Genomic DNA, 144179 nt, shown 5'->3' with positions numbered 1-144179 from the left:
GAGTCATGTGATAGGCTAAAGCAATGAAGTAATAAAAGTGAATATGCCACTTTACAAGACCAAGGACCTATAAAACAGGCAAGCCCTCTGTGCTGTGCCTACTCAATTTGTCTTGATTTCTCTAATAAAAAAAAAGACTTTTGTTTGAAATTAAAGTGAAGGGTAGTTTTGTTAAATATTAAATTCTCAGAGATTAAAAATATAATTTCCTTTCCTTCTCTCGATAGTTTCTTTATCCTCTCGTATGGCATTCTTGGAAGTCACTATTGTATTGTTTATTTTTTAAATTAAAATGCTGTTCCAACTGCAGTGTTTTTGCATTGTATGAATTTTTTATTGCGTGATGAAAAAGAATGATGGTGAAAGCCTTAAAATGCTCAATTTTTCATTTAACTATTTTACAAGGAAAACCCTACTGAGATACATCTTCTTTTCATGGGTGCCCTGGTGGGCCTCACAGAAGGGAGGTGCGATATATAGAGAGTTCTACAATCCAGTGCATTTAAATTCCATAAAACCGAGAGACAGAGACAGCTTTCCGTTCTAAGTGGAGCACTCCCATCTCATCGGAATGTCACATCTCAAGCCCAAGGTTCCTCTTCCTCCAGGAAGCTCAAAAACCACAGAGCTGTCCTCTCCTCCTACACTCTCTGCTCCCACAGTATTAAATCCAAAAGAATGATGATAGACCACACATTCAGGCACACAGGAGGGTTTGATCTACCACACTGTATCTTTTATACCTAGGTACTTCTTGGTAAAGCAGAAATAAAGTTATACCTCAGATGTGGTAGCTGTGTTCAAGTGGCTTTTGTAAGGATTAGAGAGTTTCCCCCCAAATAAAATTTTAAACAAAGTTAAAAGCCACATGGAAAATGACACAATTAAATTCAAACTTAATTGTTTCCTTTCCCCAAATTACCAATGTTTGTGGGCTCCTTTGTACATTTGGAATTTAATAACAGTGTTGTGACAGTCGTGATGTTATAGTGGCATTTTTATGTGTGAAGGAGGTGTAGATTTGTAAAGAGGCACTAATGGTGATGCAATAAAAACTTTTGCTTTTAAAAAAATATAAATGACATTGGCCCATGAAAATATTTAATTTTACTTAAAAATGGTATTTGAGACTCTAGGAGTGAAATAGCCAGAATTTTGTGGGATTTTTCACAAAGTTGGTGCTCAGTATTGCTCCATGGTAGAGTGCTTGGCCTCTGGGACTCAGGGAACAATCCCTACACTACCAAAAAACAAAACAAAACAAAACAAAACAAAAACCCACAAAAAAACCAAAGAAAGTAGATATAAAAAGAGATAAACAAGAAAATCTGGAAGCTGTTAATGGTGCACAATACTAATTTAAAAGTATTTAATGTCTTGATTGTATCAATTATTTTATAAAACCCTTTCTATGAAATATTATTAAAAATTATTTAATTGTTTGAGTTTTAATATGTTGACAGAAGCAAATGGAAAAGATTCATAGTATTTGCAACCATTGCTTTTATGTTGAAGAAAATATTTAACTTTTATTGTTTGTGCTAGTATAGAACTCCAAAGATTTGGTTATTTCAGTCAAAGTGTAAGTCAAAATGTTGAGCAGTCTTACTTCTGAACACATGTCACTGCTGTCCCCCAAACAGAACATGGTGCTGACATTTATTTTTGTTTACTTTTTTTTTTTTTTAAATTTTGAAACAGCATCTTGCTAAGCTGCTTAGGGACTTGCTGAGTTGTTGAGGCTGGCTTTGAACTTGCAATCATCTTGCCTCAGCCTCCCAAGCCACTGGAATTACCACCATACCCAGTGGTGTTGATATATAGATTCAAGAATTGATCATATACAGAAGTTTAGTTGAAATTGGTTATGTAATTGGAGTTTCCCAAACTTTTTCAGCCATCAGAATTTTCGAACACTTTTCAGAGACTTTTAGGGACTGGGAAGGCAATTCAAAATCCTGTGTGTGAGGGAAGCAAGATAGGTGACTCTAATCATCAGGCAAGTTTGTGGAAACACAGTCTAACACAATGTGATTCATGTAGACATCTGTAGTGATCTTTAATATAAAATCTCTCTGCTTACCAAGAGTGAGTGTTTATCCAGAATGGCAAAGTTAGTATAGATTTATTAAACACTTTCCAACTAACATGGGAATTAGCCAAACATTATTCTTTATACAAAATTTAAATAGCTTTGACAAGTACCTTTGAGCATCATGAGATAAACGAATGATTGAGCTGTTCCAATTTGTTACTCCTGACTTTAAAGACAGCCAAAGAAATAGCTTTAGTAATTCAGTAGTGGCTCAGCAGTTGTGTTTTCTTGCCATAATGATAAAAGCCTTTTAGGATGTGGTAGAGAAACATTTTTTTTTGCATTATCTAAATACTCTTTGCTTTTGGTGAAATAATGTTTTGTCAAGTATTTTGAACTATCAAGCAGAGTCAAATATGTATAGAGACCAATTTCAGACAGAAGATGTAAACGCAGTCCCCATCTCCCATCAAACACATGTTTTCTGTTGTATATACTTTGTTCTCTATCATCTCATGCAGAAATGAGACTTGGCTCTCAATTTTCTTGGCTTCCATGTTCTTGGCAACTTTTTGGAAACAGACATAATCACAGATTTGGCTTGCATTAATAGGAGTTTAGCAAGCACTTAATTTTCACTCTTGAAGGCAATAGTAAAATTAAAGAGCTTCAAAATTCTTTAAGCATGTTTTCATTTTTTGATGGCAATCATAAAACATGGCTCTTTCTCTCTCCGTGAGTTTGTCTTACACACATGTACAATGGGCTGGAATCTGTATGTTTACGCTGTGCAAGTTTGTTCACAACTAGAGATCTGGAGCATCTAGGGTGGTTTAATTGCTGTGCGTTTGGACCCTGTTCCTTCTTGAAAACATCACTCTAAATAATCTGTTGCATCCACATGCCTTAGGAACAAATTGTTTAGTAATACCACACATTGTTGGCAAAGAAATGACCCTTAAATTATTTTGTGCTTGTGAGAGACAGCAAATGCAGTGGTCATGAGGGGCACCCTCAGATCCTGGTTGTACTCTCAATACTTGGTGACTCTGGGCTCATGGTGTAATGTGGCTGTGCCTGTTTCTTCATCTTTAATAATAGCAGTAACATTTATCTCATGGGATTGTTATAAGTTATACATGAACTAGTAGATATATTGAGCTTTTAGGAAAGAGCCTGGTACTTTTTAGTTCTAAATACACATTAGCCATTATTTTTACACTTATATACATATATATTTACATTGCAATTTTTTTTTTGGTAAGGAATTAACACTTTTCAAAGAATGTCCTGAAAAGCATCACCTGCAAATGGGACTTGGCATGAATTCCAGGTCTAAGTGCTGAAACAAATGTCTTCCTTAGCTCCCTTATTCCTTTTCTATCATGTTCCCATGTTAAAGCTTTTGTTATGGAAGAAGTTGTTTACAAACATTACAGACAGTCCTGTGCATCACACCTTTTGCTATGGCTGAATACTGCTGTATCCAACTTCAGTTACATATGCAGAGATTGTAATTCCAAGAATGCAATGCTTTATTTGGTGTTAGCTAAACCTATGTGGTTTGGATAAAAACTATAATAAAATCTAGTTTTATTGAAATAGGATTTATCTCTTCTTTCACTTGCCTGCAATCTGGACTTTGTAAACTGCAGGTTGCAAAGCCCCTGCTTACCTCCAGAAAGCCATTTTTGCTATGCGTGAACCTATCCCCAAATAGTTCAGCAGTAAAAAATATATACGCATGCAGGAAAACATGCACTGAGTAAAATTTTCAATAAATTCAGCCGTATTCAGCTTTTTTCTTTCCTACAAGATGATGATATATAATGTTGGAAAAAAATACATTACTAAGAATCAAAAGAGATGTCAGATTTTATGTAGCAAAAAATGTCTGGGTAATGGAGTCAGTGCACTCCTGTCAATCTTCATTCACATCCACCACATCTTTGATCACATATTAAAAATAAAACTATGTATCTGTAGGCTTCAGACATTTTATCATGGAGAAATATCATCACCTCATAATTGTTGTAGGTTTGAGGTGTCTCATTCTCTCAGTGTCCCATCTGATCCTAGAACCTGCAGGAGTCTTGATGTTGTCCTCAAATACCAGCTATGATAAGGCATTGTTCAGGGATTTTGCAAACAGCTTAGAATCCTCTAACCTATCGACCCAGCCAGTAGCTACTGCCCAGGGTGAGATTTCAGATCTAGCACATCTGTTTTTCTGATTATAAGCAGGAGCACAGTATCACAGTGGTCTAATTAAGACAACCAGGGACAAGCATTATTCCTTACACACACACACACACACCCCTTTTGTTTTTCAGTTCTGCGGATTGAACCAGAGCCTCTCATATGCTAGGTGAGCACTCTATTTCTATGTCAACCAAATACTTAAGTGTCCCCTTTTGATAAATATCATCTATGCGAACCTTGTTCTGTGTCACTAGTTCAAATTGTCCTTTTTTTCTCGTTGTCCTAAGTTGGAGGGCATTGTTTTCAATTGATGATGTGCATACAAACCACCTACACCTAAAGATGTGGAAGAATTGCTTCAGCAAGACTGAAAGTCTCAGGTCTGCATGTCTAACAGGCCCCCAGTTCATGCCCAGTGTTGTTAGGGAAGCGCTTTCTGGTTTAGGAAGGAGGTGGGGAGAGACTTGGATTCTTTGTAAATCCTAGGCTTCCTCTGGCTTCTGATTCATCATCTGGCTTGCATAGGACAAATTTGGGGGTTCTGTGAAGAGGTGGTGACAAATATGCTCATGCAGAATTGTTCTCTCTAGGAGAAAAAATTTCTTTGCCCTCAAAGAGAACTCCCTGCACAGCGACCCCCCCTCCCCCCCTCCCGCTGCCCTGGGATTCACAAGAGCAGAGAAGGTGGTGTTGGCAGGCAAGGGCTCCACAAAATCCAGATGGTGACCAGAGAAAGAGACAAGTGTGTGTATATGCACAGTATATCTGATTCAGGCAAAAGAGGACTGAGAGGTCTTGAAATACTAGTGCTGTGGGTGGTAATGGCACAGAGCGGCGGACACGAGGCCTTTTGAGTCAGATATATTTGGATTTCAATTTTAGGTGTCTTGGGTCTCCCACTTGTCAGGAGAATAACCATGGATAAATCACTGCCCTCTCCAACACAGCTTATTTATTAGTTAATTGGACATGTTTTTTTTTTTTTTTTTTCAGGATGAACAGATGCAGGGATCAAACAAAAACAAATAAAAACTGTCTAGAACCATGACAATGGACTTTAAAAGAAACCCAGATTATGGTGCATTTAATAAATGTTCATCAAATGAGGTTTTTTTTTTTTTTTTAAATGAGTTTGCTTTGGCACGGCAAAATAGTTTCCTCTGGCCTAGCTAAGGCTACTGCTGGCAATTGCTACAACCAATTATCACTCTTTTATTTGGAGGCGATGCTATTAGATTTGAGATGCCTTTTCTCTGGGCAAGGCACACACTGGCTTTTCTCCATGCCACTACTTCATTTCCTTCGCTCTTTTCAACATTCTGTTCAGCATGTGCAGAACTTCAGGGTCCCTCCGTGCTGGGGACCTCCAGTAGGCAGGGGTGGCTGCCCTGTCATCTTTCTTCTGCTGGCTGGGGAGGAGAGTGGGTGTGTGTTTATATGGTGAGCTGCATAACAGATTGAATAGCAGCTTCACTTTATTCAAACTCTGCTCCTCACCTGTGAGTAGACACACTGGTTTTATTTTTCTGTTGTTCCCTGGCAACGTGTCAGTGGGGTAGCAAAATACCATGGCAGGTTACCTATTTGTAATGCAAATGAAGTTGTTGAGTATGTGTTGCTTTGGTCCTTTTTTTTTTTTTTTGTGGATTTTTAATCCATAACACGTTGCAGCTTCTGAAACAAACCTGGGCTTTCTGGTGTGAGAGTTTCCAGGGCAGAGATATAAATCGACTGATTCCTACCGTTTTTTCTTGAAGAATTTTATGGAAGCAGAGCAGTTGCAGTTTGAGCAGACTTGTGTCATATTTCTAGGTATTGATATTCTTAAGAAGCTAAAAAGGCTATTCATTCCTGGTGAGGTATGAAAACTCACAAGTGATAATAATGGTGGTCACTATATGTTTGCCAAAAGGACCACTTGTTATCATATAAAATAAATGCGATGGACTAGGAAGAATAAACATCGAATCATTGATAGTAAGAATGACGAATATTGGATTCTGGCCTCTCCTAAATTTTTTTCACTTGAACATTTCATGTATACCAGTGTTATGACAGGTACCATGTTAAAAAAATTACAGGGTCCTGCCTTAGAGAAATATAAAATTATGGATGAAGTGCTACAATAGCACATAAATTGGATTACAGTGGGTGAATGGTGCCTAGGATTTCTTTGTAAATATGACAGAGGTGTTAGTAAAGGTTAGTAGTTAAGAAAACTCATTGGAAGTAGACATTTGTGGGATGCCAAATGCTGACTGAGCTACTTAAAAGAGAGACTCTCCAGCAAAATATCTGACATCTCCATGCTTTAGGTTCCTCAGAGAAGATCCAGACCAAGATTTCCACCCCACAGGATAGTTGTGAAGGTTAAGTGCAATGCAAATTTAGATATGATCGCAGTGCTAATACTCAATAAAGGTTAGACCTGACAACAGTGGTCTGTGGTAATCTTGTGCTTTTGTCTGACTGTGCAAAGGGCAAGATATTCTGTGACCTCAAGTTTTGTGCACCTTATATGGAATCTGCCTAATCTTTCCTAATTTTAATCATTCACCTAAGCAGTCTATTCTTTAAGATCTTTCATGTATACAGATATTGGCTTTATTTCCAAAATTGCTGCTCATAATTCAGAAACAATTATAGGAAGAAACAACAGAGGAGACAGTATAGCTGAAAAATAATGACAGTGTGGGCAACCTTAGTACACGGTGTTAGTGATCCCTTGAATATATGTGAAATATGGGCTCTTAAGGAGCGTTTGGAATGATCTGACCTAGGGATTCTTAATAAGCAGAAAGCTTCCTTAATGCACATCTAAGGGATGAGGAGGGTAATACTTAGACATTGCTAAACATGACACCTGTTTGCATATATTAGCTGGTTCCATTTGAGAACTGCACATCAAAAATGCATTGCACACAATCAACTCCAGGCTCTTGTGGAAGTGGCCATAGCAGGTTTTGCCCAGAGTCTGTCTAAAGTTGATGATTAAGCCGGAGGCTCCCAGCTGGGGCTGAAACCACCTCAGGCAGAATGGAGGCATGAAACTTGGGTTTGAAAACAAAACATAGTAACTCAGTTTATATTGCTTTTAGCAAATGCATCAAGAAGTAACAGTGATAGGCCATAAATATAAATATTGGTGTCACCTGGGATTTGCCACAGTATATCAGTATATCCAAATTGGTGGACTATGGAGAAAATGCATAAGCTACAGAGTTATAAATGTGCATGAATGAAAACATGCTTGGGTGACAGAAATGGGTAATTACATTGACAGATCATAATTAGTTTAAATAGGCACATTTCCTCATTTATTTGCTGATTTCCACAAACTGGCATACACACGGAGCAGAAATGTGGGTCTATCATTGAGATATGAATGTGTTTGCATGTGCTGTTGTCCTGATTTTCTAGTTTTGAAAGAAAATTAAAGTTTTCTTTCAAAATTAACACTCTCTATTGCAAATATAGGGAAAACTGATATTATAGCATGTGATGTATTCTCAGGGTATTGATTTCCTTTTATATAGATAGGAGAGTAGCACAGGGAAGTTAAGCCCTTTTTAAAATGTAAGCATCTACTTGTGAGAGTTGTTTAATAGCAATGCAGTGCAAACTTGCTATGAGCCAGGTATACTGAGACAATCAGCCTGATTAATATACATTTAAAAATAAATAAATGGACCAATAATGTCAATAGTATCAATAATTCCTGCAAAAATCAAAGGCATGCCAAGTCTTCCTATGAATTGGGGGAGTTTACAGCAAATTTAAATATCTGCAACTTAAAACTATTTTGTGAAAATTCTTGCCCATCTCTTTGGAAAATCTTCAAATTACATTTATTTATCTTAATAAGTAGATTAGTTGGTATTAGAAATATGTACTCTATTAGGACTTGATTTTCTTATTAAATAAAATTCAAGTGGGATATTTAGAGATATATTGGAACCACAGTAAGGCATGGAATTTTGCCTACAACAGTCAAGTTAACATTAAGATAAAATGGTCATTAGGTAGAAATAAAATATTATAATTTCATAACCAAGTGGTCAGTTTAAAAATAATGTAAGAATAAGAAAAGCCAAAGCAGTTAGGGTCTGAGATGCTACACTGTGACAGTAGGGCTTTCCTATGTTTATTAATGCAATATTATTGATGGAGCAGAGTTGAAAATTAATAATGTCTGTTGGACCAAGGCTGGAATTGTTGCCTGAGACCATAACAATTGATTACCTGAGCTCATTTGTCTAATGGGGAACACAGTAGCTAACCAGGGGATATCCTCTTTGATTCAGGCCTAAATCTTACATGGGAGATCTTGTTATTTTCTTAAAGTAGCTCTGATAATTCCATGGAACAATTTTGTTAATTTTTAAAATTTAATTTTTGAGCATTTTGGAAGTATAGGTCTTAAATAAGAATTTTTATAGGAATTAAAAAATGCACTAATGTATGTCATCATTTTACCCTAGTCTTGGAAAATTGACTTTTGCATTTACTTTGGACAGGATAATTATTCTGAAGGTATTATCCTTTTTATTTTGCTGTTGTCACTGATTTTTGCTATTTAGTAAGTAAACTATGTTGACATAAGTAAAGCATTGGGATTCTGAGTATAGTATGAGTTTTTCTGGGGCTTCTGCATGAGCTTTTTCATTTAAAACCTGCATTGCTAAATAATTCTAGAATAAATATCACTTTATTTAGCATGTTCAAATAATCAAAATCTCTTCCTCATTTTTATATTAAGAAGAGGGAAATACCCACAAGATCCAGCTGACTTTTTCTTGACAGTTGCTTGGGGAAAAATTGTAATAAGCAGGACAAGTTTTGTGTGCAATGTTTGAAAGCCAAATGCTCTGTAGAAAAATAGATTGTAGTTGTGAGTATCCTCAACCACAGGGCCTTGCTTGTAAAGATTCCAGCCTGTGAAATGCAACTTTTTCCCTCTTATTTATTTATTTATTTTTGCTGGATGAACAGCCTAATGTTCCATGCACTGTACTAGAAGTAGCATTTTATGCAACATTGAAAGAGTCAATTAATTTGCATAATTTCATGAGTATTACCATGACTTTAAGGTAGGCTAGCTCGCTCAGGAGCCTCGTCTGCCCAATATTTCTTTCTTTTTTTTTTTTGCCATTTTGACAAATTAATCATTTTTAAAAACAATTAATTATACTTATGACAAACTGAACTCCATACCCAAGGGTCCTAAATTTTTATAGCAGAAATCTAATATTAATGTGAATAAGATCAGTGATTTAGTGAGTACCTTAACAGTCAACAATGCCTAAGGCTGAACAAAATTAATATTTTGTTTCCCATCTGGAGTCTTCAGTAAAATTAATGAGGAAGGGGGTTTATTGTAATATATAATAGATACAAATTCTCTACTTTAAAACTGTGCATTCTGTTTACATTAGAGCTCTGATATTTTGTGTACTTTTCACCAGGGTGAGTTTGGCAGAACCTGTCCTCCTCCTGAAGAAAAAATGAGCACTAATTACTTCTAATACTTTGCCCCATTGGCCCAAGTAAGAAATTAATATTAATTTAGGTGATATATTTAGTGATCAACATGATCTTTTTTGATAAAGGAAAATTTTAAATAAGCATAATCTTACATAGGTTAAACATATTAGATGAAATATTGCACAATTAAATGCTCATTGTGTAAATGACCACATGTGCCAATATAAGAAAGAATTTGAAATTTGTTCTTGATTTCTCCCAGGAATTCTATGCCAATCTCACAATTATATGGGGATGTTTCCTGGACAAACCTTCCTTATTTCTTCTTGGAACTTGTATATTTTTGGATAAAGCTTGGGAATATTCTTAGGAAAGTCTTGGGCTAGGATAGTATTTAGAATTTATTGAAAACAAATAGGATAAATCTTACTCAATTTATATGGTGGATGATTTTCTAAATATCCTAATCTGCATTCTAAAATTTACATTAAATTTTAATCTACATAGGATGGACAATTTACATTTGTGATTATTTCTAAAGAGTTAAAAAAATCCACCCTCTTAGAATTGTCTTTAATGTTCATATCAACTCTGAGTAGCATCAGAAAAATTTTCATTTTTTCCTGTATTTTAAATTTCCACTAAATGTCTCACAAGATTTTTTTTTTATTTTTTGAAAGAAACATTGGTAAGTTAGACAACTATACTGAATATACATAAATCCTCAGCACAGCATGAATAGTGTGTACATGTATGTATATTTTCTTATATCAAAACCATACACAAAGAATACATTCAGCATTAGGGTGATTATCAAGTAGAATTTTAGCTGAGCCCAGTGATTTTATTGTACATCTATTCTACTATCACATTCATGGTAATATATACTTAGTTCTGGTAATCAATACTCATTTCACTTTAAAGAACCACTTAGCAAATATCTAGAATGTACTCATCATACCAAATTATTTTGCATTGTTTTTGCATGGTTAAAAATGACAGTCCATGGATCTTGTATTTTGTAAGCAAAACATTTTCTTCTAAACCTTAAAAAAACAAAGCATCAACATTCTATGTAAATCTGCATTATTAATTCACTGTAAAATAGATCCAGTTGGAGTACTTGTTTTTGCATTAAATTAAGCCTTTGATGTTCTTTAATGCTTTGATTTAGCCTCTAATTTGTCAGAGCACAAATGCACCAGCAGCTGTTGAAAATATCACTTTTGCAGTCCTATTCCTGGCCAATAAAACCCCAACAAGTCATCTTCCTATCTGGCTGCACAAAATAGCATTGAAAAAGTAGTCATTGCTTTGAAGTAGCACTCCAATTATAGGTTTTAACCCCATAGGTCACAGTTAGATTATTTATACAATGCCACTGTAATTCTGTCTCAATTCTAGGCTTTCTGTGTGTCCAGAGCTCCACTGGAGGAAATTTCAGTCGGCTGCAACGATGGCACTGACCTGTGTTTGATAGGGTTAGACAGCATTTGGCTGATTCCTGTATATTTTGTGCATTATTTAACTTTCTAGAACATATTTAACAGCAAAAGCAAACTATACTAGGATTACCTTTTCCTTCTTTCACACACTAAGAGACTCAGATGACTTTTCATCACATGGTGATATTAATTCCATCATCTGTATGATACATATGCATGTATGTATGTTCATACCCCAAGCCAGGAAAATATCTTATTTCATGACCATTAATGATTTTGGGATCTTTCATTGTAAGTTTAGTCATGTGTCTCTTTCTACTTAGGTTAAGAGCAAGAGTTGATGCTTGACAGCAAAAATGGACAAATCCACCATGCTGGTTAAATTGTCTAAATTTATTTCGTTAGACATTTTCTGGCAAATGCATCTGCCAGCAGGAAATATAAATGCTACTTTTGTACCAAGGCAACTGGCTCTGTTATTACTGACTTTCTGATAATATTCTGTCCTACATTTGCATGAAAAAGATTGTGATGGAAGATCACATTTTTAATTAGTTGCTGTGCAGACAACAAATAGTTAAAAGAGATTTATTTGATCCTGAAGAGCAAAAATAGAAGAAATCACCTGTCCATGGAAGTAGGATGGGATCCTTTTATGAATGATTTTAATATTCAAAAACTTAGTACATAAAACCTTATCACATTGATTATTTTGGATCCTGCTAAACACATGAAGTCTTTTAATTTTTCTGATAAGCAAGAAAATATATTGGTGTTTTCTTTGTCCTTAAATCAATGTATATATCAAGGTGGACCACTTTTACATATTTGGCTACTTTGCAATATTACAAGGATTATGGACTGTAATATTAGTCAGGATTATAGACTGGGTGTTAATTCCTTACTTGTAAGCTTTTAAAAATAGAGAATTTGGAGACATTGTAAAAATAAGGACCTCGGTTGTCACTCATGTTGTTGATTATTACTTCTAGGACTAGAGATAGCATGCATTTAAGACCCCAAAGGATCCCTGAACATCTGAAAAAGAAAAAGAAACAAAAGCAAGTCAACTCTTTGGATTCTCCCCTCCCTTATTTTACTTAGAAACAACATGTAACATTCACATTACTTTAAAACTGATGTAGTAAAGTGGACTTGAATAATACATTGCAGTCCTGACCAGAAGATGTTTGCTTACCCACATAAAGTAATTTGCTTCTTAGCACAGCTGGGTTCCCTTTTGCAAGTGTTTTATTTTTTATGAAGTAAAGAGAAAACATTATTTTTGTAAACCAATGTTTTAATCTAATTGATGACAACTCAATGGCCTCGAATAGCCATGGCTGCCTCGAAACACCTCTCAATTTGCACATTTTAGGGCCTACTAAGCTGGAGAACTGAAGCATGAGGCAAATGAAAAAATATGAAGTTCATAATCTAGGGAGACCTGCATGTGTACAGCCATAAAAGCCACAACTGCCAGCTCAGGTGGAAAAATGCTGAAGTGAGAAATGTATTCAATAAATAGAAAACACAGCATGGAGCTGGAATGTGTGCATGAGAAACTGGTTAGGAGATTCGAGTAATGGAAAAGGAAGCAGATGGAGCATGAGTGTCCATTAAACAGTAGTGTTCATAGCTTGTGACATCAAGTATTCCGCTGGGAGTCTAATTCTTAACTATCTTCAAATTCATTCAATTTAAAATATCATGGTCTTGTTATCATCTAATTTTGCAGAAATTTTATTGAAAATATTATTGTGATGGACTGCATTTCATAGTTGAACATGTTCACTGATGGCACAGAGTGTTTCCTGAAAGTTGATAACTTGATAGTGTCATAACTTCACTTTATCAAGTTCTACTTTATAGTGGGGACATGATTTCAGTGCACGGTGTTTACGTTGAACTCTGACTTCCAGGGCCTTCTTGTAGGCTTCTGAAAGTGTATTCGTGGGTCTTGTGAGTACAACAGAAATCCAGGACCTCCGTTGGATACGTGAGATGAGGTTTAAAAGAGCCTTCCAATTATGGATGGAACTATCAGGACTCCCAGCAAAAGGTTTTGGTTTTATAGAATAAAATAAGTGATAATATTAATCACTGTTCAGAACTGAAGAATTCTTGGTACTTTCACAAGGAATATGAGAATGACAATTCTGGGTTATGTGGGAACATCTGTTTGCTTTCCAAGATAGGGTTGTACGGTGAGAAAGATGGTAGCCTTCTTTATACCCCTTTTACACCCAAGTTCAGCACTTGGTTTTGTTTAATAATATGTAATGGGTTCTTATGGATCTATTTTGTAAACTGAACTTCTGGATATCTCTATATTTTTCATCTATATATTTTTCTAAGCCATGAATTATAAAGACTATTTTTTTTTTCTTTCAGTTAAAGTAATGCTTTTTCTTTGTCTTGGGACTATAGAGTGGAAGAAGCTTTGATAGAAAAGTACACATACAGGTGTAGTTTACAGATTAAAATCATATAATATTGATTCATCTATGCAGGTTCTTTATGCTAAGGAATCTTGATCTTTTTCCTTTCTTTCTTTATTTTTTCTTCTCATCTCTAGCTTCTGTTCTCCCATTTGTTTCTGGTGCCTACCTCCAAGAAGACTTTCTATTAATTTCTGATGATTCAGTTAGCTGAAAAATTGTCTTACCATTTGTTTTCTTCCCTATTCAAAACCAAATAAAAAATCTGAACACACTGGACATAGGGATTGATAAAATCACTAGTTTTTACAGATTTATTCAGCACTTATTGTTCTTTGTTTATATGTGTATCCCCTAGTCTGTTCTTTTTAAAAATTTTAAACCATCACTTGGAAAAATCCATTTTTTTTCTTTCTCTCTTATCTCTACCTAATTTTTCAATTCCTTCCCATTTCCTCGTTTGAGATCATAAATGACAAATTCTTTGGCATCTCTAGCTCCTTTCTCTGAATTATGCAATTTCCTCATACCTGTAAAAGTTGTATAGTGAAATGACTTTTCTGGTACTTCATTCAGTTCCATCTGGTCTTTTTGGATTGTTCTTTTTTTTTTCTTGAATAAAAATGTTATTTTTTAATCTTTTCATCTAGTGTTTACTTACTACTTTACTCACCAAACAAGTGCTCAGTAAACCCTTTAACTTGATCTCTATCAATTAAGAAAGTGACAAAATAAATATCTATAGCTATAACTTGCCAATGTTTTTAATGCTAATTTATATTTCCCCCCACATTCTCTGCTTTCTCCCTACTGGCTTTTCTTTCTTAAACATTCCACTTCTCTATGAATATGCCACAAAGAAACCCATCACTTTGTATAATTAATATGCACCAAAGAAAATACCTCTGAGTCAGGCTACATCTTTCCTTCCATCTTTTCCAACTGCCCCCAGCACTCTGCTGGCTCTCTTTCTCCTCCTCATTCCCCTGCCCACAGACCTGGCGAGGCTCCAGATGCTTAGGGGTGTTGGCTTATATCCCCCCCAGGTCAGTGGGCATTTCTCCCCAGGACTTGCCAGTAGTCCTGAGCTGATTCCTCTCAAGCTTCTGCATTTAGCTTATGTCCTTGGGCTAGGAGGAGCCCTGCTCTTCTTTTTGGGGTATCAGTATTTTTTTCAGTGGGTTTCTTCATATTTTCATGAGGAAGTCCCAAGTCTCAAATTTTTAACTTTAAACATTTTTTAATTAAAATATATATGAATATATTTTATATAATATAAATAAACTATATATATATATATATATATATATATATATATATAGTTGTAGATGGACACAATACCTTTATTTTATTTGTTTATTTTTACCTGGTGCTGGGGATTAAGCCCTGTGCCTCAGGCATGCTAGGCAAGTGCTCTACCACTGAGTCACAACTCCGTCCCCTAACTTTAAACCATTTTTAAAAAGTTATGTCTTTCTTCTTTCTAGCAATAATTTCTTAATTCTGGTAAGTTTGAATGGAAATGATTTTTCTGGCTAGCATTCTACCGCCTCTCTTCCCCCTTTAGCCTGCACCAACTGGTCACCTCTGCTCCTGCCATTGGAATTTGTCTTTTCTTTATGTTACCAGTACATAAATCTGAGTCCAGGCTGTCGATATCAAATCTCAGGTTTTGCAAAATCCTTACTTAATTTTTTTCCCCTCCAACCTGTTTGGGATCACAGATTTAGCTAAACACTGTTTTCTACCTCATGCCACTTTGCTGCTCAAAGACTTGCATGTGATATCATTGCCTTTGGTAGTGTTCCCAGTGTGAAATGCTGATTCCAAAAGGTGCTTTGAGGAACAAAATTTATACACGAAACAATTCCAAAACAACAGTTTTGGCTATGTTGCCTAAAACACAGTGCTGCTGCTCATTAGCATATTAGAGTCTTAGAAACAATTTGAATTCCTATCTTTTCAAGATATTTTACCCAAGGAACTTTTACTTTGAGTAAAACCAATTAAATGTCTAAAAAACAATGTCTTAGAAGATACAATTTGAAAAACGCTATCCTCTTGGAGGCCATGATGTTAAACTCTATGCATGCTATAAAAATACTTTTACAGGGTTAAAATTTACGAGGTCACTGCAAATCCTTTACTAAATACCTCTAGTACTTGATCTTCATGGTAATTCTTTGAAGTCAGTGTTGGTATTAAGTTTATTTTTCTGAGGTTCAGGGAGATTGAGATTCTTGCCCAGACCACAAAGGGGGGAAATGCATTAGAAATGTTGATCTGTGGAAGTTCAGAGTCACAGCTCTTGACTTCTATGCATGAAGCTTCTAATAAGCTCAAGGTCCTCCCGGCTCCCTCTCCACCCTGACTTTCTGATAGGCTTTCTCATGGGCTTGAATTCTAGTTGGCCTCATCTGCTGTAGTTCTCCTCCCTGCCTTCAGATACCTCCATCATCTTTCCAAGAAAATGTTCTTCCTTCTTCTCCCTGTCCAAAATAAGTTCTCCATGAAATCCCCTCAAAATGTTCACAGGCCACAATATTCTGACCTTATTTGTCCCCATGTAGTTTTTTCATGGTGCCATTCATTTGCTACTGGATCATTAAAAAAAATCCCAAACAAAAAGCATCTTTAATTCTCTTTCCTAAAGGAAATTATAATTTTCTTGTGAACTCTTTCTTTAGTTCTATATTTGAATGTATAAGTGAATAAATGAATGACATATGGAAAATATGAAAAACTTATAATCATATATGGGAGAATTAACCCTAAGAGTCTCAAATGGGTAATGAAATAAATTTTATTAGTTTTTAGAAAACAAAGTTATACTTTACAATTCACAATAGCCAAGCTATGGAACTAGCACAGGTGACCATCAATGGATGAATCAATAAACAAAATGTGGTTTACATGCTCATTGGAGTTTTATTCAGCCATAAAGAAGAATGAAATTATGTCATTTGCAAGGAAAATGGGTAGAACTAGTGACAATCATGTAAAATGAAATGTCAAACTTAGAAGGTCAAGGGTCCTATCTTTTCTCTCATATGCAGAAGCTAGACAGGAAAAAGGAAAAGAAAGGTGGTAGAAGATCTCATGAAAATCAAAGGGAGATCAGTAGAGGAAAGGGAGGGGGATTACTATTTAGTATTGGCTAAATTACATAGTTATATGATATGAATGTACAAATATGTAACAAATCTCATCATTCTGTACAACTGTAATGCACCAATAAAAAAAGCAGGAAAAAAAGGAAAAGCTAAATTTTATTTACAAAAGTATATGTTGCATATATATTTATACATGTGTGTCTATATATGTGTGTAGCCATTGTAAACAACAACCACAAAACAAAACAAAACAAAACAAACCCTGAAGAGTAACATAGTTTTACAGTGAATTGGAAAACCTTTCCCTCACCCATGACTTTCCTTATGTTAATCCTATTCCCAGAGTTACTATTGTTTGATGAACACTTTTCTGGTTTTCTATTCATTCACTTGCATTGGGATCTGTACCTAGAATCCCTCAATCCTGTTTCTACTCATACATACATTCTACTCATTATTCAAAGAAATAATGATCTGACTCAAGGTAACCTAAGAATATTAGAGCTCTTTATTATTCAGGGGACACCGTGGGTATTTTGCAATTCTTCAAACAATAGTAACAATGTACAATCCCTAAAAAATCTCTTTAGATATTGCTCCTTGTTCCAGAGTTTCCCATTCAATCCCTGACAAAACCTCTATGCTCTCTCCTCCTTCCCTCTGGTCCCCTGTGGCTGGTGGAGACTTCCCTGAAGGTATCCTCCTCCCTGAAAGGCTCCTCGGGCTGCCACTGGACCCCGGGTATGGGGCCGCTTCCGGTTCCTTCTGCTTTCCAGAATCAGATCATTGCACTTCACATTTGCCTGGATTTATAAATTCACAGCAATGAAGTCTTCGGGGCTCTCTAGTCCAGATTTTAAATAGCTCTGTTGGCATCATTTTCCTTGATCCTATTCATTCATCCAGATCTTTTATTTTTCTTGATCCTACTGTTGAAGTTTTTTTATGTTGTAGTTCTTGAAAATACTCAGCTCTTGGTTTTCGTGATCAATTTTACTGTTTTGAGTTTCAGTTTTTGTTTTTATTTGCATTGATTTCTCCTTTAACCCTTATCAATATCTTTTTTATTTTTCCCCTAGCTTATATATATATATTATATATATAATTTGTATAAGCATATTGTTTGAAAGTTTATATATATATTATATTATATAAATTATATAATATAATGTGAAAGTTTTTGACTATAAAAACCACTTCTGAACACTGCTATGACCCCATCTACATCCACTTATTCAAAGGGCACTATTATCTTTGCCATTCATTCATAATTTGTGTCCTATTTTCATTTCTATTTCTTAAGTGAAATTAAGTATACTATATGATATATCTTGTTTCACTTTAACAATTTTTCAGGACTTTTAAAAAATAATGCATTATTCATTTGATGAGAATTTAGTGGATGTTATTAAATAATTGTCTATGTTAAAAGAATATCTGACATATTTTAATAAAATAGGAAAATTGTGTTAAATGCCAACTTTTTTATGAATAGACTTTTTTAGAACAGACTGAATTTTATGTAACAAAGATAAAATGTGGATTCCTAGGCAATTCCAGTTATTTAAATGAAATAAATATAACATCAGAAAAATAAATTTGATTTATTCAAGTATTAAACAAATAAGGAATTTTAATATGATGCCTATGGAGTCCTAGGATGGGTCTATAAATTTTGAATTTATTGTATGTCTTTTTTTTGAAATGAATATAGTGTTTTCTTATAATTCTCAATTATTTCTAAAATTTCTAAAATCTAAAATTTCAGAGACTTCTAGAAAAATCGTGTCTGCAGTAATATAAAATATATATTCCACACATATTTGATCTTAACACATAGGACTATGTTAGGATTGTGTGTGTGTGTGTGTGTGTGTGTTTACACATATTTCAGTGCTGAGGATGGAAGTCAGGGTCTCCTACATGCCAGGCAATCACTGAACTATAGAAAAATATTATACCATCTTGAGCAATAATGAAATTTTTCTTGATTATTATTTGTCATATTATTTTAGAACCAAAGGGAGCAGGGTTGACTCCACGAATCTATTTAAGCCATCCTTAGTTTCTAAGCAGGATCGTTCCTAAACTTAACTGAAAAGTACTAATCTTAACTTTTCTGAAATTTTAGGTGTCTCATTGTCATTCACCTCTGACATTTGATGGAATCTACCTGTTATGCATTTAAGTCCACTTGTTTCGAGCTCAGCATTAACCATCCAGTATAATTGGTTTTGTGTTGGGGGCAAATCAAATTTCATGAAGATACATCAGAGTCAGCATCTATTGATTGTTGTTTTCCCTTCTGAGTTTAGGTTCTTTATATTGAGTAATTTTGATTCGAATGCAGGTCATTTTGAATATTATGTTATGTGGCTTTATTTATAATCAAATATAATCTTGTAGATGTGTTAAAAAAGAAAGAAAAGATGATTTGTCATTCAAACACTCATCCAAAAAATCTGGGCAATTTATTAATATTAGATAAAATATTATCAAAGCAAAAAATTCCTTCAATAAAGGCATTATATATTATAAAAATGTTTATTCAAAACAAAAAACAATAATACTAAGCATCAATTCCCCAACAATGGAATTTCTGTTTTGCTAAAGCAAAAATTCATAACACTGGAAGGACAAATAGACAAACCTATAAATACAATTTAAGACTTAAAAATGTTTCTCTAAGAGAATCTAAAAGGGTAGAAAGGTAATCTGCATGCACTCTTTTTTAAGTGTACATGGACTGTCACAGCAACACACCACATATGAGACTGTACAGTAAGCCTTAAAAATTAAACAAAAATACCACATGGAATTGAATGAGAAATTAGTATGAGAAAGACAACAGAAATATGTCCAAATACTTGGAAAGTCAGCAGTATATATCTAAGTGATCCATAATTCAGAGGAAGTCAGAGAGAGAACATACAAATTACCCAAATCAAGAATGAAAAAAAGCCACGTGCTGAGGTGTATGTTGGAAATCCCAGAGACTTGGGGGGCTGAGCAGGAGGACTGCAAGTTCAGCAATTTAAAAAGACCCTGTTTTCAAAGGAAAAAATGAAAAGTACTGGGGATGTAGCTCAGTGGTACAGAACCCCTGGGTTCAATTCCAAGTCTAAAAAAAAAAATGAGAGAGAGAGAGAGAGAGAGAGAGAGAGAGAGAGAGAGAGAGAGAGAGAGAGAGAGGAGAGAGAGGTAGGGAGATATTACTACAGAACACTTGAGAAAAGGTAATAATGAAATACGACAGACAACTTTACACAAATACATCTGACAACTTAGATGAAATTGACCATTTCCTCAAAAATCTCAAAGGACCCAACTTTATCTAAGATGAAACGTGTAATATACATAGTCCTATTATAAGGAAAACCATTGAATTCTTAAAACCATCCAGTAATCTTCAGGCCTACATGGTTTCGCAAGAAAGTTCTACAAAATATTTTAACAAGAAATAACACCAATTCTGCACAGTCTCTCTGAGAAAACAGAAAAGATTAACTTAACAACTCTTTCTATGAATCTGGCCCCAACTCATTGAAAAAATCAAAGAAAGAAATAGTGAATAATATTCCTCATGAAAATAGACACAAGTATATTTAATCTAGCCATCAGTGTGTGTGCATATATGTATCATATATATATATACATGTGTGTATATATATATACATACAACATAAAAACACATATAAATACACATTCATATACAAACATTTATGTAAGTATTAGTACATATTAATTATATATCTAAGTAAGATTCATTTAGAAATGCAAGGCCAATTCAATATTTAAAAATAAATCTAATCTACCAAATTAATCTAAATAATTAGAATTATTTTGTTATCATAATTAATATTGAAAAAGCATTCCTGAAAGACAATTTCAGCAAGTTAGGAATACAAGGGAACTTTTTCAATGTGACAAAAAGACATGTACAAGAGATTTACATCTACTGTCATACTAATATTACATTGGGTAGCTCAAGGCTTTCTTCTTTAGGTTGGGAACAAGGTAAGTTAGAGTGTCCACTCTAACTTACCTTATTCAGCATTGTGTTAGAATCCCTAACTAGAGTAACAAGGAAAGAAAAAGAAAGAACAGGCATACAAATTGGAAAGAAAGAAGTAAAACTGTACCTATTTGCATAGTTTTTTGCCTATGGAAAATTCCATGAAATACAATGTAAAACTCTGAAAATTAATAAAGGTATTCATTCTAGGTTGCTGTGTATATATCTGATATATAAAAATCAATAATATTACTATAGAAATGTAATTAACGATTGAAAACAAATTTTAAAATATCACTTACAATAGTCCTTCTCCCTGAAATGGCAATACTTAGAAATAAATGAAGTAAATCATATGCTGAAAAAAAAGATTTAAATAAATGGAGATAATACTGTGTTTATGAATTGAAAAACTCAGTAATGATTCATTTCTCCCTAGATTGATTAGTGCAATTAAAATCCTATCATGGTTTATATATACACATATACACATACATATGTGTGTGTTCACATGCACACACACACACACATACACACAAGTTAGTTCTACAATGTATGTGGAAAACCAAAGAAACCAGAGTAAGAAAAACAATTTTGAAAAGCAAAAATAAAATTAGGCAAATGGATATTGTTCAAGACTTACTGTGAAGCTACAATGATTAAAACAGTGTGGTATTGGTGAAAGAACAGATATATAGATTATTGGAACAGGGTATAATGTCTTGAAATGGGTTGTTTCAAATATGGCCAAAGAATTTTGACAAAGGAACATGGGCCAATCAAACATTTTCAACAAATGATGTTGAAACAACTGTGTATCTATGTGCAATAAATTTCAACCTAAAACTCATATTATGTTAAAAACATTAATTCAAAATTGATCCTAGACCTGGATGTAAAAAGAAAATAACGAAAATAACTATAAAAATCTCTGAAGCAATCATAGATGAAAATCTTCATGAACTGTGATTAAGTAAAGAAAACTTAGACATGACACCAAACCATGACTCATGAAACAAAAATCAACAAATTGAACTTTATTTAAGTCAAACTTTTTTGTTGTTATTGTTGTATGAAAGACATTATCAAGAGCATTAGAGGACAAGTACAGATTGGGAAAAGTATTTACAGATCATACATCTGGCAAAAGACTCGTATCCAGAATGTATAAAGGTCTCTCAAAAACTCACTGGTAAGAAATCCAATTTAAAATTATTTGAACACGCTTCACTGAAGAGGACATATGGAGGGCTAATAAACATATGAATAATTTTTAACATCATTAGTAAAATAAATATTAAAATTTAATGAGCTACCAATAGATGTGTATGACCCCTCCCCCCCAAAAAAAATTATCAGGGGCTGATGGGGGTGTAGAGATACTAAACTTTTTACCTACTACTGGTGGAAATGCAAATTAGTTTGGCATTTTTTTTAAAAAGGTACTGTTGTAATCATCTTTATTCTATGATCCAGCAGTTCCAGTCCTATATGCTTATATAAGAGAAATGGAAACTTAGTTTACATAAACACCTGCTCAGGTTGTTTAGAGCAACAATATTGACATTGCCAAATCTGGCAGTGTCCCTTTGCTGAGTGAAGGGAAAGATGAACCATATAGGATCTGACGTTCTCAAAAGGACAGAATTATTATGGAAGAGGGCCAAGCAGTGGTTTCCACGACAGAAAGGTGAGGGCTTTAATGTGACCACATAAAGGTGATGGGGCGTTGGGGTGGGGAATGTTCTGGGTACTGATGACGGTCATGAGTGTGTAACTTAAACATGTGGCAAAATTCATACAGCTGCATACAAAGGCCGTTTTTACTATATGCTTATTTCAAAAATAAAATTAAAAGAACATAGAGCTCAGGAGGCTGAGGCAGGGGATTGTGAGTTCAAAGCCAGCCTCAGGAACTCAGTGAGGCCCTAAGCAACTCTGTGATACCCTGTCTTTAAATAAAATATTGAAAAGGGCATGGATATGGCTCTGTGGTTAAGTGTCCCCAGGTTCAATTCCTGGTATCAAAAGAAAAAAAACCATATAAACAGTTTGGAGTAAAATTTATGCTGTTTTAAATAGTATTTTTTGTAATATTTTGGTTATAATTATTAGTGCAAATTAACTATTCAAAATAATGGTTTGTGTTGTAACATTTTCGTAATGCATATAGTGTGCTTTGATGTCACCTACCTTTTTATTTCCTTCTCTGCACCCAGGTCCCCTTTCCTAATTGTCCCCCTTCACAATTACTGTATTTTAAATCCATATAACACAAGCTTTATATATACTTTAAAAATCAGCAGACTATCAATCCCCCTCTTTGAAATCTTGGAAATTGACAGTCATTTTATATAAAATAAAAATAGTATTTATTTTTAATTTACCATAGATAAGTGTCAGATATACTTTAGAAATATGTTAACAATATAATGCCTATATCAGTACTGTCCAGAGACACTTCTCTGCAGCTAATACTTCCATTAAGTATATCCTCAGTAACTAATGGTCCCTCTTTCTATATCAGTTTTGCCACTCTCACATGAGGAGATTTAAACTATACTATCTCCTTTGAACTTCCATTCACAAGCAGATCTCTAAATCTGTACTTCATAAAATAAAATCTGGCTTCAAAATGAAAATAATAACTTCTTTTCTAATACAAAACCCATAAGGTTTTTTATATTTCACATCTTGCAACGTCTCTGAAATCTCTGCACACTTGTTTCTGTTATGAAGTCTGAAGTTTTGGACATCATATTTGAAGTTTGCTCCCACATTGTTTGGTAGCCCTTCCAGGGTTCCCCCTGCAGTAGCACTAATGAATGGAGTTTGCTGGTGATGATGACGGCAAAGACCTTGAGAAAGAATCTACAACCACGTAGTAGGGATGTGTGCTGGGTGCTCTCTAGGGACACATGTGGCTTGGGTAGCCTACAAATTGTTTAAGCTTTCAAGTGTGCATACATACTCTAATCTGTGAAGTAAGAGTTTCCACTCAAATCCACCACAGTTCCTACCCTATTTTAAGCAAGGATTATTGTGATTCCTGTCTGGTCTAGGTACGTGGGTTTACAAATCCCCAGAAGGTTGGCCACATTACAGATACATTTCATGGGTTCTTATAAAAAGGAAAAAGTTTGTCATCATGAGCAGCTTGCTTTCTTAAAAATATTACTTAATAAATAGTTTAGGGACAATTAATTTACTGGTGGAAATACATGAGTTTCTTCTTGCATCATATAAAAATAAGTTCCAAGTAACTGCTGGGTAATAAATGAAAACATAAGAGAAAGAGCAAAGAGATGACTGATTGATTTCTGGGTGAGGAGGGACTTTCTAAGCATAAAATAATGGATAACCATCAAGGAAAAGAATAATAGTTTTAATAACACAAATGTTGCAGACTACTATAGGTTAAAAGAAAAATATGCCCATATGGATTGGTCATTGAGAATAGAGGCCAAGGCTCAGAGCTTTGAGAAAATGTCAGAAGATCAGTTGCTAACTGCAAAGATTTTGGCAAGGACACTAATATGTTGAATCCCTTCAAAAAGCAAAGCAGATTATACATAAGCCATTTTAAAGATTGTTTACATTTTCATTCTTAAGACTTTCTTATAGTCAGCCATTTCAATTAGTGGTAAGTTCTTTTGCAGTTATTTCCTTCCTCGAGTATCTTCAAGAGACCGTATAGCAGTGTTTTCTCATAAGGCAGTTACATCATTGAAGCTATGTGAGAGCACAGGTAGGAGGGAAGATCTTATTATTAATTGTAGCTTATATTGGCAAATGGTAGAGAATGTGTTTTTATATTTTACCCCCAGGGTCCTCAGAAATGTCATCATATTTGAAGTTTGCTGCACATTTTTTGAGAAGGATGATTTTCCCATTTTATTCTATTTTTTATTAGAGCATTGTAGCTCTACAGAGTAGTTAGATTCATTCCTCCCAAAAATCATGTATGCATATAATTTGATTTTAGTTTGTGTCTCTCCCTCTTTCCCTCCCCTGTCCTTTATTCTCCTACTTCTACTCTACTGATCTTCCTTTTGCTCGTCTATTTATTTATTTTTGGTTTTATACCTAAAGGTGAAATTCACGGTGGTATTTTTGTATATATACATATAGCATGATTTTTAAAAATTTATTCAGCATTTCCTCCCCTTTTCTGTCCTTCCTTTCTCCCTTTTGATCTCCTTATATGCTACTGATCTTCCTTTATCTTTATTATATCTGATCTCCCCTTCTTCTTTCCTTTGTTTTAACTCTACTTCCACATATGAGAGAAAACATTTGACTCTCGATTTTCTGAGTTCAATTTATTTCACTTAGCATGATGTTTTCCAGTCCATACATTTGCCGACAAATACTACCATTTCCTTCTTCTTAATGGTTGGCCATTGTGTGAATATACTACGTTTTCTTAATCCATTCATTTATTGATGGGCATTTGGGTTGATTCCATAATTTGGCTACATAATTTGGCTATTATGAATTGTGCTGCTATAAACATTAAAGTGGCTGTATCACTATAGTATGCTGATTTTAGATCTTTTGGATAAATACCAAGGTGTAGGATACTGGGTCATATAATGGTTCCATTCCTAACTTCTGGAGGATATTGCCATTTTAGATAAGAAAACGGTGGCTCAAAGGATTTTACGACTTGACTGTAATGAGTAAATTCTGAAAATGGAAGTCAAACCCAAACTCTGGTTCTGAACCCTTGACCTGCTTCCTGGGAATGTGGTCCTTCTGGATATTAATGAAGGGCTGTCAAGAAACAACATTTTGTTGTATGTTTTTCATCTTTTGGCCATGTCTTGTGACATATTTATTAAAATTTTGTTATGATGTTAATGTGTTATTATTTGTAAAGCTATTTGCTTTGAAAAATGTTTCCTCAAATTCCTGAAGAAATGATAAATAAGAGCAAATAGCAGCAAATCCATACTTAGCATTTGCTACATGCTATTTATATCTCCTGACTATCTGAGCAAGTATTCTATTATGTCCATTTTACAGGTAAGGAACTAAGATATAGAGAACTTGTCCATGGCTATCCCAAAGGCATTATTTTATACCATACAGATCTTCAGCTCAGTTTTGAATATTTTAATGATAGTTAAAATATTGAAGTTAAAAAAATAAAGTCAGTATTGCCAACCTTTATTTTTGACTCTGATGGCGTGATAAAATGTCACTTTGTATCCATGTGGCTATAGCTGCCAGCAGTAGCTCTGAGGCCTCTTATTTTCATCAAGAAAATATTTTCAAAATCGTCCCACAATTTGTATATAAAGTGAGAAATACTTCACACTTTGGAAATGTGGGAAAAAACAAAACTAGATGCTGCTTCTTTTATTTGAGCCAAGAAAAATAGTTGTGTGGATTCTACTCTCTGTATTCTCTGATTGTTGAATGAAACAGTTTCTCTCCTAAAATGTCCATCTTTTTTTTCCTTTATGTAAAAAAAATGTATGCATTCCAAAACGCAGGCTGTGAGATATATTTCTGGTCACATTTACAACATCACTGAATAGATTATTTGGTGACACATTAGATGTCTATGACAAAACGCATGCTTTTGTCCACCAGTGATTTGGAATAATTAATCGGAAGGGTCTCCGGAGGAGGACCCATCACATTCTGTGTTGGTTTGTAAAACAGGCCTGGGTGAGAGGCCTCCCAGTGGGCCCAGTCTCGTTACCTGTAATTTTTCACATGTGTATAGTTCATCACTAGTGACATTCTGGCTTTCAGATCAGTCATCTCTTAGGACTTAAAATTGATATATCAGTCTCAGCATAAAATGCTATCATTCCCGTAGACCAACTGTTTACGGGAGTATAACTCCTCCTGTGTCTCATTTCATCTCACTGTTCCACACAGTGATGTTTCAATGTGAAATGAAGTTTTTTCATGCTGTGCTTCTGAGTAGAAAAAAAGACAGAAGTACATGTATGATAAATGGTGACGAGTCCCCGATAACCCTTGCAAAACAATACAATATGGGAGCATCATGTATTATATTTGCTTTAATAATTCAATGCATAAATGTGGCTTTTAAACTTTTATAACAAATACTATTTATGCAGTGGTGAGGAGAAGATCAGTTATATTTCCCTTGAATCACTTTATCTTCCAACTTACTTAGAAATTAGCAAAACGCCACTGCTCTTGAGCCGTCATGGTGAAGTATCTGTGGAGACAACACTATTAGTAAAAAAACAAAATTACCATCATGTTTTTCAATTGTATGCATATTTATTTACAGTTCCGTAAGAAAGGGAATTTATTTAGAATTTTATTAAATCCAATTTTTCTTTCTCTATGTGGAGCTCAGAACCAAACTCTGGATTTCATTGGCAACAATAGTATTTACATCTTATTGGAATCCCTTGTTGTTGGAAGGAGACTGTAGTGTTTGCCTTCTTTCTTGGGTCACAAAGTGCATTTTCTTTGTGGCTCTAGGTATGGTCTATCTGTGACATCGGAATCTCACTGATGACTAGGGCTGTTTCAGCTGATCTGTCTTACTGGGCTGGTCCCTATACTTTCTTCACATGCCTAAATCTGTGCGTAGACAAAGAATGATATCAGCCCTGGGAGACCAAAACCTCTCAATTTTTGTCGAAATGGAAATGATTTTTTTCCCTTTTGTCATGTCTTCATTTGACCTATGGCTAATTTTCTCATAGATGGCTTCAAATTGTAAGGTTAAATTGTTTAACCAAAAGTGGATTCAAACATTTTTTTTTTTAAATTTGGTGTAGCATTACAAATCTCAGGTCTTTCTTTAAAGGGGAAAAAAAAACATTTGAGCTTGCACATTTAATTCTAATGTTTCTGTTTTCAAAAATATTTAATATACATCTTTTAGATTGTTGTGTTGGAAACCATAATAAGCTCTGTGATAACAGCCAAGCACGGAGCCACAGCTAATACATGTGCAGTCAATTGTCAAATGAACAGTGGATGAATGATCCCAAAGAAAGGCATGAGAAAGGGAAAATATCTTTATAGTAAGATATAATTTTGCAAAAACAATTTAACCAACAGGTGATTATTTCTGTCCTTTGGATAAAGTATGAAAGTCAGCAATAATTAATTGGCTTGATTCTATTTCTGCAGGGTGTGCATGCATATCCAGGGGCACACATGTGCACAAGAAAATAAATAGTGCTAAAATTATTTGTGCAACTGATCTTTATATTCAGAGACTAAAATTATATTGAATCTAATTCTCTTAGCAGATGAGATATTCTGGTAATATTTATAAAAGATGCACACTAAATGTCACTATCCACTAGAGAGCAAGAGGTAAATAGAGCTTGCTTGCTTTGATTAGTTTAAAAACCTGTAACCATGATGAAGGTCATCATGAAAAGGTTTTAAGTTCAATTTTCAAGGTAAAGCTACTCAGATCCAAAGTAAGTTTTGAAAATAGAGTACTTTTAATAATATACATGGCAAGGATATAATTCATCACTTAGCATTATTTTAGCAGCTGTACTTTTTAAGCTCAATTCAAATTGACCTTTTTGAATTATTAAAATACACTTTATTGTTTGAGAGACGTTTTAAGTTCATAGCAAAATTGTGTGTGAAGTACAGAGTTCCCACCTATATCCTGTTCCACATAGCCATGTCTTCCTCCACTATCACCTTCCCACTCCCCAGTGGTACATTTGTTACAGTCAATGAACTTAATAACTGTATTTTAAATTCTGAAATAGGTATGGATTTTATTATTCAGCTGTGCTTGGGAGAAGCCATTAAGTCATCAGAAGGAGTTTCACAACATCTGAGGCAGCCAGATAAAGTGGTCTGCACTTGTAGTCCCCGTTACTCTGGAGGCAGAGGCAAGGGGATGGCACAAGCTTAGAAGTTGGAGGTCAGCCTGGGCAACATAGAAAGACCCCCAACTCAACAAAACAAAATGAAAAAAAAATTCTAGGGAAATTTAAACATTTTGTTAATTTTTTAAAGTTTAACTAAGATCACTAAAACAGTTATTTCTAGACCAACAATTTATATTGATTGCTAGTATTGGTCAATATGTGATTTCTAATGCAATGGGGAAAAATAGTGTCTAGTTCTTGTTCTCAACTTACATTAAGTAGAAGATGGGAGACATATACAGGAGTGGTTTTGATGTTAGTGAGAACGCTCAGTATCAGAAAGAGAGGCACAGCTACAATACTCCCGGAGGCAGCATTGGGAGAAGAAAGAGGGCTGTGTCAAGATTATGGAGTGGAAGAAAGGTTACAGTTAGGCTTTGGCTATGGATTGGGGTGTGGATGGGGTTGCCATATACAACATAGGTCACCCAGGTTTTGTTTGAGTTTTAGGTCAACAATGAATACTTTTTTAGTATAAATGTGTTCTGGGCTTATACTTACGCATTGTTTATCTCAAGTTCAAATTTGCCTGAATGGTATATTGTCATTTGGTAATGAAGGCAATTCTATGTACAGGATACATTCTAGCCAAAGAAGACAATGTTCAAAGGTACTAAGAAAAAGTGGGTACATACGTAGTACATTTCAAAGTACATATTAGAAAGAATAAATGTTTAATGGTTATATTAAATGTAGGAAATGTGTTAGGTTGGATAAAATGGAATGTTTTAATAATTGTATGGGGAAAACAAAGCATTAACTGCAACTGACCTGGGAAAATGACAGGAGATCTCAAAGAGTGGAGGGATGGACCATGACAGGTGTATCAAAAAAGTGGAAGCATTTGGATCCAGTTAGGGTAACTAGTGAGTTTCTGTATGGCAGCTCTCTGTGACAACTAAACAATATGATACTATGTAATGCTAAAGTGGCTTAATCTTTGTGCCTTTGGACAAATAATTCTGCAATGACTGCAGCTTTAGGACATGATTTCAGGACTGGGAAAGCCCAGAGCATGTGCTAGGCAAATTTCTTAAGTGCATGTCTAGAACACTGATGAGCGATAACTGTGTCATTATCAAGGTTAGGGACTTTATTCTTGAAATTAGGAAGGTACAGATCTGGCCTATTTGGAAGAGAAAGCAGCAGAAGTCACAAAAGGGTTCATGCATTGCATACCTGTTTATTAAAGTTGACTGGGCATGAAAGAACAATATCCTCCAGTGTGTCTAGAAAAACTCTTGAGTTATAGATGGAGTGTAGTAAGACCATTGCTCAGTATGAAAACTTTTCCTCCATGATATGAAATGGTAATATAGGAATGAACTTATGTGCAGATGTTAGAAAAGCAGGAGGTTTGTTTGAATCAGCAGTTAAAAATCTTGATACATCATTTTTATTATGAGAAGTTTTACACATAAGCAAAACTATAAAGAATAGTACACACATGACCTAGTTTGCACAATAATTTAAGACTTGACACATGTGCATTATATAGCTTCTCTTTCCTTTGTAAAAATGTGTAGAAATCAGGCGATTGACATTTTTTAAAAAATCAGTTAATTGGATATACAACAACAAATTGATAGAGGTTTAGAAATGGAATTGCAAGATGCAAATTATTCCTTGGATCTTGTTTGCATAGATACACTCTGAGACTGCAAAAGGTGTATTCAAATGTTATAATAATACATTTCCTGAACTAAATCCATCGTGTTCATGAGGAGTGCTAAATTACAAATGTTTTGCATTTAAATGCTATTTAATTGTACCATTATAATCTTACCCTTTATTAGAGCTGCATGTACAAGAAGCTCTAAAAACTTTAGGCAGGTTGATTTTACCCTGTTTTGGAGCATAAAAATTATAGTGATTATACTTATAAAATAATATTATAGCCTAAAACATAAAAATGGCTTCAATTTTTTTTTTTAATCATTTGGCCTCATGAAATGGTCTTGTTTTACTGGAAATATTTGTTTAAATCATTAACTAATAGTTAAATTCTATATTTCTTTCAGAAACAGAAGTAAACCTAACAAAACCTATTTATGGGTCAACAAAATACATATGAAAGAGTAATATATATGAACACAGGCGTTTCTGTTCATAGTATGAAAAATGAATCACTTCTGCTGGTTCTCCTGCCGTTGACTGGGGTTGCTGTCCCTGGGTGCTGCCACCCTTCCACTGAGAATTTTTATGGCTGCCAGGGATTTCTGTTGTTTCTGCTGAATGACTGAAAGCCTTCCACTCCCACTGCAGACCACTGCTCTAGCAATAGCCTCCTGCCCAAAATTTATTTAAAAATCTTTTTAATTTTAATATTTTTTTGCATTTATTAATTTTTATTATATATATCTGAGGTCCACAACATGATGTTTTGAAACACATGGACATAGCCAACTGATTAGTTCAGTCAACCAAATTGACATAGCCCTCCCCTCACAGTTACTTTTTCTTTGTGGCAAGAACACCTAAAATCTACTCTCAGCAAAGTTTTAGTATACAATGTAATAATTTAGGTATGGTTCTTATGGATATTATATCTATATATAGGCTTATTCATTCTACCTAACTGGGAATTTGTACTCCCTTTTCTCCTCCCTGCCATTGCTAACTATTGCTTTTCTGAGTATTTGATTTTTGTAAGATTTTGCATAAAAATGAGATCATGCAACATTTTTCTTTTTATGTCTGCTTATTTAATTTAGCAAATTGCCAAGGAAGTGTCTCCTGTATTTAAAGGCTCAATCATATCCATTATCTATTTTTCTATCATCTATCTAGATAGATACAGATATAATGGATATAATATAATGTATATGGCATGCATATCATATATATCTGTATAGATAGTCCCCAACATGACTTATGACGATGAGAAAGAGATCATTTTGATCTTTTCCTGGGCTAGCAGGGATATGTGCAGTGACCCTCTCCCCCTGATCTGCAGTCTGCTATGGGATTGTGAGGGTAAGCAGACCACACTCCAGTGTACTACTGCCAGGATGATGTTTGGGATTTGGGATACATTAAATGAGTTTTCAGTCTAAGATACTTTAAATTTATGGATGTAACCTCATCATAAGTCAAGGAATTTCTGTCCATCATCTGTCATACATTTTTTTTTATCCATCCACTGATAGACACAGGGTTTTTCCACATTCTGGCTCTTGGGATTTATGCTGTAATGCAAATTGATGTGCTGATTTTTTCCCTTTCTTTGGCTATTTAGCAGAGGGATTTCTGGATTGTGTTGTGCTGCAGCTCTAATTTTAATTTTTTTTTTAGGAATCTCTATACTGCTTTTTGTAATGGCTGTATCATCCATTTTTTTTTTTTTGTACTGGGGATTGAATTCAGGGGCATCAAGCACTGAGCCACATTCCCAGCCCTATTTTGTACTTTATTTAGAGACAGGGTCTCTCTGAGTTGCGTATCACCCCACTTCTGCTGAGGCTGGCTTTGAACCTAGGATCTTCCTGCCCCAGCCTCCCAAACCAACTGGGATTACAAGCATGTACCACCGGGCCTGGCGGTAAAACTAACTTTTGATGTAAGTCTGGAATTAAGCTGTTTATTTTATCCACTGTTGCCTTATTTGATTGACATTTAAAGAAAATTTGATGTTCATTCTAGTTACAGATTTCAGACCTCATAGAAAACATAGCTGACTTTGAAAGCATCAAAGACAAGAAATAACACCTGGAATTTATATGAGTACTGTATGCATTTTGGTGTATATTCTTCATGAAGTATCTCTCCTTTAGCAACATGTTCTGTATATGATACAATTTAGCACACATTTTATGCTAGTCAACATATTCTGTACTTATTCTTTGTCCATAAGTTTCCTTGTACTACAGTTTTTCTTTTAAACACCAGGAATGGTGTTTTATTTTGTGAATATGAAGTTGCTATGATTGCTTTTAATATGACATTTCTTTTTAATTGAGTTTTCTACTATGAAAAAGAGCAAACTTCCAATAAGTGTTTCGTGTCTATGTCTTTGCATTTTTGAAAGAGGAGCTGCTGAATTGAAGGCTATGAAAATCACCATTTTTGATACTTGCTGAATAGCCCTTTAGAGAGGATGTAGCAGTTTTCACGTCCAGTGGCCTATAAGGATATTATGCTTTCTTCATATTTGCTAATACAGTAGTCAAAAAAGAGTTCTCATATTTCATTTATATTTTCAAGTAATAGATGACATTCAACACTTGTTGATGTATTTCTAGACATGTTAGTTTTCTGTGATGAATATTTTACATTCTTTGTTTAGTTTTAGGTAAATCCTATCGGTTATAGGACTTTTATTTACATATTAAAGATATTTTCACTTCATCATCTGTCCTGCAAATAGATTTCCACTTTCATTGGATTTATTTAAACCATGCAGATGTTTCAAAGGTTTATCTATATAGCCAAATTGATAATTCTCTATTTTCCTATGCTTTGTGGTTTTTTTTTTTGAATCTCAAGATGAAACATATATTCATCTAATTTAATGTATTCCACTGTCTTCATGTTGTGTATTAAAATGAAAATTCTAGGCTGTCAAAACTATCTCTGTTGGTTAATGTAAGTTAGTGATTATCCTGGCTACACTCTGGCAGGCTAACAGAGCCCTGTCTTATGTGCTCCACTGTCCCTCAGGGGTTTTTAAGGACTAGTTCTCAAAGTTTCTACTGTTTTTCTCCCTCACCTTTGGACCCATGAAAAAGTGAGTGGGGTCTGGGTCAAGATCACTTAGACATAGCTTTGCTGCTTAGGATCATTTCCCTACTCCAGGTCCAGTTCCTGTGCCCTCTCCACTCCCCTGGGATGTTCCCTTAAGGCCACTAGGGATATCTGGACCTGTCTGGAATTCTGTTCCACTTGGAAGTTTTCCTGTGAAACTCAGGTTTTGAACACCATCTTTAGGTAGAACTGATTCTGAGTTCAATCAGGTAATAGTTGTTGATAAAAAAGTATGCAATATGAAAATTTTGGAAAATATTCTGCCTCGCATTAGACGTCAGATACCATTTGTGTGTGTGTGTGTGTGTGTGTGTGTGTGTACTAACATGAGCAGGAATCTCAAATGTGACAGCAGAAAGAGGGCAGGATGCCGAGAAGTAGAAGAGGTGGGAAGGGAGAAAGACACCAGGTGTGTTAGGGTCTATTTTGGAAAAATGAAATGCACATGTTGCTCAGAGAGTTTTAGCTGTTTTCAAGAAGAGCAGTGAAGCCAGTGTTGGGAGACATTCTGGTAGCCACAAGAACCAGGAAATCCAGATTCAACATAAAATTGTGATTTTAATATGCTCTCAAAAAAAAAAACTCAAAAAAGATTTTAAAATATTTCGAGGGTCAAACAGTGTACTTACTAGCTGAATCTAACCCGTGGCCTGCCCATTTTTGCTTTTGCTCCAATCATCATACTGTTGGCTGGATAATAATGATGTTAATTTATTTATAAGAGGATAATACAAAAGAGAAGCCAATATTTGTGAATAGCATGATCAGGCACATAAAATATCAGATTTACTGCATTGAGAATAATGAAATTCCAAAATTAATGTGAAATTGCATTGCTGTGAATTGTAACCCAGCATTCCTTTGAGGCACTCGGTTTGAAATTTCTTTGTGATTTGTAAAGTGGAAGGGATGATGAATTGGGAAAAGGAAGGAAAAAGGCCAGTCTGAGGATTGAGGAAGATCAGCACATTTATATGGTCATGGGACTCTGGGGCCTTCTTCTTGATGCCAGGATTCTGAAAGAGAATTTTCCTAATAAATAAAAGACTTTGAAACAAACTCTTCTGCATGCGATCAGCCCCCTAGGGTGTCTCTTGAAACAGGATGTGAACAACTAGAATGGAAATGGAGAGACCCTGGAAGAGCAATGAAAAAGGAACCTGTGTGCCCATAAATCTAACATTCAGAATACCTGGGGTTGGGGAGCTACCTCAACCTCTAAAGACCATTCTTTGCATGCACTTTATTGTGCTGAGACTTTTAAAAAACATAGTCAAACTAAAGGAAGACGACAAATAAGACAGAGAACTTAAAGAGTTTGCAGGGAATGTTTTTAAAAAGATATCGAGTACCCATCAGGCAGATGTGTGGGCTAACCACTCTTGGGGACCAGCTTTTCCTTCCCTTTCCCTCTGTTTCTTTCAGAAACCTGGTCACTCTGGGAGTTTTCTTCCCTCTGGAATTTGGCCTATTTTGTGATTGAAAATGGCATAGCTGTTTTACTCCACTTCCAAGTCCTCTAGTCTGTACAGACACTGGCTTACAAAGAATTCTGTGCCTATATATCTCCACCTACATCCAAGGGAGACTCTTCCTCATCTTCACCACTTTCCTTTTCTGCCTTGTATGTTGTTAAGATGACCAAAGACGGGTGCACATCACTCTTCTACAAGTTCCATTTTAAAGTTCACTTTGTGTGTGCTCAAAGAAGTGAAAATCCTTCTTGGAGAACATCCATGGAACCTTTAATTATTTCCTAAGTGTTAACCCAAACTTTTTTTTTTTTTAAATGTTTATTCTTAAGTTTTAGGTGGACACAATATCTTCATTTGACATTTATATGGTGCTGAGGATCGAACCCAGTGCCTCGTGCATGCCAGGCGAGCACTCTACCACTGAGCCACAACACCAGCCTCTGGCTTTTTTTTTTTTTTTTTTTTTTAAAGAAGGTAGTGGATGGGCTGGGGCTGGGGCTCTGTGGTAGAGCGCTTGCCTAGCATGTGTGAGGCACTGGATTTGATCCTCAGCGCTATACGAAAATAAATAAATAAAATAAAAGGTATTGTGTTGATTTACAACTAAAAAATAATTTTAAAAAGAAGGTAGAGGAGATATCTGGAAGTAAAGAAAGAAAAAAGAGATGCAAAGAGTAAATTATTGCTTTGAGTTCCATTCACCATATGTTTGTTCGGTGCTAGAAATTGTGATAAGCACTAAATGTATCATTTCATTGAAATTCTTAGGAGACCTCGAAATTAGATACTTTTCCATTTTAAACATAAGTGAAGTAAGAGAGTTAAAATGTACAATTTAAGAAATTTGTCACAGCTGGTATGTAGAAAGCCCCCTTGATCCTTAAAACTTTTTGATTTCAAAACTCATATGCTTAATCACTCTAAAATTATTCCAAATTTTCCTCCCATAGAATCTCAACAGCATGAAATCTATAATAGATTAAGAATATGATGTCCCTATTTAAAGGTTCTCTTCTTTATCTTAAAGTAAAGAATATAAGAATGTGCAGTGAAAAATGTATAGTCCTATAAATTTTAGAAAATATTTTCTTTGATTCTGTGTTTATCAGACATAATCATATCATGCTTATGCTATATGGTTTTTTATTATTAGTTTTTTATTTATATATTACAGCAGCATGCATTACAATTTATATTATACACATGCAGCACAGATTTTCATATCTCTGGTTGTATACAAAGTATATTCACACCAATTCGTGTCTTCATACATGTACTTTAGATAATGATGTCCATCACGTTCCGACATCATTTCCAATCCCATGACTTCTCCTTTTCTCTTCCAACCCTTTGCCCTATCTAGAGTTCATCTATTCCTTCCATGCTTCCCCTCCCTACCCTACTATGAATCAGCTTCCTTATATCAGAGAAAACATTCGGTATTTGTTTTTGAGGGATGGGCTAACTTCACTTAGCATTATATTCTCTAACTTCATCCATTTACCTGCAAATGCCATGATAGAGAAATGCAAATCAAAACCACTCTGAGATTTCATCCCACTCCAATCAGAATGGCAGCTATTATGAACACAAACAACAATAAGTGTTGGCGAGGATTTGGGGAAAAGGTACACTCATATACTACTGGACTGCAAATTGGTGCAGCCAATATGGAAAGCAGTATGGAGATCCCTTGGAAAATTGGGAATGGAACCACCATTTGACCCAGTTATCCCTCTCCTCCTTGGTCCATACCCAAAAGACTTAAAAACAGCATACTACAGGAACACAGCCACATCAATGTTCATTGCAGCACAATTCACAATAACTAAACTGTGAAACCAATCTAGATGCCTTTCAGTAGATAAATGGATAAAAAAATGTGGATATATGGTTTTTAAATGAAAATTTATCAAATAAATGAAATTAATAAAAGTGTCCACCCATGAATGAAGAAAGTTAAAATATGTAATATATATGAGACATATGATATTGTGTTTATGCTACATGAGTTTTTTTAAGAGAGAGAGAGAGAGAGAGAGAGAGAGAGAGAGAGAGAGAGAGAGAGAGAGAGAGAGAATTCTTTAATATTCATTTTCTAGTTTTTGGTGGACACAACATCTTTGTTTGTATGTGGTGCTGAGGATCGAACCCTGGCCACACCCATGCCAGGCATTCACACTACCGCTTGAGCCACATCCCCAGCCCCAAGCTACATGAGTTTTTAATGAAAAGGTATGAAATACGTGAAAATAATCTAAGTGTCCATCCATGAATGAAGAAATTTAAGAAATGCAATATACATATGTGTGTGTGTGTATGCCCAAAGAATAGAAAATCCTTCTTGGAGATAATGGAGCCTTTAATTATTTCCTAAATGTTAGTCCATTCATTCTTTTTTTCAAAGAAGGTACAAGATGGGCTGGGGTTGTAGTTCAGTGATATATGGATGTGTGGTGAAAAAAAAATTTTTTTTTCTACCACACATCCATATACTATTCATCTTTAAAAAATCCAGAAAGACTGACATTTGTGACCATACCAGTAAACCTAGAGGACATTATGTTATGTCCAATAAGCCAGGAACAGAGAGACAAATAATATATGATCTCACATGTGAAATCTAAGAAAGACGACTGCATAGAATTACAGAGTAGAATGGGGGTTACTGAGGCCTGGGGCTAGTAATCAGAGAAAGTGGACACAGTTAGTTAGGGAGAATAAATTCTGATATTCTACTGAACAACTATGGTTAGTAATAATGAACTATCTATTTCAAAATAGCTAAAAGAGATGATTATAAATGCTCTCATCAAAAGAGATGATAAATAATTGGTGAACACTATCAAATATTTTTTCTGCAAAGTTACACTGATATTCATATAGGTACTGATAAGGCACTTTCATAGATATATTATTAGAGAGTGGAGAAAGAGTAAACTGAAGAATCATCAAAAACTTAGGAAAGTGAAAGAGGAACTGAATGAAGAGAATAGAAATAGTGATAGAAGGTCAGGAGCCCAGAGTAGCATAGATGCCAATGGTGAGGTTCAACTGTTTGTCTGAGAGCAGGAGAACTAACCTGAGGTTGAGGCCAAAGGTGAGGGGGAGTGTGGGAGGCAGGAGAGATGAAGGAAGGAAGGAAGGAAGGAAGGGGGAGGGCACTGACTTGTGGGGGATGGGGAACATACATGGGAAGAACTGACTGGGAGAGATCCTTGTCACCAGATGAGTGCCCAGAAATAAGAAGAGGTGGTGGCAGAGGGTCTCTAAGTGCTTAAAGTTCTGGCAATGGAGATGGAAAGAAAAAGGCATACTTAAAAGAAGGTCAAGAAGATTTAGCGTGACCCAGGTTGAAAATGAACCTAAGGGAGAAAAAGAGTCTACAGCAATTCCCTGTTTATGGGATGTGCATTAATTAGATGGCAAACTTGCTGTTATAACAACAAATAGAAAAAGATTTAGATTTACAGGAAATAAATGAGCTTTTATTCTGTTTTGTTTATAGTTCTATGGTGCATCCATGTGTAAATAATTTATAATCTAATTTAACATTAGAAGAAAACCCTAAATTGAACAAAGGATTTTACACTACTTTCATGAAACTTTCTGCAATGCAATTATGATACAAAGTAAAATTCTGTTACATAGTTAGTATTATAATATCTGTTCTATAAAAGCCACTGTGTTCTTTGAGAATTCTGTGAAACTCTCTTTACCATTTCAAAAATATTTGAAATAGTGCTAATGATCATACCCAAACTTTTAATTTTAACTATTTTCACTCACTTCAGTAGGTCAAATAATTAGAAAAATGAAAGAACACTTCTGACATCTGTTTCCGTTTTAATGATTCATGGAAAGATTAGACTGCATTTAGGCTGGTCAAACCAACTTCTATTTTCAGAGACAACTTTCTCCAGATCAAATTTTTGTTATTCCTGGGATTAATTTCAATTCATTGCATTAAACTTAAAATTTTGATTTTCATCCCTCTTTTTTCCCCATTTGAGAAACAACAGAATGAATTTGGTATTTGTATTAGTTAGCTGTTGGTCCATGGCAAATTACCCACAAATTTAGAGGCTTAATAGAACATTCATTTCATTTATTCTGTTGCTTTATTGTTCTTTCATTTTATTATTCTATTCTTAATTGAACATTTATTTATGTATTATTTTCATAATTCTGTAGGTCAGTTGGGAGGTGTCCCTGGGCTATGCATTAGTGGCTGATTGGCGGGTAGGTGGCTGGATGATACAGGATGGACTTACTCAAAGATGTTGCCAAGGGTATCCTAGATCTCATGCATATGACCTCTTGTTTTTTGGTGTAGTGTCTCAGAGTCATTCCAAAGTATTTTCCAGGTTGCAAGAACAGTAGAAGAAGATAAGCCCCATTGCGAAACTACTTTTTAAACCTTTCTCACATAGCATTCCCTACTGTCCAAAGCAAGTCACTGTTCCAGTTAATGGTCAACAGGGAGGGCGTGACTAAGGGACATGAGGAAAGGGAAGAGATTAATTGTAATTATTTCTCTATCTGACACAAAAAAATATTTCTCAGATTGTTTTGGGGATCTGTGGGGCAGGTAATCCTAGACTGAGTACTGGTGGACATAGTGAGATGTGTAAAATTGAACATGTCAAAATACTCTTATGAAAGGAACATCAGTTGGTTTAGTCAAGAGTCAGAAACCATATAGAATTTGATCAGAGAAAGTTTAACACAAAACTAATATAGTTAGAAACAGAGTATTGGGGTATGAGAGATTGGATGCTAAAGATAAAGAAAACCCCAAAGCACAGAGGAGTAGCAGATGCAGAGGGCAGCGAAGACCCCTGGGGATGGAGAAGGGAGTCAAAGAGAGGAACCACCTTGGGCGCATCCCCCATCTTCAAGACTGAGATTCAGATCTCCTTGCAGAGAGTGGTGCTACGGCTCTTCAGGGTAGAGGTGTTCTCCTCATTGCACCAGGCCAGCCTGGAGGTCGGAAACCATCTGTTGGCAATCCAGCAGGAAGCTGCTGGTGGTTGAGTTGCTGAAGTTGCTGGGAGGCTCACTGTTATAAGAAAAGAAAAATCATAAAATGATTCTAGAACCAAATAGTAACCCCTTTCCATCACAGTCACCCTCCTGTACCCTTAGCTGTCATTCTAGAAGAGAAGTGCTTATAAATTCCAGCTTTAGTACTGCAAAGAGGGCAAGGAGAGGTAGATCTGAAGCTGAGAAGAATTAAGTTGAAAACTGACACAAATAGGAAAGAAATTTATGCAAGTGACAAGTGGTTAAATAAATGCCATCTCCTGATCATTTTATCTGGGAAGTAAGTATAAGGGGCAGTTGGATAAAGCTGAATGTGATCTTCCAACAATCATTTGGAAGAATTGTGAAATTATTTTTGCCAGTTTTTTAAAAAATATAACTTTTTAATTTAATTATAATTGAATACGGGATCCACTTGTGATTTCTTTCCAATAAACTGCTGTATTGTCAATGCAGTCAAAATGCCACTTTCAACTAACAGGAAAGTTCCTGTCTCAGTTTATTATCTCTTGTTTTTGTTATTATTATTTTTACCAGCAAAATCAATACAATTTTTCATACATTACTAACTCGAAGGAGTATGATAGCAAAGGGGCAGTCTTTCCACAAACCAGAAAGTCTGTAAGTTGATGCTGAGGGGAAATGCAACCTTCATATTATGCTCTCATCTCTTGAGCTAGAACCAGAAATAATACACCATTTTTTTTCCTGTGTGGATGATTTGTATCTTCCGAGTAGTATAATTAGTGTTACATAATTCAGAATTAATTATAAAAAATCATGGAACCATTTTCTTGAGAGGAAGTAAATTAGTGACCATTTGAAGATGAATTTAAAGATAAGACAATGGAGAAGACAGATTAGGGAACAAGAGGCCTTATCTCCTGTCAGCAGGAAGTTGATTAAGAAAAATGATGTCCAAGAAAATGTGCGTCAGAATAGACGACTTCAGAGAAGCTGAATTCAGTGCTGTAATAATACCTGATTGAGTTCATCTTTTTCCTTCCTAAACCAGTCACACAATTAGGCCAGCTTCCTCCAAGAAAGTTTGTGATATAAAGAAGATGACTACAGAAATAGGCTGTAGACAACGCAGATAATTAGAAAAGAGCGTACAATTATAGTTCAGGAAATTGGTGAAAATTTGAAGCTTCTGGTGGAGAAACAAATGGAAATATTTTTACTTAAGATAAAAGAGTTTATTGATGTTAAAACCACATTACACTATCCTTTTGAGCTCATAGGCTACCAAATGAACGTATATTTTAGTTCTGTCTTAAAGATAATTATCTAGATTACCTCTTGAAATTGTTTGGAACGATATGAGTTGTACCTAGAACCCGAATTTTGGTCTGTAATATTCTTTTCCATCCAAAGTAACCAGGGTCTATTGAAGAAATGCTTCAAACTACCTTTTTGCTACTTTTTGAACTTATAAAACAAACTTATTATTAATAAATTGATGCTGAATCAATATAAGACTCATCATTTCAGGAATAAAGAATGAAGTAATTGAAAATTCAAAATTCTGTGTAAGCAAGAACCGGAAACACTATTAGCATAGGAAATAAACTTGAACTTAAGAAAAATGAAGTTCTGGCCTGGAGAATGTGACATGGGTTTGAATCTTTGGGGAAACCTTCATCTCCTTCTAGATTCATGTTCCAGCTGATAACCTCCATGTTCATAATAAAAAATCTGTAAACCATATAGGCTGTATAAGTAGCTTTTCCCTCTTGGATGTTTTCTTGTTTATTGTTAAGTCCAGAGATAAGTAAAAAGCAGTCCAATAATAAGTTAGATTCTTAGTGTCCTATATTTAGATGTAGGTTAAGTATAACATTGCAAGTATAACAATGAGATTTGGAATGATTGATATTTTGTCAATTTTTTTATTTTAAAGATGTTTGATGTCTTTAAAAGCAATTGATGTACTGAATTGTTGTTGTGATTTACAGATTTTAGTGTTGTTTATTAGTTTTATAAGTACAGTTTACTAATGTAGAAAATCAGATTGACAATTATATATATTTTTTCTCATGCACCAAAACTGTGGGCTTTAAGTATAATATAGTGATAACAGAAATCAATGATAGCAGGGTAAGCTATTTAACTGATGTTTGTGAAGACATGGCATTTGATTTAGGAATGGTCAGTATTGTTGACTGGGGTTGAGAGACATCTAACTACAGAGTAATGCCTTCTCTGTTGTAGAGATTAGATTATGTTTTGTTGCCAGTGATATTTTTTTATTTTCCTCTAGAGAGTCAGAGAGAAAGTATTTTATGTTTTATTTGAAAATGTAGTTTCATATAAAAGCCTGTTGAGATATTAAGCTTTTATCACACAATTTGAGAAGAGAGTCCTACTGTACATATGTGAAAGTGGAGCTTGAAAGAGAAGATTATGTTTAGATATTTGTGAGGTATTGGTTTTGATTAATGGAAATATTATGGGTTAGTTTTGCTACTTTCTTCTCATTTCCTTAAACATAGATGACTTATTTTCTTTTCAATTTAACAAATTCAAATCCATCAGTAATGGTGACTTTGGAACTAATCCCTTCAAAATATTTATTTAATGACTACATGTGTAAGAAATGAAGAAATTTGATTAAAGATATAGCACCTTATTTTTAAAGGATTTAGTTTGAGAAAGCAATATTATAAAACAAAATTTTACAGTGTTCAGAGGAGGGAGTAATAACCACTGCTTGGGTTTTGGGAGGAGATGATATTTATCTGGATCTTCAAGGATTCATAAACGCTTAATTAGCAAAGATGATGGTAAAGAAAGATCATTCTGGGTAGTGTATGTCATGGGCAAAGCCATGCTCACTGATATATAGAAGTAAGTTTCTGCACCCTTCAGGGAATATTGTGTAATACAATTAAAAAGAAAGGTTAGCATGAGATTGCATCTGGTCAAGGACGCTAGGCCAAAATATTATTAATACAGCAGTGTAATTCTTCCTTAGGAAAATAGTTCCAGTAGCAAGTACATATTGAATCCTTTCTTAAACATTTTTGTGTTGCTGTAACAGAGTACCTGAGACTGGGTAATTTATGAAATATATCTCTTATATCTAAGAGATATACTTGTTAGAGTTCTGCAGCCTGAGAAGTCTGAGAATGAGGGGCCTACATGATGTGATGGCATAGCACTGAGGGCAGAACATGAGGTTCTTTGATTACAAATACTCTTCAGGAAAGGGAAACTGCTTACCCTTGCTCCTGTAGTTCAGCTTGCCCTTCCAGGTCCTCCTTGACCATCTCCTGAGAGGCTACCAGTCAGCGGTGCTGTGCTCCCAGTACTCCTCCTTACACCCCCATTTGTGTATATGCCTCAAATTCTTTCATGGACTCCTTTGGCAATCAAATGGGTTGTTTTTGCCGAGGCTTTTTTTTTTTTCCTGATGGTTCAAAAAATAAATACCAGCAGACCTAGTTTAATAAATATAGCTGAGAAGCCTGGGAGAGGAGTTAGTACATTTGGGCTTTTTTTTCTTGTCTATTGTAGATGCTGCTTTTAGTCTTCTAGCATGTACTACTGGCTTTTTTTTTTTTTTTTTTTTGTACCAAGTCAGGAAGCCAGCATCTCAGGATAGATGCTGACTAAATGACTCAGGATATAATGGTTTCTTAACCTCCTTGTGCTTGTAGTCAGTTAAATTTGGATATCATTTGTAAAAATTGCTAGAAAATAATTTTGGATTGATTTCTATCAACTTAGGGGGCGTACAACAATAATATATGTAGATTTGATTTCACATTGGATTGCTATTTCTGAGATTTGAGTGTCTTATTAACCCCAACTTCTAAGTCATTTCCTAACTACATTTAGAAATACAGATCTTCTTTTTTCTCTCTTATGGAATACCATATTGTTTACTGTATAAAGAATGAGTTTCAAGTACTGAATCAGGTACAAATTTCAGTTGCCTACAACATTATCTAAATAGAAATGAAAGATTCCTTCTCACTGCCCACCTGAATCACACATAAGAAGCAAACAAAGGTGTCTTAAGCCATAAAACATGTAGACAACCTCTCTCACTCCGGGAGCTCATTGCTAGCCTCTTGCAAGGGTAGCCACATCGGGGAAAGTAATACTAAGACAATTGTCAGTATTCTTCATAGTATTTTTGTTGATTTCCTGCCATCATCCTATTGCTCTTTGAGGTGTTTTTTTTTTTCTCTTTACATATTACTCTATTCACAGTCTGGCAAAAATTTGCAGAAAAAGTATCCAAGGGATGGGCTCCCAGCAGGTGCTGGATCAAACGGGCCTTGTTCTTTGGCCCTTGGGAAGTCTGCATGGATCAGAGGAATCCAGGGGCTGCCCTTCAGATGACCTGTAGTAAAACTGCAGAGGACATGCTCAGTTTCTTCCCATGGATAAACAAAGAGTAGATGACATATTTTTGTTAGCTTGAATAGAGGAATTTATTTTATATACATACTGCCTGTGTGTACAGTTGGTTGAAAATGGCATGAAGTAAATCTTGTCTAATCGATACTTATAGGAGAATATTATTTAAAATCAAGGTCAATGATTTACCTTTTGATCTTAGTGGGGATGTTCTGGTTTCAACTGAATATGAAGTTTAAAAGAATCACAAGAAATGAGAGAGCTATGCAGTAAAAGAAAAAAAGAATGTCCCTTCCCAGTAATGCAGTTGGAGGAGGTTCCTGGGAGCTTCAAAGGCCCGACAGAAGTATCATGTTAGTTGTGATTTTTGTCCACAGATTTTATCAATGTCAATTGGTAGGTGTGATGCTTCATGAAAAGTATACTGACATGGACCTTGCCTGTTTATGTAATGCCCAAAGACTTATTTAATCTGGTTTTCTGAAGGGTACAATCTGGCAAACGTTTATTGAATATCTGATTGTAAACGGTATTGTTTTAGAAACTGGGTATTCAAGGATGAACTGATTATAACCATGGTCTTGACAGCATCTGACATTCAGCAAATTAGTAGATTTTAATGAAAGTAAAAGAGAAAGAAAACAGACTCATTTTTTTTTCCTTTTTTCCTACTGGGAAGATTAAAGTCTGAACAATTTTGCTCTTTGGTCAATCACAAGTCCTATTTATTTTTCAGAAGGCAAAAAAAAAAGTGTTTAATATTTTCATAGTCTCATCAGCAGATATAGTTCTTTATGTAGGCAGAGAGAAGGAGATTAAAATTTCATATCATAATTTTACTGGTAAAAAATGTCATTTTTTTAAATTGCAGAGCCCAAAATTTAACACGTGGATCCATACTTAGGCCAATGTAGTGAGTCTTTGATTAAGACTTTATCCTTAAAACTATGGAAATATCTACTAGGATTATTTTTTTTTCAATTTATAAGGGAGCACATGATCCTCTTTAAATATCATTTAATTATTATAGTTACAGAATTCATCTTTCTGAAGATAATTTTATTAAATCTCCAAATAAATGTGTACCTTTCTTTCTCTCAGAAAAGAGAATACAATAAAACCTTTTTTTTCCTATTTCTGATGTAAAAGAAGAATGCATTGATATTTAAACTTTTTTTACCCCTAAATAGTTTATGATATGAAGTCCAATGCTTGGAGTGCATTAGGAAATTACTGACAATATATTAAGTATCAATTTTTTATATTCATAAATTTGCAATATAACTTAGTTTACATGTTTTGGACAAACAGTGTCAGTAACATAGGGGACAATTAAGATTAAAACCACATAAAAACAAAGTCAATACGGATGCTTTGTGAGGGACAGATGAAATTGCATGTATATGTCATGCTTAAAATATTTGTGTATTCTCCATGCCTCTCCTTGAAGTCAGGACCTTCATGCCTGCACACCATGGGGCTTTCTATTTGTAAGGCCAACACTTAGTGGAAAGGTCACATATTAATTTTGAAGTGACCTATACAGACATGGGGATTAAACTAATTTAGGAAATGGTTTTCAAAGTGTTCATCGTTTCAGATCAGCTATTCCCATAATGACACCACCATATCTTTCAGCTCATCCATAGGTCACTGTTGCTACCAGAATATTCATTTCTACTATCTTGCCATGATAATTTAGGCATTTAAGTAAAATGTTTTATGGGAACTCAGAATCTCAAGTTTTCCTTAAAATGTTATATTGGGGCTTATTTTTTGAGGACTCTAGTTGATAATAATAATAAAAATAAAAAAAAATGATAAGAAAACATTTTGAAGAAGTCCCTGAAAAACAAAAGCACACTGGAATGCATTAAAAAGGACAAGATGTTTCACAGTGTTCCAAGAAAAGAAATCCTGGCAGTATGAGCTAAATGTCAGCCTGGGATAGTGGTAACGGTTATGGACGAGATATTTATGCTAACAGAAAACATGAAATGGAAAAGCTGAGAAAGTGCAAACCAAAGAAGAACTTATATGTGTTTTGTTGTATAAACTTTCAGTGAAACTCACCTAATTCATCCTAACTTGGAGGAAAACCAGAATTATCTATTTTTAAAAGTTCTTGCCTTTCAAATATTTTAACACACTTATTACAATTCTAATAAGGCTTCATAGGAATCCTTAGTAGACACATCTCTATGAATGGCCAAGAATTATTTGTGATTAGTAAATTGGTAATAAATAGATGCATGTGTGATACTGTGGGGATATTAAGCACGTGTAGTCTTTTGTTTAAAAATTTCTCCTATAATCTTAGTTGTACCATTAATTGGATAATTTTTTTTTGCTTCAAAGATAATACAAAGGTTTAAAAAATACTGGTGAATATAAGAAAAATTCCAGGTGAAATGACCATAAAATCAGAGATATCAGCACCCAATTTAGTGAAGGCTTCAGAATTCAGAACGCTTGAAATAAAATAACTAATTTTTGTTATAAAGATCTTCTCATATTTCTTTTGTCATTTTTCCCTTAGGAGTAATTTCCCCCATTGTTTATGAGCCACACTATCACTCCAACTGATATGCACCAAGCTGAGCAACACTATCCTCTCTTTAGGGCCATTGACTGTCTGGCTCATCTCTTCTCAGTTGGGTGGCAGGGAGGTGGGAATAGCTGCACGCTTAAAAGCTCTTTCAGGATCTGCAGGAGGGGATGAAAACCATATGAAAGTCAGGAAATATTCACTTGACCTTAGGGCAATGGGGTGAAGAATAAAAAATTCAAATTGTATGCACACATGAAAATATTCCTTAAGAAGAAAAATTAGCAAAGAGTTTCAAAATAGAAAAAAAAATTATCATTAGTATAGTTGCGAGTTATATGTAAGTGAATTTTCCTACTAAGCCCTCCATGCCCTCTCGCTAATGCCTTGGGTACTAGAGATTAGAGGATTCTTAACAGATTAAAGGGAAGGTTGGAGGATATTTCATTACTATAGTCAAGGATGATGAAAAAACTTGTCAGGACATGGAATTTCTGGCTAAATGACACATCGTTAGCTCAATTCTCCACATTGCGAACGAACGACCGACTAGCGATTTCTGTATTGCGATCACAGATTCAGCGAATGTCCTAGAATGGATTGACTTGTACAATGATAGTTCATGGAAAGGTAGTTTTTTTCCTGTTATGCTTTGTTCTTGTACTTGATTGTTTTATATGGATAACTGCCAACAGAAAATGGGCCACCTAACCACAAACAATCCTTTTATTACTTAGGACTTTAATTCTCAAATTGTGGCCCCTGGACCAGTAGCATCTGCACAATAGCATCCATGGTACATCTGAACCTGATAGAAATGAAAATTCTTGAGCTCAACCCAGGATCTACTGAATCAGAAACTCAGGAGTCTTATCAGTCCTGGAATCATCCTCCTGATGATTGTGAGGCATGTTTCAGTTTGAGAACCAGTCGTCTCTCACATGATGGGCCTGAGCCGTGGAATGTCATTTCTCAAGAAAGCATTAAGTGAATGTACTGCTTGGTTACAGCAGTGTAAGAGAGGCTCTGTTGGGGGTGAAGCATTGATTCAGAGAGCATCAGATTTCCTTTAAATATCAGAAAATAAATGTGTCTCTTTCTAATTGGTTTCCAAGCAATAACTATGATATGAGATTTACATAACTATTTTCTTAATATTATTCAGATACATAACATTCAGATTAAAGCATACCTCTTGGTATCTATCTATAAACCAGCATTTCAAAAGGAAAATCCCACAGCAGAATTTTTTGACCCAGGCACGATCTTCCAGATGTTTTGGTGCACCCTTTGGGATGTAGCTCATTTCAAGGTCTATATAGTAGAAACAAATTGCGCATTTACACAGTCAATGACTAACTGAATTCCCTCAAGAACAGCACAAGGCTTTTATGTTTGAGAATGCTCTGTGTTCTGCTACTTTGGCAATGAGGTATTAATAATGGCACCTTAATAGCAGTAGGATTATACTTTCACCATATGGGTTATACAACTAAGGACTGTGTCCTTTGGCTACGTTTTAAAGCTCTTGCTTAAGAAGATGATAAATGAGGTCAACTTGAACTGCCCATAGACTACATCATAGATTAAACATTTTCCTTCAGCTTGATTGGCACCTTATTCAGGAAAACAGGCTAGGGAAAAAACCACGTGGTGACCGTGTTTAGCTATTAGAAGTGTTCATGGAATTCAAGGAGTAGGGCCAATGTGCCAAAAAAATTTGATTTATAAACATAAAATAAGCTTCACAGTCTATAGTCAATGAAAGTCTTTACTACCTCTAAGTACATTTGAATTGAATGTATTTTTTTATGAGTTTTATATATTGACTTTCCTTAAAGAAGTCAAGAAACTATAGAAAGACCAGTCAAACAGATCGTGTTTGTTGTAATTTTTAAAACTTTTTAGGAGCAGGAAGCAAGAAGTCTAAGATGGGTAAACAAAAAAGTAAAGAGGTAGGAGGTGAAGTGGATGGGGGTAATTTTGGCTGGTGACAGACACATCATCAGCCTGCTGTGTTCTTGGTCTGCTGCCGTGGAAAACTCTGTACTTCAGTTGGAGTGTGAGGGGAGAGAGCATGGATTTATTACGTTGAAGAACATCTGTTCCTTATGAAGGTAACTGGCCAGGGACTGAGTAGTTGCTTATTGAATAGAATTTTAAGTCTTTTCAAGACTAAATCCAGTCTAGTTATTTAAAAGAACTCACATAAAAAATGATCACTTTGTTCAAAATTAAAAAAATATATATATCATAACTTTGAAAAGGCTTTTGTTGGCAAGGAAAGCCAGCCAGGTTAGCAACATAAGAAATGAAAATTAATCCTCATTTCATGCCAGTTAGCCTTTTCCACTCTGGGGCACTAGAAGAGCCTTTCCATCACACATGGGGAGGAAGCCCTCAAGCTGACGTGATACACTTCTCTGTGAATCTTCACTTAAAAGTAGGACTGCCACAGAAGAGGCAGGGGCATTTGCAGTGTGGACAGTTGATTTACCACTGTTTGGGTAGAGTACTCGATTCCAGGAAACATTGTAATCAGTCTAATGTTGGCACGGGAGACAGGTGATCCAACCAACAGACAGTTGTCCATGGGTTACTACAGGTTATTTCATTATAGAAAATTTACTAGGTTGGATCTTACCTTGAAGGAATTTCCTTCTAGGCACAAGCAGATCTCCAGAAAGGATGAATTCATTACGGACAACAAAGCAACAATTTGAAACAATTTGTACAGAATATGTGGTCATTCCCTTGGAATAGGAGATATATATATATATATATTTTTCATAGTGATGTGTTACTTGCATCCAAAGAGTTAAACAGAGAACAACTTGACCTACCTTGAATAATTAGAAGGCATTTTTATGATTCTAGCTGGGAGGCTTCAATAACTCCAAGTGTGGAAACACAGGTGGCCGTCAGAAATGATGCAAAAGTCTCACATAGCTTTTTCTTTCAAATGTATGTCTGGTTTCCTTTTTCTACATTTATTTTACTTTTAATTTTTGGAAGACCAATATACTAATGCATCTTAGTTCATATGATTGATTGTTGTTTCCCTTAGGTTTTGAATCCGCATATTATAAACCTAGACTAAATTGATGTCTCTGAGTTCCAGTTGCACATTCTCAGGAGGTAGTCGAATGCAGTCAGTGTTCATCTCTCATCCATTTGATTCTAGCCAGGGGAGAAGTTTTGAATGCACAAAATTTGGGTAGGAGGCATGTGAAAAGGCAGAGCCTCCAAGCAGACTCATCAAATGTATCCCCTGCAAGGCATAGGAATTGAATATCAGTTAGAAACTGGCAAGGAGACTCACACAAAGAAACAAGCCAAAAGAGCAACCCCATCCCCCAGTAATTATGATATTTATGGTAAAAAGTTGTATTTAAATATGAAGACCTTTTTATTTAGTTATAACTATTTAGTTGTTATTAACATCAAATTTCAAAGTATCAGAATTGATTGTATATAATCATTCCATATGTAATGATAAATTTATTTAGAGAAAGAATGCAGATTTGGAAGAAATATGTGTATTTTTTTCTCTATAGATCTTTACTGAGATGTTATTTATAAATCAGATTCGTTTACATTGTGACACATGTAAAGTGCTTCAGTTGATAGAAGTTCTGTGAAATCATTTGAATGCATGTTATAATATTTTGTATCATTTTTATTAGAAATCATGGCAAATACTTCTAAAATATCAGGTTTGATAAGAAATGAATAACTAGCAATATATTAAGGCTAAAATATGAGTGCACATTTAATAAATGAGTAAATCTATGTGTGTGTGTGTGTGTGTGTGTGTGTGTGTGTGTGTAAAATGGGGAGAAATAAGTATTAGAAAGTTCAATTTCAAATCAAACGAGAGCTTTATTTACCTGGCCAGGGACTGACACCCACGGCAGAGATTTAAGCTCTGTGGGAGGACAGCAGCTTCCTGGTCCATCCAAAGGAAATATAAGCACAAAAACTACAACTCAGTGACTTGCTTATCGTCATGTAAAGTAGCTAATCATAGAAATTAAAGCATTAATAAGTGAGACCTATGGGCTCTAGGCAGGACTAGAATTTTACAGTCAGCAAGCAAGCCATAAACAGAAACTAAAAAAACATTAGCTTTGCAGTTCCGTTGACCACAGTCATGGGTTCAAGCAGGTGCTAGATAGTTGCATCCTGAATTAGGGTGGGGGTCGGTGGGGTGAAAATCTACTTCAAAGTCATGTGGACCCACAAGGGCTTTCACACTCAGGATATAGCTCACCAGGACCATCCTGAGTAGGGTACAATTTGTGGGGTTCAAAGTACAGAAAAACAATTTTTATAAGAAAACAGCTTTCATTTCAGTTTCTCAGAAATAGCTCTTGTAATTGTTTTTTATAAAAGGCAGCAAAATGGAGCCTTAGGCCTATCTATGACAGTTCTTGCTTTATAATTGTCTTATCTCACTTATCAAAATCTTATACCTATAATCTATATTTTTTGCTAATCTATACCTATAACTTATACTCTTATTGATTGTATTTATCAATTCACTCTCTCTATATATATATATGACTTTGTAGTTTTCCTGAAAATAAGATATCCTAGGAGCATGTAGCAACCAGTAAAATTATAATGATGAAAACCTAGATGCTATGCCATTTATCTTTGCACCACCAGTATTTAGTCTAGGGCTAGCATAAGGAGACACTAATGTTTGGGGAATATAAATGAAGTAAAGATATACAATGCTAGTGACATTGGGGAGATAGCAAAATAGGAAACCCAAGGACTCATTTTCTTACAAAAACACCTGCATGATCCAACAGGTATTTTTTTAAATTGATTTTTAAAAATTTAATGATAGAGGAGTGCATTACAATTCTTATTGCACATATATAGTGCGATTTTATAGATGCTATAAACATTGATGTGGCTATGTCCCTATCTTTGGTTGTATATAAAGTATGTTCACATCAATTTGTGTCTTCATACATGTATTTTGGATAATGATGTCTATCACATTCCATCATCCTTGCTAACCCCCTACCTACTCCCTTCTCCTCCCAACCCTCTGCCCTATCTAGAGTTTGTCTATTCCTCTCATTCCCCCCGTCCCCATCCAGCTATGAATCAGCCCCCTTATATCAGAGGAAACATTTGGCATTTTTAGGTGGGGATTTGCTAACTTCACTTAGCATTGTCTTCTCCAACTCCATCCATTTACCTGCAAATGCCATGATTTTATTCTCTGTTATTGCTGAGTAATAGTCCATTGTGTATATATGCCACATTTTTTTTTTATCCATTCATCTACTGACGGGCATCAAGGTTGGCCCCACAGTTTAGCTATTGTGAATTGTGCTGTTATAAACATTGATGTGGCTGTGTCCCTGTAGTATGCTGTTTTTAAGTCCTTTGGATATAGACAAAGGAGAGGGATAGCCAGGTCAAATGGTGGTTCCATTCCATTTCCAAGGAATCTCCATACTGCTTTCCATATTGGCTGCAACAGTTTGCATTCCCACCAGCAGTGTATGAGTGTACCTTTCCCCCCACATCCTTGCTAACACTTATTGTTGTCTTCATAATAGCTGCCATTCTGACTGGAGTGAGATGATATCTTAGAGTATTTGATTTGCATTTCTTTAATTGCTAGAGATAATGAACATTTTTTCATGTATTTGTTGATTGATTGTATATCATCTTCTGAGAAGTGTCTGCTCAGGTCCTTGGCCCATTTATTGATTGGGTTATTTTTTTGGTGCTTAGCTTTTTGAGTTCTTTATATACCCTAGAAATTAGTGCTCTGTCTGATGTGTGAGGGGTTATTACCCCATTTGCTCCCAATATGGAGGCTCTCTATTCACTTCACAGATTGTTTCTTTTGCTGAGAAGAAACTTTTTAGTTTGAGTCCATCCCATTTATTGATTCTTGGTTTTTATTCTTGTGCTATAGGAGTCTTATTAATGAAGTTAGAGCCTAATCTCACATGATTAGATTAGGGCCTACTTTTTCTTCTATTAGATGCACGGTTTCTGGTTTTATTCCTAAGTCCTTGATCCTTTTTGAGTTGAGTTTTGTGCATGATAAGAGACAGGGGTTTAATTTCACTTTGTTGCATATGGATTTCCAGTTTTCCCAGCACCATTTGTTGAAGAGGCTATCTTTTCTCCAATGCATATTTTTGGCACCTTTGTCTAATATAATTGTTGTGGGTTAGTCTCTGTGTCCTCTATTCTGTACCATTGGTCTACCAATCTTTTTTGGTGCCAATACAATGCTGTTTTTGTTACTATTGCTCTGTAGTATAGTTTAAGGTCTGGTATAGTGATGCCACCTGCTTCACTCTTCCTGCTAAGAATTGCTTTAGCTATTATGGGTCTCTTATTTTTCCAGATGAATTTCATCATTGCTTTTTCTATTTCTATAAGGAATTTTGATTGGAATTGCATTAAATCTGTACAGTGCTTTTGGTAGTGTAGTCATTTTGATAATATTAATTCTGCCTATCCAAGAGCAATGTATAGTTTTCCATCTTCTAAGATCTTCTTTGATTTCTTTCTTTAGGATTCTGTAATTTCCATTGTATAGATCTTTCACCTCTTTCATTGATTCCCAAGTATTTTATTTTTTGAGGCTATTGTAAATGGGGTAGTTTTCCTCATTTTCCTCTCAGAATATTTGTCACTAATATATAGAAATGCCTTTGATTTATGGATGTTGATTTTATATCCTGCTACTTTGCTGAATTCATTTTCTAGTTATAGAAGTTTTCTGGTGGAACTTTTTGGGATTTCTAGGTATAGAATCATATCATCAGCAAATAGTGCTAATTTAAGTTCTTCTTTTCCTATACATATCCCTTTAATTTCTTTCATCTGTCTAATTGCTCTGGCCAATTTTTCAAGAACTATGGTAAATAGAAGTACATCCCTGTCTTGTTCCAGTTTTTAGAGGGAATGCTTTTAATTATTCCTCCATTTAGAATGATGTTGGCCTGGGGCTTAGCATAGATGGCCTTTATGATGTTGAGATATGTTCCTGTTATCCCTAATTTTTCTAGTGTTTTGAACATAATGGGGTGCTATATTTTGTCCAATGCTTTTTCTGCATCTATTGAGATGATCATATGATTCTTATCTTTGAGTCTATTGATCTGATGACTTACATTTATTGTTTTCTATATGTTAAACCAACCTTTCATCCCTGGGATGAACCCCACTTGATCATAGTGCACGATCTTTTTGATATATTTTGTATTCGATCTGCTAGAATTTTATTGAGAATTTTTGCATCTATGTTTATTAGAGATATTGTTCTGAAGTTTTCTTTCTTTGATGTTTCTTTTCCTGGTTTTGGATTCAGGGTGATGTTGGCCTCATAGAATGAGTTTGGAAGTGTCTTTTTGGAAGAAAAAGACATCTTTTTCTATGTCCTTTAAAGGTCTTCTAGAACTGAGCTGTGTAACCATCCAGTCCCAGGTTTTTCTTGTTTGGTAAGCTTCTGATGGTGTCTTCTATTTCATAACTTGATATTGGTCTTTTAAATTGTGTATATCTTCCTGGTTCAATCTGTGAAAATTGTATGACTTAAGAAATTTGTCGATGCCTTCAATGTCTTCTATTTTATTGGAGTATAAGTTTTCAAAATAATTTCTAGATATCCTCTGTATTTCTGTAGTGTCTGTTGTGATATTTTTTTTTTATCACGTATGCTGTTAACTTTAATTTTCTCTCTCCTTCTCTTCATTAGTGTAGTTAAAGGTCTGTCAATTTTATTTATTTTTTCAAGAGCCAACTTTTTATTTTGTGAATTTTTTTCAATTATTTCTTTTGTTTCAATTCCATTGATTTCAGCTCTAACTTTAATTAATTTCTTGTCTTCTACTGCTTTTGCTGTTGATTACTAATTCTTTTTCTAGGACTTTGAGATGTAATGTGGGGTAATTTATTTGTTGACTTTTCTTCTTTTAAGGAATGAACTCCATGCAATAAACTTTCCTCTTTGAATTGCTTTGATAGTGTCCCAGAGATTCCGATATGTTATGTCTATGTTCTCATTTAACTCGAAGAACTTTTTATTTTTTTTAAAAGGGAGAGTGAGAGAGGAGAGAGAGAGAGAGAGAGAGAGAGAGAGAGAGAGAGAGAGAGAGAGAGAATTTTTAATATTAATTTTTTAGTTCTCGGCGGACACAACATCTTTTGTTGGTATGTGGTGCTGAGGATCGAACCTGGGCCAAACGCAGGCCAGGCGAGCTTGCTACCGCTTGAGCCACATCCCCAGCCCTCGAAGAACTTTTTAAATCTCCTTCTTGATGTCTTCTGTAACCCATTGTTTATTCAGTACATATTGTTTAGTCTCCAGGTGTTGAAGTAATTTTTATTTTTTGTTTTGTCATTGATTTCCAATTTCATTTCATTATGATCTGATAAAATACAGGTAGTATCTCTACTTTTTTGGATTTGCTAAGAGTTGCTTTGTGGCATATTATATGGTCTATAATATAGAAGGATCCATGTGCTGCTGAGAAGAAAGTATATCGCTTAATACAGGTTGAAATATTCTATGTATGTCTTATATATGTATTATTGAGTTCTATAGTTTCTTTATTCAACTTTCGTTTGGATGATCTATACAGTGTTGAGAGAGGTGTACTAAAGTCACCCAAGATTATTGTGTTGTGGTCTATTTGATTCTTGAACTTGAGAAGAGTTTGTTTGATGAACATAGCTTCACCATTGTTTGGGGCATATATATCTATGATTGTTATGTCTTGTTGGTGTATGTTTCCCTTGAGCAATATATAATGTCCATCTTTATCCCTTTTGGTTAACCTTTGCTTGAAGTCTACTTTATTTAATATGAGGATAGAAACTCCTGCTTGATCTGCAGTCCATGTGAGTGGCATGATTTTTCCCAACCTTTCACCTTCAGTCTATGTATGTCTTTTCCTCTCAGATGAGTCTCTTGGAGGCAGCATATTGTTGGGTCTTTTTTTTTTTTTTTTTAAATCCAATCTGCTAGCCTATGTCTTTTGATTGGTGAGTTTAAGCCATTAACATTTAGCATTATTATTGAGACATGGTTTGTATTCCCAGCCATATTTGTTTATTTTCATTATTTAATTTGACTTGATTTTCTTCTTCTGTTTTTTTAAAGAGAGAGAGAGAGAGAGAGAGAGAGAGAGAGAGAGAGAGAGAGAGAGAATATTAACCCAGCACCCTGCACATGCCAGGCAAGCACATTACCACTTGAGCCACATCCCCAGCCCTGATTTTCTTCTTTAATTAGTTTTTCTTTTAGAGTACTACCTCCCTCTGCTGATTTTCATTATTGTTTTTCGTTTCCTCTTCATGGAATATTTTGCCAAGGATGTTTTTATAGTGCCAGTTTTCTAGTTATAAATTCTTTTAACTTTTGTTTATCATGGAAGGTTTTTATTTTATCTTCAAATCTAAACCTTAATTTTGCTGGATACAAGACTCTTGGTTGGCACCCATTTTCTTTCAAAGCTGGATATATGTTGTTCCAGGATCTTCTAGCTTTTGGGGTCTGTGTTGAAAAATCTGCCATTATCCTAATTGGTTTTCCCCTGTCCATAATCTGATTCTTTTTCTCATGGCTTTTAAAATTCTCTCCTTATTCTGTATGTTGGGCATTTTTATTATAACGTGCCTTGGTGTGGATCTGTTGTGATTTTGTACATTTGGCATCCTTTAGGCTTTTTAAATTTGAATTTCCAATTCATTCTTCATGTTTGGAAAGTTTTCTGATATTATTTCATTGAATAGATTGTTCATTCCTTTGGTTTGGACCTTCCTCTATCCCAATAACTGTTAAATGTAGTTCTCTTTATGCTATCCCATATTTCTTGAATGTTCTGTTCCTGGTTTCTTACCATTATCACTGTGTGATCTATGTTCTTTTCAAGATTATATATTTTATCTTCATTGTCTGATGTCTTATCTTCCAAGTGGTCTACTCTGTTGGTGATGCTTTCATTTGAGCTTTTAATGTGGGTTATTGTTTCTTTCATTTCAAGGATTTCTGTTTTTTTTTTGTTGTTGTTGTTTGTTTGTTTTTTAGAACCTCTCTCTCTCCCTGTTGAGGTGATCTTTTGCTTCCTGTATTTGTTTATGTAGCTCCTTGTGGAAGTGATCTTTCACTGCCTGTATTTTACATTCTGTAAAATGTTCACAGAACATTTTAACCATGTACATCCTGATCTCCTTCTCTGTAATTTCTTCTGCTGTGGCTGCCAATGATTCTAATGATGTGGTGTCTTGATTTGTTTGGGGCACTTTCTTCCCTTGTGATTTTATGTTGCTCATGTGTTTTTCTTTCCAGCTCTGTGGATCTGGAATGTTACTGTTTTTACCCTATACATTTGTAGTGCTCTCTTAGGGTTCCAAGATCTCTCCTTTATGGGGAAGGAACAATGTTAACATATTCCAATATCAACAATATACCACCTATGAACAATTTGTTATTATTAAGACGTTTACAGTTTAGTCTCAATGTACAGAAATATTGAATTCAATTATTATCCAAAATTTAATTAGTAATTTTGTTAAAAGGTTTACAGTTTCTGATGGTGGACAATAAACTGGGGCGTAGGACAATATGCTAAGGAGGTAGAATGTGAGGATATAGAGTTAATATATCTTAGGAAGTTTGAAAGAGAAATCTAATGAAAAGGGTTAGTAGCAATAGAATAGACAGGAAGTAATTTAGGATAGACAGTACATGGGAAGACAGTAGAGTAAATAACACACACACATATGTATTTAGAAAAATACAGGATGTTAAAATGGTAAAATTTGGAGAGGGGTAAAAATGAAAGAAGAAAAAACAAAAGAAAAAAAGAGCATATGCAATACCTCTATATTATATTATTCAGATGACTCAGTCCTCAAAATCCTATTTCATGCAAAGTTCTTGGTTTCACATATGTTGGAGATGTGAGGGCTGGAGGATAGAGGAGTAGAAGAGAAAGATAAAAAAAAATACTTGAAGGAAGAAATCAGGGTTATTGCTCGTTTTCGAGATCCGTATCTTTCCTGTTTGTCTTCTTATCCAATAGGTGTGGTTGTCTGTTGTAAGCTATTGTCTCTGCCCTCAAGATGGTGGAGGTAACCAGGGTGGGAAGACTGGTCCTGGTGTAGGGTGCCTGGAAGCTGGGAGTCCCACCTGCCAGTCCCTGTAGAAAGACTGCATCTCATGGGTCTCCTTTTAGGACTGCTCTTATGACTTGAGTGCCTGGAGATTTCCCCGTTCTTGGTCTCTCTGTTAGACTCCAGACTTCAGCCCCATCCCCCTGTTCCTTAACACTTCCCAGTTGCGGGACTTCTCACACCAAGGCTCACACCAGGTGGGCGGTGCCCTGGTTGCACTGCATACCTGCCCAACTGAGAGCTGTTTTGTGTTGGGCAGCTACTGTGTTGAGTTACCACTGCTGGGGAGAGGGGGAGTTGGAAACTTGGTACCTGGCCAGATGGAAATCGGATCTGGGAGCTGGCCCCACCAAATATAGTTAGAAAGATTATCCAAGATGGAAGCAGTCTGCTTCCAGTGCCAGGGTGTCTGGTGAGGTGGGGGGAGCTGTGTGATGGCATTGTGCTGTGGGTAGGTAGCAGCCACATGACACGCTTGGGAGCAGAGCGAAGTCTCAGAGTTCTGCAGAGGTGCTGATAGATGATTCTGCTAAGGTGCTTGTGAGCCCTGCATGGGTTAGAACTGTGGGCTTTGAGTGTCGGGAGCCAGGAGTCCAGAGTTCTGCTGGAACACTGAGGTTTGCAGCCCTGCACTGGTGGTCACAGTGCTGGTGATTTCCACATAGAGCAGCTGGATAGGGGTCCTCTAACACGCTCAGAGATGCAGTATTCCAACTAGGTGAGATCTGGATCACAGAGTGACACAGAATACTGCCTTCCTCTGGCCCGCCATCTTCTCTCTCTCTCTCTCCAACACAACTTAAGTACATAAAATAACTCCAGAAATGAGTAAACCAGTTGCAGCATCATAGGCAAGCTCAAAATCAGGAGCAGCTGCATGGTAATGAGTAAAGCAATCTGCTCCATTTCATGTGGTCCTCAAAGGTTAGTACCACTAGAAATAATCACCCACTGATTCTCCTGCAAGAGGAACATAGAAGAGTGGAATGGAAGTCTAACATTCTAGTAATTGGGACCAAACAAGGCACTGGTTTATGTCTTGTCTGACTTACCACATGCTCTAGTTTGGCTCCTGAATGTTCCCAAAAGGCCATTGCTAAAGATGTGGTTGCCAGTCTGGGCACTATAAAGAGGTGGTAAAACCTTCAGAAGATTTGGCCAAGTGGAAGGATGCGAGATCACAGGGGCATGCCCTTGAATGGGATATGGGAACCTTGATCCCTTCCTCACCATGAGATGAACAGCTTCCTTTGCCATGTACTTCTGGCCATGATGTACTGTGCCACCAAGACCCAAACAACAGAGCCAAGTGACTGTGGCCTGAAATTTCTGAGGCCATGAAATAAAATAAACATTTCTTCCTTTTAAGTGGATTATCTCAAGTATTTTGTCACAGTGATAGAAAGCTAATGGGGAACACAAATCACTAATAGAGAACCAGAATAGTGAGAACAAAAGAGAACTCGTTGTTCGAAGCAGCATCAGAGAACCAGTAGTACCATAGACTAATATAGAGCTTGTGGCTTCTTTCTTGTTAGAGAAACAGAAGAGTAGAACGTGATATTACCAACATCCTGGCATTTTAGGGTATTGTCCAAGAGACTGCTTCTGCCTCTCTTGACTTGAAGTACTGATGGAACTGGAATACTTTAGATGTTTGGGTATTACTGGTGACAAAAGAGCCCTGACTTGTTCCTGCACGGAAAAACATGCAGTATTGAGGATAAACACAAGAGGGAGCAAGAAATTTCAAGATTCTGAAAAGAAAAGGCAATATTTCTAATTGAGGAACTATATGCACAAAGCCAGAGAAAATGTATGCCCCCAAAAGGTTTAAAGAGGTCTCTAGAGTCTTAGTCAAGCTGGTTGATAAAGCTTTTCCCCATATAAACTTGTTCCATAAAAATTGGAGAGGTGGCTGTATAAAATGCAAGCATCCTAGCAAATGAGACATGTAAAAGAACCAGGTTAACATGACCCAATCAAAGGAACAAATTAAATCTCCACAAACATGCCCTAAAGAATGAATATCCTTAAAAAGAATCCAAACCAATTGTCTTAAAGAAGCTCAGTGTACTGCAAGAGCATACAGAACACTAAAATAAATCTGGAAGATGATGTACTAACAGAAGGAGAATAGCAACAGAGAGAGAAACCCTATAAAACCAAATCAAATAAAAATTTTGTAGCTGTAGAACACAAATAATGGAATTAAATATTTGCTAGTAGGTTTTAACAGAAAACTTGAACAAATAAAAGAAAAAAAATTAGTGAATTTGAAGATAAGTCATTAGAAATTATTGAGTTAATGAAACAAAGAGAAAACATGGAGAAAGGTAAAGAAAACCTGAAAGAATTATGGGATAATCACCAAACAGACCAATATATTTCTTAGGTTCATCCCAGAAGAAGAAGAGTGAGAGATAAAGGAACAGAGTAATTATAAGTAATAGTGGTTAAAACTTCCCAATCTTAGGAATGAAGTGGCCTTTCAAATTTAAGGAGCTCAGGACTTTGGCTCCAATGAACCCAAAGAGCCCCACACTGAGGCACATTATACTTAAACTGTCTAAAGTCAAAGACAAAGGGACTTGAAACTACAAACTCTTACCAAAAATCATGGGGAAAAGACTTCATATTGTTGGATTTGGTCCTAGAATATATAGATTATATATATATATACATATATATATGTATATATATATATATATATATATATATATATATATATATAAAACCAATGAGCATATGAAAAGAAGTCCACTATCATCAATTATCAGGGATACGCAAATCAAATTCACAATGAGGTATCACCTTGAACCCATTAGGATGTTTATTTAGCAAACAAACTGAAGAGATAAACTGAGAGAATAATGAGTGCTGGTGCGGGGGTGGAGAAATTAGAGCTCTTGTACACTGTTGGTGAAAGTGTAAAATGGTGTAGCTTCTATCAGAAACACTGCAGAGGTTTGTCAGAAAACTAAAAATTGATTACTATATTGTATTAGTCCATTCTTTGTTACTATAACACAATACCTGAGGCAGAATACTTTATAAAGAAGAGCAGTTTATTTTGGCTCATGAATCTGGACATACACATTTGAGGGACACAACAGGTGATGGCCTTTTTATTGGCAGAGACCTGAGGTAGCCCAGGGTATCACATGGTAAAAGACAGGGGCCTGAGTGTGTGCACATGTGTATGTGTATGTCAATATGTTCTCTTTACCTCTTCTAGTAAAACTATCAGGATTCAATCATGGGAGCTTCATCCTAATTAATTTGCCTAATCTTCATCTCTTTTCAAAGATCCTATCTTTAAATACCATAGTCAGATTGTTTCAACCTTCTTTTTTTTTAAGAGAGAGAGATTGAGAGAAGAGAGAGAGAGAGAGAGAATTTTTTAATGTTTATTTTTCAGTTTTCGGTGGACACAACATCTTTTATTTTATGTGGTGCCCCGCACATGCCAGGCCAGCGAGATACCGATTGAGCCATATCCCCAACCCCTCACTTTCTTAATAGCTAACATTGACGATTAAATTTTAACATACAACATCCCGGGAGACACTCAAAACTTACCCAATCCATAGAGAATATGATAGCGAACATCTGGTTACATAGCCAAAGGAATTGAAAACGGGATCCTGAAGACCTGTTTGCTCACCTGTGCTCACTGTGGCCTTATTCACAAGAGCAAGAGCTTGAAGCAACCTAAGTGTCCATAGAATAGATGAATGGATAGAGAAAATGAGTTATATACATATAATGGAATATTCAGGCTTAGAAAAGAAGGAAACCTGACACATAGTGACTTTCGAGGACATCATGCCAAGTGAATTAAGTCAGCCCCAAATAGATGAACACCACTTATATGAGGTACTAAAGTAGTCAAACTTTTAAGAGACAGAATGTTGAAATGGTAGTCTGGAGCTGGGGCAGGGAGAAATAGATGCAAAGTCTTGGTTTTAGTAGTTAAACATATCTAGGGATCTGCTGCCCAATGATCTGCAGGTACAGTTATACATTCAGTTAACACCACTGTATGTTGCATTTAAAAATGGCCAAGATGGGAAATTTCATACTTTGTGATTTTTTTAATCACAAATAAAAAATCCCCTTAAAGTAAAAATAATTATGATATATTTCCAGTAATTATGATGTATTTCGAGTACTTAGGACATTTTATTTGAATTGGTAAAAAGCTTATATCTTCCTTGTTAGTTACAAATGTAATCGCAACCTTTTAAAAATAGCTTTTGATGTAGGTCCTGTTGATTGTTCATGGAGTAATTTTGAGGGGACAGACTCTCAGATTCTTGTGGGACGAATGTTGGTTTGAAAAAAGTATGCATTGAAACCAAACATAAATTTGATAGAATTATATAAATAAAGGTGCTCAGTCTTGGAGATTGATAAATAGCAATCTTCTGACACCATCACATATATAAGACACATGTTTAAATCTCTGTTTTCTTTTACTATTCCACCTGAAGTTGGTCCAGTGTATTTGCCATAATTTTGGGTGTGTATCTGGCATGCTGTGACTTAAGTGTGTCCACTCAGGAAATTTACTTTGAGAGGCAATTTGGGGGCTCTCCAATAAATATGGGGGTCTCATAATTTGTGGGGGGTGACCTTGTGGAATGTTCTTGAGTGAGAAGCAGCAGCCTTAGTTTATTGAAAGTTGGTCAATGATTTTCGTGGGCAATGCTGGGGAAACCAGTTATTTTCTAGATAGAAATCGTTTCAGATATGTGATTCAGAGAGAAAAATCTAACTTGCTTCTTCTTTTTAATGTTTATGGTTGTAATTTCAGAACTTCTTCCCTGAGAGATGCTGTTGTGTTTTCTCTCATCACATAGAAAGGAAAGGAATCAAATAAAAGAAATCTCCCAATTCAGAAAGACTCAGGGGGCAAGTCCCCTTTGACTCGAGCCACAGGTAATAACAATGCAGTTCTTAGCTTCTTTGTCTTGTCTGTGATTTATTCTCTTCAGGAAAGTGAGAGTCCTGGAGAGAATCAGAGGAGGACGTAGATAAGGGGGAAAGGGAACCTGTCTCACTGACCGGGGATCTCAGCTGATCTGTTCCAGGCCATGTCCTTTCCCGACTTCATCAAGTGACGCAATCTGTCAGAAAACAAGCATTTCAGAGCTGGCTCTGCCACGCACTACTGTGACAGGGCATTATTTTTTCTCTATTCAGCTTCATAATTTCATGTTCAAATGTCAATTTTATCGTGAGTTTGTGCTTGTTAGAACACCGTATTGTAGTTAACTTCATTCAGAATATCTTTTTTTAATTGTTTTACATATTTTATGGCCTCAGAAGATTGTTTGTTTTTAACAAACTTGAAGACTGAGTCCCTCTTCTTATCCAATTTTGTCATTTTGTTGGTAGCCCTTTGAGGACCCAAACCAGATATGACTTGTTGACAGTCTCCCCAGAACAAGTGCTGTGCCTAGAACACCGTTTGTATCCCATCAACATTTTTCAAACTCACTGATGAATTATAAGGTAATCTGGAGAATGGTTTCTTTTTCTACTTTGCTCAAGACTTTGACACAGGCATATAAATCTAATAAAACTCGTGGAAAGCTGGTACCCAACAGCAGCTGATATTTCCAAAGTTTATGTCTAAGTATTTTTGAGAAAGAGTGACTCTCTCTGGGGCCAGTTGATTTTTCATTTCTAATGAAGATGTAAAACAAAACCATCTTACATGAATTTGAGGGTGGCAGCAGGCTGTATGCAGAGCTGATTGTGGAATGCTTTATAGAGCAGAGATGTTAGAAACTTATTATAGAACGAAAGCCATTAAGCTACCAGCACAAACAGAATATATACAGCTGCCTGGTGAACATAAAAGAGCTACTTACTTGGCTGAATTTCTTCTATAATTGCTCTTGCTCCTTGCTGCCAAGGAGCCACAGGAGGGTGAATATAGATGATGTCACCTTCTTGGATTTTTATGTTAATACCTAAAAATTTGTCAACTTTAGTGGTTCTGGAGGACCAAGTATGGCTTCTTTTTTTACTTAGCTCAACTCAATCCAATTGACAATGGTCATTGTCTTCATCACGCATTAACACAGAAAGCTGATCTTATTTTATAGGGTCAGTGTAGACCCAAAAGGAAACAGCACTCTCCAATCAGCTAAGAAACTATTGACCATTCGATGGGAAAGCCCCATGTGCAAGGTAAAAAGAATTCTTAGAAACCCAATTATTTCATGAAAAAGCTGAAATCGAATAATACAATAAGGTGTATGCATCAAAACATAACAGCCTAGGTGAATGGATGAGCATCAAACTAAGGAGCTAGAAAGGCTACAAAGCTGAACTGTGGTATCAAAATATCTAGGACCCAAGAAGTCGAGAGGCATCAGGAAAAAGGAAGAAATGATGGCATTCCCTAAACATGGGTAGCTAATGTGTTTAACAAACCAGGATTTGCTTTAAAAAGTCCCCCTTGCTTATGTCTCCAATTACTTCATCACCCATCACTGAGCCAAACCACACTCAAATCATCTTACCTCACATGTCTTAGAAGAACCTTTAAAATTGTAAGTATATACTAACATATATTTGTAAGAATATTTCAAACTCATTATACAGAGAACCAAAAAAATCACCAAAAATTGTGTTTTTTTTTTCTCACTTGCTATAATCCTCAATTTCTCTTTCTCCCTGACTGGAGCCTGTGCAGTATGGTATGTTTCAGCCCATCTTCTGTCAACACCATAATATGTGGTCCTCTGCCTTGAGACCATTCATTAGAAATTTTTATTTCAATTATGCTGATAAAGTTCCCCTTTTTGTCACACTCATTAGAAACATATGGCTGTCACATTTTTACTGAGTTTAAATATTTTTGATATGCATCATTTAAGGTAAGAAAGTTCGTTATGTCAAATACGCTACAAGATGAAAAAAGCAAATGGTTCAAGATACCACTGAATTCTAGTATTTTACTTTCAGGGAATGGAAACATGCTTCAGTTAGTAATAAATAAATGCTAATAATATATTGAGAAATAATCACAGAAAGTTGGCTGTCTGCATCCATGGGTTCAACAGATGCCAATTTCATCACCAATGGACGGGAAATATTTGAAAAAGAATTGTATCTGTACTTGACATGTACCTACTTTTTTTCCTTGTTACTATTCCCATTTATTTTCTAAGCAGTGTGCCTGAGTTAAGAAGTACATGTCAAATTCTACTACCCTCAAATCTTCCTTTGTCAAGAGAAAGTTTATGTCCCTGGGGGTAGCTCTGAGTTTCCCTTTTCCCAGAATAGTGTGTCACAGGTGACTTTGAATCCTCAGGCATCTTTCAAGGTTATGTTTCAAGTTTTGTTTACTACTTAAAAAATCTATTCTGGGGGCTGGGGTTGCAGCTCAGTGGTAGAGGGCTTGCCTAGCATGTGTGATGCACTGGGTTTGATCCTCAGCACCACATAAAAGTAAATAGAAAAAATAAAGAGGTTATGTCCATCTACAACTTAAAAAAAATAATAAAAAAAACTATTCTGAGGAATTGACTCAAACTTGAAATATTTAGTTTATTATTAGTTATGGGGTGAAGAATAAGTGACAATGAAGGAAAGATTGGGGCCAGCTGATACCAGTACCTTGATGAAGATTAGAGAGACATGCCCAAAGCAGTGAGCAGCATGCTATCAGATCCATGGCAACAGGATCAACAGGATGCGTGAGCACACACATGCACACATGGCCACCAGTCCCCATACTTGTTCACAAGTACTGATTCCATCAACTCTGGATGGAAAACATTTGAAAAAAATCGCACTTTACCTGTATAATTTTTTTCTTGTTATAATTCCCTAAATAATGAAGTGTATAGCAACTATTCACCTTGTATAACATAAACCTTTAGAGATGAGTTAAAGGACATGGGGGGATGTGTGTAGATAATACGCAACATTATGGCCATTTTATTCAAGGAGATTGAGCATTTGTGGATTTGGGTATATGTGGAAGTTCTGAAACCAATTCCTCACACTTTTTTTTCTCTTGTTATCATTCTCAAGTTTTCCCTGGAAACGAATAAATGCATATCAAATTCTACTGTCCTAAAGCCTACCTTTGTGAAGAGAAAGGTTTTGCCATGTTACCTGATGGCAGCTGTGTTTCCTTTTTGAGAGAGAGAGAGAGAGAGAGAGAGAGAGAGAGAGAGAGAGAGAGAGAGAGAGAGATGAGAGACAAAGACAGGAGACACAGGGAGACATTTGATTTATTCCAAGGAACTTGTTCACCTTGTCTCAGGACAAGATGCAGGCTGCAGGCAGAATTTCTTCTTTCGTGGGAGAAGATATTCTCTGTCCTACTGAGACCTCCAATGTTGGGAGAGTTCCACTTGCATTATTAAGGGTTATCTGCTTTATTCAGAGTCTGCCAAAGTCAATGTTGACTTCATCCAAGAAACACCTTCACAGAAATACCAGAAAAATGTCTGACTAGATATCTTGGCACCACGACCCATCCAAGTTGATGGATCAAATCAGCCATCGTACTGAGCTTGGGATGGACTTCAGCTTCCCTTCAAGTCCTCGGGCACTTGCCCATGAGCAGAGCCAAACAGCATAGCAACTATCCCTGGGCTTGCTGTTGGTACCATTTCATATGCTAGCACCTGTGGGAACCACGGCCAGGTCATTAGTCACTGGTAGACTGCTTTGTGGCCAGGAGGCTCTGCAACTGGCCCTGACCAATGGCCCCTTCCGAGAGAAGAATCTGGACTTGGATAATTGTGACTGGCTCTGAAAAGCAGAACAGACTGGCGTTGGTCACAGAGGGCTTATAACTCTGGGTTTTCCTTCTGGCTCTGCCACCATTTGCTGTGAGATAGTGAGCAAATCACTTCACTTCTGTGGGTCTCGGTTTTCCTACTCATGAGGCCACAAGTTAATAATTTGAAAACGACCTTCCACCCATGAATTGATGCATCAGATGTGTGGGCACTGATACATCATATTTTTTTAAGGGATTTGGGCAATGACTAGGAATTGATTCTTTTATTGAGACTAGATATCAGCAAAAGCTTTATTTCCTACTTTGGCTTATAAACCATTGAATGTGTTCCTTCATTTACAAGAGAACTCATGTCATCTGACTAGAAATAATTAATGTAAAAAACTTGGGAGAAAGATTTAATTTCAGGTGAAGAAGCAATTTGATACAGCAATTATTATCAAATGTCAAAAACTATCAAATGAGGCCCATTCTTTGCCTGTTATAAAAAGTGTAATCCCTGCCTCCTTCCCAATTTAGATTAGTATCAATTAAGGTTTAAGATTTAGCTCTTGAAATTCAAAGGAGCTATGGGGTAATATTTTGAATTTTTAATATACAATCCAGTTGAAGTCACTTCAGAACATAAAGAGCAATCAGGAAAAGAGATATTAGTTTCTTTTCCCTCACCTGGAGTTCTCTTTTTGGAGATTTTCTTGACTACTGGGATTCTTCTTGGTCCATTGATACTTCTTGATGGATCTTATTAGATTTCCTCTTCAAGTCACTTAGACTGCTTCCCAGAAAATTATTATTCACACTCCCGACATTCAGGTTAGAAAAACAAAACAAGTATATTCACCAGAATATGTTAGTTATAACATGTAAATTATGTACAACGTAAAAATTTGTGTTTAAAAAAAAATTGGAATTTCAAAGCTTTCTTAAATAGCTCCAAGATCCTTGTGACAGAGTTCCCAAATAATTAGGTCTAAGAGTATTTCATACGGTGAGGTATTTAAGAAGGCAAGTTCATTTATCCAAATATAAAAATGTTAACAGTCATATGTATACTATACTTTAACTTCTGAAGTGATGTGATTTCTATAGTATTGCCCCTGTTCAGAGCACTTTTGGAGCTCCATTCATGAAACTAATTTTGGCAGTATTTATGAACCACATGAGAAAATTAATTTCATTACTTTATTGTCAGAACTCACATGCTTCAGTTCTCACATTTCCCACAGTTGGCTGTCTTCCCCATGACAGACAGATTAGGTGTTCTACCATTTCCTACTGCCCTTCCAGTGCATTTCCCCCCAAAATGAATGTTTACAGTTGATACAGTCACAGATATGTGCATGTTCGTAAACTATGGTATAATCTCATATATAAAATACAGCAAATTGCCTGGTAGGGTATGCTTTTATCTAAAATAGCTTCTATAATTAAAGTGGACAGATAATGTGATTTTTTTCTAAGTTTAAAACCTGCTGAAAATTTGTTTTTGATATGGTTTAACCTGTTGACTTCGGTGTCTGCTCTTGAGGAAATCGAATTTTCTACAAAACACTAGCAACAACAACAAAACCCACAAAAAATTCAAAAGTAAATGCTAGTGCAACACATTATAGGAAAGTTTAGCTTTGAATAGGTTCAAAATGCAGAAACATGTTAACTATGTGATTGAGGAGAGAGGGATAAGTTTCCAAACATGTGAGATAATCCATTGAAAGGAAAGTTTCCTTATTGCTACTTTGGTTTTTCTAATATCTTTAAAAAAAAAATTCTTAGTAGCTTTACAAAGAACAAAAATCACAGGAGAGGGAAATGCCAACTGTTTCAGTTTACACATACCCAGGCTGTGTATTTCCTTGTCTTGGGTTCATTGAGACAATATCACAGCATGGTCTCTGATAAAACAAGCAAAAGATAACAGAGAATGCACCAAACCTAGAGTAGGTCAATTAAAAAAACTTATTAACAAGCAATTAAAGCTTAGTCTTTTTTTTTTCTTTGTGTGTTTTTGTGTACAGTATTCAACAGAGAGCTTAGCATGTTGGATCTGTTCTTTTCCCCAGCTATCATTTACTGGAAATGCCTGAGGAACCTTGGAGAAGAATCAGAAACAACCATAAAACGGGTGTCAATTTGTTTTGAGTTATAAATTGCTAAATTTTCTTATCAAACTGAGCCATAATTTTATCTTGGTTAGAGGAAAAAAAATTAAAAAAAGATTTTTATATCATTGAATCGAACCAAAAAGAGATAGCTAACAAAGACAGGGCCTGTCCCAGAGTGAACAAAGGCAAGAGCCTTATTAATAATGGGCCAAGCCTATGGTGAGCCCGGGTGGGTAAACTGCTGTCTGGAAGCAGACTGTTCATTCATGTGAAGTAAATTAACACTTGCTGGGCACCAGGGTACTATTAGGTGCATTGAAACAACTTATTTACTGTGGGCATCCTGGTGCCCTTGCATACCCCACATCACCGTAGACTGAGGCATAATAAAATCATATGGTGCCAAGAAGCCAGACCTCACAAATGGGAGGCAGTAGCTCAGTGAAGTGGCAGGGATGCATGGTAGTTAAACCAGCTGGGTACAGCTCCAGCCACAGCACAAATTTCATCCGAGGTCTCTGTAAGGCAGAGACATTAGAGCAAGCTAATAATCCCTGATGACAAATCACCCAAGCCTTTCTTTTATGTGTTGTGTGATTTTTCAGGCTTATTTCTTGCTCACTGGGGGAAAAAGAAAAACAAACCAAAGATTTCCTTTATCCCTTGAAGCAAAAATCAGGGAGGAAGTTGACACTTAATAAAGACATCCCTTATGCATATTGTTTCTCATTATTGGCTACCTAAAAAAAATTAACTCATAACTAGATTGATAATAAGGCCCAAATGGGAAGCAGCTAAAGCCTCACAGTAATAGATAATCAGAGTTTTAATAAATCTTGCCTCCACTGCCCACTTATGAATTACCAAGATCATATTCAAACAGAGCAGATTGTAATGGCAAATAAATTTGTTACAATTGAAATGTAGGCCTTTTTTTTATGTAATGGGAGTAATGTACAAGTTGGTTAAAGTTCTTTTGAAAGAACTAAGTGCTTTCTCAGTTGCTAATTTCAATAGTTGGCTAGTACTGATGTTGTTGTGATATTTAATTCTTTTTGAAACTAGGATTTCAAATTTACTCAGCTATTACTTCCAAACTGGGAAAACTCATAGTGAACCAAGAAGGCACATTCACTGTCCTGCTTCTAAAAACTGGATATATTTGAGTTTTAGTATCTACTTTAAAGAAACACACAAATACATGAAACCTTACTTGTCAAATATGTGGTCAAATAAAGGTAAGAATGCTCTGTAAGATTTGGGAATAATACAGTAGTTTTTTTTTTCTTTCAAACTCAAGAGGCCTTTTGTTCATTTAATTCCATGTCTTAACATGTGAATTTGTATAAATATGAAACGTTTATCTCAAGCAAAAATAGTACCCAAATTTGTCTCATTGTTAAACGATATCTCTTTGAACAGGAAAACTTAATCGTTTATTCTTTTCATCTTTGAAAAACAGTTGAAACCAAACTGTTATAAAATTATGTTGGATGAAATATAAAATGAGCATGTTGGGCTCTTTAAAGCTGGGACATGTTAGCAGTAATCATCTTGATTTTCTGCTAAGCACTAGTCATGCTAATTTCTGTCATCAACAAATTTGATTAAATTCTAAGAGGGTAAACATTTTTTTCTACCTTGTGACATTCTCAATGTTTAGAAACAGAAAATTTGTCAAGCAGAAATAGGCTTTCCTAACATGAAATTGAGACTATATCTTTTTTAAAAATCCCAAATGAAAAAAAAAATGCTATTTTCTTGTCCGTCCTTCTATTTTCAGGCAAAGAGAGTGTGGTGCTGACCATGTGCTTTTCACTTTCCCTTTTTTTGTTGTTGTTGTTTAGATAGATGGTCCTTCTCTTTGTTCCAAGGGATGATTTCATTCCTTCTATCCACAACATTTTTAGAATCCACGACCAGTGCCAAAACATCTGGTCTGGGAAGTTGGAAAAATATTTTAGATGCTTGTTAAATCTGAATAAATTGGCCAAATGTTTAGTTTTAGTTTTAAAAAAAATTAAGCTGATAAATTACTTTTTGCAATATTTCATCCTAACACTTTTTCCCTGTTTTTAAAAAAATCCTTAAAACCAAAAACATCCATTATGCAATGAGTGTTCATTTAGAAAGCAGGATGCTGATGCATGGGTCGGAAATATTCCAACATGTGCTGATATTCAGTGAGAATTTGCAGTGATATGCTCACTGGAGATACTGGAGGAGACTGGATATGGAAGATCATTTCTATAATGAAATTATTTGGAACTCCCCAATCCTATAATAGACCCAGAGAAGAAATTGACTGGTGAAATGTTCTCAAGTGTTGACATAATTTATTTTAGCTTTTTACATCTAGCAGTGACATCATAATAAACATAGACATCCCCTATTGACATCTATCAAAATGCAAAAGTCCCCAGTTTGGAGTTGCAGCTTGCAAAAAGATAACAAAACAAAACAACAACAAAAAAAAAGAATTTAAAAATCCACTTCGGAAAATTCACATTGAGGTCATTTCCTTGTTAGGATATAAAAATAGTCATTTGTCATTTTAGAATCAACACCAAAAAAGAGGCACCGCCATTTCATAAAATAAACATGCAGTGAAAGGGTAACATGCACATTAGCCGCAAACTGAGCCTGCAGCCAATGCGGTACGATGAGAAGGAGCGCTCAGTGTGGTGTGATGTGCGATCGAAGCTATTAGCCATATGGTGTGGAGAGAAGAGGGCCTCTGTGACCGAAGCACGTTCGTATCTTATGTGGTTTATTAAATAATTATGCAATGGCAAGTAACACTTTTACACTTATTGGCGGCTTTAAAATATTTTTGCTAATCTAACTGCATTTACCAGGTTGAAGGATGCATGTTCCATCAGGTCTCTGTGTTTCCGGTCTGCTTTGTGCACAGAATGGGAATCGGCTGCCATATTGAAGATTTAGGGCACATATTTTTGGATCATCCTGTGTATCATCAAGGTATGCCACAGGGCATTTAGAAGTATAGGGACACGGTTCCTTCCAGGGTTGCTTCTCCACCTGCCACCTGTCAGTGCAAGCACTGTATGTGGGGTACAAAATGTGCTGTTTTCATGTAATCCATAAAATGAGACAGAGAAGTATTAAGACATCCAAATGAAAAGCTATTATATATAGTACTATAATGACATATATTATAAATATTATAATATATATATATATATATATATATATATACAATTTCCAGAAACTTTGTTACATGATGCTGTACAGACTACTACCATTTAAATGCTTTCCTCCTCCCCTCCCCAATTGCAAATATTACCCTGACACATTTCTCATTATAGTAATTTTTCCTCTAAGAAAAATTTCCCTACATCCATGTATTTATCTCCAACCTATATGGCTTTGTCAGGTGTCTTACACTTTATTAACTATCATACCACTCTGGTCTCTGCTTGATAGCTACTTAGATGAAATATACTGATTCTGTGATGTGGGATCAACAGTGGACTGGCAGGAAGATCATAGTTAATGCAGAGAAATGACTGTGATTGTGATATGTCCGTCAGGGGACCACAGGGCAGCTGCATCTGCCACTGAGAGGTGGGCTGTGGCTCAAGGAAATCTATCAGAACAACGGCGTACTTGAGCTTGCATAATCTTTCCGTCCTGGATAATCGAGTTATGGTATCTTTAAAAAGTGAATTGTAGGGCTGGGACTGGGGCTCAGTGGTAGAGCGTTTGCCTAGCACGTGTGAGGCACTGGGTTCAATTCTCAGCACCATATGAAAATAAATAAAATAAAAATATTCTGTCCACCTGCAACTTTAAAAAAAAAGTAAATTGTATGTTTCCATGGACTATTGTGTTGAAGACATCTTAGAATTTTGAAAATTTAGCATTTCTCAATGATAGCTGGGTAAAAACAGTGAGAAATAAAGCAAACCCAGGTACAAAATTGATTTTGCAATTATCAGTGATGGCTCTTATTACTGATATGATATTTCTCTCTCTGTATTCCTAGGCTAAAATAGCATTTTAATATTCTCTTTTATAAAAGAACTGCCTTGATTGCTATTTTTTGATGTACAATCTTTTACATCTGCTTCCTTATGCTAAGACCTCTTAATCACATTCAAGGAGGAAAAATAAAAGGAAATAAAGGGTCATCATTAGGACTTGTCATGAGTTTGTGGTCCCCTGTCAGGCATGTGACAGGATAGCTTTTCCTCACACCCCCATCCCTTGTCATGGCCCTGAATCTGTTTGTTCGCTGAAAAATTGTGGCAGAAATCTTTAATAACCAACATGTGACCAGGTGTCTTCCCACTGGACACAATGTGCAGGGACATTCTAGACAGGAAGGCTCCTTCAGACTTAGTCCTGGAGTGGGGATGACATGGAGCTTCTCAGAGCATTCCAGACCTTAGCAAACAGGGAGCACAAGTGAGAAAGAAATCCATGTTGTTTAAGCCCCTGGGCCTCCTGAGGTTTTTTTTCGTTATTATTCTTTAGCAAAATATAGGTCATAATATGTGTAAATTCACAGATATTGGCCCTAGGACAAGATTAACTCGAGGCAATATTTCAGTAGTTCAGTAATTATTCAGTAAATCTTTGTTCATTTGTGAGTCCATGGTGCTATGAGGGTTACCAGAGACCTGCGTGTCTCCCTGGGGTCTGGCTGGAATTGAGATGGCTGAGATCCTCTCTACCCTGACTTCTGACATGGTGTGCCCCAGTGAGTTTTACAGATGTTAATTTTGTGTGGTTGGATAAAATTTGAGAAGCACTAGTGTTTGTGATTTTCTGCTAGGAAGAAGTCATGCAGAGGGTGTATGTGCGGAATGAAAGTTTTGGAAATACTCATTATACAAAACATTTAAGGAGAAAGGAAAGTTGTATTTAGAGCTTGTTATCTATAAATCAACCAAATTTACCAAGTAATTTCTATTTTTTTTCCTTTTCTTGAATCATGTGCATATTTTGCTAATCTACCTATCCATCCAGCTGATCATGTTTTTGAGTGACTAATATATGTTATCTGACTGTGCAATATAATGAAGAACATAAAGGTAAACATCCACTGTTTTATGTTCTCTGAAGTAACCAGCACATCCATAGGAAAAAAAATGCTAATTAATTTCAATTAAAAGTAATATGTGATACTACAAGTAAACACTATGTCCTGTGTATATTATTTTATATAGTCCTCACAGGAACTCAGTGGGGTAGATAATATGATCTTCATTGTACATAGATAAGGATAATGATTTTCAGAGGGCTTAAATGATTTGTTCAGTTCTACTGCTAGAAAGTACTGAAAAGGTATTCAAATTCAGTATTGTAAAGAAAAATTGTGTACATGTATGAAGACATCTTTGTTGATACCATTGTCAGAGGTTTCCTTCCAAGGTGTTCTGTCCTTGCTTGTCAGTACTGGGTCCTGGGCTTCAATCCAAGTTAAGATGGCCTGAGTCTGAGATGGCATTCAGATTCCTTCCCAAATAGTAACCCCCACCTCTCAGTGGGTGCATATATGTGTATATCAATACATTTTTAAAAAATGGAATGGAATAAATTATTCTGATAAAGTTTTTTTTTCTTTGTTTTTGTAGGAAGGTGTTGAGTAAAGGAGATTGAAATTTGAGTTGGGAATTGAAGAGATATTAACTTCATGCAAAGTATCTTATTTTTCAAGAATATATTCAGATATTAATTATGTACTTAAAGTTTATTTTTAAAAAGTCACTTTCATTTTCTCTAGACATTTTTTATTTAGATGTGAAAGTTGATCCTGGACCTTTTCAGACAGCCTTTTGCTTTAGAGAAGCCTTGATTCTAGACCTGTTAATTAAAGCTTTTTGCCTTGCACTGTCAATAAACATTGGGGCCCTTTATTTTTCATTTGTAAAATAAGATCAAGAGTTGTACCAGGTTTCATGGAGGAAATTTTGTGTGTATAATTTCTTTAGCTTTTGGGACTAGTGGGATTGTTAATCAGAATGTGATTTACAAATTGTTTTATAGAAGCTGAAATCTGGTGAGTTTGCATTTAAGACCACATATCCAGGGACAAAAATAAAACCAAAAGTATATCTGTCTTTGTTCCCTCTTTTGGAGGTTTCCTTTATTTTATTTTTCCTTTAAATAAAAGCAGAGTTTTCCTTTTTGATATTGGTGAATTTTTTTTTAGTTTATTGATCAAAATACTTTGAAGAAACTAGAGTTTCTCAGTATATGACATATTATTTCAAGTGATTTACAACAATACCTCCTGGTATATGGAAGCGATATAGCACTAAGTTTTTATATTTATTATTGGAAATATACAGTGCTTAGCACATGCTTTTTCTCAATATGGTATTTCCACTTATGTGTGTGTGTGTGTGTGTGTGTGTGTGTGTGTGCATGTGTTTGTGTGTGAATAATAGAAAAATACTGGATAACGGATGTCTAATTTTTTCCCTCCCACCCTCAAGAATACAAATACAATGTGGTAACACAGCCAATTGTGTCTTATTTTGGTAAATAAACAATAATATAAGCTAAAGGAGAAGAATAGACAAACTAAGGGACTTATTGGAAATTCTGGGGGTAAAAATTAAGTTCATATCAATGTCATCTGTATTCTTAACTTTCCTAAGTGTTTGTAGAAATTGATCCCCCAACAATGGTATTTAGTGTGGCACAAAAGGAAAGTATCTTTATTCACAAATACATGCTTAAGTCATGTTAAAAATAGAAATAAGGTAAATCTAATGGGAGAGTCAGAAGTTGATGTCAGGTTATATAAAGCTTCTCGTGATGGCAAACATTTACATTCTAAGCCCCTCTGCCCCTTGATAAACAACCTGATTTTCATCGATGAAAGCAGCTGCCAGACTGCTGGACCAGTTATTTTATTTTATCAGGCATTGCTAGCAGAGATACGACTTTCATTTTTGCCAGCATTTGTAGTGTAAATGAGGAGCAACCTATCGTAAAATAACACTAAGAAGATCAAAGAAAGCAATCCCAACTACCAAGCTAAAATCATTCTAGGAAAATGTTTTTTTTTTATTATGGTTAATAATATAATCAAGCCTGCAACCTGTCTAGAAGTTGGGAGTCATAGCAGAATTACTGCTAATATTACAGGGCACCTAATTGATAGTATCTTGGCAAGAAAGTTACACACATGCCAAGACAAGGGGCTAATAAAATATTTACAAAGAGTCATATAGTTTTGGAGTACTATGTATATTTTCTCAGAAAAGCAAACCAGTGTTGCAACAGAAGATTTAGAATTAAGTCAGGAAGAGGCAAGCATGAAAGGAAGAAAACCAAAGAAGTCATTCTTAAAAAAAAAATAAAAAATTCTTTGATTTCATTCTTTAAAGGCCAATTACTTTTTTTTTTGTCCCCTGTGGGAGGAGGAAAAAAAACATTCTCTTCTTAATAGCAAAATCATTCTAAGACTTTTCTGATTCATTTTATATTTAGCAGATTACAGCTTTAGTCATCAGTAGGAAAGAGCTTCACAGGCTGACAGACCTGAAATCATGTCCTTTGATTGTAATTGACAGAAAAAGCATTTAAGGAAAAGAAAAAAAAATATTTTATTCATCTTTGATTACAGTGTGATGGGATTTGGTGACATAATACAGCTGGGAACTGAGGCAAGAAAGGCAGTAATTCCTACTTGAGGGCTTGGCACAGTGCGGCCCTGGGGTCATCTTCACACCAATGTGCCCACAATAATCTCAATGATGGCGGCCAGACAAATAGATACACAGACTGTTGGAATTTCAGAGGCTGTGGTTCCCAGGGATTCTTAAGGCAACAGATTTCAGCTTTAAATACTTGATAACTATGCATATCCCTGGACCTAAAATTAATTCTGTTCAATTTAAACATTTTATGGTACAAAAATATCCCAATTTAAGCGGCACTTTCTTAAAATAGTGGAAAATAAATGGTTTATATAAATAGCTCTTTAAAGAAATGCATACTTTTTCAAAAAATACATAGGTTATGGCAAATGTGTACTTCAACCCATCCATATGAGTTGGGACTTTTTTAAATTTAATTTTGTAGTTTTCTCTATTTTCTACTCTGGCTTAACTTTCCAATGTCATTTGTTGATTTTTAATAAAAGAGGTGCATACAAATATGACTGTAAGTTGTGTTATTTGGTGAAGGAATACATGGGACATTTAGTCTCTTATGTCTGCCAAATATTTATTCCATTAAATAGAATCCCATTTGAGCATCTGAATAATAACATTGGTATTTGACTCTATATTTTCAATGCCATAATGAAAATAACTTCTTTGTGCTCATTTAAAGTGATTTTTAAAACTCAGATTTTAAAAGGTCTAACACAAAAAGTAGTGAAGAGAATTTTGTGAAGAAATAAAAAGATGGAAATGGGTAAAAGGGATCTGTAATATAAAAATAACTTTCTAAATTTTCTCTTCAATCAAAAATTTGAAGAATTTTATTTACGGCTTAAGGCCACATTAGCTGTATGGTGCTACTGTATAAGGAAATCTATGGCTTAGCAATGTTTTTTAGTGATTAAGTAAAGATTTCCTCAATGGTGTGTGTGTGTGTGTGTGTGTGTGTGTGTGTGTGTGTGTGTAAGAGAGAGAGAGAAAGAGAGAGAGAGAGAGAGAGAAGCCATAAAGTGAATTAAATATCTATACAGAATGACTTATGATGAAGTTACATTTTTAAAGGAAGATTATGAATTGTCAGTGCATGATGATATTTATATATGTAAATCAACTGTTTGAATCTGCAAGTTAATTGTGTCTAGAAATGTCAGACTAATTATAAACTCTTTGGCTGTATTTACCTGAATGCACCTTAAGCTGTTTAAAACTGAAAATTTCAGTTTACTGAAGGTTGTTTCAGTTATTACAAATGGACTCTATTAATCACGGCTTTAAGAGTAACATAGCTATTATCTACATAAATCCAGGTGCAAGTTCACGAGCTTTTCCACCTCCCACCACAAAGCATGTCCAGGGTTCTTCCAACCAGTTTAGAGTTCAAGAACAAATACCTCACCAGAAGAAGACATTCCATTATGAGCAAATGCGACCTAACTACAAAGTTCCAAGCTGGGTGAGAATTACAGACATTGTCACACAAACCCTGCCCCTCCCCATGAAGATCAACTCACATACTCCATTCTGTGGATGTTTGTTCTTAATGTCAGGATAAATATTGTTCCCCCTCCCAGATTTTTGCTTTACTTTTTCTTTCTTTTTTTCTGGTTTTGACTTGTTCCCATGATTGCTACCCACTCCCCTTACTTCGACCAAATGGAACTTTCAAGACATAATTGAGACATACCAAACATTACTTCATATCCCATATTAGACTAGATGGTTGTGTTCATCCTTTTACATGAAGGGAAGGTTAGCTTTTTCATTAATGATCATTTACATATCTAGTTGTATACACATGTGTATGTGTGCTTTTTAACATTTTGAAAGTAAAAGACAGAGGAACAGTAATTTATTCCTTGGGTTACCAATATTCCAATTTAGCTTTGATTTGTTGGGTTGCCAATATTTCATCTCAGCTTTGACTAACTTTGGTTTTCCTTAAGAATGGAAGATTCTGCTTAACTCTTTGAAATTTCCTTTTTTTGCTGTTAATTCATTTAGATTTTCAGTTCTTTATTCCAATTCATTAATATAATAAATTGTTTGACCAAAAGGACAATTCAGTGGCAGAACTTTACAGAGATTTTCTTAGCGATGGTATTTTGGGATTTTTGTATAACAAGTGTCCACTGAAGTTTATACTTCTGTCTCTGCTCTGCCCAGCAGTTATCCATCATGGGAAAATGATGACCTAGATTTCTTGGCCAGTTTCATTATTTAGATACATCTTTCATCTTTATCTGCATTTCTCAAATACACTAAGGAAAAAAATGGTTCATTAAAACACTTTATCTAGTATTGCCATTTACACATAGTAAGAATAGCATGGTCCAAATGCAGGAAAATATTAAAACTTTATAGAGTTATTTGCAAAACTATTCTAATATCTCCTTAATACATCGCTAAATATTATAGATAAAACAATGTGAAAAAGAAGAAGAAATTAATCTACCCTTATATCTATAATGTCCAACCATCAAAACTATATTTAATACTTAAATGGGCAGAATATAGCCAATGTTTGTGATTTTCATTTTGCTAACTATTCATATATGAGCATATTGTCTAGGAAGTTACCTGTAAGATGGGACTCATGTTTCTACGTTTTCATTAGTGCACTATAGTTGTACATAATAATGGGCCCATTTTGATGTATTCAGAAATGCATATAATATGCTGCTTTTCAATTCCTAGTACTTCCCCTTTTCCTCCTCTTTTCCATATCCCTGATTCTCTTCCTCTAGTTTTCTAATCTTCCTTCTATTTACTTATTTTTTGAGATAAATGAGTGCTTTATAGTTACATATAAAGATAAAATTCACTGTGACATATTCATACATGCACGAAGCCTAATTTGGTTAATTTTATTCTGCTTTCCTTTTAACCAACACTCCTACCTCTCTCTGTCCATGTCTTCTGCTTCACTGTTCCCCCTTCTATTTTCATGAGGTCATCTTTTTATTTATTCCTCATTTTCCACTGTCTTCTGCATATGAGAGAAAATATGTGGCCCTTGACTTTCTCTCACTGGCTTCTTCCACTTAACATGATGTTCTCTGGTTCCATCCATTTATCATTAGACGTCATATTTTCATTCTTCTTCATGATTTAATAAAAATCCATCTGTGAATATATGTCACATTTTCTTTATTCCTTTATCTGTTGATAGGTCCCTAAACTGGTTCCACAATTCATGAATAGCTGTTATAAACATTGATATTCGTGTGCTATTTTATGCTGATTTTAGTTCTTTTTACTTATTCATTCTTTTTTTTTTTCATTTGTCTTGAGATAGGGTCTTGCATAGTTGCTTAAGCTTCACTAAAGGTGAAGGCTGGTCTAGAAATTAAAATCCTCCTGCTTCAGCCTCTTTAATTGCTGGAATTACAGGTGTGCACGACCCACCTGGCTTGATTTTATTTCTTTTGAATAAATATAAAGGAGTGGGATAGTTGTGCCATATGGTGTTCCAGTTCTAGTCTTTTGAGCAATCTCCATACTTCTTTTTAAAGTGATTGCAATAATTTGTAGTTCTACCAACAAAGCAAAAATGTAACATTTCCCCCACATTCTCACCAGCAATTCTTGTTATTTATATTCTTAATGATTGCCATTCTAACTGGAGAGATGAAATCTCAGGGTATTTTTGATTTTCATTAGCCTGATTGCTAAAAATGTTAATTTTTTCATACATTTGTTAGCCATTTGTATTTCCTCTTTTTTTGAGAAATGACTATTTAGGTCATTTGCCCACTTATTGATTTTTTTCTCCTTTTTTTTTTTTTTTTTTTTTGTGTGTGTGTGTGTGTTAAAGTTTTTGAGTTCTTTATATATTTGGATACCAGTCCCCTGTTTGATGAATATCTGCAGGCTCTCTTGTTGCTTTTAATTTGTTTCTTTTGTTGTGCAGATTTTTAAATTTCATGCCATCCCACTTATTGATTCTTGGTTTTATTTCTTGCCTTTTTGAGGTCTTGTTAAGGAAGTCAGTGCTTGTGCAAATATGTTGGATTGTTGATCCCATGTTTTGTTTCGGCAGTTTCAGTGTTTATGGACCAATTCCTGGGTCTCTCATCCACTTTGAGTTTATATTTGAGAGATAAGGATTCAGTTTCATTTTTCTGCATATGACTATCCAGTTTTCCCAGCATCATTTTTTTTTAAAAGGACATCTTTTCTCCAAAATATATTTTTAGCATCTTTGTCAACTATCAGGTGACTGTGTTTATGTGGGTTTGTCTCTGTGTCTTCCTTTTTATTCCATGAGTCTTAATTTCTGTTTTTATGCTAGTTCCATGCTGTTTTTCTTACTGTAATTCTGCAGTATAATTTGAGATCAGGTATTGTGATAACTATGGCCTTGCTCTTGTTGCTCAGGATTGCTTTGGCTATTCTGATCTTTTATTCTTCCATATGAATTTGAGGATTGTATTTTCTTGTAATGTAAAGAATATCATTGATGGGCTGGGGTTGTGGCTCAGTGGTAGAGTGCTTGCCTAGCATGTGTGAGGCACTGGGTTCGATCCTCAGTACCACATAAAAATAAAGGCATTGTGTTCAACTACAACTATAAAAAATATTTAAAAAATTCAAAAAAGAATGAGATTGATATTTTGATAGAAATCACATTGGGTCTGTAGATCGCTTTGGGTAATATGGCCATTTTGACAATATTAATTTTCCTATTCAAGAACATGGGAGGTCTTAGAATCTTCTAAGGTCTTCTTTAATTTCTGTCTTCAGCTTTCTATAATTTTCACTGTGGAGGTCTTTTGCCTCCTTGTTTAGATTTGTTCCTAATTTTTTTTGAGGCTATTGTGAATGGAATTGTTTTACTGATTTCTTTCTCAATGTATCTGTTATTAGTGTAAAGGAAAGCTATTAAATATTGTATGTTGATCTTACATCTTGTTACACTTTCTTGAATTTGTAAGCTCTGGAAGTTTTCTAGTGGAGTGTTTTGTGTCTTCTAAATATAAGATCAGGTCATCAGCAAACTGGGATAATTTGAGTTCTTTTCTTATTTGCATCCCTTTAATTTTCTTCTCTTGCCTGATTACTTTGGCTAGATTTTTAAGAACTATATTGTGTAGGAAATGACAAGAATGGACATCCTTGTCATGTTCCTAATTTTAGGGAAAATGCTTTCAATTTTTTCTTCATTCCATATGATATTATGATTCAGACTTTTAAATAAAAGAAAAAACTGTTGTATATATGGAACATCAAATCATATAAGAAAATCAACCCTCAAATAGATTAGTTAAGTCTTTTTCAAAAGTTTTTAATACTTTTGTAAATATGAAATGTTTTTATATAAATATATATCTTTATACTTTTGGAAATTGAAAAATTGTATGGCTTAATAATAATTTAAAATTGAAGAAGATCATTTATTATTTAAATTTTATAATTAATAATCCCTTAGAAATAATTATTATTATAATTATTATATAATTCTAGTAAACATTTGTTGTCAGTATTTAAAACTAAAATTGATCAACAAAAATTATAATATGATATTTTTTAAAATAGCTACATTGAAAGTAGGAAATAAAATATCCTTAACAGAAATTGCTTAAATTTATTGGATATTGGATTTCTTGAGATTGGTCCACATAGAAATAAGTGGAGTGATTTCCACAAGTTCCTGGCCCTGCAGATATGAAGACTTTATGTTTCATTAGGTTTTTTGTTCTATTTACCTACATGTAATTATGTGAACATTTGGCCAGTGGATCAACAAATAATTTTATTATTTGAAAAATTAGATTCTGATGTTGAAAGTTGGACTGGAGGTATTAGAATCTATCATAATAATTTTCTCAATAGCTGGCCATCCCAAATATTGATTTAAATATATTTGTCATTATAAATACATATTTATAATGTTATCTAAGCTCTCTTTATGATCATATTTCAGGAAAAGTTAAGTGAGGAATAAATTTATATGGAATGAATGTGAAAATCATGATATAAAATACTTAGCAACAGGTGTGCTGCTGCATATGGCATTAAATATAATTTGATATTTGAAAAATTGGAAGAGGATGTGCAAAAAATAGCCAAATTATCTATCACTTTGGACCTGTTACTATGGAGATATGTTTCAATACATCTGCATAATTATATTGCTCTTTTTCTCATTTCATGTTGTATTCAATTTCATGGTGCTAATTTCTTTTTAAAAATAAGTGATCCTGTGCAAAGTCACCAGTAAACCCAGTTCTCAGTGACATGCTGGCATAAAAGGTAAGCTGTTCCATGACTAGAAGACAGTATAATCTTACGTTAGCCTAATATAAGTAATAATTGAATTTAAAAGTGATAGGCTAGTATAAGTTTTACATTATTGAATTTATTATGACAGTATTCAATTTGTTAGGATTTATTAAAATATGTTCTATGTTCTTAAAAATAAAAAAGTCAGATATGGCTACAAAATCAAATCCTGAAAATTAACATTTGAATGATAAGCAATTTGAGTATAATTAAAGTTCACACTCTGCATTCAATGCATATGGATAATTACTTCTATAATATTCTTAGTTGAATTTTTGTAACAATAATAACAATTTATTGCAAAATTAATTTCTTGGCACAATTTAATCTTTAGTGATGTGAATCAAAGTGAATTGATTTTATTACAGACTACTTGTGCTCTGGTTTTCTATGTTCAAGTACTAATTGGTTATTATAGGTCACTTTAGAACTTAGTTTAAAAATAAATTAAATTGGTTTCAAGGTGCATTTAGTAGACATAGCTCGATATTTTCAGCTCATGGGGTCTTTATTTAAATAAAAAATGGTAAAGTAATGCAATCATCTTTGGTTATAAAAGTGATGGATGAATTGAAAACATTTTGAATCAGGTCAATGGTACTGATGATTAGTACATTGTTAATCAAGTTCCTCAGATTGCTATCAAATGCTTTAGCTCTTTTGCTCGGGATGGTGAGAGGATCATGAATATTAAAGAGATTCAAATAGATGTGCTCTCATGTAATATGGAGTATCACAAATGAAAAGACTAAATGAGGGCAGACTGTGACTCTATGTACTGATATATCTCTTAAATAAAGGGGAATGCCTAATCAATTTCTTTGCTCACATATACCAACCAAACAGAATTTCCTGTTTGCTTCTCCTTCTCTGCCTTCCTCTTCTCCTTTCTTCCCTTTCTTCTTTCTTCCCTTTCTATGTCAAAATCATACTGACAAACCAATGGATATGGTACATTAAAAGTATTTTTTAAGAATAGATTTATACAGTAGTTAATAGGTGTGGCTGGGAAAAACTGGAATTTAAAAGAAGATACCAATTAAAGATCAGGGGAACGACAGCATTTTCACACTTAAGTTGTTGCATGTTTTAGAGGCAAAGAACTGATAGTATGATGAGAAGTTTCTTCTCCAGAGATGATGTGATTAAATAATGCCATTTTATTTAGCAGCAATCCCCTTACACTTTTAAACTTTATACCATTAGAAACACAGTAAGCTGGGTATGGGGGGGTACCCTTGTAATTCCAGCAACCCAGGAGGCTGAGGCAGGAGGATCACAAATGCCAAGCCAGCTTCAGCAATTTAGCAACACCCTAAGTAATTTAGCATGACCCTGTCTCAAAATAAAAAAAATAAAATAAAAAGACCTGAGTATGAGACTCAGTGGTTAAGACACTCTGGGTTTAATCCCTGGTACAAAAAAAAAAAAAAAAAGAAAGAAAGAAAGAAAGAAAGAAAGAAAGAAAGAAAGAAAGAAAGAAAGAAAGCAAGCAAATAGCATACATGGGAAAAATAGTGAATTATGTTATTTATTACTAAGCAAAATTTTGTTTTTCAAACAGAAATGAAAGAAAATATTTTATCATGTGCATACTTAAATTTGTGGTTTACATCATTTTTAAGAGATTAGATTTTTTTCAGAATGGATGTCTCAGTTTATAGGAAATTATAAAATATTATTAAAATACAGCATCTTTATGCATGAAACAGGCATAATAATAATAATAATACATTCATGAATGTCTAAATTGCATTTAACAAACTAATAATGTAAGATTATAAGATCTGTAGCATTGAAACTAACAGGTTATTGCTAAAATCGAATATTGTTTTAGTCAGCTTTTTTTGTTGCTATGCCTAAAAGATGTCATATCAATTGTAGAGGAGGAAAGTTTATTTAAGGGCTCATGGTTTCAGAGGTCTCAGTCCGCATAGAGCCAGGTCCATCATGGTAGAATGGTGTAGCAGAGGGACATAGGTCAAATGATGATCAGGAAGTAGAGAGAGACTCCACTCTCTAGGTACAAAATATAAATCCCATAGCCACACCTCCAATGAACTACTTCCTCCAGCCATAGGCCACCTGCCTCTAGTTACTATTCAGTTAGTTAGTCCCATCAGGGATTAAATCACTGGTTAGGTTAAAGTTGTAATGGAATCATTTCTCCTCCAAACCTTCTTGCTTTCTTTCACACATGAGCTTTTTGGGGACACCACATCTAAACCATAATAAATATTGACAAATAATAATATTCAATTAACATAAACATCCTATTTAGAACAGTAATACATTACCTTGCATTGAACCTGTGAATTGATCCCAAATTAGTTTTTTTGTGTTAGCTGATAATCTATTAAGAGGAAATTTGAATCTATTATTGAGTGAAATCTTAGGAAAATAGTATTCTAAGGGAAATATATCTTTGAGAATCACAGAAGGCCAACAATGATGAGCTTCTCAGAAAGACCCAAGACTCATGAAAAAATTGTTTTGACCCTGAGTATTTTGGGGGCTGATCAGAGAACACAGGTTAAAGGTCACCACAAATAAAGGAAAAGAGCAGGTAGGTGGGGGTCTCTTTCAGAATCTTCACTATCATGAAAAGAATCATGTAGAGGGGAGCAGGTGCATGGTGACCCACAGCAATCACAGAGGTACTCCAGAGCCTGCATCCTGAAATATATCACACAATAGAAACAGCCAAACCATAACACTGCATGCTCTGAGCAGTCAGATGTAGGCCCCTGTAATGACAAACCAGAAACTGCTGGAAGGAGGTTCATAGCAACTAAGAAACTGGGCCTGGTCCCCTGAAACTCAGGAGAGATCCACAGCCAAAGACTGATGGACATCTGCTAAATGTCACACATCAGTGAAATCCAAATCAATATTCAGCAAGATTTTTTTTATCTTGTCATAGTGTACTATAAATAACTCTAATATCAGCTTCGATCCTATAAATAACCTTAACTTGAATGATAAGTGTTAACCCAATAATTGACATTGTGCCTTCAACCCATTTGAATGTATTTCATCTCATGGTTTAAGGCATTAATTGAAATTAATCTTCTTGTCTTTGTTTTCCAAGCTCTAGTTTATACCTTCTCCTGTTATCTTCTACTTATCCCCTTGCATTCTCTGCTAATACCTCAATGACCACCATTCATCTATTTTTCCTTTCTACCTTGGTGTAAATTTACCCTTTATAATTTTTCTCTTTCTTTCTATTTCCCTCTCCAGAGTGCCCTTTCTTCCTCCCTCCACCTTTCAGCCTTCAGTTAAGGTTATAATAAGTTTACTAAATTTAATGACTATTTTTTACCTATTCCAGAAATTTATTATGTTTATACTTAAGTATGAGGAACTGAAGGAACAATTACAACAAGTTTTTCTTTCTCTTAATGTTGAATAGAACCAGGCTGGGCTCTGAAATGATGATAATAAATAGGGTTCAGTGACATCTCTTTTATGGGTGGGGCATGGGATACCAGGAATTGAACTCAGGGGCACTCAGCCACTAGCCACATCCCCAGCCCTATTTTGTATTTTATTTAGAGACAGGGTCTCACTGAGTTGTTTAGCATCTTGCTTTTGCTGAGGTTGACTTCAAAATCACTATCTTCCTGCCTCAGTTTCCTAAGATGCTGGAATTACAAGCTTGTGTCACCATGCCCAGGTTAGTGGCCTCTCTTAAAGTGGTGCTGATATTGGGATCAGCAGAGGTCACACATTGTTTTAAAATATCATTATCTCGATATTTACCCAACCCAAGGATCTTAAGAAAAAGAAGCTCATAAAGTAGTTCTTCACTTAAAAGAAGTCATAACTATACCAATAGATGGGTAGATATACAAATAACATAAAAAAGAAAGGGAGAAAGGGAAAACCATCCCAAATAGCTCATAATACTTCAAAAACTCCATTGACAACACAGTGGAGGAAATATTGGAAGACATTAGAAAGTTTATAGTTAAACTGTTCTGTTTTTTAAGAAGAAGATGCAAGGAGTGAAATCAGAGAAAATACAGAAAGTGAAATATTGCTTCAATAAAGAGAGAGATATTCTGAAAAAGAACCAAGTGGAAATACTCAAAATGAAAGAATCAATAAACCAAAATAAATATTCAATGAAAAGTATCACCAATAAATTAGAACACTTTGAAGGTAGATTTTCAGGCCTCAAAGACAAAGTATATAATATTGAATATGGAGAAAAATGTTAGAAGACCATGAACAAAATAGTCAATAAATATGGGATAACATTCAAAGGTCCAATTTAAGACTCATTGGGATAGATAAAGGCTCTGAAATACAAAGTAAAGGAATGCATAATCTTTTCAATGAAATAATATCATAAAATTTCCCAAACCTTAAGAATGAAAAGGAAATTCAAATACAGAAGGCATCTTATGCCGCAGTCCGGCTGGCTGGGCAAAATAACCGGGGGGTGGGGTGGCGGGAGTGACGAATAACTTTTGTAGATTGATACAGCAGGAGTGGAAGCCATTTATTGTAGGACAACAGAGCTATTTATACATTTTGCACAGCTTGTCTTAATTAGCATAAACTAAATACATCAGTCAACCAATAAGGAATTTTCACACTTAATGGCTCGCTTTTGTTACTTCTCAAACCACTCCCTCTGGCATTTTGCCAGGCACCATCCAGATTTGTTTACAAACTCTAACATTCCCCTGGCAAAATACCAGGTGTTATTTTGACTTGTTTACAGACCTTAACTATCTTAGACTCCAAATTTACAAAGACACAATAGATCCACTCTAAGACACATTATTATAAAAATGTCTAACCTACAGAATAAGAATAGAATTTCAAAAGCTGCTAGAGAAAAATGACTTGTCACATTTACAAGTAAACCAATCCAAATTTCAACTTATTCTCAACCCAGACCCTAAAAGCTAGGAGAGTTTGGAACAATATAGACCAAACTCTGAGAGAAAATAGATAGATGCCAACCAAGAATACCTTACCCAGCAAAATTAAACTTCAGAGCTGAAGATAAGATTAAAACCTTCCATGATAAACAAAAACTAAAAGAATTTCTAACTAGAAAGCTGCACTATAAAAATACTCAATAAAATGTTTCATAAAGAAGAAATGAAAAAAAGAAAGAAAGAAAGAAAGAAAGAAAAGTAGCATAGGAAGAAATTACCCTAAGAAAAATAGTGAATTTAAAGAGAATCAAGTCCAATTTAAAAATTACAAATAAATCAAAATGGCAGGAAATAAAAGTCATAATATAAATGGTCTAAACTGTCCAATCAAAAGACATAAGCTGTCAGACTGGATTAAAAAACAAGACTCTATAACAATATGCTTTCTGAAAGACACTCACTTCACAGGCAAAGACATCCACAGACTGAAGGTGACAGAACAGGAAAAAAAAATACCATTCACATGGGTTTTATAAACAAGCAGAGGATGCTATTCTCATATCAGATAAAGTGCACTTCAAGACAAGATTAATCAGAAGAGAAAAAAAGAAGGTCATTTAATACTGCTTAAGGGATATAATTATTGTATTTATTCCCCAAACAACAGAATATCTAGGTACATCAAACAAATCCTTCTCAATATTAAGAATCTAACAGACCATAATACAATAATACTGGGTGAAATTAACATGCCTTTCTCACCACTGGATAGACCATCCAAACAAAAGCTAAGTAAATATTCTACAGAACTAAAAACTACAATTAATAACATGGATCTAAAGGACATCTGTAGAATATTTCATCTATCAATGACTGAGTTTATATTCTTAGCAGTGTATGGAACATTTTCTAAAATAGACAATATTTTAGATCACAAAGCATATCTTAGCAAGCACACACACACAAAATAAAATAATATCTTGCATTCTATTAGATCATCATGGAATACAATTAGAAAACAATGATAAGATAAAAAATGGAAACCAATCTAACATCTGAACATAAAGGAATACACTTCTGAATGATGCATGAATATCAGAAGAAATCAAGGGGAGAAATAAAAAAAAGTCTTAGAAGTAAATGAGAATAGTGATGTAACTTATCAAATCTCTGGAACAGCAAAAGGAAAGTTCATAGCATTGATCTCATACATTAAAAGAACAGAAAGATACCAATTAAATAATCTAATATTACATCTCAAATCCCTTGAAAAAGAATAAAGCAACACTCAAATAAATGAAGGACAGTAAATAATTAAAATCAGAGCCAAAATCAATAAAACTGAGATTTAGAAAAAAAAGACACAATACAAAAGATCAATAATATAAAGAGTTGGTTTTTTGAAAGGATAAAGAGAATTGATAAATTCTTAGCCAAACCAACCAAAGGAAAGTGGGGGAAACTCAAATTATCAAAATATGAGATTAAAAAGGAAATATCACCACACACACTATTAAAATCCAGAGGATCATTAGAAATTCTTGAAAATTTATAAATGTATACTCAAATAAGGTAGAATATCTTAGACAAATTCCTAGAGACACATGACCTACCCAAATTGAACCAAGAGTACATAGAAACTTAAATAGAAATTAAAGCAGTCACCAAAAGCTTTCCAACGAAGAAAAGCTCAGGACTGGATGGATTCTCAGCTGAGCTCTATCAGACCTTTAAAGGAGAACTAATACCAATCCTCCTCAAATTATTCCATAAAATAAAAAAAGAAGGAACATTGTCAAACTCATTCTATGAAGCCAGTATCACCCTGCTATCAAAACCATACAAAGATACATGGAAGAAAAAAAACTTCAGACCAATATCCTTGGAAAAACATAGATGCAAAATTTTGTAATAAAATATTGGCAAACCACATACATTCAAAAAACACATTAAAAAGAGTGCATCATGATTAAGTGGATTTTATCTCAGAGATGCAAGTTTGGTTCAATATATGGAAATCAAAAATATCAGTCACCACATAAATAGACGTAAGCAAACAATCACATGATTATCTCAATAGATGCAGAAAAAGCATTTGACAAAGTACTGCACCCATTTATGTTTAAAATGCTAGAAAAACTAGGGATAAAAGGAACTTAACTCAACACTGTAAACGTGTTTACAAAACAAAGGTGACATTATATTGAATGGAGAAAAATTGAAAGCATTTCCTCCAAAAACAGGAACAAGACAAGGATACCACTTTAACCATTCTTATTCAATATAGTCCTTGAAAATCTATCCAGAACAATTAGGCAACAGAAATAAATTAAAGGAGTATGAATAGGAAAAGAGCTCAAATAAGACACTGGGAGGATAAAAGGAGCAGAAGAAAGATCAGAATATTAGACAAAGGGGATTGAAGGGTAGATAAGAGAGATAGGATAAGGAGAGATAGTTGAGTATATCTGACCTAACCTTCCTATGTACATATGTGAATATACTACAGTGAATCTCTCCATCATGTACTTACAGAAGACATTAATTCAAAAAATCTATAAATAAATAGCAGAAAAATTAGTAGATTAGAGGGCAGGTAACAGGTGGAGGGAGAACTGAATTAGAACCAGTTATATTCACCCTTTCCTAATGATGTAAAAATGAATTCTATTGCCATGTATAATTAAAAGTATCTGATAAAAATTTTTAAAAATAATAAGCCATGAGAAAAAGAAGTTGTTTAACTTAAATAGAAATTAAACTGTAGTAGGCAGTTGACTTGTGTCCATCAAGTAAACATGTTTTAGTCACATCTTATTCTTGTGTGTGTGACCTTGTTTGCATATAGGGTCTTGGTAATCCAGTTAAAGTTGTAGGAACTCAGTTTTTTTTTTTTATCTAGAAGAAGTGAAAAGATGCAAATTCAGCTAGATTTTTAGGGTATAAAGGTGAATGATTTCATATTTAAGTTTTCATTTTCTTGATGAAGAATGTTTTAAAATCTTCTGTTGGGTATGAGAGGATGAAGGGAGGTCAGATATTACAAAAAGAAGAAGTTGTAAAACTGTAGATGTGAGGAGAGGAAAAACAAATTGGTTGGATTCTTAAGCATTTAATGGTGTTGATTTGAGGGTTGTGGCCAAGAACTGATGGTGACATCAACCCAGCCAGCTGGGATTTATTATTTTTCCAAAATGCAATCTCTATTTTTGATGAAATGTATAAACACATCTCTAGTCTTCAACAAACCCATCATTTGAGAAGATTCCCAAGAGTCCCATGTGTAAGGCATGGACCCCTTCATATTTAGTCAGATGTGCACCTAATTGTTGGTGATTATCTGGTTACACCTGTTGTAGAGATCATGGTGTTCTGTAAAGCACAAGGTAAAATTGTGCAGACAACAAGATAAAATGGAGCATCCACAGTAATTTGTGACATTGCCTTTCATTGAGATATCAATGACCTGGTTTGTAGTGATTCAAATCCACTTAATATAGGAATACCCAGAAATCAAAACCAAGAGAAAACAAACCAATGTCTAACAAGTAGTGAATAAAAAAGGAATAACCAGAATCCTAAGCACCAGTAAGGTGGCCCTTAGACAACTCTTGCTTTCGTTGGTTTTGTAGATAGCTCAGTTGACACCTGCAAAGGGATGGCAAAAATTCAGAAGGGTTGAAATTTCTGAAAATGTTTGGAAAGTTAATATCTTGAAAGTCTTTCAAAAAATGCTATTGAAAGTAATATAAACCCTTGATTGAAAAGTACACCACTTTCACAATGTAGTGTAGCCCAACAATAATTTATTTTGAAAGCTGTAATTCACTTTTGACATTATCATTTGATGCCTTGGATGCTTTCAACTGTAATGATTGGCTCTGAGCTACGACGGGAGATTTCCTGAGAACATTACTTCTTAATAACAGCAGTCAGAGGAGCACAAAGTAAAATGTGCGGAATCACATAGTTTAAGTCCAAAGCGCCCAATGACATAAGTCAGAATAGCAATCTATCATTAAAAACATTGTAATCCGTGGGCTACAGATAAATCAGAGAAGAAAAGGAATTTAAAATAACTGTGAGATTTCACTATTCTAAATGGTCTTAAACCACTAACCCTGTGGAACAAAAAAAAAAAAAAAAAAAAAAAGAAAAGAAAGAAAGAAAAGAAAATGATAGTGAGATTTCAGTGTTCTGTCCCGGGCCTTTAAATAGCACTTAATAAGGTTTTCAGGCTGTTTTAACATAGTCTAGTGTGTAAGTTTGGAATTTAGAATGGGGCTTTATTTAACATGGGGGCTCACAAAAATGGAGCTCCTGACAATGTTAATGTCACCCATGCCCAACCCACAATATGATCCTCAAACAGTATTAAAGATTATATGGGAGTAAAGAGATTTAGAATTCATTTTTCCTATTCTCAACATGATTATTCTGGTATAGAATTTTTACTATGAAAGAGCTCTAGGATTGCCTATGGATTACTACAGGTGATGGGAAATAGGGTCTGAATGTTTAATAGGAGATAAAGTCCCACTTGCGACCCATTTTTAGTGATAGCTGGTTGAATTTGGAATATGTAGAATTAACATATGTTACTTTGCCGGAAGGACTGCTGTTGAAGAAGTTTTTAGAGCAATTCTGCAGAACAAAAGGCTCATTACTTTTGCCTAATTAAAATGGGGAAGCAAACAGAGAAGCTAAAATAGCAGGGTGGTATCACATGATGATTCCTTATTAGGGACTTTTTTTTTCCTCCCTCTCTCTCTCTCTTTTCTTCAGGTCTCTGGACAGTAACTCTCCAACACTGAGCGCAGCTTCTGTGAGTCCAGGAAGCCACGCTGTACCTGGGATTGAGTGTGTGACTTCAGTGTGTCCCAGGCTGGGTGTTAGACCACAATCTCCCTCAGATTTTAGAGAAAAAAAGAAAATAAACAACTGCTGAGGTAAAATAATTGAATATTCTATGTGAGGTTTAAGAAAACTGAAACGGTTTGAGGGGACATTTGTGAAGTGTTAGGAAAATTTGAAATGAGTATTGCTAATGATATCTTTTTATTCAGAGGATCAGGGGATTCAGAACTAGGGAGGAGGCCAAATGAAATGATTTGGAGGCAGAGAGGAAGGAAAGAATGGGCAATAGGAAGAGAGGGAGAGGGAAGGAGGTTGGAGAAATAGAAGAAGAATGGAAAGAAACTGAGAGAATATAGGGAAACCTGATGGATTATTTTAAATTTCTTGTTCATATGAATGTTAATCGCAGGATCTATTACAATCCCAAAGCAAGAAAAAAGAGTTTGTTATAATACCATTTTATATAATTTAAAGGTTTTTTTCCTTTTGATAATATAAATACTGAATTTTTATACCATATACATCATCTTTCTTATTCAGGAATACGTAATTTTTTTCCTTGCTAAAAACAATGAATATTCACTTCCAAATGTATCAGTTTAGTAGACCTATAAAGAAACCCTTAGTTGATAAATGACATTAATCATCAAGTTGGGAAGAAAACCTGCTTGGCTAATTCCAGACCTTTCCTAATGAATCTTTGCACATCTTCAACATTGGAAGGTTGCCTGACCTTCATTAAGAAATATATGTAGACTGCAAAGGTGTCAACAGAGGGAGCCCTGCAAGAAGATTTTTTTGAAGAGATTAGAACCCAATTTGATCGCAGCACATATTTTCATTTGTGAATGCTTCCTGCTTGTCTTTGAGTTTGGGCAGTTGATGATTTTATCATAAAAGAAATGTCATTTTTCATTTATTTTAGGGAATTCCTTCCTTCTCTCTGACCCAAACATTCTCCTTAGATGAGCTTTCTTTATTAGTGTCATAATTTCAAAAATGTTTCGTTATAGCAGAGTTTGTAAAGTTTGTGAAATTTGTCAGTGATGTATCACTATTGGGACATTGCCTATAGATCTTTAAATTATTAATTTAAATGTTACAGAGCTCTGTTTTCAAACTGTAGTGCAGACTCCTCCTGTTTGAACTCTTGGGTAGCCCTGAACAAGCTAGAGACTGTGGTATACAAGCGGAATACTTTCTGAGGGTATTTATGTTACTCCTTAGGGAGTAATTTAAAACAATCCCATTAGAACCCACTAAAATATATTATTAGGACAGAATATAAAGCAAATTTTCATTTTAAAAGATACACAAGACTCAAACAAATTTTGGCGCTAGGTCTTACACTGACTTCTTTCTGTTTTATGGATTCTTGCCCAAAAAAGTAAGACAAGTATTGCTACTGCATCTAGGGGTTGCAACTTACCAGTCACTTTGTAGTAATGAAATATTCCTTTGGTGTTCAGGGTTGTCCTGCCACAGGGGCAGATTTTTCCCATTGAAAAGACTCCCATTGAAAAGGGAGTCTGCAGTTGATTCTCAGATGAATAGACGCGGAAAACAAAATAAAACAAAAATGTCTTTATAAACTTCAACAATACAGGTGGACAGATAATAAATTATCATAGCGAAGATGCCTTGAGCTAAAGGCAATATCCTCCTTGGCTCTTCTGAACTGAGTTCCTCAGTATTTGTCTCATCTCCTCTCCCATTACCAGCTGACTCAGATAGACAGTGTGGGGGTGGGGAGGCACAAAACATGTGGTTAAGTGGCTTTGACATTTATAATCTTTAGAGAACACAAAATTTTCTAGTATCTTTTTATTTCACTGTATACAGACGTGTTACAAGCAACAAAGGTTTTTATTGGAATTCCTAAAAGGAAGTGATAATGATGCACAAAACAGACTATAAATTTAGATTTTGCAACCGTGGTAGGCAGTCAGCTGATATTTCTTTGCTCTTTCTTTTTCTCTTTCTTTGGCCTCTGCAATTATTCTCTATGCACATTAATAAAGAACAGGGATCAACAGCCCCTTAAAATTTATCAAATGCTTGCAAATATTAAAAAAACAATTTTTTCCACACACCATTCACCTTCCAAAATTCTTAGGTAAAGATAAAAGTGATTCTTTTGTTATTTAAATATATTTAAAGCAGGTCGATCTTCTCAGAAAATTAATATTAATTTCCTTTTTCTAAATATTAGGACTTTCTTAATCCCGTCAAAAGGAAATGCATTTTAAACCTTCTTAATTTTAACAGGGTTATTATTTGCATTGTAAGCAACTCATGTAAGTAATCTTCAGTCTGACAGCCTGGCACCATTAGAGACTGGTTAAATCAAATATTTCTGTGACCTATAATTTAAAGAGCAGAAGAATTCTAGTTCTGATTTACAAAGCTTTTCTGTATCTTGTCTTCCAGGTAATTTTCAACTCACAAAACCAATGTCGGTGCCTGTCAAGCCTTCTCTTTCTTGCACAGTCTCTCAGAATTAATACGTAGCCTCTGAACTAGAATCTGTTATTAAGATGCTTTCTTCTTGTTCCAAAGCATTATGTGGATTTTTCTGCTCTTAACCATTGGCATTCGGGAAAGATGCTCCATCACGTGACCCACCCGTTCTCCTGTACCTCCTCCTTCTGTCCTCTGAAGCTGCAGGGAACTGGAGGTGATGCCTGCCCGCACATCTGCTGCCCATGCCTTCCACCTCCCACTTCCCAGGGCGCTCGCTTTGTTCCTCCTGGTTCCCGGGCACTGGAGTTTACAGCATCCTTTCTCTCGCACATTTGTCCTTCTATGTCTTTCATATTGATATTTCCATTTTTCCCTTCTCACTTAAAGTTAGTGGCTTGCATGGTGGGTAATGCTAGTCAGCGTACAATATGCTGAAGGTGCTGCTCTGCTTGGAGAGGAGACGGTTCTTGTTTTCTCATGTTTATGGTCTCAGTTTTGATTCTTTGCAGAAGTAAGGTAAAAGTGTCTTGCTTAGTGGATGACATCGCGTTGTCCTGTGCAGACTTTGCAATTGCCTTTTTTTTTTTTTTTAACCAGATCTTGGGAGAACAGTGTGATCCAAAAGCCGCTCACTCCTATCCAGAGTGAGATTTTCTAGGCTCAGTGGAGAATTTCCTGTGCTCGCATGTGGCTTTTCATCTTTTACTGAAATTGCTGTAGCAGAAGTTCCTGGAACCTTTATCTGTGAAGTGGATGGTTTCCTTCCTCATCCTGAACCTGCCTGATCTTGACCTTTGACCCTGGTGCTCACACTGAAACTCCCTACATCTTTCCTTTACCTGATCTCTTCCTTCTTTCCTTATTTCTTCTCTATAACCTTTCAAAATCTTCTTTAGATATTTAACACTTAGTACATACCTTTCTCATATATTTTCTTTGGTCCCTAGTTTTTTTATTCCTCTCCATTTTCTCTTTGACCACTGTCTCCACTTTTACCCCTTCAAGTGAAGACTTCGAGGAGTTTTTTCCTAAATTGATATCATCATCTTTGAATAATTTCCTAACTATATTTCTGTTGGTTTATTATGTATTCTCCAGTGACATGCTATTGGCATCTTAAACGCACAATATTCTCAAATACCTCATTTTCCAGCAACTGACTTTTAGAATCCATTCCCATCTACAGTTGCAGGGGTATTCTTTTATTGCAAACAGATTCCATCCCTTCTCCCAAACTTCTAGTAACTTCTGAATGCCTTCTTACTTTTGTCTTAAAAGGAGCTAGAATTTCCCTCGTTGATATTTTTCTTATTCTAATTCCAACCAATCCAGTGCTTTATCTTGTGGTGCTCTTTCATGAAAAACTCTCAAATTTTCAAAATTCAGTAGACCTTCTTGATTTTCTTCAATCAAATGATACCTTGCTTAAAATGTGATTCATACCAAACTTACGACTCTCATGATAATATGACATGTGGAATCATAGCTTTATAAGCAGATTTCATTAACACTGACATGCGAAGTTTTACCACAATTCAACCTCCTTGAAATAGAGAAGCGGTTTACAGGTGTCTTAGATTTGATGAAACACAGCATTCACTCTGAATAAATTTCTTAAGGCCATTGGGATTAGGAAATATTTTGTTTAAATATTTAATTACTTTATTTCCCTTTTGGCAATTATTTATTGAGTTACCACATGCCACATTGCACTGGCTTCAAATGACATTAATTCAGTCTTGGAGCAATGTTTTGCGGTCTGCCTCCGGTCCTCTCTTCCAGTCGTGGCAGTGCTGAGTAATTTCAGTCTCATGACGGCTCTTTATTTTGTATTTCCTGGCATCCCCAGATTTTCATCATCTTTATTGAAAGAGAATCTTCTGGAAAGAATACTTTCCGACTTTTCCATCCTCAACTTGAGGCAAAGCACTCTAGACTGGTGACTAAGAGCTTCTGGAAACTGATCCTCCCTATCATTGCAAAACTAGTCAAAAGCAATGTTTCAGAACTCTGGAAATAAACCAAAGGATTCTAATAGTCCAAGGAGCATGGGTGTAAGAAACATAGGTGAATCTGTATAAGAACTGCTTAGAGTTTTAACTTGCTCTATTTCCATTTCCTTCTCTTCAGCTCATCAGAAAGTTTGAAAGTAGGTAGCCTGGAAGACTTGCGGAGGGGACCCAGCAGATCAGCAGCTTTGGAGAGGGAGGGCCACAGGGGACTGAACTCCCAAACCCCTTCACCAGAGAACTGTCGCTGTTTGAGCTGTCTGGCAGCTTCCTGGAGGAAACACTCTGTTGCTTTATATTTATCAGGACTTGTCTTTACTTGGCCTCAGAGCTCACTCTGAATATCCTTGCAATAATGAATGGGTTCTAAAAGTGAGATACTGGGAAATGAGCCAAACCCCCAGTGGCAAGTGTTTGACCAAAAACAAACAAACATCACAACAAAGCAAACAAACAGAAAGTTTAAAGAGAAAAATGGAACCATTTTAAACAACCAAAAACAATTGACCTCTCTTCAAATTCCCTGATGGTTTCTTACACCAGTTCAGCTCTGTTTTTGAGGCTTACTAGTAAATTTTTATTTTTGGTTATAATGTTTAACTCTGGATTACCTAGTTGGTTATTTTTAAAATATATTTTATATATTTTTAAATATAATTGTGGCCATGATTGTTAATTGTTTTTTTTTTAAATTCTTTGGATATAGCATTTTAATTTTGTTACAGTTACAGCAGCACAACTCAAATCTGTAGCATATCCAGCATGTGAGCAATTTCTACTAATTGCTCCTCTCCATATGAGCAATATTTTTGTGGTTCTTCCATGTATTACAATCTTCTACATGTATCACCATTTTTTTTGACCACCAAACTTATTTAAAAATGCAATGTAAAAATTCTGGAGAAGAAGAGATCTTCTGCCCTCAGAGGTTGTTTTGCTGTTTATTTTTCCTCATGCCTGTTCGATTACTTTGTGACTCTCTGGGGTATTTTTCTGAGATCGGGTTTACTTTCATGTGCACCTGCTCATTTAGGATAGTGGTCTACTAGTGACAGGTGAGGTTTCTTGATGATGTGAACCTGTAAGCTTCCCAGTCTTCTCTGAGCATTTCACATCCATATGCCAACACCCGCCACTTTCATCTCTGCCTTCACCTTCTCCTCCAGTTTGTCACGACCTTCTCTGGGGTTTCCTGAGCATGCTGAGGCCTGTAAATGTGTAGGACCTTCTGGATTCCTCCACAATATGTTGGACACTTTCAAATTCCCCTCTGGAAATTAAACAGCACTGTCTTCACCATCAAAAAAGAAACCACAATAAACGTCAGAAAATATTTTGAGATGAATGAAAATGAATACATATGGGCTATCTCTATAGCATTGCTGACCTTGATATTTCTGGCTGCTACCATCTATATGAAAAACAATAAAACTTTCAAGTAATGCCACAACATTCCCACCTTAGGAAAAAGAGAAACAAGAGCAAATTAAGCCCCAAACAAGAAGAAGGGAAATAATACAGATGAGAATGGATGTGAAATAAAGAAAAACAAGAAATTCAACAAAACAAAAAGTTTATTCTTTTAAAGGATAAAGAATGTTGAAGAATCTTTAAAATGACAAAGAAAAAAGAGAGGGAAGACTTACATTAATAAATTTAGGAATGAAAGAGCTATCACTACAGAATTTGCAGAAATAAAAAAAGGATTATAATAATACTATGAAAATTTTATGATAAAATAGATTATAAAGATGGAATGAGACATTTTTCTAGAAAATCATAAACTGTTGAAACTGATTCATGATAGATAGAAAATCTAAATGTGTACATATTTAGAAATATGTTCACAGAAACCCTATATTCAGATTGATTTCTGCCAAATGTTAAAGAAGAGTTAAGTCCATTCTTTCTCAAACTCTTCCAAAATGCAGAAGAGGAGAAAACACTTTCCAACTAACTCTAAAAGACTAGTATTGCCCTGACATTAAACTTAGATAAGAATATCACAAGAAAAGAAAACTAAGGAAAAGCATCTTTTAATGAAAACAGATGCAAAAATAAAATAAAAGGCATAGCACATTGGTGAAGATCACCCTCTAGAGGGTTTTCAGACCTGTATCCGTAGCTTATTATACGTCAGACCTTGGAGCAAATTATTTAACCTCTCACTCTGTATGTCACAGTGGGGTTAATAACTATTCCTGTATCTTAAGGCTGTTGTGTCTCAGAAATGAACAAATATAGGTGAGGGGCTTTGAATAGCGACAAATTACAAGGACTCAGCCACTGTTAGTTTTTAGTATTAGCATTATTGCTCTTGTTGGAAAGGACTGAGGTTGTAAGTTTGCCACCTGTGTTTGGCCACAGTGGTACCTCTGTGTTCTCTAGACCTCAGGCCTGTCACAGACAGCCACCACAGACTGCCATGGACATGGGGAGTAACTCCCAACTCTCCTGAACTTCTCTCAGTTTTGGAAAATTAGTAGCATGGATGATACAGTGGCTTAACCAGAGTCAATCTTATATTTCAAAATACTTTAGATATGGAAAATACAAAAAAATATGAAGAGCTAAAACACTCTATAGCCACCAATGTTTCTAAAAAGGGAAAATGAACACTTATTCAGCATATAGAATATTAGTTAAATTTTAATATTTGGTAGAAATGATAGAGTTCATGTTGGAGATTAACAGTGGAAAAATAAGATAGAAATCACTGCCTGGAGGGAGATTATATTCTAGTTGTGGGAGGCACAATTAATCAGACCTGATGAGTGAAACATTTCTCAGGCTGGAAGGGAGCAAGTGCAGAGAGGAGAAGAAATCAGGAAGGGAAAGGGGAAGCGTGGAGAATGGAGGGGCAGCCTTTGCAATTTTAGGTGAACAAGAGAGATTTCACTGAAAAGATGAATTTAAGAGAGAATCTGAAGGAGGTCAGAGGATGAGCCATGAATACACTCAGGGAAGGGACTTGGAGGCCAGATGCAAAGTCCCTAAGGTTGAACTGTGCCCCTTGTACTTGAGAATGGCAGGGGTGGGCACTGCAGCTGACCCAGAGAGCGGGTTGTACACTCTGAGATTTGATGGAGGCAAGATTGGGCAAGGCCTTGGAGATATATATATATATATATATATATATATATATATATATATATATATATATGATTTCTCTGTATTTTTCATTATTTTTTCTATTATTAACAATAAAGTACACCGATTTTGCTCACCACTGCTCTGCTTTCCTATGGTTCAAGAATCCCAAGGGGTTTCCAGTTCAAAGACTCTGCTTTCCTCTCTGCCGGAGGGAGCCACAGTCTTGTTAGTGCCCAGGCTGGCTCTCTTGGTTCCCACACCAGCCCTGCCCTTCCTTCTCAGGCATCTACATTCTGAGGGACACTCTCAACACATGTCAGGTCACATCCCTGCCTGTCTGTACTGAACTCCCATCGGGGCTCTGAAGATCACATCATTTCAGTCCAAAGTCATGTATCAGCTACAATTTGTCAAATCATTTCACCTGTGGTTGGCTCAGCAGGGTGACTTCCAGAGTCAGTCCGAGGCTGGGTCCAGGTGGAATCTCTTCTTGATCTAGTCCCCTGAGGTGGGCCAGGGTGTCCACAGTGGCCTCTCCTAGCCCACATGCTTGCCTTGGCATGGTGCTTCCTCATTGACTAGGTGACACCACTGTGAGAATTAGAGGAAGTCATCCATTCCTCTAGGGGAATACAGTCCATGGCAAGTTGAGTGAACCTTGCTGAACTTCTGCTCCTTCCCTCTGTCCTTTCTATTGGTGTCTTGCATAGGGCACAATCCACATCACCTCAAAAGGTGATGCCAACTTTTAGTCTGCAGCTTTTCCTGCAGTATCTGGGGCGCATATGATAATGCACACCTTGTCCAGTATTTTTTTTTTTTTTTTTTTGCCAAGGTCCCTGGGAGCATCTAACTTTCTAACCTGGAAACACCTAGGGTTAATTGTACTTGGATCCCAGGACAGTTCTTATGTCCTTAGGCAACTTTTGAAGAGAAGATTCCCAAATAATTTTTTTTTTAAAGGTGATAGTTTTGTTTGTTTGCTTGTTACCAGGGATTAGGTCCAGGGGCACTTAATCTCTGAGCAACATCAGCAGCACTTTTTACGTTTTATTTTAAGTCAGGGTCTTTATAAGTTACTGAGGCTGGCTTTGAGCTTGTGATCTTCCTGTCTCAGCCTCCTGAGCTGCTGAGATTATAGGTGTTCACCACTGTGCATGGAGTGATACGCAGTTTTTAAACTCCAAATCTATGAGGAACTAGCAATTTCATTATTTCCTTAATGAGAATACTATTTATTAATTCATGCTTTCCCTTTATTTTTTCCTTTGTGAGTTTGTCTAACAAGTTTTCAATTTCATTCCTCTTTTCAAAGACCTAGAATTTAGTTTCATGTTCTGCACTGAAAGACAGGGGTGTAACCCAACATGTGTTGAGAGTGTTCCTTAGAATGTAGAATATTCTCTATTGTGCTTTGTTTTAATGTTATTGGTTGTTCCTATATTTATTATTTCCTTACTTTTGCTTGCTACGGGTTTATTTTGCTCTTTTATTCTTAACATGCAAGCTTAGGCTGTTCACTGGAGACTTTCTTCTTTCTAACATCACTCAATGCTCTGAATTTTCCTCTGTGGTCTGCTTTAGAGGCATCTTACAACTTTAATGTGTTGAATTTTCATTATGTTCACATTAAATATTTTCTAATTTCTTCACAGATTTTTCTCTTTGATCTATGGGTTATTCAGCAGTGTGTCACTTACAGAGCATTTAAAGCTTTTCCTTTCTTTCTTTTGTTAATTTCTAGTTTTTTAAATTAATTTTCTTATGTTCAGAGAATATAATTTGTTTGACTTACTTTTAAATTTTGTTAAGGTTTGTTTTATAACCCTGGCTGTGATCTATCTTGGTAATTATTCCATGTACATTGGAAATAAGTGTTTATTCTGCTGTTGTTGGGTAGATTGTTCCATAAATAAAGTATCATTTAGATCTGGTTGGTTGGCAGTGTTGAATAGTTCTGAATTTCCTGATTTTATCAGGACTGAATAAAGAGTCCTGAAGTCCTTAGCGATAATCATGTGTTCATCTGGTTCTCCTTCTGTTTGAGCTGTTTTGGCTTTAGCAATGATGAAGTTGTGTTTTCATGTACTTTCTTATGTCTTCCTGGTGAATTGCTTCTTTTGCTGTTTTATAATGTGTCTTTAGTTTGGTAATGTTTTTCTTGTTAGGTGAACTTTACCTGGTACTAATCTATCCATTCTGCTCTCCTGTGACTTGGATGTGCAGGGTGTGCTCAGTAAAATCTATCCCCTTCCTTGTATTTTTAACTTATTCATGTCATTACAGTCAAGGCTAATATCTTTTCTATTTTTAAATTAAATTTAAAGTTTTTTTTTGGTGCTGAGGTTTGAATCAAGGGGCTTTTAACTACTGAGCCACATCTCCAGCCATTTTTATTTTTTTATTTTGAGACAGGGTCTCACTAAATTGCTTAGGGCCTTGCTAAATTACTAAATCACCTTTGAACTTGCAATCCTCCTACCTTAGCAAGTTGAGAGGACTTGCTGGGATTGAAAGTATGGGACATTGTGTCTGCAAGGCAAATTTCTTATAGACAAAAGGTAGTCCATTACTTTTTTAAAAAGCATAAATCCCATCAATTCCTTTGACATCTTATTTATATTCCATTTGCATTTAATCATAATCTTACCTATTTGGAATTTTGTCTATCACTTTATGCTTGATTTTTCTGTTTTTATTCCTCTATTTCTCCTCTCCTGCCACTTTGGGGTTATTTGATTTTTTTTTTTTTTTTACTATCCTATCTAAATTTTTCTACTGTATTTTTTTACTCTGTCTATAGTTGGTAGTGTGTTTGCCTCACATGTACAAAGCCCTGGGTTCAATCCCCAGCAACACACACACACACACACACACACACACAAGATATACTAATTGCTTATCTATATACCATCTATTTATGTAGTCTTCTTGGATGGTCTAGCTGTCAAAATACAGATGTTCAACATTTATTGTCTCCTTAAGGGTTAGTATTTGAAGTGAAGTGTAGAAACTTTCATCACTGTCATATGTTGAAATTTTTCACTCCCTAAATTGAAATTCTTCTATGGGTTACACCTACAGATGATAAAGACCTTGTCAAGGCTATCATTATTTTCGTTTCTACTTTCAGTCATACTTTGAAGAACTCTACAGAAGGAGGGTGCTGTAAATACCCAAATCCACACATTTGCTCTCCATTCTTGATGCTACACATTCCCTCGTAGTACCATTACCTGTGTCCTAGGTCTTTAGGCTCCATTTAGAGTAGGTCTGATAACAAAATCTCTTCCCTTTCCCTTGTTTTCCATTTGTCCCTGCAGGATACCTTGGCTAGGTCTAGCATTCTGGGCTGAAAGCTTTCTTTTTTGAGCACCGTGAAGACCCTGCCCCACTTCCACGCGACCACCACCCTCTCCATGTGAACTCTGAAGCCCTTCTTTCTCTGTCATTAATGCTTGTTTTTCTTTGGTTGCTTTCAAGATTTTTCCCTTTGTCTTTGTTTTTCAGCAGTGTAAATATGATGCATCTGGGCAAGTGTTTGTGTTTTTGAGTTTATTCTGTGGAATGTACTACGATTCTTGAGTATCCTGAGATCAGTTTAGGAAGTTTTCAGTCATTATTTCTTCAAATGCCTTTTCTGCATCATAATCTATCTGGTCTCTTCTTGGGCCTTCAGAGACATAAAATATTTTATTTTTGGGAGAAGTCTCACAGTCTCTGAGTCCTTCTTTTTTCCAATCTTTTCCTTTCTTGTTCAAACTGAATGCTTCTTATTGATCTGTTTTCAAAGTTCATACCCTCTTTCCTCTGTTGCTTCTGTGTGCAATTATTGAGAACCATTGGGGGGGTGTTTTATATGTAATTATACTTTTCAGTTTTAAAATTCCCCTTTGTTTCTTCTATTTCTCTTCTCAGACTTCTTTTTATTTGCTTAAAGAGTATTCACCCTCATCCTCACTTTTTCTATCACTCCATTTTCTCTTGAGACAAGACCTTGCTATGTTGCTGAGGCTGGCTTTGAACTCCTAAAATCAGGTGATCCTCCTGCCTCAGCCTCCAAAGTAGCTGGGCTGCAGGTGCATACCATCATGCCCGGTGAACCTTTACTTCTTAAAGAGTATTGACACCACAATTGATTTAAAAAATTCTTATTCCATGACCCATGTCTTTTTTTTTGTGCTGGTGTTTGTTAAGTGACTTTTTTAAAGCAAGTTGAATATTTTCTTGTTCATTCCATGCCAAATATTTTCTATTGTATCCTGGAAATTTTAAATATTATGTTGACAGATATTAGATCTTGTTTCCATTCTTCATAAAATGCCATTTTTTTTTCCTGGTGATTGACTTGGTTCAGTTTGGGCATGATTTCCACCCAGGCTCTGTGAATTTGGGATTCATTATATGTCCTGTTTTTAAGGAATTTGCAGTGTTATTTGGATTTGTCTTTACCGTGAGTCACACTGGTGAGTCTCCTGCTCGGGCTATGGCGTACATGTTGGCTCAGTTCTCAAGGTCTTTAGTGTGAGAGCCACAGGTGTACACCAGTTCATAAAGAACTCCTGGATTCCTTTCCCCTGTGTTCCCTTTTCCCTGGCTCCCCAGCAGTCTCCTTTCACTGTAGCTCTCTGGGGTTTCTCCTTTTGGTCCTCTCTTTGGAAAACTGGTTCTTTATGTACCTTGCTCTGCTGGGCACTTTCCATGACTCTGCCCATGTCTTGGAAAAACGGAGAACAACAAAAAGAAAGAACCTTTGCCTGCTGCCATTTTTCAGATGTTGGGGGACATTTCCCTCTACCTCCGGTGGAGATCACAGCAGAGATAGCCTCATTTACACCCTTGTCGTCATCCCCACTTCCTAGGAGCGAAAGAAAGGGGACACGAAGAAAACCAAAGGAGAATATGAGATGTTTTTTTTTAACTTCTCTGAGCATCAAGAGACTCCTCCCACCCCTTACACCAGAATGAGAGAGTTTCTTTCAGCTCCCTGTTTCTGGGTCAATGGCCACTTTCATTTTATGTTGGATCAAAACTGGTGGATCTCAGAAGGGGGAAAACGAGGTACATTCATTGTTCATTTGCAGGTCCTTCTAAGTTTGTTCTTCACTAAGGTTCCTGGTAGCAATTCGAAAGTCCTGATATAGTTATTCCCATGCATTCTGTTCAGATTTATAATTGTGTTCAGTGGAAGTGACAGATTTTGTTCACTGCATTTTGACTGGATTCGGGAGAGAACCAAGGGAAGGTTCATTATGGCCATTTTACCATGGAACATACCTTTTTGGTTAACTGATTTTAGAGTATTCTGAATGTGTCAGTTTTTATGTTGGAAGAAGAGAGGTCAAATCACCTGGGTTCTCTTGAAGGATGATACTTAATGGTAGGACAGGGGGCAACACAGATTATCCTTAGTCACCCCCTAGTGAGCTGCCACCTCTTGTCTTCAGTTGGTGGAAAGCTCCACCAACGAGGGTCTGAGAGTGGACCAAGATAGAACAGTGTGCCAAAGCACAGGCACAAGTCCTGCTCATGGGAGTCAGAGTGCTCCTGGGACCCTCGGATGGAACCTGTGTGTCCCAGTGATGGGGTTAACCAGCATCATGCACAGAGTGAAGAGTGGTAGATGACCCTCCTAGTGCCAGACTCCGAGTTGGCCATCTATTCCAACATGAGAATATTTCCACATTTCTTCTTTACTCCAGAGATTATAGTGGTCCCTGCAATTCCTGGACTCTATAGCATTTCCCAACTGATTGAGTAACCTGATTATTAAAGAGATTTTTCTATTAAATTAATGCTTTAAAATCATGGCTTGTAATCCTGCTGTAAAATCATAGTTTTTAATATAGTGACCATAATTAAGAAACATCAAACCTTTTCCATATGGATCGTATCCATTTACCTGAATGGTTTTATTTATTTTGTTGACAAGTCTACAAATATCTCTAAAGGTTAAGTTTCTCTCTTCAAAGCACAGATGTCAGAGGATGTGACACTTCCTCTTTGCCCACATCCACACCTCAATAATTACTGCATGTCTTTTGATCTCTTTCCATTCCCCAGGGAGAGTGCATTGGGAGGAGAAACCATTAACACCATATTGGTGTAAGTGCACTCACACACACACACACACACACACACACACACACACACACACATGTATATACCATTTGGGATCCAAAGGAAACCAACAATATCTAATTTAATAAATCTCATATAACTAATTCATTTAAAACAAGCTTCTTCTTTTTTGTATATTTTAAATTTTCCTCTACTGAGTGCCTTTGCTAGAAAAGTCTGCAAAACTTAAAAGTTGCCCATTTGATTTATCTCTAGGTATGCTTGCCAAATGTTGCCAAGGTTGTGCTTTGAAAATGAAACACTTCACTTTTTTAGTTCATGTCAATAGAAAACTTTGAATAACTAGATTTCTTGTGAAGACAAGTTCAGAAAAATGATATCTAGTTTCTTTGAAAAGCCTAGAAATACAATATGTAATTTTGTTGCAGGTATTAGCATTTGTTAAACTTGAACAATATGATATTCATTTTCATGAATAAATAAATAACTTAAAATATTTCAAAAACTATGAGTATAACAGTACTACATTAAAGAATGTCATTTTTAAAACTTCTTTAAAAAAAAAACAGTATTTATACCAACAAAAAACAATGCAATTGTCTATGACTGTCTGGTTCCCAGTGGTTAGTTTGGAAGATATTTTTAGCCTTTATTTTACTTATAAACTTTGGTATACACTTTAAGAAAATACATTTAACTCAAGCAAAGAAGCTTCATATATATTAGTCTATATGCCTCATTTTCTAATTGCTAACGTCCTCACTCTCCCCTCCCTTCTTTCTTTCTTCGTTCCTCTGTGCTATGGGTTAAATTCAGGGTCTTCTGCATGATAGTCATGTGCTTTGCCACTGAGCTACACCCCCAGCCTCCTTTCTTTTCTTCTTAATCCATATAAAACTGTTCAGATTAAAAAAAAAACAGTCTAAAATCGACTTACAGACTGATCATTTAGTTCAGTCAGTAATAAAAAGCATTAACTGACTCATGTAGTACAAAAATATCCCCAAGTAGGCAATGAGCAGAACATTCTGGTTAAATGCTTTTAACTAACCAGTCTGAGAGCAGCACTGATTGTATGGTTAGAACTTTGTGTCATACATAAGCTCTATGATTACTTGAAAGGACAGATAAGTATTTGGGACTTTATTTTCTGTGTTATATTATGATGGATTATTTTCTTCTTCTAAGAGAAGTAAAATTTTTTTGTTTGCTCAATTTTTTTAGTATCATATCATTATACTATGAAATTACTTTGAAATTGTTCCATCAAAACATTACTTAAGACCCAAAACATTTGAATGTAATGTTACTTATTTAGATGACTTATTGTAAATAAAGCACTAACACAGAAAAGCTGTACAAACGTGCTTTATAGATCACTTTAAAACCTGTGTCTTTTTAACTACCATCCAGACCAAGAAACAGAAGGTGGCCTCCTGCTAGAGAAATTCCTCAGCTGCCTACTGCCTGTTACACCAAGTTTTCTCTCCTGAAAGTATCCACTGTGTTTGCATCCTTATGGTCTTAATACTCAGGCGTGCAACCAAGTTTAATCTTGACCAATTAAGAAATTAAATATTTTATATCTCTTTTAATCTACTGGCTTCCCAATTCGTCATTTTTCTTTCTTGCCAATTTATTTGTTGGAGAAGCTGCCGGGTGAGGGACCCTAGACTATAATTCAACTAAGTGTTTTGTTTTCCAGATTTTCTTGATCCAGGAGCCTGATCAGATTGATGTGATCACTTTTGTGTTTTCTTTCACCAGGAGACATTTGATGCTGCTTCTCCCTCTCCCATTCTTCCTCTCTCTATCTCCCTTTTGATGCTTTGTTGTTAGCTGCTATTGATGTTCAGTGCTTAAAGTCTATTAATTTATTGGGAAATGCAAATGATGACTTTCTAGTTCTATCATTTCTTTTTGAATATCGAGGGGATAAAGTAGATTCCTCCCCTTACCTATTTTGTTACCCAGAGGAGCAGGTCGTCCGAGAAAGTCAGACTAAGCCTCCATTCTTTCCCATTTGTTACTAGTCGAGGGTGATTTCCTATGGCTTTTGAGAGATGACTTATTAGTCTTCATTTTTTTTTACATTACTGTATCACAGATTAAAACATTTTTGTTTTAATTAAAAGTGTTATTGTTTTTGAAGCTCATAATGTTTTATCATTAGCAGTGGGGATCTCTTCAATTGGATGGCTTTAAAATGACCATTGTCTGGGCTCTAAGAAAACTTGGTTCTCATGGTCTCTAGTCTGCTTTAATTGAAAGAGGAAGGAAGGCTCTCTTATACATACAAACAGATATTCTGTAGTTCTGCATTTGAGTTCATATTGGTATTTCCCATTCAGATTCTGAATGAGACATTTTTTATATCATCTTCTATACCATATTTCATTCTTTACTTCTATATTGGGAATCCTTTTTCTCCATTCACAAGGTAGGATAAAATTATAATAACCTATAATCACTTTTGTCCTTGGTATGTGTTGTTTGGAGAAGAACCCAGGCATAATGATGTCTCGGGTCTGTTACTAGCTATGATTGTTGTAGGAAAAAACAACATGTAGCTTGACTGGGATTTCATCTTGTTCCAGTTAGAATAGCAATTACCAAGAATACAAATAACAATAATTGCTGGCAAGGTTGTGGGAGAAAAGGTACACTCAAACACTGTTGGTGGGACTGCAAATTAATACAACCATTCTGAGAAGCTATAAGGAGATTCCTCACAAAGCTAGGAGTGGAACCACAGTATGACCCAGCTATCCCACTCCTTTGCCTTTATCAAAAGAAAAAAAATTAACAAACTATAGTGATACAGCCACATCAATGTTTATAGCACTATAATTCATAATTTATGGAACCAGGCTAGATACTCATCAATAAGTGAATAAATTAAGAAAATGTGGTACACATACACAGTAGAATTTTACTCAGCTATTAAGAAGAATAAAATCATGGCGTTTGCTGGTTAATGGATGGAACTGGAGAACATTGTACTAAGTGAAATAAGCCAGACTGGGAAAGTCAAGGGTTGAGTGTTTTCTCTCCTATGCAGAAGTTAGATGAAAATAAGAAAGAAAGAAAAAACAATGTGTGTAAGGAGAAAGCCCATGAAAATAGAAAGGAGATCAACGGAAGAGAGGAAGGGGATTGAGAGGGAGAGAGGAGAGGCTCAGAAAAGGAAGGAATAGTGGAATGAAATTGATCAAATCTTTGTACATATACGAATATATCACAGTGAATTTTACCTTTATGTACTTCTATAAAGCGCTAATTAAAAAAAAAAATATATATATATATATATAAAAGACCTCCAGAGTAGTAAGAAAAAAAAAAAAAAACAGAGGGAGGAAGGAGAGGAAAGAAATAGGAAGTCCTGGGGACTGAATTGGAGAAAATTATATTCCATTCTTAAATAAATATGTCAAAATGAACCCTGATATTCTGAATAACTGATCAAAGAAAGAAAAAAAATGAATGTGGTTTGTCCTACAATGTTTACCCTCAGGGTTATTTTATATTTTCACTGTAGGCCGACTTTGCCATTCTTCCAGTAGCACCTACTTCCTGGGTCCCTTCCCTCTTTACTTCCTTTGATGTGTTGATTCCAGGGGTTTTCCTCCAAGCCTGGGATAAGCATTTCCTTTAGAATGTCATCAGTTTTGGGTTACTTCCCAAACAAATTGGTGCCTGTTGTATAGTGAATCCCAGGTAGCCAAATAAATTTATTAAAAGTGAATTTTGTCAATATAATCAGGTGTTAAACATGTAGACAAATCAAATGGTTTTAAATGTAAAAATAAATCCCTTTGATATAGCACAATTTGTTGCTTTTATTTAGGAAAGAAGAATTTTTATTAGTTGATATGTAATATAGAAAAACATTGTTTTTTCCACTGTGATGGCAGACATTTCTAAATATTTGAATTTCAAAATATTTTTCTTAGTACTTTGACATAACTTTATATATATATATATATCTCCTTATTCATAAAATAATGAGAAAGATGATAAGTATCAGAATCTTTACATTTAGTATTGCAATTATCTAAAAGTTCGTCTATCATAAATGAGCTACACAGCTATTGTTACTGTCCTCTCTATAAGTAACGAATTATTTCAGTTTTCTGATACAGGTATTGTTTTTCATCACAAAAACTTAATTAAGGATAGTTTGATAATTCTGGAATGACTGATATAATGCACTGTATATCTTCAGTATTTTTTATATTGAACTTTCCATTCTGAATTCAAGTTAAAATTATATTTGAAGTTGTCAAAAGATCACACTTTTTAATGTAGATATATCTTGAAGCTCTTCTTAGAACCTTGGTTAAGTTTTTAACTTAGAGGCATAAAATTACTTAAATCCTAAAATTTTAAATGTATTGTATCTAGTAGTGAGTGATCAGAGTTATACCTGAAATTACTGTAGAAGTGTGCTTCAAAACACAAGAAAGTGCCTGTTTCAGTCAGTTTTTTCACCACTGTGACCAAATGTCCTGACCAGAGCAACATAGAGGAGGTGAAATTTATTTGGTTCTCATGGTTTCTGAAGTCTCAGTCCTAGATGGCTGACTCCACAGCTCTGGGCCTGAGTGAGGTAGAACAACCTGGCGGAAGGGCGTGAAGGAGAAAAGTTGTGCAGCACAAGGCAATCAGGAAGCAGAGAGAGATCAGCTCACCAGGGACCAAATATAAACCCCCAAAGCACAGCCTGGGTGATGGACAAGCTCTAGCCATACCCTACCTGCTTATAGTTATCGTCAGTTAATTCCTATCAATAGATGAGTGGATTAAGAAAATGAATTAAAGCATCAATTAGGTTAAACTTCTTGTGACTCAATCATTTTACCTGTAAACTTTCTTGCCTTGTCTTGCACAGGAGCTTTTGGGGAACACCTCATTTCTAAGCCATAACAGTGCCTCAGAGAGCAGGTAGAAAAGTAGAGCAAGCTTGGATCTTTTGAGGGTTTCTGGGGCTTGTCTCTACCCATGACTCAGCCACCTTCCAGCAATGCCCTTGATAATGGTGACTTGGGTTTGGCTGCACACCAACAGGACAGACAGTTCTCCACAGATTGGCACTAAGGATGTCACCAGGACTCTGACCTGTTCTTTGAAATCTCCCCAAAAGCTTAACACAATTCAAATACTTTTCTTCTCACTTAAAGCATTGCTGTAAGGAAAAAAAATTAATACCACAAACTCTATGCTATTGTTATCTGAATAATATTGTGATTTCGAAAAAGAAGCTCTTCCATAATATTAAAATTTGACACACGGTTTACTTCATATTTTCTTTTAAGAACACTCTAGAATTTCATTATTATAAAAGAAAATTTAGGGCTAAATGATGAATGAATGGTTAAAAGTATTTTTAATTGTAATTGACAAAGAGTAATCATACATCCTTTATATTTGTAGGATATAACATGATGTTATAATACGCATTTACAGGAATTTAAAAATATCAGAATTGATTTAAAAGCTTTTGGTGAAGGATTTGGGATGGATAAAATTTAATAGGAATCTTTTGGGGATATACAATAACTGTAGTGTGTAGACACTTACCAGGTAGACATATAAACTCAGAAAGTCAAAGGCCACATGTTGTCTGTCTCATAGGGAGGCTAGAGAGGAAAAAGGAACAGAACAGTGGGGGAGGGGACATAAAGAGACTGTAGTAGAAGAGGAGAGGAAGGGAACCAGGGGGTGGGAGGAGGGAAGGGAGAGGGAACATACTGGGGAATGATATTGTCCAAATTCCATTGTTATAAAATGTGCAAGTACAAATATGTAACATCGAATCCCATAGTTGTGTATAATGGTAATGCACCACTAAAAAATATGGGGAAAAATACAATAAAAGTGATGATTGAGGGTGGAAAAGTCTATTTTCTTTCATCTTTTTGATTTTAGTATAAAACAGGTTCTAGTTATCACAAATAAATATTATGAAATCTAGAGTGAGTTTATATTATTCTAAGCATGGTAAGCGATTAGCCAAACTTCCTATTTCCCAGGTGACATAATTGAGATCCAGAGCAATGAAGTGAGTTGCACAAGCTCACATAGTTAGAGGCATGACTTGCACCCAGGACTTGTGACTTGCCCTTTTAGTGCTATTTTTCTAGTACCCTACAGCCTCAGAGAGGTATTTCTGCAGACTCAGAACCCTGTGGTAGATTGCTGTCCACACAGGCAAAAGACAAGCCAAGGGAAAGACAGTGGACATCAGGTCTCAGGAGATGCGAGAGTAATTGCCCTCTCTGAAATCATTAAAATTCAAATATATAAAACATTTTCACAATCAGCTAAAATAAGGTCATGCAACAGCCGATTGTACTGTATAGAAGCTTAGATGTATCCAATACCTAAAGTACTAAAATGGGTTCATACAAGTGTGTTTATAAATAGGTATGCAATTTGGAATAGAGGTTGCACATTTTATTCTGTCGAATATATTTTAAAGGACAGATTTTATTAGGGATTCTGAATAATCGAGAGTGTATCTATCATTGCTAGGATTTAATTTTTTTAATTGATAGCGTTGGAGGCATTTTAGAATCTGTTTAATCCATCCAGTCAATCAGCAGTCTCAAGGGTCGATCACTGCTGTAGGGCTGTGCCGCGCCTGGCCAGGCTGGAATGCTTCATGCTTTTTAATGCTGGAAAAAAGCGAAGCTTTGATGGTTGAGAACCTGCTTGCAGAAAGTAAATGATGGTTCTGAAAGTGTTTTTCTGCCCATTTTTAAAAAATTAAATTTTCTGTTCAAATTCAGATCCTGCAAAATTTTCATCATACAGTAATAAAAAGCAGCTCCTGATCATTTGAGTTGCATGTCAAAGCTCTTGAATCTGCTTAAGTGTTTCTTCTATGAGTTATGCCCTTAGTGTAGTACTTAGCCTCTACGATGATGAATGCAAAATCAAAAGAGTTTTTCATCAGCAATTTTATTCCAGATTAAGCAAAAGGCTACAGAGAAGCAGGGCCCATACTTAGTGATTTTATGGACATTTACAGAGTTTTTACTTATTTACAAGGCTCTGGAAACATAAAGCGATACATCAAAGGCTATAGACTCTGCTGTTATGGAACACACTCTGGGCTGGAAGGTGACATGAGTGCACAGAAAGGTTAAAAATGGACGAAACACCCAAACAACAGAAGTTAGTGAGTTTGAAGCATTAAATGTGTGCCATGGTGTTATGGGTGTTACTATAGTCGGAAAAACACTTCAAACTGGCAAAAAGCTAGGAAGGTTTTAGATTGGAAGAAAAAAAAATGGGAGGAGAGGTAAAAAGACACAGTCACAGGCAGCTATTTGAGGTGCCAGGGCTATGGGAGAAAAGTTCTTCAGGAAGAGCTATGGACTGCTTGCTAAAGGCATAGTGTGACACAGGCAGGCTTTATGTAACTACGATGTGCCTGGGAACTTTTCAAAAATTATTCTAGATGAAATATATTTCTGTGTAAGTATGAAGATGGTCTTCATTTTATTGATTCAGGAAGCTGAGCAGGCTCAAGAAAGCTGAAACGATTTGCCCTGGGTTTGAATCTAGAGCCAGCACTGTGTCCATGAAAACGCACCCATCACGGTGGGATTTGGGATTGGAGATGAAGAACTCTTTGTTTGACTGCCGCTTGGTCCCCCGTGGGTGATGGAAGGACTCCCACCCTAGGTCTGTAGGACTGGCTGAACACACAGCACTCAGTAATGGACAGAGGAGATTGACAGCATCTTGCCAGTCACATATACTCACAGCCTTGGGGAGCAGGATGTTATGTACCATTCTTGGCCACCTGGGAGACTGCAACTGGGCAGTGGGAACACTTCAGGACAATGGTAGGCGGGCTTTGTGATATTAAGAGGTGCAGCCCCACCTCCCGCCCCCTTTCCTCTGGGGGGGGGTATGATTAGCTACTTTAAATAATTCTGTAGGCTACTGGGAACTCAAACCTGTGACTCTGGTACAAAAGAAGCTGCATTTGTTCTATTCGGTAAGGATGGTTATTCACCTAGAAGATCTAATCTGCAGGAGCAGAATGGAGAGAGAATGGAAGGTCAGGCTATTTGAGATCCTTCTGTGTTTAGAAATCAAGGCAGCATACACTACTAACTTTAGACCTCTCCCCACACCCTCATGAGACTGTACGATTATTATGTTTCTTTTTTTATGTTTCTAGAAATACATATATTTTACTGTGAAACAGAAGCTTTTGGATTTTTACTATATGCTAGCCTCCTTTCATGTTCCCAGTATCAGTCATTCTGTTCTTATGATTCCCAAAGAAGGTCAGTGTCATGGGGGACAGAGTTCTTGATTATCTTATATTTATTGCTGCATTCCCAGAGCCTATGATGGTTTCTGGTACATAACGGATGCTTAAAAAAATGTTAAACTGAACAAACAAGCGTAATTACAAATTACAGAACCAAAGATAATTTTTCTTGTCTGTTGAGGCTTTTCTCAATACCCCAAACAAGTATCAAGGACTTTTTCCATGACAGTTTCTGATCCTAAAATACAACATCTTCCTTAAGTAAGAGATGGATTATTTTTTTTTCCCCAAGCCAGATAAAGAAAACTCCCAACTTCTCCTTGGTACTTTATCCCTGTTTTCTCTATTTCTTAAACACAGAAAGTACCAACAAGGATGACTCAAATAGCAAAATTTATCATTTTTAATCTCTATGTAATCTTTGCCCACATAATAAATGAAGTAGGAGATGAAAAATAAAATAATTAAAATAAGCAATGAGATATGTAGCTAGCATATGTGTATGCTACCTTTTCATTTCTATCTGGTGAACTTCATCAGATAAGTCGCTGGTCAGTCATACGCCTCCTATGGGGTAGATGGCTTGCTAAATACCTTCCTCCCATCCCAGATATTGGAAAATATTTCCCCCATCTGTCTCTGTGCACTTTACAGAGTTCTGTGTTTACAAATACAGTGTGGCGTCTGAGATCCTGTTCACTATAATTCCAGTCCTTTTATGGCTTCTCTTCTACCCTTCAGCAATACAGCCTAGCACAGAACCATCACTGAAAGGTGGGTTTATGTTCTCGTATGTATCCCTGGTTGCTCCTGTTTGAAAATTTAAGCAGGAAATTTATAGGATTTAAGTCAAAGTGCCCTATAGGGAGTCTTAACAGTCTTCGTAGCATGATAGAAACATATTGAGGCTGTGTTCCTTCTGTTTGAAGGCGATCTTGGGATTTTACTGTTTTGTAAATTAAAGAAAGGGATTGATATCGTAAATTTATCCTGGAATTCAATAAAGGAAAGAGTGATTGCTACAGAGGGGGCATCTTATATAAGAGAGGGTTTTATGTTGGCCTAAAATATAAGCTGTATTTTTTCCCCTACAGGTTAAAAACAGACTGACTAGGTTTGTACCAGCTCATTAACATTTATTTCAAGAGAAAAAATATGCTTCTAATTGGATGTGTGTTCATTTATTTTGCAAGTTTTGAAGATGGCATTTAAGAACAGAACGTATGCTTAAAATCCCTTAAAATATCAAGTGATTTAAAGAACAGGAAGATTCAGATTATTTTCCCATGTTTGAAATCTATTCTTCCTTTGCATTTTTGTTGTCATGGACCCTAGGAAAGAAACAAGTGGTGTTAGGGAGACCAGAGAAGGACTGGCCAGATTAGGGTACTTGTAGAAGTCCCCAATCTGATCCTGGGCTTCTCAAAGAGAGATGTATCTCTGGATTATTTTTTTCTTTCATTCTTTTTTTCTTTCCCTCCATGAGTCAACATTTGAGATAAGATTTTATTTCTCTCATTCTGTCTGTATTTCTCTTCCTCCGATCCCACTGATTTTTTGGTGTGTTTTCTTTCTTTTAGTTTTCTTTCTGTTTTCTATTTTTTTTTCTTGAGGTGCCCTAGAGACTGTTACCAGATAACTGACTTTGAGATTGTCAAAATATACCTCCTGAAACTTTTGTGATTTGCTTCTTTTACACACAAAATAACCCATAGCACCTTAGTTTGTGTATAGATATCCTTCCATCCAAAATTCTTACATAAAAATTATTTCTACTATTAATTTGTTTTGTAAACTCGTATTGTTTTGAAACCAAAAATAAAGGGTAGCTCTTTCTTTCAAGGCTGCTTCTGGGACTGTCTGATTTTGGTCTGCGCATTATTCTTTCATGCCCTCTAATGGCAGCCTGAGGAAACTTACTGGAAACATTTGTAAGAAATTAAGATTTCAAAAATAAACAAGAGAGCACTCCAAGGTTTTAATATAAATAACTGATACATGACTTTTGCATGCCTTGTATTCTTGCTGTGGGAAAAAGATGGTGTGTTCATTTCCTAAAATCTTGGAGAATAGAGCTATAGTTGGTTTGCCAGCTTTTTAAAGGAATTACTTTATTTGGATGGTTATTCATCCAGTCTAGTGGTTTCAGATATTCATATGTGATTACCTTAAGGTGAAGGCTAGTTTCTAAAGGGTTTATTTGATTTGGCATTAGTAAATTCACAAATATATGGGTATGTATATTCACACACAGATCGATATACCATTATTACAAGTCAGCTTTGTGCTTTAATGACTAGGAATGAATGGGGATGAGGAATGAATGAAGCTGGTTTATTTTGAGGACACGTGGCATTTGTTTCAATGATACTGCAGAATAAATCTGGTCTTTGGTGCTAAAATATGGTCACTGTTCAATTTTGGCCCTGTATTAGTGAGCACCTGTGAAGGTGGCCTGGGTCCCAAGCAACATGGGTCCTCACTGAAGATTCACTTTCAAGGTTAAAAGACCTGGAGAAAAAATTTCATCACATTTAAAAAATGTGCTTATATCAGCCAGTTCCAGCTATTTGTTTATAAGCAGGTTTTTTTTTTAATTAATTTATCTTTTTTTTTTTTTTTGGTTGTTCCTCATTCTGACTGTCCTCTTCATTTTGCTTTCTTCCAGCTTAAGGTTGTTGTGGTATATCCAGTGGCAGTTGTCCTGCTTCAGTCCCATCCCACAGTTCCTGATGGTGGCCGGGAACAGGAGGAAAGCCTCTGCCTCCTGGTTGGAAGAACACCTTTTCCCTTTTATGTCTTTCTCTGTGAGCCTTTGTTGTTCCCACCGACTAATCCCCGTTACACTGCCTCTTCAAAATGCTGTTAGAAATTGGGGTGTTGGCCATTGTGTTAACTGGAATAACACTCATAAATATTACTATATCTTGATATCATTAAGATGCTACTCTAAAGAGAGATGTTCATGAAAAATTGTGTGTCTTATCAAAACGTTAAAGGTCTGTGAATATGATGGTATTATACCAGATACTGGAGTATTCTCCAGAAGGATGTTTAGATTCAGGGTAGGTGAAAATACAAGAGCTCTTTGAGCCAGGCCTTGTGTGGCTAATGACAACAGCTGATGTTTACCCAACACTTACACCATGCCAGGCTCAACACAGCTCACCTCTGGTCTTCACCTCAGTTCTGCAAAAAAGAGTTACTCTTCTCATTGGGCTCACGAGGACCCTGAGCTCCAAGAGACGGAATGACCCACACACAGGGTCACAGAGCTGCTAGCATAAGAGCTGTGTTCCTCTGACTGCACTCTGGCCTAGGGGAGAAGGTTTTGGGAGAGGTCAGCATAGTTATTTGATTCTCTATGTTTTGTTCTGTTGTGTTTCTAACTTTTGGTTGACTTTCCTCTTTGGCTTTAAATTTGAATTTATATTTGAGAACACAGACACCTGTAGCCATAGAGCTTAACGAATCAGAGCTTCACAGTTGGACTCAGATGTGAACTTGGTCTTTGCTGCTTCCTGATGGGCAGGCATCTGGTGAATTAAGTAATGTCTTCCCAGGTGCAGAGAAAGGGTGATAATAGTCCCTGCTTCATCGAAGTGTTGTGGGGACTGATAAGATACACCATCTAGCTCATGAAAAATCCTGTGGAAATGAGCCTACGATTCTTGTCGATATGTTGAATTCCATTGTTTTGTTGTAAGAATTAAATATTAAGCTCTGAAACTAGGGAATAAAAGCACATAGTGTATTAGAATATGATTATCTCTGTGTCCCAATACCTTCAGGTATTGACCAGAGGTGATATTTTATTCTATTTCACCACTGAATAAAGGAAAACACACACATGTATTTTGCTCCATGGTGAGAATCAAAACTCAAGGTTCTTGTTTTGATTCATATATTTTAGCTAATTGATATCACTTTCAAAAAAAAATTCTAGAATGTTACTGTGCAATGAAGTACTGTTTGTGTGTGTGTGTGTGTGTGTGTGTGTGTGTGTGTGTATGTTTTATTTTATTTATTTACTTTTGTGGTACTGGGAATTGAACCTAGGAACACTCTATCATCAAGCCATATACCTCTAACCCTTATATTTATATTAATTTAATTTTATTTTGAGACAGGGATCCTCCTGCCTCAGCCTCCTGTGTCAATGGAGTTATAGTCATGTGTCACCATTCTCAGCGTATACATGTACATATATTTTAATGTAAGAGAATCTCTGGGCATAAAATTATTATTATTATTATTATTATTATTATTATTATTATTATTCCACCAATGCTATCATATTGTTCTGATTGGAACATGTAGAGAGATGTAAATATTTCCTGAAAATAATTTTAAGAGAGACTCTGACTGAAGAGATGGACATGTGCTAGACACTGCACTGAGCACTTTGAATGTGTTATAAGACTCACAGAAATTCTTTGTTGAGTATTTTTATCACCCAGTTTTACAGAGGAGTACTTGTGATTTAATGCTAGCTAGTAATGTGCCCAGTGAGGTCTTCTACAGAGATAACCCTATTTTGCTTTCCTTGGTCCTATTTATTACTCCAGCAAACTATCTCCATTTAAAAGTGACCAATCACAAAAACTAGCATGAGAGAGAAGAGGTACAGAAAACTGCTTCAACCACGCTCCTTGGAATGAATGAGGATAAGTCCAACAACAGAACTCTCTAATCTTTGAAACACAATTTGCCTCCTTCCCACACACATGCTTCCTGAAGAACCACTGGAAGGAATGGTCTTACTAATGAATAACCGTCAAGTGACAGAAGAGATAGAGAGGACATGGGAATTATTTCCTTTTTTATCATTTGTACAGATCCCAAGGGGACCCAGGATGACACTGCTGTCATCTTAAGCAGGTTTGCCTGTCACATAGGTAGGTTATCTTATCATTGCTCGTAATTTGAATACATTGCATTTTTCTTCCCTTTAAGTCTGAAAAAGGGAGAGATGGATAACTAACTACTATCCCTTCCAAGTATGCAGCTGTTGTATCGATTGCTCTTGGGAGAACTTGCTGACTTCAATAGGTGATATATGAATACAAGAATTGAGTTGTTTGGGCTTCTGGGGGCAGAGAGGTGTATGTCTTCCTCATCCTGCAGCCATGCAAACCCCCAAGCGTTTTTCATAATGCATACGATTCTCTATCTGAGTTGTTCTCTTATCTTCAAATCCCTGTAGCACTTTCCCAATGGAGCTGTGGTCTGCTGCCTCAGCAAGTTAACTATAAGACTTACAACTTTTATGTTTAGTAGTGTGAGGCCACTTGGGTCTTTCTTCGAAGATAAATACAATATAACACAGAATTTTTTTCAACTTCTGGTGTGAGTTAATGGCTTTAAAAATTAAAATAGAAAATTAAGAAAAATTTGAATAAAGGAAAAAAGAAAAATTTAAAAAATAAAGAGACCTGGATCATAGAATACAAAGTTTTAATTTTTTTCATGAAACTTAAAGGATGAACTTACATTTTTATCTGAGTTTTAGAAATATCATTATTAGCTTTAGGGGCCTTCAGAAATTGTGGGGATGAAAGCAGAACAAAAACAGAAATCAAAAAACAAAAAAAAAATGAATGTGTATTTAGTAGTGCTGTTTCCAGTCCAGGTTCTTCTATGTATTAGCTCTGGAAATTGATTTGCCTTTTTATTTATAAAATAGCAGTAGAAATGTCTATCTTCTTTTCTTAGAATTCTTGCATTACTCACTGAAATAGTATGCAAAATGCTTTGTAAACAATGGTTCTGTGGAAGTATAAAGGGCTTCTGGCTTTTTCCCCCCAACAAATACATCTATTTGGTTTCAGAACTACCATAGCTATATAAGAAGATGGTTTAGTGATTGTATTGAATGTGTGTGGAATGGTGTTAAACACCTGGAAGAGTTTTCCAATTTCCAGGTTCTGAATGGGTCCTAAGACCTTTGGACAGGTCCTGGGTGGCCAGAGACTGGGTCAGAAACAACTTCATGCATTTACTCACGTGTGGTGCAAATTCTACTACTTTCTTTCTGCACCATGACATCAGAAATTTGGGAAGCCCTGTCAGAATTAATAAAAGCCAAAAGCAAATATATATGCGCTTTGGGCTTTTTATATGGTTATATATAGTTATAATCTAGTGAACGATTGACTATTTCAAAACAATTACAAGCAGAATATTGAGTTAAAAAAGCTACTCTTTTGGATATCTTCATGTGGAAGATTCAAATTGGTAGATGAAAATAAACGTAGAGTTTGGCTTTAAGCAGGGGATGGCCATGAGCTGGGGATGGATGGAGAAAGCCATGGAAGGCAGGGAGAGGGTGGTGCCGATGGGGATGCTGCTTTGAGTGTGCCAGGTTAGGAGGCTGTGATAGCAACAACTAGAGAGTTTGCTGTTGCTACTTGAGAGAAAGTTGGGAGTGTTGTAATGAAAAACGCAGACAAAGCAGCTCTTTTCATTTCCTATGGCTGCTGTAACAAATTACCATGTATTTGATGGATGAAGACAATGCCAATTTGCCATCCTCTGTTTTGGAAGTCTAAGTTTAAAGGGACTAGTGCTGCGGGGTCCTCTGGAGGCTCTAAGGGGCATCCACCTCCCTGCCTTTCAGAGTTCTAGGTGTCACCTGCATTTATTGGCTCCTGGCCCCTGGCTTACTGCATTTGACTCTTCCACCTCCACTTCTTCCTCCCCTCTGCTTCTGATGTCACCTTGCTCTGACCTTCCCACCTCTATTTTATAAGAACCCCAGTGGCCACATATGGATCACACAGATAGTCTCAGATTATCTCCCAGTGCTGAGATCCCTTACCTAATCCCATTGCAAAGTCCCCTTTACCATGTAAAGTAACGTTGTATAGGTTCCAGGAATCAGGACGTGGATTCCTTTGAGAGAGGAGAGAGTATTTTAACCTACAGCAGCCTACTATGTAGTTGTTCAGGTCCTTGAAAAGAAGGTGAGATGATTGTATTTCTCACCTATGATATTTTTCCTTATAGCAGTTTGTGTGTGTGTGTGTGTGTGTGTGTGTGTGTGTGTGTGTAAATACTAGCATGTGTGTATAAATCCACTCAGATTCCCCTGTTTAGGCCTTGACAATACTGACTTCAAAAAAGGCTTTTACATCTAACCAGGTCCATTATTGATTATGTGAATACATGGGAATACGTCAATTATGTCTATTTGTTTCATCCATTGTATCCCCATTACCCATCAAAATGTCAGGCACATGGTAGTTTCATGGTAATTCAATCAAGTAATATTGGGCAAGTAATTAGCCTCTATAGAAAAAAACTCCCTAGATAAGTCCGTTTTACCTTTGGGATGATTTAGCACAAATATTTTAGGAAGTAAAACCTGTACAGATGGCAGAGATGGTAGCCATAATCAATAGAGCTCACCCTCTAGGGTCTGTCATGAGCCTCGTCAAGAACATTGTGATTTTGTTACTAACCCAGTTGGTGACATCACTGACCTAATCTGTGTGCTCCTTGAATTAGCACGTTCTCCTCTCCCCGCTCTGCTTCTTCCATTTTCCATTTCTGATGCTGAACATAATTTTTACTCCACAGTAGATTCTTTATATAGGTTTCCTATAGAACATCAACAACAAACTATAAAATATAGTAAACAAATACATTCCGCTTATATTATAAAAATCTAGAAATTAACTGTGAAGGGAAGATAGGGGAGGAGGGCATGGGAAAGACAGTAGAATGAATCAGACATATCTTTCCTATGCTCCTAGATGAATCCACGACCAGTGTAACTCCACGTCATGTACGACCACAAGAATGGAATCCAAATTTGAATAGGTTGAACTCTGTGTATGTATAATATGTCAAAATATACCCTACTCCCTACTGTTATGTGTGACTAAAAACAACAAATAAAAAAAAATAGAATCTTTCTACAAAAAAAAAAAATTCAAATCTAGAAAATTGTTTATGTGCTACAAAAGATGAAGTTTCTAGTTGAGGAGTTTTAGTGAAATTAAGATTCTGGCTGCAATTAAAATATTAATAAATTTAAGGTATTTCTGAATAATTTTTCAATGGTATTATGTTGGTAATTTGAGAAAATTTTTATCAAGAGTCTGAGAGGATACATAATGAGAAGAATCAATTATGCTTTGAAATTAGACAGGTATTTGTAGTATGTGATGTTAATAAACTGCATAATAACATTAAGACAATATGTTGTAGCATTAGAGATATAGATGGGACAGAATAAAGATTGCTAAAATGTGTGGTGCACCATTTGACCCAGCTATCCCTCTCCTTGGTCTATACCTAAAGGACTTAAAAAAGCATACTACAGGGACACAGTCACATCAATGTTTATAGCAGCACAATTCACAATAGCTGAACTATGGAACCAAACTGGCTGCCTTTCAGTAGATGAATGGATAAAAAATGTGGCATATATACATAATAGAATATTACTCAGCAATAAAAGAGAATAAAATCATGGCATTTGCCGGTAAGTGGATGGATTTGGAAAAGATGATGCTAACTGAAGTCAGCCAATCCCAAAAAACCAAATGCCAAATGTTTTCTCTGATATAAGGAGGCTGATCCATAGTGGGGTAGGGAAGGGGAGCATGGAAAGAATAGATGAACTCTAGACAGGGCAGAGGGTTGGAGGGGAAGGGAGGAGCATGGGGTTAAAAATGATGGTGGAATGTGATGATCATTATTATCTAAAGTACAGGTATGAAGACATGAATTGGTGTGAATATACTTTGTATACAACCAGAGACATGAGAAATTGTGTTCTATATGTGTAATAAGAATTGTAATGCATTCCGCTGTCATATAAAAAAGAAAAGAAAAGAAATGATGGTGGAGTGATGGTCATCATTGTCCAAAGTCCATGCATGAAGACACGAATTGGGGTGAATACACTTTGTATACAACCAGAGGTATGAAAAATTGTGCTCTATGTGTGAAATATGAATTGTAATGCATTTTGCTGTCATATGTAAATTTTAAAAAATGAATAAAAAATAATTAAATGTGTGTGTATGTATGTTTATTTTATAGCGATCATTTCAAATTTGTATGGAAAGGCTAAATCATTCAGAAAGTAGTGTGACAACCAACTAATCATGCAGGAAAAAAAGTTACATGCCTATGTCTCATATTAAAAAACCTTATAGACTTTCATATTTTAAAAATTAAAACACAGGAAGTGGAGGACATCTAAAAATATTATAGTGAGAAAAACACTTATAAGCAGGCGATCTTTACACCAAAATGCATTATAAGAGAGTAGTAGATTTGATTATGGAATGGGAACAGTCAGATGCAATTGATTTGGGAACATATTTATTTCACACATTGTAGCTTTCCCAGATAATCAAAGATGATCTTACACTGTCCACCTAATTTCCCTTCTGCATCTCTTCCACTTTTAAAGAAGTTGCATATTTCTTTTCAGAAATATTATTTATATAATAATCATGAAAGAGAGCTTGCATGAGAGCTCTTGCGTAGGAGTGGAGAGAAAAGATGAGGGGAAGGGAGAAAGGACAGGGGAAGGTAAGTGGAGTGTGTAGAAAAGAAAGCTCAAGCTCAGCCATCAGGGCTGTGGGAGAATATGCTTTGGATGGTTTGTGGGGTTGCACTAGAACAACTGCAGAGTTTCAATTTTAAGTCTCATCTCAGCACTTGGAAAATCACCTAGGAGACCCAGTCTCCTAGCTTTTCTCTGTGTTTGTCATACTCCTTCCAATGTAATTTTTCATAAAAATATGGCAGCATGGTATGATTTGTCCACAAGGTCTACATTGTTTTTAAGATGGCCCTTTAGGTACACTCTCTTAGGTAGAATTAATCACAGATGATGGAGCAAAATAGGCACTAAAAGGCTTAGAAAACCAGTGAGATCTCTAGTGTTTGCTATTTCTTTTGAAACTGTGTGAACATGATATTCCAAATGAAACCCAAGGGCTGAAGAATCATCTCAATGGAATTTGTGGTTTTAGACTCATGAAACTTATTTAAACGAAACTTGCCTTTCTCACAGCTGTGCCTAAAACTTCCCATAGCAGGAATCTTTACATGGCTGCACACAGCTTAGTGAGCATGCCTGTTTAGTTTATAGCTGTGGTCAATTCTGTCAGGGGAGGAAAGAATTAAAATAGACCTATTAGACTATAGATGCATGTCATAAATCAAAACAGTCATTTCAAAGGATAAATTTTGAAACATGGGTGGAATGAGTAAATGTGATGATTCTTAGTTTAATGGGTTTTTGAGGGGAAGAATACCAGGAAATTCATTCTTTATAAAAGAATTTTATAATTCTGTTGGACTAACAGCTATCTACTTTTATCATGCTTAATGTTGGCAGAACAATGTTATAAAGCTCCTGTCTGTGGACCAAGGTGAGATGTGAGAGACAGGTTAATAGAATCAGAGATACATCACTGAATTTAAGAATTCATAAGACTATGATTTTATGGATTATTAGATTTTGCAGTCATTAATACCTAATGTAATATATCATTTTGTTATGTATTATTGCAGTTGGTGCAGCTGATAGTCAATTTTTAAAAACAAGCTTTAATCTTAGGCATTCTATGATTGCCATGTGATGTAACAGAATTGGATCCTTGAACATCTCATCTCCATGAGCCTGATTTTTCTCTTTTATTGATTGTGGTATGGACTGGATTACTGCTCACATTCTTCTGACCTCTTAAGTTGCATAATTCCAACTTTCTCTAAGAATTTGGACAATACTGTGTAGCTTAACTGTGCTATTACCAACCAAATGAGACAAAACAAAATTAAGGTCAAAAAGTTTTCTGAGGACATTTATATTGTATGGTTTATTTAGTACATATTTTTGAGATTACCACTTCCATACTGTATTTCTAAGTCTCACCTTTTTTACTTAACATTTGCAAAATTTTGCCTAATCTTAACATGGAATAGTATGTCATAGTTCAATCTTTAGCAGGGTTTTTCAATATAGTTGCAAAAAACAAGGCTTTGATTTATTCTCTATGGAGTTTTAGGTATGATACAATTCAAAATACGTTAGGCAATATGTTGTGTGATGAGGATACTTGGTCCCTGATATTATAAACCTTCTCTTCTAAATATAATCATATAAAGAAATGCAACATGGTATAAGGCCACACCCCACATGACATCTGTCCCATTCCACTTCTAGAAAGAGGTGCTCCTTTAACATCATGATGACCTCTTTGCTACTCTGTGAATGTTTTATGACAATGGAATAAACTTAACTCACTTTTCTGGGATAATATTATTGGTAAGGGGAAAATCACGAGTGCTTTTTTTTTTTTTTAGGAACATTTGCCAATTATTAAACACTTATATTCCTTTGTCTGCTCCAAGTTTGAAGTACATCCCATAAACTTTTATTCTTTATCTAACTTCTAACATATTTTCAGGATTTTTGCTCCTCTTTGTCTTAGTCTATAAATAGCTATTACTCTATAACATTTATCTAATTAAAATCATTACTTTGGCTTCGGAAAATTTCAATACAGACTTGTATTCAGAAATGAATGTGCTTTATCACAAGGATGGAGGTTAAGTTATACATTTTCTTCTTCCTGGCAAATCAGAGCCATAGTATGAGTTTTATGCCAGTGACTTACAGATCACCTCTACCCAGCATTATCAAGAAGATTTTTTCTTGCTATTGCAAATACTGGAAGAGGCAGGATAGATCAGGGTGAGGGAGAGAATAGAGGAAATGCCATGCAAGCCAGGCAGTACATAATCAAAGCTTAGGGCTTGAGTGGGGAAGAGCTGGCCTCAGGCTGAGTTCATCAGGGTGGGTACAGCATCCGAGGCTTGGCCACTCATGTACACTTCTGTTTTGAGTTCTTTTTACAAAAGAACAATATGACAGAATATTCACAAGCAGGAAAATAATCTTGATAATTATGCTCATATTTGATTCTTTTCCACCAGCCCACATATTTTTTATAACACCAAATTATAGATACATTTCTATATTTACTTTCTCTGCTAAGCTTTGCTCTTTGCATTGGAAATATCATCATCATCATCATCATCATCATCATCTTCTTCTTCATCATCACCGATTGCAGAGACTGAACCCAGGGCATCCTGCATGCAATGCAAAGATTTTACCACTGAGCTACATTCCCATTCCTCATCTGAGGCCATTTAATTACATATTGTTTCTTTTTAACTTTTTTGTTGGGCATTATATCTACACATAATAGAGTCATTATGACATATTTGCACATGCACATGATATAATTTGGTTAATTTTCTTTCCCATACCTCTCCTTCCTCCCCAGCTTATCCCCTCCTCCTACTCTACTGATTTCTTTTTTCTTTTCATGAGTCATGACATAAAGTTTCTAATCATAAAGCAAATGGACACATCATTCACTCATTCCAGGTTTGCTGGAACTGCTACTAGCACAGGCTGAGCTTGAAAAGGCGCTATTAGGTGGAAAACCAGCTTCATTAACAATTCCCACACTGCTAGGTATTTAAGTTGTTTCCACTTTTCCCTTAAGGGAATCTCTTTGATATATAGATCTTTCCCTTTCTTTGTATTATTTCCTTAGGATAAAGTACTCCAAATAGAACTGCTTTCCAAAGATGTGAGCATTTTTTTTGTTGGTAGTAGGTAGGGGGAGAAGGATGGGAGGGGATTCTTCATTTATATTTAACCCTTTTAGTGCCATCATATAAAAATGGCTATTAGCTGACACAGAGTGACAAAAATTCAACCAATGTTTGGCTACTAGGGTGTTTCAGATAGAAATATAGAGACGTTTTATAATGATGTGTGGATTATCTTGTAAGCAATTTTCTTAAATTTTATATTTGTTAACAATTATGTTTAAGCTGTTCTAATTAAGAAGATAGTTCTTAAAAATTTAAGGGCATGAGTTTTATTTATGAATATTTAGAACTAATAAGATAGATGGAGCCTCTCAAATATAAATGTAACATGGTTTTCAGAAATGTGACTTCACCCGTCTAGTGACGTGGAGAAACACTCATTGTCAAAGAAAACGAAATTTTTGAACAAACTCTGGAAGACATTCTCTCAGAACCAAAGTTAAGTCTGTTGAAGGATAGAGCAGATGATCAAAGGAGTCCTTTGCCTTCTGAAACACTATGATGAGATGATAATTTATGTTTCATTGTGATGAGTAGGGATTTAGGAACATTACTCATAACCATCACCTGCTCATTGGTGAAAGATTAAAACCCTTAAAAAAGCGCACATATCTGGGAGCATCAACATTCCTCATAGCCACTTCTGATGTGTCCTTCTCTGATGAAACCACCTCCAAAGCTTTATGGATATCCTATTCCTCTCCATGAGGTGCAGGCGCGAATGTATCAGGTACCTCTTTCAGCAGACAACCAGAAACTGAATGGAAAAAAAAAAAACAGTTAATGCAGCAGCTTTAATTTTTTAAAGGATAAAAATTAAGTTGACAAGTCAGGACATGAGAAAAGGACTGAAAATGCTAGATCAGTTTTAAAACAAAAGCAAAGAGAAGTCCATAAAAGTACATAAATATCAAAGAGATATTGATCATATATCTTATAGTACTTTTTTTTTCAACATGGCAGATTGATCTCTTTCATTCTTCACTAAAAAGAGAAAAATGGTTAAGTGTTAAACATTTTCAGATATAATTTTTTTTTAATTTCAGGAACATTGCTTTCAAAACCAAGATTATTATTGTAAAATTTCAGTATTATCAGTGTTATAAAAGAGAAAAGTAATAGTGAATTTCATAATACACAAATATTTCATGTAAAACACTATCAAAGATACATAAGCTAAACAATAATAACAATTTTAAAGCTATTTTCCTGTGGCTTTATGTAGTAAGTTTATCCATACTACCACTAAGTTACTATAAAAAGTTTCATAGCTACCTAAGAAACTAGAACAAAGAACAAACTAAGTTCCAGTTTTAATAGGACAGGAATACTAAATATCATAGGAGAATTAAACATAATAAAGATGAAGGTTTTTTAAAAATACATAATAGAATAGTTTACCAAAATTGAGTTGGTTTTTGAATAGATAAATCTGACAAACATTTAACTGGTACATTATTCAGCTTTCTGTTACTGTGACAAAATACTTCAGAAAAACAACTTAAAGGAGGAAAGATTTGTTGTGGCTCACGGTTTCAGTTCATGCTTGGATCCCCTGTTTTCAGGCCTGAGGCAAGGCACAGTGTTATGGCTGGGAGGACATAGAAGAGCAGAGCTGCTCCCGTCATGGCAGGGAAAGAAGAGAAAAAGGAGCTAGGGATGAGATTTAGTAACCAAGGGAATCTCCCATGGATCCATTCCCCTCAACTCAGTATCACCTCCTGCAGTTTTCACCACTTTCCAATAGTCCGTTCAGCTATAATCGCTCAGTGCATTAATTTATTGATGAAATCAGAACCCTCATAGTTCAATCACTTCCCAAAAAAGTCCTGCTCCCCAACACAGCTGCAACTGTCAATGTTGAAGATTCAAATCTTCCACACGTGAGCTTTTGGGGACAAACCATAACAGCATTAATAGGGAAAAAAATAGAGAAGCATCAAGTAAATGAAAGGCATCAATGTAAAAAGAGATGTTACAACTGAAAGCACAGAAATGCAAATGGTTTTAAGAGACTTCTCCAAAGAGTCACATACCAACAAATTACATAGCCTAGAAGAAATGGCAGATTCTTTGACACACACAACCTACCAAAACAGAATCAGGAAGACACAGAAAAGTGGCCCAAACCAACATTGATCAGGGAGAATGAAGCAACAATAATAAAAATAATAATAATTAAAACACCTGCTATCTAAGAAGATCTAGGATTGAGGGTTTCATTGTTGAATTCTACTAAACATATAACTTTGTATTTTGCAGAGGAGAATGAGGAGAGGAGAGGGGATGTAGGGCTGGGGAAGGATGGTGGGATGAGACAGACATTATTACCCTATATACATGTGTGATTACACTACTGGTGTGACCAGAGGAAGGAGAAGTTGTGCTCAATTTGTGTACAATGTATCAAAATGCATTCTACTGTCATGTCTAAGTAATTAGAACAACAACAACAATAACAACAAAAGAATACCACTTTTTCTTAACCTCTTCTAGAAAACTGAAGCGGAAGAAACACTTCCAAACTTATTCAACAAACTGGAATTTACATGTTACCAATGTTGGATAACAGCACTTCAAGAAAGTAAAGTTACAGGCCAATATCCCTGATGAAAATAGGTGTAGAAAATCTCAACAAATTCTAGCAAAACAAATGTAACAGCACAGTAAAAAGATCATCCACCATGATCAAGTGGTAATTATCGCAGGGATGTAAGGCAGTTTCAAATATAGAAGTCAATAAATGCAATACACTACAATGAGAGAATGAAGCACAAAAATCCTATGATCATCTCATCAGATAAAGAAAAAGCATTAAATGAAATTCAACATTCATTTATAATAAAAACTATCAGCAATTATAGATGGAAGAAATATACTGTAATACAGTAAAGACCATATCAGAAATTTTGGAAATAAAGAACTCTGCAAGTCAGATAAAAATTCAGTTGAAAACCTCAACAGCAGATTAGATTAAAGAGAAGAAATATCAGAGCTTGAGGAAAAATCTTTTGAAATATTAAATATACACAGAAAAAAAGAAAAAAAATTAAGGAAGAATAATGATAGTCTTCCAGACCTTTTGGAAACCAGTAAAATATCTAACATCCATCTCATTAGCATAATTGAAGAGAAAAAAAAAACAAAGATTAAGGGCATAGTAATCATCTTCAATGAAATCATAGAAGAAAACTTCCCTAATCTTAGAAAAGACATGGGAATCCAAGTACAAGATTCCTATAAAACCTGAAATAGACATGACCATAAAATATCCCCCTAAGATAGGTTATATTCAAATTGTCAAAAATATAGGAAAAAAGAATTTTTAAATCTACAAGAGAAATATTTCAAGTCATATTTAAGGACAAACCCATTAAACTTAAAACAAAAATTGTAGCAGAAAACCTACAGACTAGGATGAATGATATATTTCAAGTCCTGAAATAAAATAGTTGCCAACAAAAATTTTCATTCTCAGTGAGGCTATCCTTCAGAATTAAAGAAACAAGAAACTTTCAAAATAAATTTTTCACTTATAAAGATAAGTGAAAACTAACTCCATTCATGACCATTGACCAACCTTGTGAAAGATGCATAAGGGAGTCCTTCTGGATAGAAGTTAATAAACCAGAGCTGCCATTAAGAGAGCATGTGAAGGTGTAAATCCTACTAGAATAGTGGATATCTAAATGAGGAATAGAAAATAGTCAAATATTATCAATAGAGTAAACCATCAAACCATACATATGAATAGAAGAGGAAGAATCAAACGAAGAATATTAAAAAAATATACAAAAACAGGAAGACAATCAGCAAAGTGACAGGAACATGTCCATACCTTCATCAACAAAATTTAATGTAATGAGCTTAATTATCCTGTTTAAGGTTTATTCTCACTGTATAGATTAAAAATCAAAACACAACAATATTCTGTCTCCCCTCACCAGCAGGGACACACACAGACTGAAAGTGTAAATGGAGAATGACATTCCAAGCAATTGGACTCTGGAAACAATCCAGAGTAGCTTTACTTACATATGACAAAATAGATTTCAAGACAAAACTTTAAAAAAAATAAAGAAGCTCAATATAATGCTTAAACAACCAAACAAGAAGATATAATGATATATAATAATATAAAGCTACATAAACTTAATAACAAAGAACCAATTTTATAAAACAAACACTGATTAACCTAAAGGGAGAGATATATATCCAATACAATAATATTTGGGGCTTTTAATACTCCACTCTCACCATTGAATAGACCTTTTAGACGAAACATATAGAAACATCAGACTGAATCATGCACCAAATTAATAGAAGGCAAGAACCAATAAAGATAAGATCACAAGTAAATAAAAAAGAGTTTAAAGATTAATACAAATTATCAGTGGAGCAAGAGTTTCTTCTTTGAAAAGAGAAACAAAATTGGCAAAGCTTTAAAAACATAAGCTTTGATAAACATAACAGAGAGAGAAGCCAAATAAATAAAATTAGAGATGAAAAAGTAGATATTCAAAGTATTATTAGGGAATCATTTTTTTAATAAAAAAACTATAGGTTAACAGAAAATCTAGAATGAATGGAAAATATGTAGAAATATATGACCTGTCCAAATCAAATCAAAATGATATAAAAACTTGAATAGACCAATAGCAATTAATGAGGTTGAATCAATAATGAGTCACTCAATGAAGAAAAGCCCAGGATCATATGGCTTTATTGCTGAATTTTACAAAACTTCTAAAGAAAAACCAGCACCAATGCTTCTCAAATAATATCACAAGTTTACAAGGAAGGGAACCCTCCAAATTCATTCAAGGACTTTGGTATTACCCTGCTACCAAAAGCTGACAAGTACATCACAAAAATAAAACTACTTGAAGAACACTGATGGAAAACCCCTTAGCAAAATACTTAACACATCAAATTTAACAGCACATCAATCAGAACATACACCATGATGAGGTTGGTTTCATTCCAGGAAAGCAAGGAAATAAATAAATAAATAAAGATAATACCTCACAAAAATGGAAGGGTAAACATCAAATTATCTTAATATATGAAGAAAACTATTTGAATAAAGTTGACATTCTTTCTTGATAAAGGGCCTGAACGAATCATATATTCACATATTATATCTCTATATGATGAAGTTATATATGACAAACCATGACTAACATAATACTGAATTGAAAAGAAAAAAAAAGTCAAAACAAAACTCTGAAAGAATTTTCTCTAAGATTAGGAACAAGAGAAGGGGTCCATTCTCGCTGTACTTATTTCTTACAGTATTAGAAAATTTAGTGCAATTAAACAAGAAAGAGAAAAAAAGGCATAAAAATAGGAAAGAAGGAAATCATATTATCTTTATTCCTATGAAGGATTCCATATGTAGAAAAACCTAAAGGCTTCACCAAAAGACTCCTAGAACTGATAAGTGAATTTAGTAAGGTAGTACAATACAAAATCAATATACAAAAATCAGTAGCCCTGCTCTACATCAGTAATGAATTCTTTGAGAAAGAAATAATGAAAGCAATCACATTCACAATAGTCATGTGCGCGCGCGCACACACACACACACACACACTCTTACACACACACAATAGCTAAGAATAAATTTAACTAAGAAAGTAAAATCCCTTTATAGTTAAAATACAAAACAGTGAAGGAAAAGATCAAAGATGACACTAAAATGTGAAAGATCGATATATTCATTGACTGTAAGAATTAATAATGTTAACCTGTTCGTATTACCCAAAGTCATCTACAGATTCAATGCAATCCCCACCAAAATACCAATGAAACTCTTCTCAGAAGTAGAAGAAATAATCCTAATAATCATATAGGGCACAAAAGACTGTGAATAGCCAAAGCAATCCTGGCACCAAGAGTAAAGCTGGAGGCATCACAATACCAGCTGTTAAAGATGCCCTACAGTACCAGAGTGACAAAATCAGCATGGTACTGGCATAGAAACAGACACATAGACCCATGAAACAGAATAGAGGATCCACAATTAAATCCATGCATCTGCAGATAACTGATTCTTGACAAAGCACCAGAAACACACATTGGAGAAAAGATAGCCTCTTAACAAATGGTTTTGGGGAAATCCGGGTATCCATATTCAGAATGCTAAAGCTTGCCCCCTACCTCTTGCAATGGATCAAAGGCCTTAAGATAAGACCTGAAGGTCTTAAATTAGTAGAGGAAAACAGGAAAAATTCTCCAAGATATTGGTAGAGCAAATGATTTCCTGGATACTATTCCAAAAGTGTGGGAAATAAAAACAAGTATTAACAAGTGGAATTAAATCAATTTAAAAAGCTTACTCACAATGAAGAAGCAACCTTTTTTTTTTCTTTTTGTGTTGTGCTGGGGATTGAACTGAGGCCTTATGCATGTGAGGCAAGCACTCTACTTACCAACCAAGCTATATCCCAGCCCTAGGCTTACCTTTTACTGGTAGCTTTTACATGATTTACTGTGAGAGTAAGGAGAAGAATGCAGAGTAGAAGGACTTTAAAAACTTGCAGTTTGCCTGAAAATTGAATGTAAAAATGGAAACAAGGCAGTTGCAGTTGTGAAAAAGATCACAACCACTCAAGAGGCATTAAGTACTTTACAGAGATAGAAACAACGGCTTGAGGACATCTTTGCAAGATTGCACCCATTGAAGGCTCAACGGTGGAGAAGGGAAAACTCCTTTCAGAAGACATCTTAAGGCCACCCTGCTTGTATGAGAGTGGTGAGGTTTAGGAAGATGTTTTGCCCTGATTAACTATGTAGGCACTCAGAAGCCCCTGCAACCTGGATCCCAGGGGGCCTAGCTATTGTGCAAGCTGACAAGAGACACTGACATCATCTTGCTGGTTCTGCAGGAATGCAAGATGCTGGAGCTAGGAAGTCTTGGTAGCTTCAACCAAGAATTCAGAGGAAGGACTAGGAGGCCTTAGTGTATCAGGTTCAGAATTCTTGTGGGTTCTCCTGAAGAGGTTATGCATGGAGCTGCAAAGATGAAGCTGAAGATGGAATGGAGATTCCAGGAATCAAGAGATGCTGGTAATAGGGACTTTCTGTTGAGAAGAGCAGCTAGCTGTAAAGAAAACCAGGCTTTAGAGCAGCTATGTGGGTTGTAATCAGCAGAGCCAAGGGTGCAGAGCCGACCAAGTCATTTGGAAAACATATCTCACCATCATGTGTATTAGACATTCTATGTGTAATTAGGGGACCCGTTTGCCCGGATGGGTTTTGGTCTTGTTTTTGTTCCGTCCCTTCTTTCTTTGCCCTTATTCCTCATTTTTAGAATGTAAATGTTTACTCTGTGTCATTGTATATTGGATATATGCAATTTACTTTTAATTATTATAGGGCTTCATACCATAAGTTTGCTACCTGACTTCAAAGCATAATATAAAACTATAGTAATTGAAACAGTGTGGTACCCGCATAAAAATCAACACACAGGTCATTGGAACAGAATGAAGATTCCAGAAATAATTCCTTACATTTCTAGTCAGTTGATTTTTGAATCAAAGCCCAATAATATAATGTAGGGAAAAAACATCCTCTTAATAAATGGTCTTGGGAGAACTGGATAACCACATGCAGAAGAATGAAATGAATTCCTTATCTCGTATCATGAACAAAATCAACTCAAAATGGATTAAAGACTCAAACATAGGACTAATAATGGTAAGCCTGTCAGATGACAATGCGGGGGGGGGAGTTATATGATATTTGTCTGTACAATGATGTTTTGGAGATGAATCTGCAAACACAGAAGACAAAATAGGCAAATAGGATTAAATCAAATCAAAAAGCATCTGTACAGCAAAGAAAACAATCAACAGGCTCAAGAGACAACCAAAGATCCAAAGAAAATATATTCAAATCATATATTTTATAAAAGGCTGATACAAAATAGATAAGGAACTCAGCATCTGTAATAAGAAAACAAATAGGGTTTATGGTAGACATATATTTGAAAGGCGAGTGACTCACCTGAGACAGAGATTCAACCAAGAGATTTGATAGGGGGGCTGCCCGAAGGGGAAGAAAAGGAGAGGCAGAGAGCACAGAGAGGAGAGGAAGAGGGCAGAGAGAAAAACAGCGGAGAGCAGAGAGAAAGAGCAGAGAGAGGAGAGAAAGAAGAGGAAGAGGGCAGAGAGTGTGAGCTTGCAGGCTTCCACTTAAGAAGGGTTGTATAGGTGACGGGTGCTGATTGGCAGGGTGACTCAGGAACAGTGAGTGGACACTGTGTCCTGCGGGGATTGGTTGAGAGAACTTTTGAATTTGACCCTCTTCAGCTTGGCACCCTTGGGAGAGGAGAGGGAGGGGTAAGGGATTCCGTGATGTTCTTACAAACTTAACTTCAGCGGGGAGTCTCCCACACACCCAACAATTTTCATCCGATTTTTATTGTATGTCACAGAACAGAATATATTCTCATTAAAAATAGGGGGAAAATGAGAAAGTCTCCATTTAATAAAGGCGATGCTAAAGTCGACATATTTAGAAATGCATATTAATTTTTTTAATGTAAGCTGCATTCAGAGATCTAAAATAGGATAATAAAATATATTTAGGCAGATTAATTTTTTTCTACCACTTTTATTGCCACAGGGAAATTCACAAAACATGTAAACACCTAGAGTCTGCCGCAATATTTTCTTTTTCCTTTTTGGTTGGTGGAGGATAATTTTACCAAATATTGGATTTCATTGTGGCATATTCGTACATGCATATATACCCCCTCCCTCCCCTTATTCCTTTTGCTGTTTCCTAATAGTCTTCTCTCCGTTAGTGTGGCATCTCCTTTTTCCCCCTCTTGCTTACACACATGAGAGAAAACATTCCATACTTGTCTTTGAGTCTGACTTATTTTGCTTAGCATGATACTTTCCAGATATATATATAGAGAATTTTTTTCCTGAAAATGACATACTTTTGGTTTTTATGGTTGAATAAAATTCTGTTGTATATATACACCACATTTTCTCTTGGTCTGTTTCCATTCCTTGGCTATTGTGAATTATGCTGTGATAAACAAGAGAATATATGCTTTACTAAAGCAGTTCACTTCAATTTGTTTGCATAAAATTGAGGATTGGTAGAGCTGGGTCATGTGGTAGTTATACCTTTTGTCCTTTGAGGAACAAATACACTGGATTCAAGTAGTGGCTGTACTAATTTACATTTCAACAATATTGTACAATAGTTCCTTTTTCTCTACGTCCTTGACAGCATTTGCTGTTGTTTGTATTCTTGATGCTAGACATTCTGGTGGAGTGAGATGAAATATCAATGTAATTTTAACTTGCATTTCCCTGATGGCTAAATATATTGAGCATTTTTTAATTGATTTATTGTCCATTAATGCTTTTTTGTATTTCAGTTTCTCATTGATTGAATGGGCTATTTTTCTTGTAATCTGGAGGGTTATTTTTAGTTCTTCATATATTTTGTATATTAATCTTCCTTTAGAGGAGTAGAGGGCAAAGATTTTTTTCCTGTTTTGTAGGACCTCTGTTATACTATTGTTTTTTGCAATACAGAAGTATTTTAACTGAATGCCATCCCATTAGTATATTCTTGGTATTATTTCCTGAGCTATAGGAGGTTTATTCAGAAGTCATTATCTGTGCCTATATCTGTGTTTCCCCTATGTTATCTTCTAGCAGTTTCAAAATTCGGGTCTTACATTTAGGTCTTTGATCCATTTTGAATTGTCTTTTTGTGCATGGTGAGAGAGTTATCTAGTTTCATTCTTCTACATACAGATATCCAGTTTCCCCATCATTTATTTTAAAAACTGTCTTTTCTCCACATTTTGCCGTATTTGTCAAGAATCAGATGAGTCTATCTATGTGAGTTTGTCTTGTTGCCTTCTATTCTATTCTACTGGTTTTTATGTCTGTTATTATGCCAATACCTTGCTGGTTTTGTTACCATGGTTGTATAATATATTTTTAAATTGGGTATTATGATGTTTCCAGCATTATTCTTTTTGCTTAGGATTGCTTGGGTTATTCAGAGTCTTTTGGTTTCCATATGATATTTAAGTTTTATTTTTCTGGTTCTGCGACTAGTGTCATTCAAATTTTAAAGGGGATTACATTGAATACGTAGACTGCTTTTGGTATTATGGCCATTAGAAAAGTTTTACTAAAGGCATGAACAAATTTAGCGTATCCCTGAGATAAATCATATTAAATAAGTGTATATACAGGATTCACGGCTTGTGCAATATTTAAAATTGCTCTTTTGCTGTTGGTGTGCTTAATGTACTAATTTTTGAAAGAATACATTTTAGAAGCTTTATGTCAAATATGGGTAGACTATTTTTCAAACTGACTTTTATAAGCACCATGCAATCTTCATTACTCTTCTCCATCTCCATCCAATTAAAATGTTCTTGCCAATGCGATCATGCTCACCTGAGCTCTTCAATGGCCTTTTCTTTTTTTTGTAAAGAGAGAGAGTATTTCTCAATATTTATTTTTTAGTTTTCAGCGGACACAACATCATTGTTTGTATGTGGTGCTGAGGATGGAACCCAGCGTCTCGCGCATGCCAGGCGAGCCCACTACGGCTTGAGTCACATCCCCAGCCCCTTCGATGGCCTTTTATCAGCCCATCTGATTCTGTTCTTGTTCCTCTGGTGAGTCCTTCACCAGCTGAGCCAAACATAAGGCCTCCACACAGTCACTTGAAACTCTTCAGCTGTTTGTCCCTGTACTGAGTAAACTTACGCAGTGCTGACGCAGTCTCCATGCCAGGTCTAGCTTGCTTCAATAAAGCAAGCTTCTCTCTGAATAGTAAACAATACAAATCGATTCTTCACTCTTAAGTATTCTTTCCCCAACTTTTCTCCTGGCTCACTTCGTTTTAATTGTAATACCATCTCATTAGAGAGGCTTAGCTAGACCTTTACAATATTTTATCTTCCCTCTATTTTGCTTCATAGCACTTATAGAAATTAGTATTTGTAGACGCAGTTGTCAATAAAGCAGAACATACCTGTACATGGATGTGTATGGATGTGTGTGTGTGTGTGTGTGTGTGTGTGTGTGTGTGTATGCATGCATACATTTGTCTGTGTTTGTATCCCTGGTGGGTATGATGTAATTTCTTGCTAAATACCTGGGTAGGGGGAGAAGACAATATATTGAGATAATTGATGAAAGAAATTAAGAAACGTTTTTCTTTTCATGGAATTGCCTCGGGACCTAGGGTCTCTCTGGTTAAAGCTAATGTGCTTTCTTTCTGTGATGATGATGCATGCCACAAAAACTTCTCAATCAACAATGATATCTGAGCATATTGCCTAATTAAAGAACACATCAAATCAGAATATTCCCCATGATGTAAAATAATAAAAGATTTTATTCTCATAGAACAGAAATAATAAATTTTAAGTAGCCAGGTTAAAGGTTTTCAATCTTAAAACTTTACAGTATGTTTTCCCTCATTTTGGGTTAAGCCACCCACATTATGATACATTTTTTAAAAATTATAGATTTAGCCAAACATCATTGTGAATCTGTTGAGGCATAAATGAGATAGAATTATATTTTTAGGTAAGACCATAATTTTAATAAGTGATCTAAAATAAGTCTTTACCAGGGAATTTAAAAAAAATCATGAGATGTTTCCTGGTTTTCTGTGCAGAAGCTGGCTGTGAGGAACATGGGGACTACAAAGGGCACAGAGGCCAAAGACATGGGGTGCAGTCCAGAATGGGCTGCTTTACTATCTGTATGATTGAAAGCACATTTCTGTCTGAACTTGGATTTCCTCACCTATAATTGAACATTGACAGTGAACAAGATAATACGAGTGAAACAAACTTCGTAAACTGTGAAGTATCTACAAATGCTGGTTAGAGTTATTTTGAAAATGTCACCAGTCTTGCTTCAAAAATCTTTATCTAAGTCTTCAATTAGATTCAAGAGTTCGTGCAGGGTGAGACTGCTTACAGATGTGGAGAGTTCACTGGTGCAGTTACCACCAATGTGGAGCTCAGAACTGCGACTAGAAAGGAAAATGTGCCAATGTCTCACTGCCTTTCCACATGTGGCCTGTGCACACACTGGACAATGCCCATTCATCTGTATGTCACTGCCACAGTCCTCTCAGATGCCACAGTCCTGGCTTTCTGTGGCTACCAAAATGACTTCACATCGATCTTAATGATAGATCATTAGATGGTTGCAGTTGTCGACCAGGTAGGAAACGAAGAAAGTCAACAACTCTGAGAAAGAAGAATGCAATTCCCCACTGGGGTTGGCATGTACCATGTGGAGGGACCGGTTCCCAACCAGGGGAACTCAGGGTGCTTGTTGGGTTGGCTCATCCTGACACACCTTCCTTGGCAGATCACCTGTAGTACTAAGATCTAGTAATGCTAGTTCAGGTTGATCCAGATAGGAGAGATTTCTCAAAGGGACAAATCCATTGCACTCTTTCAGGATCTGAGCTATTGTCTTTGTGATATGGTCATATTCCAATTTCATAGCTCTGATGAATCACATCCTCTGAGGTAACATTGTACTTAAAATGAAAAAATCTTGTGACATTAAGGAATGCAAAAATGTCCTGAGAGATATGGCAATCACCATGGCCACATAGGTAAGCAAAGTGTTTTTCCTGGCCTTTGGCCTCCACGGTAAGTAGTACACATTGGTGACAGTCTAACACACTTGGTGACAGAGACTGTTGAATCAATGGTTTGGAATGATTGTTTTTTAATTCATTCAATCCACACCCTCCAAATGAAAAATGATCCATTACGGATTTTCCTACTGCAAAGTATTTAATGCTTATATTTTCTAAGAAAAGACAATGACCCAACCTACTTAATATCCTAGACATAAATTCAGAGCTGATTAATGTCAGTGGACTCTGCCCTTCATCAGAATTCTGGGAATTGGTTCGTAATATGTGATAAAGCTATATTCTTGCAGAATATCTTTTATGATATGTGTCTCTTGACTACTGAGATGATGGTGATTCTCAATGCCATGCAATTATATTTATTTAGTTAAATTTATGACCAGAATTTTTGGAATTTCAGCAGAGGCATTTTCTTTCTTTATACTCTTACAATTTCTAACCACCCTGAATATGTCTGAGTTTTTTTCTCTCAGTGCATATGTTCAGTGAAGACTCATGCATATTTCACTTAATAGGATTAATTATCAGCCTTCCACTAATTATAATTAAAGCCTCCTCAGGTAATTGTGTAAGTTAACTTTGGCAATTCACACATACAGAAGAGTATTTGGTAGAATAATAGCTCATTGTACTGCAAAATACAGTAGAGCATAAAGGGTATGAACTGCAGGATAAAAGAACTTAGAGTTCTATATATTAAGCTTTTCTTATTGTGTGTTTCTATGTGTGCATTTAATTGCAAATTGTGCTACTAAATATATTACATCTTCTGCATATATAGTAATGATCTGTTAATACAAACCTTCTAACATTAGGCATTTCTAGTAAAAATTACTCCTAAGACATATAACTATTTCTCTCCTCTTTTAATAGATATTAGTATTCTAAGTTCTTGTTAAATAGCTTATGCTTTAGAAGACAAATGCCCTCAAAATTGGTAATTTATATGCAAAGCAAATGAGAAAGCCTTTCCTCAAAGCATCTATCTTTGAATGTACAAATTAAGGCTTTCTTCATTTATGAAGCTTATTTTTAAACTGTTATTTATACCTAATGGTTAGTTTCTATGTTGCTACATTAAGAAGTCAGTGTTTTGAAGATGCCATATGACACCAAAATGGCCATCTTTTGAAATTATGGAATGCTTCATTGCAAAATCAGACTCTAATCTGCAACCAATTTGTGTCAGCTTTCTGCATAGGAAAAAAAAAATCTCAAATCCTCTCTTAAACCAGGAATCAGCCGAAGGTTTGTCTTGGTTCCATGAGCCCAGCGCAATTAGGCGGCACGTGAATGCGGGCCACATGCGTCTATTGCTCTTCCTAGCATGTGTGACTTTGATGTGTTAGGTTGGAAGGCTCCCTCTTTTCTGGGCAGCCCTTCCTCCTGGGTCTTTATACTGCTTAGCAGTTGAGTCCAGACTTTGAAACACAGCCTAATTTAGAGGCGGATGCTGCAGCTGCTGCTGTCATTTCAGATGATTTTTTTTTTTTTTTGCTTTGATGTCAGCTTAGAATCTTGGGTGTTGTATCAGTAAAGCAGCGTCTGCGATTCACAAAACAGAAAGCACACCATTTAATCTTTTGTTTCAGCCATTAAATTGAATTTCAACACCTTCTAAACTATCAAAAAATTGTAGTTGAGCAAAAATACATAGAAGTCTGTATATTATTAACTGGAAGAAAGGTATGAATAAAGAATATGTAGCTCTATGGGTACAGATTTAATATTAGAATTGCTCAATAGCTTATACACACATAATGAAATTGTGGAATGTAAATAAAGAGGCTTCTGGTTTTTTCATCTTGATCCCTTTCTGTCTGATTTATGTGGCATATAGTTTTTCCTTTCTAAATATTTTTCTGCCTCATTTTAAAGACATTTTATATTCAAACTGTTATTTTGTTGTCATCTATATACCTTACCATAGCAGGAAGCTGACTAAATCCTTTGAGGACAGACCCAATAATGGATTTGTTTATCTTAAGTCTGAGAAATTAAGTCTGCTGACTTTCTAAATTAAAAATTGCCTCAATATTTCTAAATCATTTATTATTTGATATGAAGAACAGTCTTCAAACCTAAAAGTGAAGATTTGGGAATTAACTGTAGTGAACACATAGGTCCATATGGATAGATTTCTCCTTTCTTCACATGATGTGAGACCAAAATAATAATAATAATAATAATAATAATAATAATAATAATAATTTTAAAAAGCAAGGCAAATTCCTTTCTCTGCTTTTCTTATAGAAAAGAAACATTTATCATTGAATGGGTGCCAGAACACAACCTGCCACTGTGCATGCTGTTTACTTGTTTGTTTTAAATAGGTTTGCAAGAAACTGTTATTGGTTGTGAGCAAGAAAATATGTTGAGTTTTCATTTTGATATTATTATTATCACGAAAATTTACATGGAAAACTGAACGGCAAATTTGTTACATTATGTTGGCAACATGGCAAGCCTAAATTGTAATTACCCCAACAAAATACACTGTTTTCCCCTTCTGTCCAGAAATTATCATTACAGTGTATTCTAGAGAGACTTCTTTCAGAATGTGATGGCAGTAAATTATCTCCATGGGCAAGAGTGGTATTAATTGTTGATGATACCAATCCAGACTTTAAAAATTGGTCATTTTCCTCTCTTTATTTTAATATAAAATATTGACTATAATTTACATATTCTAAAATACAATGGTTAAATGAATGTTGTACATCTACTCAGTGAAATACTACACAGGCATTAAAAGGTTTATGAAGAGTTTTACTAAGATTACACAATTACATAGGTAAATATCATAAAGTTAGTTAAAGTAATAAAAGAAACACTCATGATGATAGTAGTAGATATCTTTGGTTAATTGGAATTTTCTATTTCAACTTTTCTATATATTAAAATATTTATATTGCATAATGATGTACATCTTTTGTAAAATGAGAATGTAAAACCTTATATGCAATGAACTCATCTTACATAGATGAAAGCTGTTTATTAGATATGGTTTATAACATTAAAAAGTTAAATTCAAACTCATTTAATTCCTTAGAGTTAACATTGACATATTAATATATGAATGTATAATGAAGATACGCTTCTTCTTTTTCCTTTTTATTTTCTTGTGTATTGTCTAGTTACAGAATTTTAATTTTTTGCCTTTTTACTTGGATTATACAGAACAACTTTGTATTACACAATTTTGTAAAAAATTATCATGCAATATGACTTCATTTTGTTTTCTTATATTTTACAAATCAAGTGTTGCATTTTTTAACTGGGACCAAATCTGACAATAATAATAGTGGTGATCCCTTGACTTTCTGAAAATTTAAATTCTTTTTAATAGGTGGTAATAAGGAATTATAGCTTCATAGTGATAGTGAAGTTATATATGTTTATCCCATATTCAGGCTAAATATGAACACAACTGCAGTGTCCAATATGGTATCCTATAAGCAAATGTGGATAGTTAGATTTACGTTACTTAAAGCAACAAAATTAAAAATTCAGGTCTGAGTCACACTAGCCATTCCGAGGGCTCAATAGATGCATGTGGCTGGTGGCTCGGGATTGGACCATGGAACCAGAACATTTCCATCTCCCAACCAGCTCTGTTGGAAAGGAACCCGCACACACAGTAGTCTTAATAAATAGCACTCTGCTCTCCATTTCATTTTTTATAACATGTTTAGAGAGGAACACTTTCAGGTGGTCACTTAAGCTTTCTTTTTTCCATTTTGACATGACACAGGTACCTCTGAGAGGGACTAGGAGAGAGACCAAAAAGAAGCTCAGCCTGTGTTGTTTGCCATGTGTGTTTATGTGACAAGAGAAAATCCCACGATGGAACAATAGCCTGTACTAAAATCCAATCCATCTTTCATGCCTTTGTTCTTACAATGTTTGCTTTTTTCCAAGACCCAGATGTTTCTTCTTTTTTATTTGAACATGAGCAGTAGGGCACAGAGCCTTGTGCAAACCCAAAGTGTGGAGAAAACCTGGAGGCTACCAGCCACTTAGAACAAAGGTGAAAGGAAGAGGAGAGGATGTAATCAGGGGAGGACAGGGGAGAAGACAGACTGCACTAGGAAAACACAGGGAGAGAACTCAAAGCCCTCAGAAAACAATGGCATAAATATGGCTACCATCTTTTAGGATGTATGCATAATCTTTTGTAGCACTTTTGAGATCCTTTCCCAACAAGGAACTGTGCTGAGTCTTGTAGGGATAGTAAAATTTAAGATCAAAGGAGAGATCAGAGTCATATATTAAAAAAGATTCTTAAAAAAATCATAATAATCTTCAGTACAAAGACAGGGGAATACAGAAATC

The sequence above is a fragment of the Ictidomys tridecemlineatus genome, chromosome 3, assembly GCF_052094955.1.
Source record: "Ictidomys tridecemlineatus isolate mIctTri1 chromosome 3, mIctTri1.hap1, whole genome shotgun sequence".
In the NCBI taxonomy this organism is placed as follows: Eukaryota; Metazoa; Chordata; class Mammalia; order Rodentia; family Sciuridae; genus Ictidomys; species Ictidomys tridecemlineatus.
This window is presented reverse-complemented; position numbering follows the sequence as displayed.